General features: G+C 36.9%; 2 protein-coding genes across 2 annotated transcripts; one reads left to right on the plus strand and one right to left on the minus strand.

Annotated features, from left to right (window-relative positions):
* Nucleotides 1–343: 343 nt before the first annotated feature.
* On the minus strand, nt 344–65,700 carry LOC100372192 (GATOR1 complex protein DEPDC5-like). Its single transcript, XM_085491083.1, has 30 exons — nt 65,533–65,700; nt 65,219–65,306; nt 60,765–60,820; nt 58,904–59,073; nt 58,545–58,743; nt 56,938–57,066; nt 56,324–56,396; nt 55,931–56,037; nt 55,503–55,580; nt 54,776–54,910; nt 54,359–54,420; nt 52,876–53,019; nt 48,829–48,974; nt 47,691–47,751; nt 47,345–47,510; nt 46,613–46,840; nt 42,601–42,912; nt 41,985–42,134; nt 41,056–41,327; nt 40,432–40,526; nt 39,264–39,456; nt 37,502–37,708; nt 37,164–37,292; nt 36,425–36,618; nt 10,998–11,130; nt 9,534–9,633; nt 8,978–9,193; nt 2,432–2,601; nt 1,908–2,134; nt 344–1,475 (listed from the first exon to the last, which is right to left on the minus strand). The coding sequence occupies exons 1-30, from the start codon at nt 65,576–65,578 to the stop codon at nt 1,058–1,060; spliced, it is 4,704 nt and encodes a 1,567-aa protein (XP_085347209.1). The 5' UTR covers nt 65,579–65,700; the 3' UTR covers nt 344–1,057.
* Nucleotide 65,701: 1 nt separating this feature from the next.
* Nucleotides 65,702–83,692, plus strand: LOC100371437 (large ribosomal subunit protein uL16m-like). The gene is made up of 5 exons (XM_002740959.3): nt 65,702–65,901; nt 67,559–67,639; nt 68,072–68,220; nt 68,966–69,128; nt 83,280–83,692. Exons 1-5 carry the CDS (start codon nt 65,832–65,834, stop codon nt 83,573–83,575), a joined length of 759 nt encoding a protein of 252 aa, XP_002741005.2. The 5' UTR covers nt 65,702–65,831; the 3' UTR covers nt 83,576–83,692.
* The last annotated feature ends 48,005 nt before the right edge of the window (nt 83,693–131,697 follow it).

Raw genomic sequence — 131,697 nt, forward strand, 5'->3', positions numbered from 1 at the left:
TGAAAAAAAGTGAAATGGCTTAAAAATGACTAATATGTACAGATTTCAATTAAAAACTAATCAGGTCTGCATATTATCACAGAGCATCTATATACCAAGTTTCATTAAAATCTGATAATTGGTTTTTGAGATATCTAAACGGACATACTAACCACAAAGATTACTATTGCATGCATGTCAGTGTCAATTATGGCTTATTGCAGAACAGTGAATTCTACTGGTGGCTAATCTGTGTTCTTAGATGTACAATAAGTCATTGACATAACAGTGTATGTGTTAAAGTTTGTACTTCATCTGTCACGGCATGTTAGAGATGTGGCTCCAGAATGATGCACACTGTATATACAATAAAGTTGTCCTTTATTTCAAACTTTACTATACATGATTTGTTGCACAAATATTTTACCAGTAATATTACCATGACATTCCTTAATTGAAATATACATCACTACTCCCCAGTAAATGTAATCATATTTTATACAAACTCTCATTACCTGTTGAGATGGCATGTACCGGTATTCTGTCCAGGTTACATATATCTATATTTGCAATGCATGCATTGTCAATATGAAGTAAATATCTTTCATATCTAACAGGTTAATGTTCTGTTTGCATTTTCTATGTATAACTATACTCTATACCTGGAAATCACAGTGGAAAATATATGATCAATCAAAGAGCACCTTACTAAAAACAAGTTCATTCATTACATGCAGTTAAATTTGTAACACAAGTCCCAATTGGTCAATGAGATTTGAATGAGATAACTGGGGTTATGTGTATGTAGTTTTACACATCGGTGAGCAAGTTATAATACAAGGGAATACCTACATTTAGTCTGGATATTTCAACCATACTTGGTATGGCATGGTATAGTGATAAGAAACGAATGCGTTTCAAAGCAGTTCAAAGCTGAAATCTACATATGGGTGGCGAGTCAGACTCAGTTAAAAATGTATCTGCTGAGATATTAAAAAGTTTGCTGGACACTTGTATACAGTTTGCATCATTTGAAATTTATATTTATAGTATTTTATAATTTATTGTAAATACATGTTCATTTACTGGACTCGAATCCTTGTAACTCCTGCTGGCAAGATTCCCAGAACCGCAGAAGTCTGTTATCTTCATTGGCACAGAAACTTGTGAAATCTTTCAGGAGTCTCTCACCAAATTTCTCATCACCAGTTGAGGCAGATCGCCATCGTTTGGTCAACAAAAAGTTCTGCGTCCAGTAGAATCCAATTCTGCCATGTTTGTGTGCGGTGAGTGTTCTCACGGTCGGAGTGTGTTTAAGCGGTGAGTCCTGCATGGTTGCTGAATGTAGTTTTGATTCCACACTGGTTTCTGGCCTGTCTGTTTCTGGTATCAGTGCAAACGCAGTCCCTGTTGTATGTACGTACTGTTTAACGTAGGTGTCGTCCATGGCAACAGGGTGAGATGAGCCAGACCAGGGGTCATGTAGAAATCCAAATCTGGAAGTATAAAACAAATCTTTTTTTAATTCTTCAAGTTTGTTGAAACGAATACATTGTGAATATTGTCATACACGACAAGTTTAGGCATACAAATGCATATGTATCTCGCACACTGTGAGTATAAATCTTCCCCAAAATTTGTACCATCAGTTATTTAGAATACAGTATGCAAGTACATACCATTTATAGGTAAGAGAAACATCGGACATTAGAGAGTGCAATCTAAAGAAAAGGTGTATTGCTAACCATTTAAATATACTTGTTCAGGATTCAGTTTCCATCACTTTTCGGCCTTGCAAAATCACTGCCTTGTGTTTGTATTTTTTTGGTTCAACACTCAACAATGCCAAGCATTTCTCATTGCTAAGATTTGAAGATGCCAGTCAAATATTGATAATTTTCATGATCACCACTTGAGTCGACTCTCACCTGCGTAAAATCTCATCTTGTAGTAGCTGTATCCTCTCATGGTAGGTTTCTGGGTCAAAGGTTGCAAACAATCGAGATTCCCCCACCAGGCAGCACCTTATATCTAAGTCTATGAATAGTGGACTACGCAGCGGATCAGAGTACTGCGAGTATAGTCCAAATGGATCTATTGGGACAGATACAAGATGAAAACCACAAACGCCAGCCTTGCGTGCCCAACCTTGTAACTACAGAAAAACAAAGTAAAACAAGCATTTATTGTCAGAGAACATTTCAATAAAATCAGGGAAAGCATATTTGGACTACAGCATTAATGACCAAATTCTTCAATATTTCTAGAAATGAATCCTAATTTTGGCGCCAACAGACAAAGTTTGAGTCAATTTTCAGTTTTTACTCAAAAAATTTGTCTTATTTTTGTCCCAATCTTCTGAAGGAAAGTGCAGACTATAAATAGGAATATTTTGTGAATTTGTGATGAGGGAACTTGCGGTGAAAATGCAGAATGCTACTAGAATAATTACCATATCCATAATTAGACAGGGTGTGGAAACCAACCACTGAACTTCAATTTCAAAAGCTCCATCAATTTGATATTTTCCATGGTAACGAATATGACTCCACTCCACACGATCACTTTTATTATTGATGTCAACATCAAGAATAAGATTCTTGTAATTTGGAACTTGAGTTCCTGCAAAAAGAACGAAAAACAGAAACAGTCAATCGGAAAAACATAATTGTTATAACTTCTGAAGTTTTGCAATATGGTTCGGACAGAATTGAAGATTGTTGTATTGTAAGGTTCTCTATACTGACATTATTATGGGCCATTAGGATAGAAAATTGAAAAAAATTTATTGGAATCAGAAGCAAATTTTGTTGAGAGAGTCTAAAATTTCATGGCTGTCATGTATTTTTGTTTTTGTTTTCTATTTTGAAAATATATAATTATACAAAGGTTGCTCAATAACATGACATTAATATTAATCACAATAATGTTTTGAATTTTCCAAAAAACTGTGTGATAATATTTTTGTTATACATGTATTCAATTCAGTTACTTCCAATAATACAACTGCCCATATGCTCAGTAATACAAACTTTGAATTTATCTCTCATAATGCATTGCATATATACTCAGTAGTACAAACTTTGAATTTATCTCTCATAATGCATTGCATACATGCTAGATAGTACAAACTTTGAATTTATCTCTCATAATGCATTGCATACATGCTAGGTAGTACAAACTTTGAATTTATCTCCCATAATGCATTGCATACATGCTAGGTAGTACAAAATTTGAATTTATCTCTCATAATGCATTGCATATATGCTAGGTAGTACAAACTTTGAATTTATCTCCCATAATGCATTGCATACATGCTAGGTAGTACAAACTTTGAATTTATCTTCCATAATGCATTGCATACATGCTAGGTAGTACAAACTTTGAATTTATCTTCCATAATGCATTGCATACATGCTAGGTAGTACAAACTTTGAATTTATCTTCCATAATGCATTGCATACATGCTAGGTAGTACAAAATTTGAATTTATCTCTCATAATGCATTGCATACATGCTAGGTAGTACAAACTTTGAATTTATCTTCCATAATGCATTGCATACATGCTAGGTAGTACAAACTTTGAATTTATCTCTCATAATGCATTGCATACATGCTAGGTAGTACAAACTTTGAATTTATCTCCCATAATGCATTGCATACATGCTAGGTAGTACAAACTTTGAATTTATCTTCCATAATGCATTGCATACATGCTAGGTAGTACAAACTTTGAATTTATCTCCCATAATGCATTGCATACATGCTAGGTAGTACAAACTTTGAATTTATCTCTCATAATGCATTGCATACATGCTAGGTAGTACAAACTTTGAATTTATCTCTCATAATGCATTGCATACATGCTAGGTAGTACAAACTTTGAATTTATCTCTCATAATGCATTGCATACATGCTAGGTAGTACAAACTTTGAATTTATCTCTCATAATGCATTGCATACATGCTAGGTAGTACAAACTTTGAATTTATCTCTCATAATGCATTGCATACATGCTAGGTAGTACAAACTTTGAATTTATCTCCCATAATGCATTGCATACATGCTAGGTAGTACAAACTTTGAATTTATCTCTCATAATGCATTGCATACATGCTAGGTAGTACAAACTTTGAATTTATCTCTCATAATGCATTGCATACATGCTAGGTAGTACAAACTTTGAATTTATCTCTCATAATGCATTGCATACATGCTAGGTAGTACAAACTTTGAATTTATCTCCCATAATGCATTGCATATATGCTAGGTAGTACAAACTTTGAATTTATCTCCCATAATGCATTGCATACATGCTAGGTAGTACAAACTTTGAATTTATCTTCCATAATGCATTGCATACATGCTAGGTAGTACAAACTTTGAATTTATCTTCCATAATGCATTGCATACATGCTAGGTAGTACAAACTTTGAATTTATCTTCCATAATGCATTGCATACATGCTAGGTAGTACAAAATTTGAATTTATCTCTCATAATGCATTGCATACATGCTAGGTAGTACAAACTTTGAATTTATCTTCCATAATGCATTGCATACATGCTAGGTAGTACAAACTTTGAATTTATCTCTCATAATGCATTGCATACATGCTAGGTAGTACAAACTTTGAATTTATCTCCCATAATGCATTGCATACATGCTAGGTAGTACAAACTTTGAATTTATCTTCCATAATGCATTGCATACATGCTAGGTAGTACAAACTTTGAATTTATCTCCCATAATGCATTGCATACATGCTAGGTAGTACAAACTTTGAATTTATCTCTCATAATGCATTGCATACATGCTAGGTAGTACAAACTTTGAATTTATCTCTCATAATGCATTGCATACATGCTAGGTAGTACAAACTTTGAATTTATCTCTCATAATGCATTGCATACATGCTAGGTAGTACAAACTTTGAATTTATCTCTCATAATGCATTGCATACATGCTAGGTAGTACAAACTTTGAATTTATCTCTCATAATGCATTGCATACATGCTAGGTAGTACAAACTTTGAATTTATCTCCCATAATGCATTGCATACATGCTAGGTAGTACAAACTTTGAATTTATCTCTCATAATGCATTGCATACATGCTAGGTAGTACAAACTTTGAATTTATCTCTCATAATGCATTGCATACATGCTAGGTAGTACAAACTTTGAATTTATCTCTCATAATGCATTGCATACATGCTAGGTAGTACAAACTTTGAATTTATCTCTCATAATGCATTGCATACATGCTAGGTAGTACAAACTTTGAATTTATCTCTCATAATGCATTGCATACATGCTAGGTAGTACAAACTTTGAATTTATCTCCCATAATGCATTGCATACATGCTAGGTAGTACAAACTTTGAATTTATCTCTCATAATGCATTGCATACATGCTAGGTAGTACAAACTTTGAACTTATCTTCCATAATGCATTGCATACATGCTAGGTAGTACAAACTTTGAATTTATCTCTCATAATGCATTGCATACATGCTAGGTAGTACAAACTTTGAATTTATCTCCCATAATGCATTGCATACATGCTAGGTAGTACAAACTTTGAATTTATCTCTCATAATGCATTGCATACATGCTAGGTAGTACAAACTTTGAATTTATCTCTCATAATGCATTGCATATATGCTAGGTAGTACAAACTTTGAATTTATCTCTAATAATGCATTGCATATATGCTAGGTAGTACAAACTTTGAATTTATCGCTCATAATGCATTGCATACATGCTAGGTAGTACAAACTTTGAATTTATCTCTCATAATGCATTGCATACATGCTAGGTAGTACAAACTTTGAATTTATCTCCCATAATGCATTGCATACATGCTAGGTAGTACAAACTTTGAATTTATCTCTCATAATGCATTGCATACATGCTAGGTAGTACAAACTTTGAATTTATCTCTCATAATGCATTGCATACATGCTAGGTAGTACAAACTTTGAATTTATCTCCCATAATGCATTGCATACATGCTAGGTAGTACAAACTTTGAATTTATCTCTCATAATGCATTGCATACATGCTAGGTAGTACAAACTTTGAACTTATCTTCCATAATGCATTGCATACATGCTAGGTAGTACAAACTTTGAATTTATCTCTCATAATGCATTGCATACATGCTAGGTAGTACAAACTTTGAATTTATCTCCCATAATGCATTGCATACATGCTAGGTAGTACAAACTTTGAATTTATCTCTCATAATGCATTGCATACATGCTAGGTAGTACAAACTTTGAATTTATCTCCCATAATGCATTGCATACATGCTAGGTAGTACAAACTTTGAATTTATCTCTCATAATGCATTGCATACATGCTAGGTAGTACAAACTTTGAATTTATCTCTCATAATGCATTGCATACATGCTAGGTAGTACAAACTTTGAATTTATCTCCCATAATGCATTGCATACATGCTAGGTAGTACAAACTTTGAATTTATCTCTCATAATGCATTGCATACATGCTAGGTAGTACAAACTTTGAACTTATCTTCCATAATGCATTGCATACATGCTAGGTAGTACAAACTTTGAATTTATCTCTCATAATGCATTGCATACATGCTAAGTAGTACAAACTTTGAATTTATCTCCCATAATGCATTGCATACATGCTAGGTAGTACAAACTTTGAATTTATCTCCCATAATGCATTGCATACATGCTAGGTAGTACAAACTTTGAATTTATCTCTCATAATGCATTGCATACATGCTAGGTAGTACAAACTTTGAATTTATCTCTCATAATGCATTGCATACATGCTAGGTAGTACAAACTTTGAATTTATCTCTCATAATGCATTGCATACATGCTAGGTAGTACAAACTTTGAATTTATCTCCCATAATGCATTGCATACATGCTAGGTAGTACAAACTTTGAATTTATCTCTCATAATGCATTGCATACATGCTAGGTAGTACCAACTTTGAACTTATCTTCCATAATGCATTGCATACATGCTAGGTAGTACAAACTTTGAATTTATCTCTCATAATGCATTGCATACATGCTAGGTAGTACAAACTTTGAATTTATCTCCCATAATGCATTGCATACATGCTAGGTAGTACAAACTTTGAATTTATCTCCCATAATGCATTGCATACATGCTAGGTAGTACAAACTTTGAATTTATCTCTCATAATGCATTGCATACATGCTAGGTAGTACAAACTTTGAATTTATCTCTCATAATGCATTGCATACATGCTAGGTAGTACAAACTTTGAATTTATCTCTCATAATGCATTGCATACATGCTAGGTAGTACAAACTTTGAATTTATCTCTCATAATGCATTGCATACATGCTAGGTAGTACAAACTTTGAATTTATCTCTCATAATGCATTGCATACATGCTAGGTAGTACAAACTTTGAATTTATCTCCCATAATGCATTGCATACATGCTAGGTAGTACAAACTTTGAATTTATCTCTCATAATGCATTGCATACATGCTAGGTAGTACAAACTTTGAATTTATCTCTCATAATGCATTGCATACATGCTAGGTAGTACAAACTTTGAATTGATCTCCCATAATGCATTGCATACATGCTAGGTAGTACAAACTTTGAATTTATCTCTCATAATGCATTGCATACATGCTAGGTAGTACAAACTTTGAATTTATCTCTCATAATGCATTGCATACATGCTAGGTAGTACACACTTTGAATTTATCTCCCATAATGCATTGCATACATGCTAGGTAGTACAAACTTTGAATTTATCTCTCATAATGCATTGCATACATGCTAGGTAGTACAAACTTTGAATTTATCTCTCATAATGCATTGCATACATGCTAGGTAGTACAAACTTTGAATTTATCTCTCATAATGCATTGCATATATACTCAGTAGTACAAACTTTGAATTTATCTCCCATAGTGCATATATACTCAGTAGTACAAACTTTGAATTTATCTCCCATAATGCATTGCATATATCATGGAAGGTACTAACGGAAGGAGCCACAACGCCAATCAAGTGGCCACTTAAGCCTCTTAACTGGCTTATTTCCTTTTGTTTCAACCCAAATTAATCCTGATAAGGACATTGTCTAGCTCATCTTTGATGTCCATGATAGTTTGCGATTGTTTACACAAGTAACAAGTTAGTGGAATATGATGCAACCCCGCCATTTTTTTAATGTGACTATAAAATATATGCGCATTATGAAACTACAGTTATCACACATGCGCACTGGGTTTGTTTAGGTGTAAAAGGTCAAAATACGTATTTCACAACCGGAAATTCAACTGATGAACTGACTTCACAAATTTCCCATGTTTTAAATATTAGCAACTGTAACTAGAACAAGATTTCGAGTGCATACAACAACAATTCCTAAGGACTCCTAAGAAATATTATCACAGAGAATGTGTCGAGACATGCTCTTCTTTCGATACTATCTTTTCTGTTGGTGTTCGCCAATGTCCGGTGGTGAAAAATTTCGACAGTTTCAGGCGCCAAACCCACGCACTGACAATGGTACCATTGAATAATGCAATCGTCACAAGCAATCATTGATTAACTCTCATTACCATTACAAATACAAAATTCACGATATTTCATCAGAGTTTCTTCAATCAATGTTATATCTGACAATTTTCCATTAAAGTTCGCCATTTTCAATAGTGTACATGCGAGGTACGACAATCGCTTCCGAACATGCTCCGAATATTACTGAATGCTCAAGATTAGCATAACCCATTGTACGAAAGTGTTAAAAGCTAACAAGAACAATGTTTGTGAACAAACATTGACAAACGATCATGGGGTAAAGCTAAAACAATAGCTTCGTACAGTAGTATACAGTAGTACAAATTTTGAATTTAGTTTAAAGATGTGAAATGTTGTTCCTAACATTCACATTAATAAACTGAGAACATTTATGAAATTGACATTCAAACTGAGAATTATTAGAAACAGACCTTTTCTTTCGGCATCCACATGGGGCCTGCCACCTCTAGTGTGTGGTGGAGGAGACATCGGTATAGATTCTCGCCTCGGCAGGCTTGGTTGCAGAAACACCGGAACTGATCCACGTGCTTGGTGTTGATTCATATGCAGGGCAACTTCAAACCAGTCATTTTGAAACGTGTTAAAGTTGCTGTATTTTTTACTGTATCTCCAATGTTGACTGGAATCTGATGATAAAATCAAAATAAATTCGGAGCTCTTAACAGCTTTGACGATACTAGTGTAAAATTCTATATTTTCGCTTCAAATTAATATTTGCTGAAGAAATAATTCAGTGAAAATAAAATCCACCTTTTTTCCTATATTTTACATTCATCTTATCAAAAATCAGTGAAAATAAATTTCATACAAAACACCCAAAAAGTCTTTTCAGCGAAAAATTATTCCAGCTAAAATAAAGTATTTTACAGTATTTGATTTTACAAATGAGATAAACACCACTTTTTTAATTATTTTTTTTTTAAATTTGAGGTGACCATAATCATTTGTTATTCCAATACAACTTACCATCTTTTTCTGGTGTTATAAAATAGAGATAAAATCCATTAACAAAAGAATGGGATGGGATACAGGAGGCATGGCAAATTAACTCGTCTTCTGTCATTTTCTAAAAAAAACAAAAACAAAAAATCCAATATATCACACCCAATGATCAGTAATAAACCCTGGTCTGCCACTTCCTGCAGCAACATTTTTACCAATATCCTTCTGTTTTTAAAAAAAACATCTGCAGAAAACCATATTTATATTTCTCATATTGGAAAACCATCAAGAGCCCTCCTATCTTCAGCAATCCACCAGATTTGTATAATAAAATTATTTATTTATTTATTCTGTTGACCATCAGGAATAAATTTCCCAATTACAGGTTCCGCAACAAACAAACAAACAAACAACCTAACAAGACAAACTACTTATAATACTAAAAATACAACAATTAATAAGACTATCTATAAAAATAATTCAGAAATGCAGATTTAAATTTCCTAAAACTACTAAATATATCTATATTAAAATCCTGTTTTGATACCTCATTAGAACGCTCGTGGAAGAAAAGAATGCTTGCGAATATTATTTCTAAAGGAATGGATACGAAAGTCTAAAAGTACATTGAAAGGAATGGCTGACGTCAAATATTCAATCTACATTGGCGTGCATGTATACACTTGTGCAGAAAACAAAGGTCTGCAATAGTTCTACGTGTGAATAATGGTGGTAATTTAAATAAAGAGAGTTCAGCCATAGTCATCTTGAGTGAACATATATTAGGCATTTATAATGCTGGAAATCAGTGTGAGAGTTCATAACCGAGATTGGCCCACCATTGTAGCGCTTGTCGCTTTCATATATCATACAAATCACTCATGAATTATTCATGCATATTTGTATTCAGAATTATGAAAATGCAGAATAAAATAGCAGAAAATGCAAAAATAGAACTTAACATTTTTCTATTTTCTCATTTGTTTCGAAATTACGTTCTAATTTCTGAATACCGGAAAGAACCAGATCGCATTTTTTTTTTCAAGATAGCTAAATTATTATTTCTTTTCCAACTATCATGTAGATATCTATCTCAATCAATGCGGAATGGTGGTGAGCGTCGTCTGAAAAACTGTTTTGTTGTGTATGTTCCACTAAATTCGATTATTCATTGGTTCAAATATTTTTTTTACCGAAAAAGGCTTTCTGTGTTTACACAGAGATCACGTGACTATACACGTCCATACAAACACTTTCTTGTCGATTTCATATCCAGTGTGAAATAAGCTTTCCATCAATATATAGCTTTGTGTTGTTCAGTAAATATTTTATATGAAAATATCAGTTTAGAAAATCAATACCAAAAACGTATCCTTAAAAACAGCATCCTTAATGGCATCCAAGTTATATTTTATTTGTAACTAACATGGAAGCACACTTCATAAATACTAACAGCATTTTAGTTGCATACATTGCCAAGCTACATACCTGAAATATTTCCACAGCTTGCTGTTCAGTAGTATTTGGAATAGTCTGCACTAGCCAGTACACAGCTTCAGCACTCATGAAGGAATTTTTTGGCAAAAGTCTCTGGTCGGTTGGTAGAAAGGTCATTCCAATACTGATTGAAAGAAAACAGAAAATCCATTAGGTTTCACAGAAATTCGCAAATAAATGTCAATCACCAGTTTACCTTTTCACCACCAGTTGCCTCTTTTCATCACAAATTAACAAAATAGTCCCGCTTATAGTCTGCACTTTTCTTTGGAAGATTGGGACAAAAATTTAGTTTTTGAGTAAAAACTGAAAATTGCCACAAATTTTGTCTGTTGGCTCCAAAATTAGAATTTATCACTAAAAATATTGAAGGATATAAAAAAAGTGTAGAAAAATTTGGGCGAGAAAGTCTGCTGGTGGAAAGGTTAATGATAATTGTTCTATGAAGAGAAAACAACAAAGCAATATGTTGTTTTTTTGGGTAAAATTATTTTATTATCAGTATAATAATGATATAAAACGTTATTAACCTCCTCAATGAGGAATTTTCAAGCCATACCTGGGGTCTTTCATAGCTTTGACAATATCCACTAGTGGGGATTTAGAGCCATACCAAGGGTCTTTCATAGCTTTGACAATATCCACTAGTGGGGATTTTAGAGCCATACCTAGGGTCTTTCATAGCTTTGACAATATCCACTAGTGGGGATTTTAGAGCCATACCTGGAGTCTTTCATAGCTTTGACAATATCCACTAGTGGGGATTTTAGAGCAATACCTGGGGTCTTTCATAGCTTTGACAATATCCACTAGTGGGGATTTTAGAGCCATACCTGGGGTCTTTCATAGCTTTGACAATATCCACTAGTGGGGATTTTAGAGTCATACCTAGGGTCTTTCATAGCTTTGACAATATCCACTAGTGGGGATTTTAGAGCCATACCTAGGGTCTTTCATAGCTTTGACAATATCCACTAGTGGGGATTTTAGAGCCATACCTAGGGTCTTTCATAGCTTTGACAATATCCACTAGTGGGGATTTTAGAGCCATACCTGGAGTCTTTCATAGCTTTGACAATATCCACTAGTGGGGATTTTAGAGCCATACCTGGGGTCTTTCATAGCTTTGACAATATCCACTAGTGGGGATTTTAGAGCCATACCTGGGGTCTTTCATAGCTTTGACAATATCCACTAGTGGGGATTTTAGAGCCATACCTGGAGTCTTTCATAGCTTTGACAATATCCACTAGTGGGGATTTTAGAGCCATACCTGGGGTCTTTCATAGCTTTGACAATATCCACTAGTGGGGATTTTAGAGCCATACCTGGGGTCTTTCATAGCTTTGACAATATCCACTAGTGGGGATTTTAGAGCCATACCTAGGGTCTTTCATAGCTTTGACAATATCCACTAGTGGGGATTTTAGAGCCATACCTGGGGTCTTTCATAGCTTTGACAATATCCACTAGTGGGGATTTTAGAGCCATACCTGGGGTCTTTCATAGCTTTGACAATATCCACTAGTGGGGATTTTAGAGCCATACCTGGGGTCTTTCATAGCTTTGACAATATCCACTAGTGGGGATTTTAGAGCCATACCTGGAGTCTTTCATAGCTTTGACAATATCCACTAGTGGGGATTTTAGAGCCATACCTGGGGTCTTTCATAGCTTTGACAATATCCACTAGTGGGGATTTTAGAGTCATACCTGGGGTCTTTCATAGCTTTGACAATATCCACTAGTGGGGATTTTAGAGCCATACCTGGGGTCTTTCATAGCTTTGACAATATCCACTAGTGGGGATTTTAGAGCCATACCTGGGGTCTTTCATAGCTTTGACAATATCCACTAGTGGGGATTTTAGAGTCATACCTAGGGTCTTTCATAGCTTTGACAATATCCACTAGTGGGGATTTTAGAGCCATACCTGGGGTCTTTCACAGCTTTGACAATATCCACTAGTGGGGATTTTAGAACCATACCTGGAGTCTTTCATAGCTTTGACAATATCCACTAGTGGGGATTTTAGTGCCATACCTGGAGTCTTTCATAGCTTTGACAATATCCACTAGTGGGGATTTTAGAGCCATACCTGGAGTCTTTCATAGCTTTGACAATATCCACTAGTGGGGATTTTAGAGCCATACCTGGGGTCTTTCATAGCTTTGACAATATCCACTAGTGGGGATTTTAGAGCCATACCTAGGGTCTTTCATAGCTTTGACAATATCCACTAGTGGGGATTCTGGAGCCATACCTAGGGTCTTTCATAGCTTTGACAATATCCACTAGTGGGGATTTTAGAGCCATACCTGGGGTCTTTCATAGCTTTGACAATATCCACTAGTGAGGATTTTAGAGCCATACCTGGGGTCTTTCATACCTTTGACAATATCCACTAGTGGGGATTTTAGAGCCATACCTGGGGTCTTTCATAGCTTTGACAATATCCACTAGTGGGGATTTTAGAGCCATACCTGGGGTCTTTCATAGCTTTGACAATATCCACCAGTGGGGATTTTAGAGTCATACCTAGGGTCTTTCATAGCTTTGACAATATCCACTAGTGGGGATTTTAGAGCCATACCTGGAGTCTTTCATAGCTTTGACAATATCCACTAGTGGGGATTTTAGTGCCATACCTGGGGTCTTTCATAGCTTTGACAATATCCACTAGTGGGGATTTTAGTGCCATACCTAGGGTCTTTCATAGCTTTGACAATATCCACTAGTGGGGATTTTAGAGCCATACCTAGGGTCTTTCATAGCTTTGACAATATCCACTAGTGGGGATTTTAGAGCCATACCTGGGGTCTTTCATAGCTTTGACAATATCCACTAGTGGGGATTTTAGAGCCATACCTAGGGTCTTTCATAGCTTTGACAATATCCACTAGTGGGGATTTTAGAGCCATACCTGGGGTCTTTCTTAGCTTTGACAATATCCACTAGTGGGGATTTTAGAGCCATACCTAGGGTCTTTCATAGCTTTGACAATATCCACTAGTGGGGATTTTAGAGCCATACCTAGGGTCTTTCATAGCTTTGACAATATCCACTAGTGGGGATTTTAGTGCCATACCTAGGGTCTTTCATAGCTTTGACAATATCCACTAGTGGGGATTTTAGAGCCATACCTGGGGTCTTTCATAGCTTTGACAATATCCACTAGTGGGGATTTTAGTGCCATACCTAGGGTCTTTCATAGCTTTGACAATATCCACTAGTGGGGATTTTAGAGCCATACCTAGGGTCTTTCATAGCTTTGATAATATCCACTAGTGGGGATTTTAGAGCCATACCTGGAGTCTTTCATAGCTTTGACAATATCCACTAGTGGGGATTTTAGAGCCATACCTAGGGTCTTTCATAGCTTTGACAATATCCACTAGTGGGGATTTTAGAGCCATACCTGGGGTCTTTCATAGCTTTGACAATATCCACTAGTGGGGATTTTAGAGCCATACCTAGGGTCTTTCATAGCTTTGACAATATCCACTAGTGGGGATTTTAGAGCCATACCTAGGGTCTTTCATAGCTTTGACAATATCCACTAGTGGGGATTTTAGAGCCATACCTGGGGTCTTTCATAGCTTTGATAATATCCACTAGTGGGGATTTAGAGTCATACCTAGGGTCTTTCATAGCTTTGACAATATCCACTAGTGGGGATTTTAGAGTCATACCTGGAGTCTTTCATAGCTTTGACAATATCCACTAGTGGGGATTTTAGTGCCATACCTGGAGTCTTTCATAGCTTTGACAATATCCACTAGTGGGGATTTTAGAGCCATACCTGGGGTCTTTCATAGCTTTGACAATATCCACTAGTGGGGATTTTAGAGTCATACCTGGAGTCTTTCATAGCTTTGACAATATCCACTAGTGGTGATTTTAGAGCCATACCTGGGGTCTTTCATAGCTTTGACAATATCCACTAGTGGTGATTTTAGTGCCATACCTAGGGTCTTTCATAGCTTTGACAATATCCACTAGTGGGGATTTTAGAGCCATACCTAGGGTCTTTCATAGCTTTGACAATATCCACTAGTGGGGATTTTAGAGTCATACCTGGGGTCTTTCATAGCTTTGACAATATCCACTAGTGGGGATTTTAGAGTCATACCTAGAGTCTTTCATAGCTTTGACAATATCCACTAGTGGGGATTTTAGAGCCATACCTAGGGTCTTTCATAGCTTTGACAATATCCACTAGTGGGGATTTTTGAGTCATACCTGGGGTCTTTCATAGCTTTGACAATATCCACTAGTGGGGATATTAGAGTCATACCTGGGGTCTTTCATAGCTTTGACAATATCCACTAGTGGGGATTTTAGAGCCATACCTGGAGTCTTTCATAGCTTTGACAATATCCACTAGTGGGGATTTTAGAGTCATACCTGGGGTCTTTCATAGCTTTGACAATATCCACTAGTGGGGATTTTAGAGCCATACCTAGGGTCTTTCATAGCTTTGACAATATCCACTAGTGGGGATTTTAGAGCCATACCTGGAGTCTTTCATAGCTTTGACAATATCCACTAGTGGTGATTTTAGAGCCATACCTGGGGTCTTTCATAGCTTTGACAATATCCACTAGTGGGGATTTTAGAGCCATACCTGGGGTCTTTCATAGCTTGACAATATCCACTAGTGGGGATTTTAGAGCCATACCTGGGGTCTTTCATAGCTTTGACAATATCCACTAGTGGGGATTTTAGAGCCATACCAGGAGTCTTTCATAGCTTTGACAATATCCACTAGTGGGGATTTTAGAGCCATACCTGGAGTCTTTCATAGCTTTGACAATATCCACTAGTGGGGATTTTAGAGCCATAGCTGGAGTCTTTCATAGCTTTGACAATATCCACTAGTGGGGATTTTAGAGTCATACCTGGGGTCTTTCATAGCTTTGACAATATCCACTAGTGGTGATTTTAGAGTCATACCTGGAGTCTTTCATAGCTTTGACAATATCCACTAGTGGTGATTTTAGAGCCATACCTGGGGTCTTTCATAGCTTTGACAATATCCACTAGTGGTGATTTTAGTGCCATACCTAGGGTCTTTCATAGCTTTGACAATATCCACTAGTGGGGATTTTAGAGCCATACCTAGGGTCTTTCATAGCTTTGACAATATCCACTAGTGGGGATTTTAGAGTCATACCTGGGGTCTTTCATAGCTTTGACAATATCCACTAGTGGGGATTTTAGAGTCATACCTAGAGTCTTTCATAGCTTTGACAATATCCACTAGTGGGGATTTTAGAGCCATACCTAGGGTCTTTCATAGCTTTGACAATATCCACTAGTGGGGATTTTTGAGTCATACCTGGGGTCTTTCATAGCTTTGACAATATCCACTAGTGGGGATATTAGAGTCATACCTGGGGTCTTTCATAGCTTTGACAATATCCACTAGTGGGGATTTTAGAGCCATACCTGGAGTCTTTCATAGCTTTGACAATATCCACTAGTGGGGATTTTAGAGTCATACCTGGGGTCTTTCATAGCTTTGACAATATCCACTAGTGGGGATTTTAGAGCCATACCTAGGGTCTTTCATAGCTTTGACAATATCCACTAGTGGGGATTTTAGAGCCATACCTGGAGTCTTTCATAGCTTTGACAATATCCACTAGTGGTGATTTTAGAGCCATACCTGGGGTCTTTCATAGCTTTGACAATATCCACTAGTGGGGATTTTAGAGCCATACCTGGGGTCTTTCATAGCTTTGACAATATCCACTAGTGGGGATTTTAGAGCCATACCTGGGGTCTTTCATAGCTTTGACAATATCCACTAGTGGGGATTTTAGAGCCATACCAGGAGTCTTTCATAGCTTTGACAATATCCACTAGTGGGGATTTTAGAGCCATACCTGGAGTCTTTCATAGCTTTGACAATATCCACTAGTGGGGATTTTAGAGCCATAGCTGGAGTCTTTCATAGCTTTGACAATATCCACTAGTGGGGATTTTAGAGTCATACCTGGGGTCTTTCATAGCTTTGACAATATCCACTAGTGGTGATTTTAGAGCCATACCTGGGGTCTTTCATAGCTTTGACAATATCCACTAGTGGGGATTTTAGAGTCATACCTGGGGTCTTTCATAGCTTTGACAATATCCACTAGTGGGGATATTAGAGCCATACCTGGGGTCTTTCATAGCTTTGACAATATCCACTAGTGGGGATTTTAGAGTCATACCTAGGGTCTTTCATAGCTTTGACAATATCCACTAGTGGGGATTATAGAGTCATACCTAGGGTCTTTCATAGCTTTGACAATATCCACTAGTGGGGATTTTAGAGCCATACCTAGGGTCTTTCATAGCTTTGACAATATCCACTAGTGGGGATTTTAGAGCCATACCTAGGGTCTTTCATAGCTTTGACAATATCCACTAGTGGGGATTTTAGAGTCATACCTGGAGTCCTTCATAGCTTTGACAATATCCACTAGTGGGGATTTTAGAGTCATACCTAGGGTCTTTCATAGCTTTGACAATATCCACTAGTGGGGATTTTAGAGCCATACCTGGAGTCTTTCTTAGCTTTGACAATATCCACTAGTGGGGATTTTAGAGTCATACCTAGGGTCTTTCATAGCTTTGACAATATCCACTAGTGGGGATTTTAGAGCCATACCTGGAGTCTTTCTTAGCTTTGACAATATCCACTAGTGGGGATTTTAGAGCCATACCTAGGGTCTTTCATAGCTTTGACAATATCCACTAGTGGGGATTTTAGAGTCATACCTGGAGTCTTTCATAGCTTTGACAATATCCACTAGTGGGGATTTTAGAGCCATACCTAGGGTCTTTCATAGCTTTGACAATATCCACTAGTGGGGATTTTAGAGCCATACCTGGGGTCTTTCATAGCTTTGACAATATCCACTAGTGAGGATTTTAGAGCCATACCTGGGGTCTTTCATAGCTTTGACAATATCCACTAGTGGGGATTTTAGAGCCATACCTGGGGTCTTTCATAGCTTTGACAATATCCACCAGTGGGGATTTTAGAGTCATACCTAGGGTCTTTCATAGCTTTGACAATATCCACTAGTGGGGATTTTAGAGCCATACCTGGAGTCTTTCATAGCTTTGACAATATCCACTAGTGGGGATTTTAGTGCCATACCTGGGGTCTTTCATAGCTTTGACAATATCCACTAGTGGGGATTTTAGTGCCATACCTAGGGTCTTTCATAGCTTTGACAATATCCACTAGTGGGGATTTTAGTGCCATACCTGGGGTCTTTCATAGCTTTGACAATATCCACTAGTGGGGATTTTAGAGCCATACCTAGGGTCTTTCATAGCTTTGACAATATCCACTAGTGGGGATTTTAGAGTCATACCTGGGGTCTTTCATAGCTTTGACAATATCCACTAGTGGGGATTTTAGAGCCATACCTGGGGTCTTTCATAGCTTTGACAATATCCACTAGTGGGGATTTTAGTGCCATACCTAGGGTCTTTCATAGCTTTGACAATATCCACTAGTGGGGATTTTAGAGTCATACCTAGGGTCTTTCATAGCTTTGACAATATCCACTAGTGGGGATTTTAGAGCCATACCTGGAGTCTTTCATAGCTTTGACAATATCCACTAGTGGGGATTTTAGAGCCATACCTGGGGTCTTTCATAGCTTTGACAATATCCACTAGTGGGGATTTTAGAGCCATACCTAGGGTCTTTCATAGCTTTGACAATATCCACTAGTGGGGATTTTAGAGCCATACCTGGGGTCTTTCTTAGCTTTGACAATATCCACTAGTGGGGATTTTAGAGCCATACCTAGGGTCTTTCATAGCTTTGACAATATCCACTAGTGGGGATTTTAGAGCCATACCTAGGGTCTTTCATAGCTTTGACAATATCCACTAGTGGGGATTTTAGTGCCATACCTAGGGTCTTTCATAGCTTTGACAATATCCACTAGTGGGGATTTTAGAGCCATACCTGGGGTCTTTCATAGCTTTGACAATATCCACTAGTGGGGATTTTAGTGCCATACCTAGGGTCTTTCATAGCTTTGACAATATCCACTAGTGGGGATTTTAGAGCCATACCTAGGGTCTTTCATAGCTTTGACAATATCCACTAGTGGGGATTTTAGAGTCATACCTAGGGTCTTTCATAGCTTTGACAATATCCACTAGTGGGGATTTTAGAGCCATACCTGGAGTCTTTCATAGCTTTGACAATATCCACTAGTGGGGATTTTAGAGCCATACCTAGGGTCTTTCATAGCTTTGACAATATCCACTAGTGGGGATTTTAGAGCCATACCTAGGGTCTTTCATAGCTTTGATAATATCCACTAGTGGGGATTTTAGAGCCATACCTGGAGTCTTTCATAGCTTTGACAATATCCACTAGTGGGGATTTCAGAGTCATACCTAGAGTCTTTCATAGCTTTGACAATATCCACTAGTGGGGATTTTAGAGCCATACCTAGGGTCTTTCATAGCTTTGACAATATCCACTAGTGGGGATTTTTGAGTCATACCTGGGGTCTTTCATAGCTTTGACAATATCCACTAGTGGGGATATTAGAGTCATACCTGGGGTCTTTCATAGCTTTGACAATATCCACTAGTGGGGATTTTAGAGCCATACCTGGAGTCTTTCATAGCTTTGACAATATCCACTAGTGGGGATTTTAGAGTCATACCTGGGGTCTTTCATAGCTTTGACAATATCCACTAGTGGGGATTTTAGAGCCATACCTAGGGTCTTTCATAGCTTTGACAATATCCACTAGTGGGGATTTTAGAGCCATACCTGGAGTCTTTCATAGCTTTGACAATATCCACTAGTGGTGATTTTAGAGCCATACCTGGGGTCTTTCATAGCTTTGACAATATCCACTAGTGGGGATTTTAGAGCCATACCTGGGGTCTTTCATAGCTTTGACAATATCCACTAGTGGGGATTTTAGAGCCATACCTGGGGTCTTTCATAGCTTTGACAATATCCACTAGTGGGGATTTTAGAGCCATACCAGGAGTCTTTCATAGCTTTGACAATATCCACTAGTGGGGATTTTAGAGCCATACCTGGAGTCTTTCATAGCTTTGACAATATCCACTAGTGGGGATTTTAGAGCCATAGCTGGAGTCTTTCATAGCTTTGACAATATCCACTAGTGGGGATTTTAGAGTCATACCTGGGGTCTTTCATAGCTTTGACAATATCCACTAGTGGTGATTTTAGAGCCATACCTGGGGTCTTTCATAGCTTTGACAATATCCACTAGTGGGGATTTTAGAGTCATACCTGGGGTCTTTCATAGCTTTGACAATATCCACTAGTGGGGATATTAGAGCCATACCTGGGGTCTTTCATAGCTTTGACAATATCCACTAGTGGGGATTTTAGAGTCATACCTAGGGTCTTTCATAGCTTTGACAATATCCACTAGTGGGGATTTTAGAGTCATACCTAGGGTCTTTCATAGCTTTGACAATATCCACTAGTGGGGATTTTAGAGCCATACCTAGGGTCTTTCATAGCTTTGACAATATCCACTAGTGGGGATTTTAGAGCCATACCTAGGGTCTTTCATAGCTTTGACAATATCCACTAGTGGGGATTTTAGAGTCATACCTGGAGTCTTTCATAGCTTTGACAATATCCACTAGTGGGGATTTTAGAGTCATACCTAGGGTCTTTCATAGCTTTGACAATATCCACTAGTGGGGATTTTAGAGCCATACCTGGAGTCTTTCTTAGCTTTGACAATATCCACTAGTGGGGATTTTAGAGTCATACCTAGGGTCTTTCATAGCTTTGACAATATCCACTAGTGGGGATTTTAGAGCCATACCTGGAGTCTTTCTTAGCTTTGACAATATCCACTAGTGGGGATTTTAGAGCCATACCTAGGGTCTTTCATAGCTTTGACAATATCCACTAGTGGGGATTTTAGAGTCATACCTGGAGTCTTTCATAGCTTTGACAATATCCACTAGTGGGGATTTTAGAGCCATACCTAGGGTCTTTCATAGCTTTGACAATATCCACTAGTGGGGATTTTAGAGCCATACCTGGGGTCTTTCATAGCTTTGACAATATCCACTAGTGAGGATTTTAGAGCCATACCTGGGGTCTTTCATAGCTTTGACAATATCCACTAGTGGGGATTTTAGAGCCATACCTGGGGTCTTTCATAGCTTTGACAATATCCACCAGTGGGGATTTTAGAGTCATACCTAGGGTCTTTCATAGCTTTGACAATATCCACTAGTGGGGATTTTAGAGCCATACCTGGAGTCTTTCATAGCTTTGACAATATCCACTAGTGGGGATTTTAGTGCCATACCTGGGGTCTTTCATAGCTTTGACAATATCCACTAGTGGGGATTTTAGTGCCATACCTGGGGTCTTTCATAGCTTTGACAATATCCACTAGTGGGGATTTTAGAGCCATACCTAGGGTCTTTCATAGCTTTGACAATATCCACTAGTGGGGATTTTAGAGTCATACCTGGGGTCTTTCATAGCTTTGACAATATCCACTAGTGGGGATTTTAGAGCCATACCTGGGGTCTTTCATAGCTTTGACAATATCCACTAGTGGGGATTTTAGTGCCATACCTAGGGTCTTTCATAGCTTTGACAATATCCACTAGTGGGGATTTTAGAGTCATACCTAGGGTCTTTCATAGCTTTGACAATATCCACTAGTGGGGATTTTAGAGCCATACCTGGAGTCTTTCATAGCTTTGACAATATCCACTAGTGGGGATTTTAGAGCCATACCTGGGGTCTTTCATAGCTTTGACAATATCCACTAGTGGGGATTTTAGAGCCATACCTAGGGTCTTTCATAGCTTTGACAATATCCACTAGTGGGGATTTTAGAGCCATACCTGGGGTCTTTCTTAGCTTTGACAATATCCACTAGTGGGGATTTTAGAGCCATACCTAGGGTCTTTCATAGCTTTGACAATATCCACTAGTGGGGATTTTAGAGCCATACCTAGGGTCTTTCATAGCTTTGACAATATCCACTAGTGGGGATTTTAGTGCCATACCTAGGGTCTTTCATAGCTTTGACAATATCCACTAGTGGGGATTTTAGAGCCATACCTGGGGTCTTTCATAGCTTTGACAATATCCACTAGTGGGGATTTTAGTGCCATACCTAGGGTCTTTCATAGCTTTGACAATATCCACTAGTGGGGATTTTAGAGCCATACCTAGGGTCTTTCATAGCTTTGACAATATCCACTAGTGGGGATTTTAGAGTCATACCTAGGGTCTTTCATAGCTTTGACAATATCCACTAGTGGGGATTTTAGAGCCATACCTGGAGTCTTTCATAGCTTTGACAATATCCACTAGTGGGGATTTTAGAGCCATACCTAGGGTCTTTCATAGCTTTGACAATATCCACTAGTGGGGATTTTAGAGCCATACCTAGGGTCTTTCATAGCTTTGATAATATCCACTAGTGGGGATTTTAGAGCCATACCTGGAGTCTTTCATAGCTTTGACAATATCCACTAGTGGGGATTTTAGAGCCATACCTAGGGTCTTTCATAGCTTTGACAATATCCACTAGTGGGGATTTTAGAGCCATACCTGGGGTCTTTCATAGCTTTGACAATATCCACTAGTGGGGATTTTAGAGCCATACCTAGGGTCTTTCATAGCTTTGACAATATCCACTAGTGGGGATTTTAGAGCCATACCTAGGGTCTTTCATAGCTTTGACAATATCCACTAGTGGGGATTTTAGAGCCATACCTGGGGTCTTTCATAGCTTTGATAATATCCACTAGTGGGGATTTAGAGTCATACCTAGGGTCTTTCATAGCTTTGACAATATCCACTAGTGGGGATTTTAGAGTCATACCTGGAGTCTTTCATAGCTTTGACAATATCCACTAGTGGGGATTTTAGTGCCATACCTGGAGTCTTTCATAGCTTTGACAATATCCACTAGTGGGGATTTTAGAGCCATACCTGGGGTCTTTCATAGCTTTGACAATATCCACTAGTGGGGATTTTAGAGTCATACCTGGAGTCTTTCATAGCTTTGACAATATCCACTAGTGGTGATTTTAGAGCCATACCTGGGGTCTTTCATAGCTTTGACAATATCCACTAGTGGTGATTTTAGTGCCATACCTAGGGTCTTTCATAGCTTTGACAATATCCACTAGTGGGGATTTTAGAGCCATACCTAGGGTCTTTCATAGCTTTGACAATATCCACTAGTGGGGATTTTAGAGTCATACCTGGGGTCTTTCATAGCTTTGACAATATCCACTAGTGGGGATTTTAGAGTCATACCTAGAGTCTTTCATAGCTTTGACAATATCCACTAGTGGGGATTTTAGAGCCATACCTAGGGTCTTTCATAGCTTTGACAATATCCACTAGTGGGGATTTTAGAGTCATACCTGGGGTCTTTCATAGCTTTGACAATATCCACTAGTGGGGATATTAGAGTCATACCTGGGGTCTTTCATAGCTTTGACAATATCCACTAGTGGGGATTTTAGAGCCATACCTGGAGTCTTTCATAGCTTTGACAATATCCACTAGTGGGGATTTTAGAGTCATACCTGGGGTCTTTCATAGCTTTGACAATATCCACTAGTGGGGATTTTAGAGCCATACCTAGGGTCTTTCATAGCTTTGACAATATCCACTAGTGGGGATTTTAGAGCCATACCTGGAGTCTTTCATAGCTTTGACAATATCCACTAGTGGTGATTTTAGAGCCATACCTGGGGTCTTTCATAGCTTTGACAATATCCACTAGTGGGGATTTTAGAGCCATACCTGGGGTCTTTCATAGCTTTGACAATATCCACTAGTGGGGATTTTAGAGCCATACCTGGGGTCTTTCATAGCTTTGACAATATCCACTAGTGGGGATTTTAGAGCCATACCAGGAGTCTTTCATAGCTTTGACAATATCCACTAGTGGGGATTTTAGAGTGATACCTGGGGTCTTTCATAGCTTTGACAATATCCACTAGTGGTGATTTTAGAGCCATACCTGGGGTCTTTCATAGCTTTGACAATATCCACTAGTGGGGATTTTAGAGTCATACCTGGGGTCTTTCATAGCTTTGACAATATCCACTAGTGGGGATATTAGAGCCATACCTGGGGTCTTTCATAGCTTTGACAATATCCACTAGTGGGGATTTTAGTGCCATACCTGGGGTCTTTCATAGCTTTGACAATATCCACTAGTGGGGATTTTAGAGCCATACCTAGGGTCTTTCATAGCTTTGACAATATCCACTAGTGGGGATTTTAGAGTCATACCTGGGGTCTTTCATAGCTTTGACAATATCCACTAGTGGGGATTTTAGAGCCATACCTAGGGTCTTTCATAGCTTTGACAATATCCACTAGTGGGGATTTTAGAGCCATACCTGGGGTCTTTCATAGCTTTGACAATATCCACTAGTGGGGATTTTAGAGCCATACCTAGGGTCTTTCATAGCTTTGACAATATCCACTAGTGGGGATTTTAGAGTCATACCTAGGGTCTTTCATAGCTTTGACAATATCCACTAGTGGGGATTTTAGAGCCATACCTAGGGTCTTTCATAGCTTTGACAATATCCACTAGTGGGAATTTTAGAGTCATACATAGGGTCTTTCATAGCTTTGACAATATCCACTAGTGGGGATTTTAGAGTCATACCTAGGGTCTTTCATAGCTTTGACAATATCCACTAGTGGGGATTTTAGAGCCATACCTAGGGTCTTTCATAGCTTTGACAATATCCACTAGTGGGGATTTTAGAGCCATACCTAGGGTCTTTCATAGCTTTGACAATATCCACTAGTGGGGATTTTAGAGCCATACCAGGAGTCTTTCATAGCTTTGACAATATCCACTAGTGGGGATTTTAGAGTCATACCTAGAGTCTTTCATAGCTTTGACAATATCCACTAGTGGGGATTTTAGAGCCATACCTAGGGTCTTTCATAGCTTTGACAATATCCACTAGTGGGGATTTTAGAGTCATACCTGGGGTCTTTCATAGCTTTGACAATATCCACTAGTGGGGATATTAGAGTCATACCTGGGGTCTTTCATAGCTTTGACAATATCCACTAGTGGGGATTTTAGAGCCATACCTGGAGTCTTTCATAGCTTTGACAATATCCACTAGTGGGGATTTTAGAGTCATACCTGGGGTCTTTCATAGCTTTGACAATATCCACTAGTGGGGATTTTAGAGCCATACCTAGGGTCTTTCATAGCTTTGACAATATCCACTAGTGGGGATTTTAGAGCCATACCTGGAGTCTTTCATAGCTTTGACAATATCCACTAGTGGTGATTTTAGAGCCATACCTGGGGTCTTTCATAGCTTTGACAATATCCACTAGTGGGGATTTTAGAGCCATACCTGGGGTCTTTCATAGCTTTGACAATATCCACTAGTGGGGATTTTAGAGCCATACCTGGGGTCTTTCATAGCTTTGACAATATCCACTAGTGGGGATTTTAGAGCCATACCAGGAGTCTTTCATAGCTTTGACAATATCCACTAGTGGGGATTTTAGAGTGATACCTGGGGTCTTTCATAGCTTTGACAATATCCACTAGTGGTGATTTTAGAGCCATACCTGGGGTCTTTCATAGCTTTGACAATATCCACTAGTGGGGATTTTAGAGTCATACCTGGGGTCTTTCATAGCTTTGACAATATCCACTAGTGGGGATATTAGAGCCATACCTGGGGTCTTTCATAGCTTTGACAATATCCACTAGTGGGGATTTTAGTGCCATACCTGGGGTCTTTCATAGCTTTGACAATATCCACTAGTGGGGATTTTAGAGCCATACCTAGGGTCTTTCATAGCTTTGACAATATCCACTAGTGGGGATTTTAGAGTCATACCTGGGGTCTTTCATAGCTTTGACAATATCCACTAGTGGGGATTTTAGAGCCATACCTAGGGTCTTTCATAGCTTTGACAATATCCACTAGTGGGGATTTTAGAGCCATACCTGGGGTCTTTCATAGCTTTGACAATATCCACTAGTGGGGATTTTAGAGCCATACCTAGGGTCTTTCATAGCTTTGACAATATCCACTAGTGGGGATTTTAGAGTCATACCTAGGGTCTTTCATAGCTTTGACAATATCCACTAGTGGGGATTTTAGAGCCATACCTAGGGTCTTTCATAGCTTTGACAATATCCACTAGTGGGAATTTTAGAGTCATACATAGGGTCTTTCATAGCTTTGACAATATCCACTAGTGGGGATTTTAGAGTCATACCTAGGGTCTTTCATAGCTTTGACAATATCCACTAGTGGGGATTTTAGAGCCATACCTAGGGTCTTTCATAGCTTTGACAATATCCACTAGTGGGGATTTTAGAGCCATACCTAGGGTCTTTCATAGCTTTGACAATATCCACTAGTGGGGATTTTAGAGTCATACCTAGGGTCTTTCATAGCTTTGACAATATCCACTAGTGGGGATTTTAGAGCCATACCTGGAGTCTTTCTTAGCTTTGACAATATCCACTAGTGGGGATTTTAGAGCCATACCTAGGGTCTTTCATAGCTTTGACAATATCCACTAGTGGGGATTTTAGAGTCATACCTGGAGTCTTTCATAGCTTTGACAATATCCACTAGTGGGGATTTTAGAGTCATACCTGGGGTCTTTCATAGCTTTGACAATATCCACTAGTGGGGATTTTAGAGCCATACCTAGGGTCTTTCATAGCTTTGACAATATCCACTAGTGGGGATTTTAGAGCCATACCTGGGGTCTTTCATAGCTTTGACAATATCCACTAGTGGGGATTTTAGAGCCATACCTAGGGTCTTTCATAGCTTTGACAATATCCACTAGTGGGGATATTAGAGCCATACCTAGGGTCTTTCATAGCTTTGACAATATCCACTAGTGGGGATATTAGAGCCATACCTAGGGTCTTTCATAGCTTTGACAATATCCACTAGTGGGGATTTTAGAGCCATACCTAGGGTCTTTCATAGCTTTGACAATATCCACTAGTGGGGATTTTAGAGTCATACCTAGGGTCTTTCATAGCTTTGACAATATCCACTAGTGGGGATTTTAGAGCCATACCTGGAGTCTTTCTTAGCTTTGACAATATCCACTAGTGGGGATTTTAGAGCCATACCTAGGGTCTTTCATAGCTTTGACAATATCCACTAGTGGGGATTTTAGAGCCATACCTGGAGTCTTTCTTAGCTTTGACAATATCCACTAGTGGGGATTTTAGAGCCATACCTAGGGTCTTTCATAGCTTTGACAATATCCACTAGTGGGGATTTTAGAGTCATACCTGGAGTCTTTCATAGCTTTGACAATATCCACTAGTGGGGATTTTAGAGTCATACCTGGGGTCTTTCATAGCTTTGACAATATCCACTAGTGGGGATTTTAGAGCCATACCTAGGGTCTTTCATAGCTTTGACAATATCCACTAGTGGGGATTTTAGAGCCATACCTAGGGTCTTTCATAGCTTTGACAATATCCACTAGTGGGGATTTTAGAGTCATACCTAGGGTCTTTCATAGCTTTGACAATATCCACTAGTGGGGATTTTAGAGCCATACCTAGGGTCTTTCATAGCTTTGACAATATCCACTAGTGGGAATTTTAGAGTCATACCTAGGGTCTTTCATAGCTTTGACAATATCCACTAGTGGGGATTTTAGAGTCATACCTAGGGTCTTTCATAGCTTTGACAATATCCACTAGTGGGGATTTTAGAGCCATACCTAGGGTCTTTCATAGCTTTGACAATATCCACTAGTGGGGATTTTAGAGCCATACCTAGGGTCTTTCATAGCTTTGACAATATCCACTAGTGGGGATTTTAGAGTCATACCTAGGGTCTTTCATAGCTTTGACAATATCCACTAGTGGGGATTTTAGAGCCATACCTGGAGTCTTTCTTAGCTTTGACAATATCCACTAGTGGGGATTTTAGAGCCATACCTAGGGTCTTTCATAGCTTTGACAATATCCACTAGTGGGGATTTTAGAGTCATACCTGGAGTCTTTCATAGCTTTGACAATATCCACTAGTGGGGATTTTAGAGCCATACCTAGGGTCTTTCATAGCTTTGACAATATCCACTAGTGGGGATTTTAGAGCCATACCTAGGGTCTTTCATAGCTTTGACAATATCCACTAGTGGGGATTTAAGAGTCATACCTGGGGTCTTTCATAGCTTTGACAATATCCACTAGTGGGGATTTTAGTGCCATACCTGGGGTCTTTCATAGCTTTGACAATATCCACTAGTGGGGATTTTAGAGCCATACCTGGGGTCTTTCATAGCTTTGACAATATCCACTAGTGGGGATTTTAGTGCCATACCTAGGGTCTTTCATAGCTTTGACAATATCCACTAGTGGGGATTTTAGTGCCATACCTGGGGTCTTTCATAGCTTTGACAATATCCACTAGTGGGGATTTTAGAGTCATACCTAGGGTCTTTCATAGCTTTGACAATATCCACTAGTGGGGATTTTAGTGCCATACCTGGAGTCTTTCATAGCTTTGACAATATCCACTAGTGGGGATTTTAGAGTCATACCTAGGGTCTTTCATAGCTTTGACAATATCCACTAGTGGGGATTTTAGTGCCATACCTAGGGTCTTTCATAGCTTTGACAATATCCACTAGTGGGGATTTTAGTGCCATACCTAGGGTCTTTCATAGCTTTGACAATATCCACTAGTGGGGATTTTAGAGCCATACCTAGGGTCTTTCATAGCTTTGACAATATCCACTAGTAGGGATTTTAGAGCCATACCTAGGGTCTTTCATAGCTTTGACAATATCCACTAGTGGGGATTTTAGAGTCATACCTGGGGTCTTTCATAGCTTTGACAATATCCACTAGTGGGGATTTTAGAGTCATACCTAGGGTCTTTCATAGCTTTGACAATATCCACTAGTGGGGATTTTAGAGCCATACCTAGGGTCTTTCATAGCTTTGACAATATCCACTAGTGGGGATTTTAGGGCCATACCTGGAATCTTTCATAGCTTTGACAATATCCACTAGTGGGGATTTTAGTGCCATACCTGGGGTCTTTCATAGCTTTGACAATATCCACTAGTGGGGATTTTAGAGCCATACCTGGGGTCTTTCATAGCTTTGACAATATCCACTAGTGGGGATTTTAGAGCCATACCTGGGGTCTTTCATAGCTTTGACAATATCCACTAGTGGGGATTTTAGTGCCATACCTAGGGTCTTTCATAGCTTTGACAATATCCACTAGTGGGGATTTTAGAGTCATACCTAGGGTCTTTCATAGCTTTGACAATATCCACTAGTGGGGATTTTAGAGCCATACCTGGAGTCTTTCTTAGCTTTGACAATATCCACTAGTGGGGATATTAGAGTCATACCTGGAGTCTTTCATAGCTTTGACAATATCCACTAGTGGGGATTTTAGAGCCATACCTGGAGTCTTTCATAGCTTTGACAATATCCACTAGTGGGGATTTAAGGGCCATACCTAGGGTCTTTCATAGCTTTGACAATATCCACTAGTGGGGATTTTAGAGCCATACCTAGGGTCTTTCATAGCTTTGACAATATCCACTAGTGGGGATTTTAGAGTCATACCTAGGGTGTTTCATAGCTTTGACAATATCCACTAGTGGGGATATTAGAGTCATACCTAGGGTCTTTCATAGCTTTGACAATATCCACTAGTGGGGATTTTAGAGCCATACCTAGGGTCTTTCATAGCTTTGACAATATCCACTAGTGGGGATTTTAGAGTCATACCTAGGGTGTTTCATAGCTTTGACAATATCCACTAGTGGGGATATTAGAGTCATACCTAGGGTCTTTCATAGCTTTGACAATATCCACTAGTGGGGATTTTAGAGCCATACCTAGGGTCTTTCATAGCTTTGACAATATTCACTAGTGGGGATTTTAGAGCCATACCTGGGGTCTTTCATAGCTTTGACAATATCCACTAGTGGGGATTTTAGAGCCATACCTGGGGTCTTTCATAGCTTTGACAATATCCACTAGTGGTGATTTTTGAGTCATACCTGGGGTCTTTCATAGCTTTGACAATATCCACTAGTGGGGATTTTAGAGTCATACCTGGGGTCTTTCATAGCTTTGACAATATCCACTAGTGGGGATTTTAGAGTCATACCTGGGGTCTTTCATAGCTTTGACAATATCCACTAGTGGGGATTTTAGAGCCATACCTAGGGTCTTTCATAGCTTTGACAATATCCACTAGTGGGGATTTTAGAGTCATACCTGGGGTCTTTCATAGCTTTGACAATATCCACTAGTGGGGATTTTAGAGTCATACCTGGGGTCTTTCATAGCTTTGACAATATCCACTAGTGGGGATTTTAGAGCCATACCTAGGGTCTTTCATAGCTTTGACAATATCCACTAGTGGGGATTTTAGAGTCATACCTGGGGTCTTTCATAGCTTTGACAATATCCACTAGTGGGGATTTTAGAGTCATACCTGGAGTCTTTCATAGCTTTGACAATATCCACTAGTGGGGATTTTAGAGTCATACCTAGGGTCTTTCATAGCTTTGACAATATCCACTAGTGGTGATTTTAGAGCCATACCTAGGGTCTTTCATAGCTTTGACAATATCCACTAGTGGGGATTTTAGAGTCATACCTGGGGTCTTTCATAGCTTTGACAATATCCACTAGTGGGGATTTTAGAGTCATACCTGGGGTCTTTCATAGCTTTGACAATATCCACTAGTGGTGATTTTAGTCATACCTGGGGTCTTTCATAACTTTGACAATATCCACTAGTGGGGATTTTAGAGTCATACCTGGGGTCTTTCATAGCTTTGACAATATCCACTAGTGGGGATTTTAGAGCCATACCTAGGGTCTTTCATAGCTTTGACAATATCCACTAGTGGGGATTTTAGAGTCATACCTGGGGTCTTTCATAGCTTTGACAATATCCACTAGTGGGGATTTTAGAGTCATACCTGGGGTCTTTCATAGCTTTGACAATATCCACTAGTGGGGATTTTAGAGCCATACCTGGAGTCTTTCATAGCTTTGACAATATCCACTAGTGGTGATTTTAGAGCCATACCTAGGGTCTTTCATAGCTTTGACAATATCCACTAGTGGTGATTTTAGTGCCATACCTAGGGTCTTTCATAGCTTTGACAATATCCACTAGTGGTGATTTTAGAGTCATACCTGGGGTCTTTCATAGCTTTCACAATATCCACTAGTGGGGATTTTAGAGCCATACCTAGGGTCTTTCATAGCTTTGACAATATCCACTAGTGGGGATTTTAGAGCCATACCTAGGGTCTTTCATAGCTTTGACAATATCCACTAGTGGGGATTTTAGAGCCATACCTAGGGTCTTTCATAGCTTTGACAATATCCACTAGTGGGGATTTTAGAGCCATACCTGGGGTCTTTCATAGCTTTGACAATATCCACTAGTGGGGATTTTAGTGCCATACCTAGGGTCTTTCATAGCTTTGACAATATCCACTAGTGGGGATTTTAGAGCCATACCTGGGGTCTTTCATAGCTTTGACAATATCCACCAGTGGGGATTTTAGAGCCATACCTGGGGTCTTTCATACCTTAGCTTTGACAATATCCACCAGTGGGGATTTTAGAGTCATACCTGGGGTCTTTCATAGCTTTGACAATATCCACTAGTGGGGATTTTAGAGCCATACCTGGGGTCTTTCATAGCTTTCACAATATCCACTAGTGGGGATTTTAGAGCCATACCTGGGGTCTTTCATAGCTTTGACAATATCCACCAGTGGGGATTTTAGAGTCATACCTGGGGTCTTTCATAGCTTTGACAATATCCACTAGTGGGGATTTTAGAGCCATACCTAGGGTCTTTCATAGCTTTGACAATATCCACTAGTGGGGATTTTAGAGTCATACCTAGGGTCTTTCATAGCTTTGACAATATCCACTAGTGGGGATTTTAGAGTCATACCTGGGGTCTTTCATAGCTTTGACAATATCCACTAGTGGGGATTTTAGAGCCATACCTAGGGTCTTTCATAGCTTTGACAATATCCACTAGTGGGGATTTTAGAGCCATACCTGGGGTCTTTCATAGCTTTGACAATATCCACTAGTGGGGATATTAGAGCCATACCTAGGGTCTTTCATAGCTTTGACAATATCCACTAGTGGGGATTTTAGAGCCATACCTAGGGTCTTTCATAGCTTTGACAATATCCACTAGTGGGGATTTTAGAGCCATACCTGGGGTCTTTCATAGCTTTGACAATATCCACTAGTGGGGATTTTAGAGTCATACCTAGGGTCTTTCATAGCTTTGACAATATCCACTAGTGGGGATTTTAGAGTCATACCTGGGGTCTTTCATAGCTTTGACAATATCCACTAGTGGGGATATTAGAGCCATACCTAGGGTCTTTCATAGCTTTGACAATATCCACTAGTGGGGATTTTAGAGCCATACCTAGGGTCTTTCATAGCTTTGACAATATCCACTAGTGGGGATTTTAGAGCCATACCTAGGGTCTTTCATAGCTTTGACAATATCCACTAGTGGGGATTTTAGAGCCATACCTAGGGTCTTTCATAGCTTTGACAATATCCACTAGTGGGGATTTTAGAGCCTTACCTAGGGTCTTTCATAGCTTTGACAATATCCACTAGTGGGGATTTTAGAGCCATACCTGGGGTCTTTCATAGCTTTGACAATATCCACTAGTGGGGATTTTAGAGCCATACCTGGGGTCTTTCATAGCTTTGACAATATCCACTAGTGGGGATTTTAGAGCCATACCTGGGGTCTTTCATAGCTTTGACAATATCCACTAGTGGGGATTTTAGAGTCATACCTAGGGTCTTTCATAGCTTTGACAATATCCACTAGTGGGTATTTTGAAGCCATACCTAGGGTCTTTCATAGCTTTGACAATATCCACTAGTGGGGATTTTAGAGCCATACCTAGGGTCTTTCATAGCTTTGACAATATCCACTAGTGGGGATTTTAGAGTCATACCTAGGGTCTTTCATAGCTTTGACAATATCCACTAGTGGGTATTTTCAAGCCATACCTAGGGTCTTTCATAGCTTTGACAATATCCACTAGTGGGGATTTTAGAGTCATACCTAGGGTCTTTCATAGCTTTGACAATATCCACTAGTGGGGATTTTAGAGCCATACCTGGAGTCTTTCATAGCTTTGACAATATCCACTAGTGGGAATTTTAGTGCCATACCAAGGGTCTTTCATAGCTTTGACAATATCCACCAGTGGGGATTTTAGAGCCATACCTAGGGTCTTTCACAGCTTTGACAATATCCACTAGTGGGGATTTTAGAGCCATACCTAGGGTCTTTCATAGGTTTGACAATATCCACTAGTGGGGATTTTAGAGCCATACCTGGAGTCTTTCATAGCTTTGACAATATCCACTAGTGGGGATATTAGAGTCATACCTGGGGTCTTTCATAGCTTTGACAATATCCACTAGTGGGGATTTTAGAGCCATACCTAGGGTCTTTCATAGCTTTGACAATATCCACTAGTGGGGATTTTAGAGCCATACCTAGGGTCTTTCATAGCTTTGACAATATCCACTAGTGGGGATATTAGAGCCATACCTAGGGTCTTTCATAGCTTTGACAATATCCACTAGTGGGGATTTTAGAGCCATACCTAGGGTCTTTCATAGCTTTGACAATATCCACTAGTGGGGATTTTAGAGCCATACCTAGGGTCTTTCATAGCTTTGACAATATCCACTAGTGGGGATATTAGAGCCATACCTAGGGTCTTTCATAGCTTTGACAATATCCACTAGTGGGGATATTAGAGCCATACCTAGGGTCTTTCATAGCTTTGACAATATCCACTAGTGGGGATATTAGAGCCATACCTAGGGTCTTTTATAGCTTTGACAATATCCACTAGTGGGGATTTTAGAGCCATACCTAGGGTCTTTCATAGCTTTGACAATATCCACTAGTGGGGATATTAGAGCCATACCTAGGGTCTTTCATAGCTTTGACAATATCCACTAGTGGGGATATTAGAGCCATACCTAGGGTCTTTCATAGCTTTGACAATATCCACTAGTGGGGATATTAGAGCCATACCTAGGGTCTTTCATAGCTTTGACAATATCCACTAGTGGGGATTTTAGAGCCATACCTAGGGTCTTTCATAGCTTTGACAATATCCACTAGTGGGGATTTTAGAGCCATACCTGGGGTCTTTCATAGCTTTGACAATATCCACTAGTGAGGATTTTAGTGCCATACCTGGGGTCTTTCATAGCTTTGACAATATCCACTAGTGGGGATATTAGAGCCATACCTAGGGTCTTTCATAGCTTTGACAATATCCACTAGTGAGGATTTTAGTGCCATACCTGGGGTCTTTCATAGCTTTGACAATATCCACTAGTGGGGATTTTAGAGCCATACCTAGGGTCTTTCATAGCTTTGACAATATCCACTAGTGGGGATATTAGAGCCATACCTAGGGTCTTTCATAGCTTTGACAATATCCACTAGTGGGGATTTTAGAGCCATACCTGGGGTCTTTCATAGCTTTGACAATATCCACTAGTGGGGATTTTAGAGCCATACCTGGAGTCTTTCATAGCTTTGACAATATCCACTAGTGGGGATTTTAGAGTCATACCTGGGGTCTTTCATAGCTTTGACAATATCCACTAGTGGTGATTTTAGAGCCATACCTGGGGTCTTTCATAGCTTTGACAATATCCACTAGTGGGGATTTTAGAGCCATACCTGGGGTCTTTCATAGCTTTGACAATATCCACTAGTGGGGATTTTAGTGCCATACCTAGGGTCTTTCATAGCTTTGACAATATCCACTAGTGGGGATATTAGAGCCATACCTAGGGTCTTTCATAGCTTTGACAATATCCACTAGTGGGGATTTTAGAGCCATACCTGGAGTCTTTCATAGCTTTGACAATATCCACTAGTGGGGATTTTAGTGCCATACCTAGGGTCTTTCATAGCTTTGACAATATCCACTAGTGGGGATTTTAGAGCCATACCTGGGGTCTTTCATAGCTTTGACAATATCCACTAGTGGGGATTTTAGTGCCATACCTGGGGTCTTTCATAGCTTTGACAATATCCACTAGTGGGGATTTTAGTGCCATACCTAGGGTCTTTCATAGCTTTGACAATATCCACTAGTGGGGATTTTAGTGCCATACCTAGGGTCTTTCATAGCTTTGACAATATCCACTAGTGGGGATATTAGAGCCATAACTAGGGTCTTTCATAGCTTTGACAATATCCACTAGTGGGGATTTTAGAGCCATACCTAGGGTCTTTCATAGCTTTGACAATATCCACTAGTGGGGATTTTAGAGCCATACCTGGGGTCTTTCATAGCTTTGACAATATCCACTAGTGGGGATTTTAGAGGCATACCTAGGGTCTTTCATAGCTTTGACAATATCCACTAGTGGGGATTTTAGAGCCATACCTGGGGTCTTTCATAGCTTTGACAATATCCACTAGTGGGGATTTTAGAGCCATACCTAGGGTCTTTCATAGCTTTGACAATATCCACTAGTGGGGATTTTAGAGCCATACCTGGGGTCTTTCATAGCTTTGACAATATCCACTAGTGGGGATTTTAGAGCCATACCTGGGGTCTTTCATAGCTTTGACAATATCCACTAGTGGGGATTTTAGAGCCATACCTGTGGTCTTTCATAGCTTTGACAATATCCACTAGTGGGGATATTAGAGCCATACCTAGGGTCTTTCATAGCTTTGACAATATCCACTAGTGGGGATTTTAGAGCCATACCTGGGGTCTTTCATAGCTTTGACAATATCCACTAGTGGGGATTTTAGAGCCATACCTGGAGTCTTTCATAGCTTTGACAATATCCACTAGTGGGGATTTTAGTGCCATACCTAGGGTCTTTCATAGCTTTGACAATATCCACTAGTGGGGATTTTAGAGCCATACCTGGAGTCTTTCATAGCTTTGACAATATCCACTAGTGGGGATTTTAGAGCCATACCTGGAGTCTTTCATAGCTTTGACAATATCCACTAGTGGGGATTTTAGAGCCATACCTAGGGTCTTTCATAGCTTTGACAATATCCACTAGTGGGGATTTTAGAGCCATACCTAGGGTCTTTCATAGCTTTGACAATATCCACTAGTGGGGATTTTAGAGCCATACCTGGGGTCTTTCATAGCTTTGACAATATCCACTAGTGGGGATATTAGAGCCATACCTAGGGTCTTTCATAGCTTTGACAATATCCACTAGTGGGGATTTTAGAGCCATACCTAGGGTCTTTCATAGCTTTGACAATATCCACTAGTGGGGATTTTAGAGCCATACCTGGGGTCTTTCATAGCTTTGACAATATCCACTAGTGGGGATTTTAGAGTAAGCCTTTCATCTTCATCTTTACTGGCATCCTCCCCATCTGTCTTGTCCAAGATGGTTCCCATAGCATCACGTAGCATGGAAGTTTGGGCATTGTCTGTAGCAACATCAGTAGAAGTAGTTGCTATGACATTTATTGGTGTTGACTACAAAGGAGGAAACAGATGAAGTGTTGAAATTATTATCCATGTATTGATGTACCTCAGATCTCTTTATTGTTGTTGTCAAGGCAACCAATTCCATCTAACTCAAAGAAAATCATTAGGACTAGTTTATCCAAACTGGTTTATCCAAACTGTATTTCTGGACTGGAAATTTTTCAGACTGGTTCATTTTTCCTGGTTTTTTAAGACTGGTTCATGCAGGCTGGTTCATGCAGACTGGTTCTCACAGATGCCATAATGCATTACCAATTCAGAATGTGTAGTTCTATAGTCTGTTTAAATATAAGACATGGACCACCCCAATACATGATTCTTTTGTTGTTGTTGTTGTTGTTGTTACTACTATAATAACAAACACTTTGAGGGGAGGGGGCATACAATTATTTTGTTATAGTGAAGTGTTCACTATAATATTTCTCAGTTGAAATTTGCTACTACCACCAAATCAATTATTATCTATGGTAGTATTAAGCTTATCGTAATGACACAATACAAAAGCTATGGTGGAGCAGTATTAATTTTTTTACCTTCTGTGCTGCTGCAGGTGACCCTTCCTTCTCCAACACTGTTTGTGATGTTAACGATGTAAGTTCAGCAGTGCTTGGTCTCCTTGAAGGCGGTCTGCTTGTGGGCTGCTGGACATCGTGAGCTTGTTTCTACAATGTACACATTGTTCACATGAATTGTACACATGAATTTAACATGCAATTCCTTGACTTTGTGAAGCTAATGAATCAAGCAATGATCCCGAAAGGGTGTATTGTAAGAGTTTCAAGACAATATAACTCTTAGTGACCTCACAAAATATTCAAATCTCAAAAAATCTAAATTTTCACTAAGTTAAGGAGCACAGTTCATGTCTCACCATCTGTTTTCTCATTGAGCCGGGTGGTCGTCTGATTCTATTCAAACCCTCTATGAATCTAAGGAAACCTTCAAATTTTTCAATGGATGGGTTTGACTCCTCAGTTGTGTAGATATCAAATGTTTCACTACTCCCATCGGTGATTTTCTTTGTGGCTGCATTGCATGCTGGGAGCAGGAGGAAACGACTCCTCCAGTACTTCAGAGACTATAAAAAAACATGCATGTTGAGAAAAATAGGTTGCATTTGCTATCAGGGATTTTTTTTTAACAAGGGAACAGGGGTGCATGGCCATGCGCCCCCTTATCCAATTCTGATTGACCAGGGATCACATGTGGCCACAGTCTTCAACTGTCACCTGTCTGATAGTAATTTTGGCCCCAAGGAAGCCATAGAATGCTCCATTTTAACTTTTCTAACTCTGGTAGAGAGAACCCTACTGTATCTCCTCCACTTGGTGGCACCGCTGAATTGCAGTGCTCCCTCTTGCAGTTTTTTTCTAGAAAAACCCCTGGCTATTATAAAAGTTGTGATCAGAGACATTTTAGTAAACACAAAAAGGTGAATAAATTACTTATTATTTTCACTGGAAGTCACTTACACTGAAAACAACTAAAGGACTAAAAAAAAAAAAAAACTTTAGCTTTTTGTCATCGTGCACCTCACAAATTTTTGAAATGGAGAAATGTTTATTTTCTGTTTCAAAGGATGGTTCGTTGATCCAAATCAATCTTCAATATACATATTTGAAAGCTTTATTTAAATAAATAAATGATTAATTAATTTCAGTGCAATAATGCAAAAAAAAATATTACATCATTTTTCAATTGCAACAAGAAGCGAAACCTTGTTTTTCCCTTAAGTCTAATAATAGAAATTTACAAGTATTATAAATGAATCCCATAAACGTACATGAGAAGCAGTGAGGCTAAACCAGTGAGGAAATGGATTCAAAGTTCAATCTCGAAAATGAAAATTTGAATGACTTGTACACACACACTGGTGTAGTAAATCAATCAATGTACACAGAAACTACAAATGAAACATAATGTATAATGAATATATAAAATTTGAACATAATCAGTCAAAGCATGTCAGAGATATGGCTCTAGAAGCGCATTCATTAAAACAAAATGGCCGCCAATCAGTCATTTTGAATCTAATCTGAAAAATAAAATGATCTGAATCAGGAATCGATAATGTCTAATGTATGTACAAGTTTAAACAAAATCAATCCATAAATGCTACAAATGCTAAATTTTTGATGATTTTTTCAGCACAAAAATGGCCTCAATTTGGCAATTTTGAATCAGAACGTGAAACAAATTGATGTGCATGTGTATAATATTATGTATGATGTATGTGTGAAGTTTGAATATAATTGGTCCAGGAATGTCTATGATATAGGTCCAGACACACGGATACACGCACAGACGCACAGAGATCAATCCACAAGTCCCTTTTTCGGACTGCGTCCAAATGGGAACTAAAAATATTTGCTCCAAAATGTATCTCTTATTATCTTATCTCTGCTATAGTCTATTTACAATGCATCATAACTATTGTTGCTAACAAAAAGACAAGTTTTAAAACTAAAAATGGCCACCAGTCGGCCAAATGCTATATTCATAATTATTTGTCCAGTATCATTTTAATGATACTTGAGTCAGGTGACACTTGCTTGAATATAAAGAAAAATGTAGAAATAATAGCCATTTTTTTGACACACTTTTCAAACACTAAATCTGTATCTTCTCATTACCTCCATTAAGCCATAGTCCTCACAAGCACAGACATAATTATCCAAATAGTTCCAGTTGAATTCATCTGTAATCTGTTCTCTCTGATCACCTAGCTTGGATGGACGGAAGAGAGCCGTGGCTGGTTCGTAGTCTTTCTTATCAACAGTCCATAGTTGGTATCTATATTCTACAGTTGGGTTCGAGTACAGATGTCTAAAAGTATAGAAATTAGAAATGGTATTGAAATTTCTATTGTTATCAATAATGTGTTTAAATATTTATCAAAAAGACATTTTTTATTTGGAGCTGGCTATCTTCTTATACTAAAATACTGTGGAATACTTTATTTTCGCTGGAATTAATTTTCGCTGAAAAGGCATTTTGAGCATTTTTTATGTACTGAGGACAAATAAAAATGGCTCAGGCAAGCCAGAGAAATGGTTGATAAACAAATTCTAATATTATTTTTTTACAAAACTTGCCACCTTACGATCAAAGGTGAATGAAACAAAAAAACAATTGACATGCATATGTACATCATTATGTATGTCTTTGTATCAACTTTCATACAATGTTGCATATCCAAGAAATGTTTTGGACTTCATCCAAAGAGGACCAATTGTAGAAAATATGAATACTGTAAACAAAAAATTTTTGGAATTCAGTAATTTTAACGTTTTTGTGGTAACTTTAATTTTAAAAAATTCATTGCGACTTTCTGGCTAAAGCACTTTTAGTGATTTTCAGTATGATCTGAACATTGTCAAGCTTTAATTATGCGAAAAGAGATTAAAAGTAATATTTTGAATAGACCATTTTCCGTTCACTGCGAGAATCACGCGTTATGCGTGAAATCGAACGTAAAAACAGGACAAACAAAGGTCATAGCGTCGTAGTCGCGTCAAACATCACGTGGGATTCGACAAACGCGAAAGTATTTGGGGGGACATTTCCATGCTTAATAATGTGCTGTACACATTTGATGATAGGCAATTTCGATTAAGTAAGGGTATTCGGAAACAATATTCCTCTGTCGAAGATCGGCCGGTCAATGTAAGCTACGAAATAAAGAAATTCTAGTTCAAAATCAAATCGTTTGATTTTTGCGGCAGACATTCGACACGCGTCTTTCATGCATCTCGCGAGATCTCGCAATTGTACGGAAAATCGCCTATTGGTTTTATCTACCTTGGTCTATACTTGTAGACAGAGATTACTTCTTCACTCAAACTAAATCGATGGAACGTACGGCCCATGCTGAGAAAATATTCAAATGACGCCTCCTGTGAACAAAGCATAATTTACATAACATGCATATTTGGTTAATTGTCACTCATTGATCAGTGACTACGATTGTTACTTCAAAGATTATGGATTTATGATTTGAGGCGGGCAGTTTAAATTGATGAATACAGTATCTAGAGAAAGATAGACTGACTTCCTTAAGTGCCTCACATTTCTATATTTTACAAATAATTCGTAAACTTTCAAAGGTAATAAGAGAGACTGCAGAATCCCCATGCCTGGCAGTAAAATACCTGCCCGTATTCTTCTGACAATGTCATTAGTACTTTCCCCTTTTTTACAACACATGGTTGCTAAGCAACCGGGAACACCAGAACTGCTGGTTTCGCGTGTGGCAAGCATTTAACACTAATTAAGTACGGAAAGCTGTACCATGGAGGTACTGGCTGTACTGAGTACAGGTGAGCGTTTCTCTATATCTCTACAACACACCCTTGCTTGTAGATGAATACTAACAAAGTCACATACGACTGCATAGTGTAAACTATCAATGCTAAATTACATTACCTGATAATTCCGTCCACTCATAGATGTGGCTGATTTGGGTTTGGGAGTCTTGCGAGACATCACAATCAATTGACAGCCCTGCATCAGTCGCTGAGAGATTATCTCTTTGTATACTTGCTCCACCGAGAGTTTCTTTGTGCCGACAAGGATTTCATCAGCAAGAAGGGTGTACATAGATTCTTTGTATGATTTATTCAGCTCACTATCTTTGGGGTAAAAGTCGGTAGTGAGCGGAAGGCACGCAGGCCATATTAGGGACTTCCAATCAACCCCTGGAGATAAAAAACAAAACAAATAATTAATAAATAAAAAAATCAAGCTGTTTATAAGGGTGGGAGATAACACTGAGATCACACGAATACATAATTTTCTTGTTTTATACAATGTTTTATACATATGTCTTTTTTTTATTCTCATTTGTCATATTTGTTTTTAATTTATTTTTGCGGCAGATAATTTTTACATTTGCTGCTAATTGCTAGTGCATGTGCGAATCAGAGTGCAAAACCAAATACCGCTTATTTGGAAGGCAGGGCAGATGTGCAGTGATTCATACTACTTGAGTTGTCAGCTAGCTAAAAGAATCAAACCCAGAACTCCATTGATTTGAACACACTAATCACTGTACCCTTGAACTTGACATATCTATATATATCGTATTTGCTCTATTCAATCAGCAAATCCGCTTACATAAATTACAGATTGAGGTGTTTCTATATTCAAAATATTTTAATATTTTAATATAATATTTTAATGATTCAATATATACATACATTCAGAATCTGAGCATTGCCCTGTGAATTATAGTAAAACCACAAATATTTGTGTTCCCGACCTGTGTACACTGAACACTAATGTAAGTGTTCGCTTTAGACAGATTTTTTTTATTGCTGTATGTAGAGTGGAGATATAACAAAAATATTGCCTACCAGTTTGCATGAGAGGAGACCATTCCTGTTCACCTGTCACTCCCCAGTACCATCCTTCTTTCATGTTTTTAGGAAGACTACTGTTCGGCCCGCTATGAGCCGCAGGACGATGAGAGGTTAATGTTTCACTTCGCCCTCTGTATGCATACTCTACAGCAATAATAATAGAAAAATCAGAATTTATTAATAAAATTTCTCAGTGTAACATGTGACTTCAGGTTTTAACTTTTTGTGCATCATAGTTTTTTCACACAAATTTTAGTACAGCATTTTGCCTATTTTTATGTGTTTTTTGGAATATTTGTTGATAATTTTGATCCAAATGGACATAATATCATACTGGATATAGATCTTGATCAAAATTAAGGAAAAAATAAAAAAAAATTAATATGTCATTTTAATTTTGTGAACGAGAACAAAAGTTGTCTTTGGCAGCATTATTATTTAAGAATAGAAACATCTTGGGTATTTTGTGGTCTAGTGAAATGCTATCAATTTATATTCTCACAATCAAAATTTAAGTTCTCAATACAAGGGAAGAATAGCTACAATATTACAAATGCGGTGCAGCTTGCACAGTGGAATAAAAAATTAAGCAAAAGAAAATAACCCTAACCTGTAGTGAGTTCATGTGTGTTGATTACACTGCCAATACTCTGCACTGTTTTCACACTCTCAGCACCAAGACTCTGCAGTGAGACATTGCTAGACATACTCGACATACTGGCAGACGAGTGAAAACCAAACGAATTTTGAGAGTCTGAGTCTGTGGTTCTAGCATGCACTGACACTTTCTTTCGGAATTCCACAGCAGCCGAAGCTGCAGCCGTGACTTTCCTGGTCGGTGGTGAACATCCATATGGTTCGTCGTCAATGTTGTCTAGTAAAGTGAGTTGGTGGTGTGTCTGCATTGCTTTGCCAGATGGACCTTAGAGGTAAAGAATCATACACTATAGTGTATCATGCATAGCCCTGAACCAGAAGTGTTTTATGAGATGGTGATATTTACATTCGATCATTATCTGCCCACTCAAACATTGTTAAGACCTTCCTTTAATTTCTTGTATAAGTGAATTTGACAACATGTCGTAAAATTAAATTAAGTTTTTGAAGACTAATACGGTAGGTTGCTTTTTGTTCTTTCAATACAGCCCATTCTAGCAACACTTTGGGTGCATGTCACGAATGTCAAACATTAAATCATGTTTATGTTGTATGTCGTGATGGTGGCGTTTTGTGTTTGTCTTACGGCGATAGATAGGCAATGTTGTTTTTGGCGATAGATAATTGTTAAATATAGAGTGGCAAGATGTTTCTTTTAGTCAGCACTAGGGAAGCGGACTTTGATAGAACCCGATCTGAACGTTCATGTGATCAAATGTGGATGTCCGATCTTGTAGGTACCACAGTAAGCCATTGAATAATATTGCATCATGGGAGTTTGTGATCTATTCTGGAGGACGTCGGTTCGCCGTTGCTGGCAGTATACCATTTTTTACGTGTCTACTAATCACGCGTTTGCAAGTAACGTTAGAACAATACACTGTGTATTGTCATACAAATTAATGTATTGTGATCTACGGAATGTGCATCATAAAGATAATTCTATTGGCCAATTCCGGCCTACTGCAGTTAACGAGTGGGGAAACTCGCCAGTGAATGACATTCCCGATTTTGGTTCTGAACTGGATGTGCCTTCTAATTTATGTTACTGGCTACGGAGGTGTACTGCGGTGCAAGGGAATCCACCCAGACCACTCTCCTTCTACAAGTTACGAATATTGGACAGATAAACTCTGTAATTGATTGGTATCGTGCTCGACTGAGTGTGCAGCGTGTATTCTACGACTACAGTGCTTCTGACTGCGTTCTGTAATTACCGTCGTCGCCACCGTTAGCAGAGACTCGCTGGAAAATGCACCGTTATCACGCAAAGACCCGTTTTCATCTACTTTGAAGAAACTGTATGTAGGTAGGGCTGTGTCCGATCGCCAGTATATTATTTGCGTCCGTTGTTTGTTATGTACGTTTGTCTCTTAGTTTTATGCATGCATGCAAGATTCTATGTTAGACAATTATTTACATTATCGATTTAGGCATTTCCCCGTAATAGTATAACGTAATCCACTACCCTTTTCCCGTGTGGAAATATTACAATATTATTACTGAATTATATTTCTAGTGTTATATTTTTGTGTAACAAAACAACGTGTACCCCACTACCCCTTGTAACGGGTCAGGCATTTCCTGCCCATCTTTTAGGTGTGTGGAATAAAGTACGTTGTTTAAGCCTTACTCGTGTAGCGTGTACTTGTTGTTTATGTCGCATATAAATTATACAACTGTCTTAAGTTTCGAATTATTAAAGGACCCAGTTCACAGGGGTGTTATGGGTGTCATTTGTTTGGGACAATTTGAAACCTTAGCTCAACCCAACTAGCACCCTGTGACAGTGCAGGACCAACTTTATGAATAGTTATGAATAGTTAGGTGCATATTCAGCTAACTAGCAACTAGTCATATTAAATGCACCTTCAGCTAACTAGCAACTAGTCATATCAGGTGTACTTTTAGCTAACTAGCAACTAGTGATATTTGGTGTACTTTTATCTAACTAGCAACTAGCCATATAAGGTGCTCCTTCAGCTAACTAGCAACTAGTCATATTAGGTGTACCTTCAGCTAACTAGCAACTAGTCATATTAGATGCACCTTCAGCTAACTCGCAACTAGTCATATTAGGTGCACCTTCAGCTAACTCGCAACTAGTCATATTAGGTGCACCTTCAGCTAACTCGCAACTAGTCACATTAGGTGTACTTTTATCTAACTAGCAACTAGCCATATTAGATGCACCTTCAGCTAACTAGCAACTAGTCATATTAGGTGTACCTTCAGCTAACTAGCAACTAGTCATATTAGGTGTACCTTCAGCTAACTAGCAACTAGTCATATTAGGTGTACCTTCAGCTAACTCGCAACTAGTCACATTAGGTGCACCTTCAGCTAACTAGCAACTAGTCACATTAGGTGTACTTTTATCTAACTAGCAACTAGCCATATAAGGTGCTCCTTCAGCTAACTAGCAACTAGTCATATTAGGTGTACCTTCAGCTAACTAGCAACTAGTCATATTAGGTGTACCTTCAGCTAACTCGCAACTAGTCATATTAGGTGTACCTTCAGCTAACTCGCAACTAGTCATATTAGGTGTACCTTCAGCTAACTAGCAACTAGTCATATTAGGTGTACCTTCAGCTAACTCGCAACTAGTCACATTAGATGTACTTTTATCTAACTAGCAACTAGCCATATAAGGTGCTCCTTCAGCTAACTAGCAACTAGTCATATTAGGTGTACCTTCAGCTAACTAGCAACTAGTCATATTAGGTGTACCTTCAGCTAACTAGCAACTAGTCATATTAGGTGTACCTTCAGCTAACTCGCAACTAGTCACATTAGGTGTACTTTTATCTAACTAGCAACTAGCCATATTAGATGCTCCTTCAGCTAACTAGCAACTAGTCATATTAGGTGTACCTTCAGCTAACTAGCAACTAGTCATATTAGGTGTACCTTCAGCTAACTCGCAACTAGTCACATTAGGTGTACTTTTATCTAATTAGCAACTAGCCATATAAGGTGCTCCTTCAGCTAACTAGCAACTAGTCATATTAGGTGTACCTTCAGCTAACTAGCAACTAGTCATATTAGGTGTACCTTCAGCTAACCCGCAACTAGTCACATTAGGTGTACTTTTATCTAACTAGCAACTAGCCATATAAGGTGCTCCTTCAGCTAACTAGCAACTAGTCATATTAGGTGTACCTTCAGCTAACTAGCAACTAGTCATATTAGGTGCATATTCAGCTAACTAGCAACTAGTCATATTAGATGCACCTTCAGCTAACTCGCAACTAGTCATATTAGGTGTACTTTAAGCTAGCTAGCAACTAGCCATATTAGATGCACCTTCAGCTAACTAGCAACTAGTCATATTAGGTGTACCTTCAGCTAACTAGCAACTAGTCACATTAGGTGTACTTTTATCTAACTAGCAACTAGCCATATTAGATGCATCTTCAGCTAACTAGCAACTAGTCATATTAGGTGTACCTTCAGCTAACTAGCAACTAGTCATATTAGGTGTACCTTCAGCTAACTCGCAACTAGTCACATTAGGTGCACCTTCAGCTAACTAGCAACTAGTCATATTAGGTGTACTTTTAGCTAGCTAGCAACTAGTCATATTAGGTGCACATTCAGCTAACTAGCAACTAGTTATATATAATTGTCTTCCGTTTAATCATCACTATCGTGCCAAAATACACTATGTGACAACTTTTTTTAAGTTGTTTTTTTGCAAAAAGCTTGAATAAATAAATAAATTCATCGCATCATAGTGGTGTCAAAACATTGTGTGGAATTCAACAAACACGAAGGTACTTTTTGGATATTTCCATGCTTCATAATGTGTTTTTGATCAAGGAACACCATATTTCTTTTGGAAAGATCAGGATTGTGACATTTAACTATAAAAATTCAAGTTGAAAATCGAATCATTTGATTTCTTGGCAGAAGTTCGGTTTGCACCTTTCTGCAAGATCTGAAAGTAATCGCAAAATCACCTATAGGAAATGTGTGAGTCCATCTTCTCTTATTGGAAGTCAGTCTGTCAAACATTTGACTAGGTGCAAACGGATTAATAAGTGCTCTTCTTTGCCGCTGTGCATATGGCCATGCTTTGCTGAATGGATGGTCAGTCACCATGCTAGCACTGCCAACAATAGTACGCTTTGGAAGACTATCATTCTCCTCTACTGAACCACTTTCATGGAAACTCTTGCTCAACATTTCTGAAAAAAATACAAATTGGATTTTTAAAACAAAGCTGAGTTAAAAGTAAGATATAACTAGATCAACAACTCACAAGCCACAACAAATTTGGAGAAAGGGGGGGGGGGGCACTGTCAAAATTATTCAGGACTTCAAGACCCTCACAGGTTAATACAGTTTATAGTTTTTTTTTTTTTTATGAGTCATCAGGGTTTGAATGACATCAGCTCAAGGCACACAGACTACCAAGTCTTGTAAGAAACTGAGAGGTTAATACAGTTAATAACTTATTATCAGTCATCAGGGTTTGAATAACATCAGCTCAAGGCACTAGAAATGCCCGTTAGAAACAGATGCAGTTCATAATGTATTAAGTCAACACCTGAATTAACAACACCTGAAAGCTCACAGACTAGGAATTCTTGACATAAATAATTAAGGCAACACTTACACAAGCATATTGTGGCCAATGCACCTGTTAACATAGGCAGGCCATACATGTAACAAGCTGTGGATAGACTTACTTCTTTCATGTGATGAACGTCTACTGCAACCACTGATGGTGATTGCTCTGGTTCTAGATCTAGGGATTTGTACTGCATCACTGGAATAAGACTTGGATGGTACTTCAACGTCACTGGTGACAGGTTTTAATTCTACTGATGCCATCCTACCCCACGCCTGACGTCTCTGCAAAAATAAATAAAAAAACAGCTAGAAAAAAAAAACGTTCAATGTAAGGCTGCAAACACAAAACACAGGGGATTACAAAGTGTGTTTAGATCAAATGATATGGGATATTCCATGCATCCATGACATGACGTTGAAAGTAACAACAGTGTCATGTACATTTATAGTTTTTAGACCAACCTTAGTAACCCTGTCTGTGTATCTCTCAAATCTTGTTGGTGCCAGGTAGTGATTTGGCAGCCTGATGAAGAGAAGATAATATCAGTCAGGAGGGTTAATTACAATAAAAAACATTAAACCTACAACAAATTAATTCTGACCACACTGTTTCATGTTATGACTGAGACAATTGCACTGTCAAATCCATATTATAAGCCACGGCTTCTATTAAAATGGTACAATGAAATAGAGGAGATGCGGCTTCTATTAGAGCATCTACACATATGAGAAATTTTTGGTACTCAATTGTTCAAAAAGAATAATAGGGATGCAGCTTCTAATAGAGATTTAACGGTAGCAGTTACATTTTATCGACTGCCGTGCGATGACGAATGATCACTGGTGTTGGTTTTATATTTTAAACTGTATAAACAAGACAAAGTAGCGGCAATGAGAAACCTGTATTGTTGTTATTTCTGCGTCAACAGCACACCAGGCCGCCATTGTTTGTGATTAGGATGTCATGGTACTTTAATGTCACACTGCACTGTCGGCAGGTGTATGAAACAAAACTGAGTTTGTTTTCACGCCAATCCAACTGGTTGCAAAATCCCTGAAGCTGAATACTTTGTGGTTGTGAAAACATGACGAATACTATAAAAATACAAATATGATTCTAATTATATATCCAGTTTGAAACTCAACTACTCACATCACCTACAAGTACACACTATAACACTGCCGATATTATCACAAAAACTGTTAGCCCAACACACGAACAGTATAAGTGTAGTTTACCGTAATCAGCTTTAATTTGGATATTTACAACATTCTGGATGATGCAGCTTTTGTTTGATTTTACAACTAAACAATTTTGTTTTTTATTTTCGGTAAGTTGACTACCCCTTTTTTAGTAGCAGTTGGGTAGCTCTGATTTGTTTATGTTGTCGTCAATAGGGAGTTTGATCGCAGTACAAGACTTTTAGTGCTAAGATGCACCCATAATTAGGCCATTCGGTTATTCAAAAACTGCATCTCAGGGCATGCATGAACAGATTAAATATCATCAGCTTTGATTTGATCAATTATAATTAACACTTCCAATATAGAAAATAAAGCGATGTAATACAAAGTAGAGAAAATAGAAATGTGCTCTTACCCATGCTTGACATGTGATGGGATCTTAAAAACTTGGGCATCATATGCATCATAATCTATATCAGTTAAGACTTTACGTCCATTTTCTAGAACAAGATCACTCGGCTGGTATAGGGGTGGATCAAGAGCCACCAATGGCTTGAGTTCCTGTAATAGAGTAAGGGATAGACCAATTGAAATTTTGGGGAGGAACAGAAAGATCACTTGGCTGGTATAGGGGTGGATCATGAGCTACCAGTGGCTTGAGTTCCTGTAATAGAGTAAGGGATAACGAAATTGAAATCGTGGGGAGGAACAGAAAGATCACTCGGCTGGTATAGGGGTGGATCAAGAGTCACCAATGGCTTGAGTTCCTGTAATAGAGTAAGGGAAAGACCAATTGAAATCATTGGAAGGAACAAAAAGATCACTTGGCTGGTATAGGGGTGGATCAAGAGCTACCAGTGGCTTGAGTTCCTGTAACAGAGTAAGGGAAAGACCAATTGAAATCATGGGAAGAACAAAAAGATTACTCGGCTGGTATAAGGGTGGATCAAGAGCTACCAGTGGCTTGAGTTCCTGTAATAGAGTAAGGGAAAGACCAATTGGAATCATAGGGAGGAACAAAAAGATCACTTGGGTGGTGTAGGGGTGGTTTCAAGAGCTACCAGTGGCTTGAGTTCCTGTAATAGAGTAAGGGAAAGACCAATTGAAATCATAGGGAGGAACAAAAGATCACTTGGGTGGTGTAGGGGTGGATCAAGAGCTACCAGTGGCTTGATTTCCTGTAATAGAGTAAGGGAAAGACCAATTGAAATTATGGGGAGGAACAGAAAGATCACTTGGGTGGTGTAGGGGTGGTTTCAAGAGCTACCAGTGGCTTGAGTTCCTGTAATACAGTAAGGGAAAGACCAATTGAAATCATAGGGAGGAACAAAAAGATCACTTGGGTGGTATAGGGGTGGATCAAGAGCCACCAATGGCTTAAGTTCCTGTAATAGAGTAAGGGAAAGACCAATTGAAATCATGGGGAGGAACAAAAAGATCACTTGGCTGGTATAGGGGTGGATCAAGAGCTACCAGTGGCTTGAGTTCCTGTAATAGAGTAAGGGAAAGACCAATTGAAATCATGGGAAGAACAAAAAAATTACTCGGCTGGTATAGGGGTGGATCAAGAGCTACCAGTGGCTTGAGTTCCTGTAATAGAGTAAGGGAAAGACCAATTGGAATCATAGGGAGGAACAAAAAGATCACTTGGGTGGTGTAGGGGTGGTTTCAAGAGCTACCAGTGGCTTGAGTTCCTGTAATAGAGTAAGGGAAAGACCAATTGAAATCATAGGGAGGAACAAAAAGATCACTCGGGTGGTGTAGGGGTGGATCAAGAGCTACCAGTGGCTTGATTTCCTGTAATAGAGTAAGGGAAAGACCAATTGAAATTATGGGGAGGAACAGAAAGATCACTTGGGTGGTGTAGGGGTGGATCAAGAGCCACCAATGGCTTAAGTTCCTGTAATAGAGTAAGGGAAAGACCAATTGAAATCATGGGGAGAAACAAAAAGATCACTCGGCTGGTATAGGGGTGGATCAAGAGCCACCAATGGCTTGAGTTCCTGTAATAGAGTAAGGGATAACGAAATTGAAATCGTGGGGAGGAACAGAAAGATCACTCGGCTGGTATAGGGGTGGATCAAGAGTCACCAATGGCTTGAGTTCCTGTAATAGAGTAAGGGAAAGACCAATTGAAATCATTGGAAGGAACAAAAAGATCACTTGGCTGGTATAGGGGTGGATCAAGAGCTACCAGTGGCTTGAGTTCCTGTAACAGAGTAAGGGAAAGACCAATTGAAATCATGGGAAGAACAAAAAGATTACTCGGCTGGTATAAGGGTGGATCAAGAGCTACCAGTGGCTTGAGTTCCTGTAATAGAGTAAGGGAAAGATCAATTGGAATCATAGGGAGGAACAAAAAGATCACTTGGGTGGTGTAGGGGTGGTTTCAAGAGCTACCAGTGGCTTGAGTTCCTGTAATACAGTAAGGGAAAGACCAATTGAAATCATAGGGAGGAACAAAAAGATCACTTGGGTGGTGTAGGGGTGGATCAAGAGCTACCAGTGGCTTGAGTTCCTGTAATAGAGTAAGGGAAAGACCAATTGAAATTATGGGGAGGAACAGAAAGATCACTTGGGTGGTGTAGGGGTGGATCAAGAGCTACCAGTGGCTTAAGTTCCTGTAATAGAGTAAGGGAAAGACCAATTGAAATCATGGGGAGGAACAAAAAGATCACTTGACTGGTATAGGGGTGGATCAAGAGCTACCAGTGGCTTGAGTTCCTGTAATAGAGTAAGGGAAAGACGAATTGAAATCATGGGAAGAACAAAAAGATTACTCGGCTGGTATAGGGGTGGATCAAGAGCTACCAGTGGCTTGAGTTCCTGTAATAGAGTAAGGGAAAGACCAATTGGAATCATAGGGAGGAACAAAAAGATCACTTGGGTGGTGTAGGGGTGGTTTCAAGAGCTACCAGTGGCTTGAGTTCCTGTAATAGAGTAAGGGAAAGACCAATTGAAATCATAGGGAGGAACAAAAAGATCACTTGGGTGGTGTAGGGGTGGATCAAGAGCTACCAGTGGCTTGATTTCCTGTAATAGAGTAAGGGAAAGACCAATTGAAATTATGGGGAGGAACAGAAAGATCACTTGGGTGGTGTAGGGGTGGTTTCAAGAGCTACCAGTGGCTTGAGTTCCTGTAATACAGTAAGGGAAAGACCAATTGAAATCATAGGGAGGAACAAAAAGATCACTTGGGTGGTGTAGGGGTGGATCAAGAGCTACCAGTGGCTTGAGTTCCTGTAATAGAGTAAGGGAAAGACCAATTGAAATTATGGGGAGGAACAGAAAGATCACTCGGCTGGTATAGGGGTGGATCAAGAGCTACCAGTGGCTTGAGTTCCTGTAATAGAATAAGGGATAGACCAATTGAAATCATGGGAAGGAACAAAAAGATTACTCGGCTGGTATAGGGGTGGATCAAGAGCTACCAGTGGCTTGAGTTCCTGTAATAGAATAAGGGATAGACCAATTGAAATTTTGGGGAGGAACAAAAAGATCACTTGGGTGGTGTAGGGGTGGTTTCAAGAGCTACCAGTGGCTTGAGTTCCTGTAATACAGTAAGGGAAAGACCAATTGAAATTATGGGGAGGAACAGAAAGGTCACTCGGCTGGTATAGGGGTGGATCAAGAGCTACCAGTGGCTTGAGTTCCTGTAATAGAATAAGGGATAGACCAATTGAAATCATGGGAAGGAACAAAAAGATCACTCGGCTGGTATAGGGGTGGATCAAGAGCTACCAGTGGCTTGAGTTCCTGTGATAGAGTAAGGGAAAGACCAATTAAAATTTATGGGGAGGAACAAAAAGATTACTCGGCTGGTATAGGGGTGGATCAAGAGCTACCAGTGGCTTGAGTTCCTGTAATAGAATAAGGGATAGACCAATTGAAATCATGGGAAGGAACAAAAAGATCACTCGGCTGGTATAGGGGTGGATCAAGAGCTACCAGTGGCTTGAGTTCCTGTGATAGAGTAAGGGAAAGACCAATTGAAATTATGGGGAGGAACAGAAAGATCACTTGGGTGGTGTAGGGGTGGTTTCAAGAGCTACCAGTGGCTTGAGTTCCTGTAATACAGTAAGGGAAAGACCAATTGAAATTATGGGGAGGAACAGAAAGGTCACTCGGCTGGTATAGGGGTGGATCAAGAGCTACCAGTGGCTTGAGTTCCTGTAATAGAGTAAGAGAAAGACCAATTGAAATCATGGGAAGAACAAAAAGATTACTCGGCTGGTATAGGGGTGGATCAAGAGCTACCAGTGGCTTAAGTTCCTGTAATAGAGTAAGGGAAAGACCAATTAAAATTTATGGGGAGGAACAGAAAGATCACTTGGCTGGTATAGGGATTGGTAAAAAGACACCAATGGCTTGAGTTCCTACAAACAGTAAGGATAGACCATTTTAAATAATAGAGAAGACCGAGAAAATCAGAGCAGGAAGGAACCATAGAAGGAATACTTACCACTGTCTCTGCTAGTTTAATTCTGGGTATAAAGCTGTTTGGCGCCCTCTGTTGTTGGTGTTTAGATGTATAGAAACTATGATTGATCCAGTACGGGATATTGTAGTCATCACCGATATCCGTGTGACCTTGTTTGTTGTGAAACTATAACAAAGCAGGATCTGTGAGTCTCACAGTCTGAGACAGTATTGTAAAATCTGTATTAAAAGCCGCGGCTTCTATTAAAATGGTACAATGCAACAGAAGGGATGCGGCTTCTATTAGAGCGTCTACACATGGTGAATTTTTGGGTCTCGATTGTGTGCGGCTTTGGATATAGATTTTACTGTTGTTCTTGTTGTCAAATGCTGACATTAGATTGTTTCATTTTTATAAACATTATTTTATTCTGCACTTGCTTCTAAACTAGTTTTTTATAATGCATTAATTACTCACTGAATTTTAACTTTGCAATTATTGCTGCAAAGTGATATCTAAAAATTGAATCTGCAAAGTGATATCTAAAAATTAAATTTATGTGAATATGTAATACTGGTAGAATTTATTGATCAAACAGGAGAACCTGGAGAATATGGTCCAAATATCAAAACAGTGATATTAAATACTTATGAAAACTAAATGCTTTTACAGTATTTTTCTGGAGTAACGGATTATCTTCCATTGACTGTGAAAGTCTGCCACAAAAATCAAAAGATTTGATTTTGAACTTAAATACTTCATAACTCAATATTAAAATGCCAATCATTCAAAAAGGGATATTGTATTAAGATATTCTTTCTTCATCAAAACAAGTCATTGAAAATGACACAGTTCCCGTCAAATTTTTGAAAGTTCTCTTTGTGCTCGTCATATTAAAGCGAAGGGGTTGTCACGAGTGTGTCCTTGAAACTTGAGTTCTAAGTGGCGTACACAACAGATTGTTTATTTACATCAGAACACGTGTTCCGTGTAGTGGTAATATGGCCAAAAATAAAAACAGCCGTTATTTGGCCATCTTTGATCTGATTATGGAACACACTGATATGTATGATGTGCCAAATACAAATGAAAATGGTACATAAATTGTGGAAATAAAGTAGTAAGGCCAAAAAGTCAGATGGCTGTCAATCGGCCATCCTTGCTTGACCAGATTTTGAAACAAATTGTCATGGACATGCATCCTAACATGCCTAAGTACATGTATGTGTCAAATTTGAATGAAAACTGACAAAGCATGTCCAAAATACAACTTTTTTCAAAAAAACAAGATGGCTGCCAGATGCCATTTTGAATCAATCGTTAAACCACTGCATGTGCATATGTCCCACATAAGGTACTAGGCACATGCAAAGAATGAATGAAATCGGTCCAAGGGATTCTGAGATATGACTCCGGACGGACACACGGACGCACAGACAGACGGAGACCGAATTATAAGTCCCATCTAATCACTGCAAATACAATTTTATGTTAAAAATAGATTTATAATAGGTAGCAAGTTTACCTTAAAGAGAGGAGCCGCATGGAGGGGTTGTTCTGCCATACAAACTAAATCACTACCAATACCTACATGGTATAAAGATGCAAGGCTGGGATTATCAATGCAAATGTACAGGAATTGCATCACATTTCTCATTTCGTCTAGTCTTCAAAATTTAATATCAAAATCTGGTTTTGGTTTTTGGACAACCCTTGTGAAAGCAAAGAAGTAGTTTTGATGGATTTATCTATATATATATATACCGGTAATGTGTCAAGTTGTCAAGTGATCAGTGAAGGCATCAGAGATATGGTGTCAAATCATTTTTGAGAATAAAATGGACACCCGTCGGCCATATTGATTCTCATCTGAATATGAACTAGAAATGTTATAACATATTATCTAATAAATATTGATAAGCAGGAATTAGAATTTACTTACCATTATCAATCATTCTTTGTTTAGTAATATTGCACAAATCTCTGTCAACTTCAAAGACGCCTGCTCCGGGGGTGATTACGATTGCCAGCTGACCAGTACGGTCAAAATTCCGATTAACATAATGCTTGTCGAAAACTTGAAAGGAAATAGAAAAATTCAAACCAATTTGCTTGTATATCCACACATAGTTTCTGAGAAGTTGTTCACAGACAGCTGGTTACATGGCTTGTTTATTTATTATATAATTTATTTAGAAATGAGTACTGAGCAATTGTAAATTCAGCAACTCTAAAAAAAACACATGAAATATAAGTTTTATGAACAACTATTTTTTAATGATTGTGCCAGGTGACAGGTGACAGTTCTGAACACTGTTGTCTCTACAAACTTTTTTTTCATTGCAAGTGTAAGAGCAATCTTACAATTAGTGCATTTTGCCACAAAATCTGTCTCCATGTTTAGAACTACATGACAGGGCTATGCAGGCATTTCTATATCAAAAGATAATTACGGTAATGCTTTATCCTGGCGGAACACAAGCATCTGTGGACCTTGGGAAAGATTGTCCCAAAGCTGTATTCATTTGGTCTCCCCATTAAGTCTGCTGGCCCAGAGTAGAGGTTTTATCCATTTCTGGACCCCCCACTCCCAAAGAAGAATTCAAGCTCTGCTCCACCAATCACAGGTCCAACGCAACCAGTGAACGTCCAATTCACCTTTAACTCACCATTTAATGACAAATTAATAGCTTCAAGAAAGTTCCCCACCACAGATGTAGAATTGTAACCTGGGGGACATTCCTCGCCTGAAATGAAAAAAAAATTCTTTTCAAATCTATTCAACAAAACAAATAAAACTGTTCAATGGTTTATGCACAAAATAAGTAATCAATCAATCAGACAGACAGACAGACAGACAGACAGACAGACAGACAGACAGACAGACAGACAGACAGACAGACAGACAGACAGACAGACAGACAGACAGACAGATTAATAACTTCAATTATTTGAGGTGTCATGTTCAATCATGCGTTAGAAGAGTACAGTATTTAAAAGTAGTGTGTCATCCTTGATACCTTAATTAAAATCCTGAAAGGTATTACATCAAAGAAAAGATCACAAATGCACATTTTTTTTCAAACCAAAATTTTACCGTTAACTTCCTTTCGTATAATCTGTTTCGGATACTGATTGAAGACTTTTTTCAGAGTGACAAGTAGAGGTCTCCAATCATCTCGTCTTTCATTGAGTGCAATAATTCTGCAAAATACAATACAGTAGTATTTACTCAATACACCCCTTCTATGTTCATTACATCGCATCATGGAATTTTGTACCATAATTGTTCCATTAGTAGCGCACATGCTTATGTATACGTCATGTGTAAGTACATTCACTGTCAAAATAATTTAATAATTCAGTGCATAATAAATACAATTTATGAGTGCTTCTATTAGATTCTTTCTATATGAAGCATATATGGTATTTGATTATGATGTTCACTCAGTACTGTTGGAAATCAAGAAAGATAGAAAGTTAAAAATACCTGTAAAAATCCTCATAAATCTGTCCTCTGTAATCTTGTAGCAGACAAGCCCTGATTGACACTGGAAAATCCTCTAAAAAATACAATTATAACTTGACTGAAGCAGTGATCTGGTACAATATGGTCCACAGTAACGAGTTCAAGAAAAATTATTAATACTAGAAAACAATGTGCAATTGAATTGATGCCAATTAACCTAAAATTGAGGCAATCTGACTTTCAATTGTCAAATCTTAAAAGAAGTATAATATTTTATCAAAGAAGAAATCAGATACTGTAAAATACTTAATTGTAGCTGGAATTAATTTTCGCTGAAAAGATTTTTCGGGTGTTTTGTATATTACTTTTTTTCACTGATTTTTGACGAGTTGAATGTAAAATATAGGAAAAAAGGTATATTTGCTGGATTTTATTTTCACTAAATCATTCCTTCAGCGATAATTAGTTGCAGGCAAAAATAAAGTATTTTACAGTACATCACCATGAAATGAGAAAATTATAAAATTAATCCATGGTTCATGAAAAAAAAAGTTTTGTCAAAATTTATAACAAAAATACCATTTACATTTATTCAGTACACACGAACCAAACTTCATGATAGAGACTTTCCTTACCTATTGATTGAGCTTCATAAAAGGTTCTTGAAAATAAAACAATAGTCAATTCATGGAAGTTGTTTTTCTCCTTCCATCGAGTGAAGAGTTCTGTTAAAAATTCAATAGCTTTTTCAAGATACAAATCCCCTGTAAGAAAATGATCAATATCCATTTAAAATTAACAAGTCATTGAAAATGACACAGTCCCCATTAAATTTTTGAAAGTTCTCTTTGTGCTTGTCACGTGTTCCGTGTAGTAGTAATATGGCCAAAAATAAAAACAGCCGTTATTCGGCCATCTTTGATCTGATTATGAAACACACTGATATGTATGATGTATGTGCCAAATACGAATGAAAATGGTACATAAATTGAGGAAATATAGTAGTAAGGCCAAAAAGTCAGACGGCTGTCAATCGACCATCCTTGACCAGATTTTGAAACAAATTGTCATGGACATGCATTCTAAAATGTATAAAGTACATGTATGTGCCAAATTTGAATGAAAACTGACAGAGCACGTCCAAGATACCGCATAAAAAAACAAAAACAAGATGCCTGCCAGTCAACCATCTTTGATCCAATTGCGAAATAAATCATCATGGACATGTATCTTAACATGTATAATCTATGTACCAAGTTTGAATGACAACTGACAAAGCATGTCCAAAATACAACATTTTCAAAAAACAAAATGGATTTTGAATTGAATCGCTGAACCACTGCATGTGCATATGTCCCACATAAAGTACTAGGCACATGCAAAGAATGAACGGAATCGGTCCACAGGATTCTAAAATATGACTCTGGACAGACTGACGCACGGACAGACGGACGGACACACGGATGGACAGACTCAGGAACTCACGGACGGTCAGGGACATGTATCCTAACATGTATGATCTATGTAATAAATTTGAGTGAAAACTGACAAAGCATGTCCAAAAAACAACATTTTCAAAAAACAAGATGGCTGCCAGTCGGCCATCTTTGATCCAATTGTGAAATAAATCGTCATGGACATGTATCCTAACATGTATAATCTATGTACCAAGTTTGAATGAAAACGAGCAAAGCATGTCCAAAATAAAACATTTTCAAAAAACAAGATGGCTGCCAGTCGGCCATTTGGAATCAAATCGCTAAACCACTACATGTGCATATGTCCCACATAAGGTACTAAGCACATGCAAAGAATGAACGGAATCAGTCCAAGGAATTCTGAGATATGACTCCGGACAGACGGACGGAGACCGAATTATAAGTCCTTGTTTTCGGACTTTGTCCGAACGAAGACTAATAATCTATGTACCAAGATATCACATTACATTGGTCTTGCTTCATATGTATGAACAATTTTTCAAACTATCAAAAATAGTTACACTGTATTTTTAATTTTCTTGTTCCAAGATGTGGTACAAGTCAGTCTATAACTTTTCAATTAACCCAAGTGGTATTAAAAAGTAAAATTTACACAAAAAATACTTTCACAATCACAATCACAATTTACGGTTTAAACAATAATTGATATTGTGACTTTATCACCATGGGTCCCATATTAAACATGAAGTGATACAATGACTGTAGCGCTTTGCGCATCAAGGTTTTGGGTGAAAGTCACATACCATAGACATCAAACTCCCACATTTCACTACTCATCTGTAGAAACAGATAAACCATGGCAGTAGATGACCTGAAAACAACTTTTGTGACTTCAGAAATGACACCACAGGCAACCTTTTCGCTTTTAGCCCACAACTCACTGATCTGGGCCCGGATCCCAGAAAACTCTACTTTCCGGGTGATGTAAACACAGGAATCCACCTGGAAAAATAACAGTAAAACATCAATTGACAATCAACAGTTAACGTTGTAATGTACCTTAAAAAATAGTGATTAGACTTGAATAGATAAAGACTTAATCTGCATAGCAGTTAAAGTCCCCAAAATGGTGACTGTAAACCTCCACTCGAACTTGACTTACCAAACTATTCTTTAGCCTCCACATGTCACTTCTACTGATGTACTGATCTTTGAAGGTCAACTCCACGAGGTCAAGGGTCACATGTTCTGGGGGTACCTGATTGACAATCACATCTTTGTAGGTTCGGAGGTTGAAAGTTGTGGCTATACTTTGATCGATACTGATAGAATCTGGAAAATATCCAAATGTAAGACTATAACAAAAATATTCACGTTTTCATGCATCGTCAGAATCACACAGTTTTGCTAAAGCCGGTCATTAATAACCGACCTACGAACCCGTGCGTGATCGTGTTAGAAAAAGCGCCACCAGTTGCTGTATCATACAGTAAATGTGAAGATCGGGGAGCTCATCACAGATAAAAACAATGGCGGCATGTAGGCTTTGCTAATTCACCTGCAGTTAAAGGGGCACCTTCCAGTTAAGATTAATTTTACAACAAATTTACTTTCTGGATTAAAATAACAATGGATAACAAAAGATAGATTAACATTGTAAACAACATAAACAATAGTGTCCCATGATTCTTTGGTGCAATCCATGGGATTGAGCGGTTCCCCTTTAAGAACAGAAGGTCTATATTCGTTGACACATTTCCAAAATTCCTTATTCAAACTTTGAAAATTGTTTGTGGGCAAGTGAAAGAGGACGATGGAATGTCTAAATATTTGTGATTTAGAAAACTGACAAAACTGTCGAAACTGATAACATATTGACTTGCCCGATACGGTCTTCGTTGCAACAAACAATTGAGGGAATGTGTTTGCAACAAACACGTCATTTTGCTCAGCACTAAGTGCTTTCTTTTGATGATCAGTAAGATCGTTCATACCCATGGTGTTACATTTTTTGCTGGTGGTATGACAGCCTATACAAAAAACACTGGAGCCCTTTTATTCAAACGTTATTATGTTAGAACCCATTATGTTCGAAAGATTGGTCACAGGAAGGCAGATTTTGAGAAATGTTTACACTAAAATGGCCACCATTCTTCCATCTTAAATTGGATCATGAAACGAATGCATGTGCTTAATACAATGTATGTATAATATGATTGGTCAAATATGTGTAAAACATGAACATGATCATTCAAGGCATGTCAGAGATATGGCATTGTTAAAACAAAATGGATGTGTACCATTTGGAATCCAATCAAAAAATGATTATTATGCTCAATGATTCACAAAAAAATAATTATCGGAAACCGTTTTCTGGGATTCTTACTGTATTCGAGGATTTGTTGATTCATAAGCCGAGGATTTATATATGTTTTGAGGTTTAAAGTGAGGGAGTCGTCACCTGTGCATATGGCAAACTGTTTTTGTCACTGTTTATAAATTAGCATCTAATCATTAGCCTTTGTGTTTTAGTGTGTGTTGTTCATGCATGTGCACAAGTGATGACCCTTGGTGTTAAGACTTATACCGTACTATCAATGCACTATGAATGCACAAGTCAGCTATTGCTTGAGTCTATGAAAACTGTTATATAACAGTCAACAATTCATTTGGAATCATTTAGACAGCGAATCACAGTGACTTTCATTAGGATCCTAAAGGGTCATAGTGACTTTCACATGAATCCTAGGAAGTTACAGTGACTTTCCCAGTTGCTAATTTGCTTTCACAAGGTCACAATGACTTTTACTAGGGTCCTAGGGAGTCACAGCAATTTTCACAAAACTTCAGCCTCACAAATGTCCTCAAATATCATATTGCAAAAATTGATATTAAAAGAAATAAAATATTCAAACCGGTTTACAGTAAATGCTATTTTGCATATTCACAGGGTTTTTATTTAGTGCGATATGAAAAACAGGTAGTATCGGTAATTAACCGTTGATGTAGAATAAATGTTTTACCTTTGATTGACTGCTGTTTGTCTTCGTTCATTGACGTGACTTGCAGAAGTAAACGACTAAAAACAGACAAATACATATTACAAATTATTATACATTTAACATCGATAAACAATAGAATTTATCCGTCTGTAAAACACAGTACAGACATGATAGAAAATGTTATGGGCATGTTTGAATGTCTTCCTTATTTGGAAATTGTGTGTCATGTTTACCATCACATTCAAATACTTTTCTTTGTTTATTTCAGATGTAGAAGCGCTCTTAGCGGACGATGGAAATAGAATGCAAACATTCACACACTGATCATCGTTTAAAAGACTGAAAACTTGAATGCTTTATTGGGAAAAGAATGTAACAGCCTTAAAAACATGGAAATTTTCCTTATTTCCAAAGGATCTTTCCAAGGTTAGAGTGGTCAAATTATAATAATCATAATTTTTCAGCATAACTCAATATCAGAGGTTAAATATTCAGAATTTAGTTTTTTGAACCAAACGTATGCAGATTGCCCAAAGGAATGGGAAGAGGGGGGGTACCACACAGACCTTCTGTGGTACCGTGGTAATATGGTGGAGTAAGAAATGCAGTAAATCAACATAAAATATTTCATCTCTGAATGCAGTAAAGAGAAAGAGAAAACAAATCATGAGCCAGACTTTTTTTGGATAGAATTGACACTCTAATCTTCTTCTGACTCATAGGTTATTGTTTGTTTGCATATTAGGCAAGTCTGATTTTAGTGAGTTTAACCATGTGTGGTTGAAAACTTAACCTCCATGTGTGGGGAGGGGTTATGCTGAACATCTACAAGGGGTCTGGTAAAAATAAATGTACAGTTGACAATTGCAATTTTGAAACAAAACTTTTCTCAGATAAATTAATTCCAGAAAAACTTCATATTAAATTCTGTAAAATAGTTCTGGGTGTGCACAAGAAGGCATCTAATGACCCATGTAGAGGTGAATTAGGTCAATATCCACTTATATTGGATATCTGTGTTTCAGTTATGAAATATTATCAAAGACTAGTATGTAAAAAAAAAAACAATTCTATCATTGATGCAGCCTATGAAGAATCCAAAACTCTTGTGCATGACCCATGGCTTAACTTTATACAAAAATTACTAGTCATAACAGATCTAACTAATTCAGACCCACATCAGAACAATTTTTGTGATATTTTTAAAGAGAAGCTCAAATGTTTGTACCGTATGAAGTGGAAAAACAATTTGTTGAACAATTGTAAGCTTGACTTTTACAGGTGTGCTAAAGAAAATTTTGAATTTGAACATTATTTGGAAAAAATTAAAAATCATAGAATAGCTTATACTAAATTTAGAACTTCTGCAAATTTTCTTCCCATTGAATCCACCAGACATAAAGGCATTTTGAAGGAAAACAGGCTATGTAATCTCCATGAATGCAATGAAGTAGGGGATGAGAAACATTACATTTTATATTGTAATAATTGTCAAATCAAAGAACAAAGATCTAGATTTCTTGCAGCTTTATACATCTATGCCCCAAAGCTGGAAGATTTTAGCATGGATGAATTATTTCCTATTATTGTTTCAAGTAATAATTTTTTCATTCTTAGCATTTTTGCAAAATATATTTTCTATATTCTTGATATGTACTAATACTGAAAGTTTTTGTTGTTCTGAATGTTTTGTTTTGTTATTGTTATTTTTGGACTTTACTCAAGTTTTCATTGGTACGTTCCAAATAAAAAATTCTATCTATCTATCTACTTGATACATTGTCAGTGGGTTAGCCCCTTTTATAGTAAGAACACAGCATTCAACCATAATATCGGTGATGTCGTTAGTTTTTCTCTTGGATGTACTTGGATGATCATGGTAATATGTTCTGTTCTGTTTGCAGTATATGATTGCAATGCTTAAGTTTGTGTATGCTCAGCTTCGTGGCTACTTGTCAACGATTTATTTACCCGCAACTTGCCCTGGGACAATAGACTGCCAAGCAGCGTTTCCAGACCAGGGATAGAGGAACTGTGAGACAGTAAAGCAAAAACAATGTTATTTAGTTAAACCATAGACCTTAAGGTAGAGATGCAGGTTCGTGGGCATTTTTCGTGATTTTTTTTTTTTTTTGCTTTTTCTCACCCAGACAGTCTTGGCTAGATAGTGTTAAAATTTCAGAGCATTGTCATTGCTGGAACATACTCAAAAATCAATTTTAAATTATAGGAAACCGAGGCACGCGTATGTGATTAAAAGTCCCGAAAGTTTGTTTGCGTTGCTCTTTGATTGACAAGTCACTGTTGATGTTATATGCAAATGATTGCTGGCCCCAATTACGGAGCAGCCGGTGTGCGAATTCCTGTCCTGGCTCTCTGTTTACTTACCTCAAGCGCGATCAACTCGCAAACTTCAAAAAACAGACATGACGTAGACGCTTCCAGCATGCAAGCGGAATGAAACAAAACATACACTTGTAACTGATAAGTAAACTTTTTCACACTTAAATAAATTGGTTTTTCATTTATTTTCATGTAGGAGGTAGCGTCGATAGGGCGATTTAATTTTCGCGCAAAACAAGGCCACAATTTTTCTTGTTTTCTTGGTGCATAGATTTCAAGCTTTTTCGCATTGTGGGCGAAACTAAAAAATGTTTCCACAAATTTTTACTCCAACGGCATTTTAAAACTGAAGTAAACATTTTTCGTTTTGATGTAATGATTATCGTGCTGAAAGAATTGTAATGCAATTGACAAACAACACTGCTGTTGCTGTCATCGATAACTAACTTTTCATGCCAAAATACACAAAACATAACATGCTCGGTTAATTAAAAATAAAAAAAATACCCTGGAAATTACCGAAAAATCGGCAATGAGATGCTGTTTTTAAACACCGCGGAAAAATCATGCACTCTGCGATGCCATCTTGGTTACCTTAATCGGAAACGCCCTTGTCAGCTAGCATGCACCGGTAGCGTTGTCGCAAACTACGTTGTATGGTCGTGATCGGCGACCTCTGGTACTAAGGAACTCTATGAATGAGGTATTTCCAGAGGTCAGAGTTCGTTTAATTTGCATCGACCTGTCTCGTCTGTAGTTGAATGAAACCTGCATCGATTTACAATAGTTTCCTTTCCAATGTGACTTTATTTCGAATTTGTTTCACCGGCGTTTGCGAATAGTCGTTGTGTAGTAAAATATTAGGGCCCTTTTCAACCTGGTCGTCTAACTTCGCACGGTCCACGGAAACTGCGTCATACAAAGTATTTTTTAAAGGTTTGAGGGAAAGTAAATTTAGACTCAACCCACCCAATGGCGATCGCTATGTTTATATAACTGTATGAATAAGTCATCGGCTTTACGTAATCCATTGTGTCCCTCCCTCAGTGGAATTGATAACACGACGCCATGACAGTTTTCACGCTAGGTTGAGACTTCGTGGACGAATTGTTGTCCGTTTCCCTCGAATTGTAAATGTTTTTATTTTATTTTTTTTACCTGACGATTTAACATCGGCAAATTACGATGTATGATGTATTTCTATGAGTTTCTGTTACACATATGAAGCGAATGATTCGTTTTAAAACTTTTTTTTACAAAATGGCGATTATCTCAGTTTCATTTTTTACTCCAAATTTTAACTTTAAAACTATTTAACTTTTAGACGGTTCATTTGTTTTCGATGAAATTTTCAGGGGTCATTATTCAGGTCTATCCTAAGTAAATGGCTTCGTATGGTTTCACTGTCTTTACTGGAACAGAAACAATAGAGCTGCCAGATAGCGGCTCTGTTAACTGTGGACGATTTATAAAATGTGAATGTTTCAAAGAGCACTGTGTAAACACTTTTCAATGGAAGCACTAATAAATAAGCCATTATGTTCCTAGTAAACAGAAGTTTTAAATAAGTGTTCTTAAATTAAAATCAGGGTATGCATTCAAAAGTTAAATAGTTTTAAGTGCACTTTCACCTAAAATGCATGATTTTAACCCAAAATCAACACCACTTAATATGGTATCATAGTACATTATTGTAAACCATAAAACATAAAAGTTTAAATAAAACTCTTTCAAATGATATATAACTTGATTGGTAAAAAGTATATTTTACTCATGTAATTACAGTAATTAGAGGCAATTAGAAATATAGTCTCCCAACCTGCATCTCTACCTTAAAAGACATTTTTTAGGTCTATGGTTAAACATGTACTGCTACACTATATCACAGCCAGTTTAGGAATCCAGTTAAATTATGCCCCTAGCCTTGGTCGATCGAGTTTCACTGTTTTGGTTTTAAATAAGTTCAGTTATCAAATAATTCAGTAGCTGAATGGATCCAGGTCATTAAACAAGACGATATAATGCTGTATGGGGGAGATAGTGTCATGCACATAGAATTTGTTGTCCATAATAAACAAAGTGTTTGCTTTGCTGTGTAAACAGTATTATTTCCGTGTGGTGATTACTAATACCTGTATTCATCTTCCACATGGTATATTTCTACCACATCACCAACATTAACCATCGCAAACTCTTTGGGATTGAGAATAAGTTCATCCTCTGAAAGACAATTTTGCAGCGATGTTAAGAGCAGACCATTAAAAACTTGGGGTGTGAACAAAAATTACAGAATTTTTTTTTTTTTAAATACCCCCCCCCCCCCGTCAAATGTCCCGTCAAATATCCAAGAGTTAATACTAAGGGGATCCCGGATCTCTTGTGTTTTGATTTGAAACGATCGACGTCGTACATTCAAGCCACGATATACACATAGCACGTCACTTACCACTGAAGGTTTTCTGGTGCACCAAAAGTTTCACCTGTTTCTTCATCGTTGCAACAAAAAATTGGTCTATAGTTTGTCAATATAAAAAACGCACAAGGTATCACTTTATTATTTCACGCAGTTAGAATTTCTCTGGGCGCAGCCATCTTGTATCCCACAATCCGTCAGAAAACGACGGAAAGAAATGATAAACACACAGACGCCCGGAAGTAGTGGCAGCATGAACTGAGAGTATTGATGTTGCCTGAAATTGTACATACTAGTATTATATTTTACCAACGCCGATGTGAAGTGAGAATATGTTTACAAGAACAAAGCAGGCATTATGTGTGTGTGGCAGACTGCTTAAGATAGGGTATCCACGGCAAGGTAAGTGTATACTGCCAGTTACACATTATATTCCCTGGTACATGTACATGTAAGAAGCACAGTCACTATTGAAGGCTAAAATTCCAAATAATTAGATCAATAATATTTATTATATTTTTCACGACTACGTTCCATACACAAAAATAATGTGTAGCGGTTAAAGGCGATGAACATCGCGCAGAGTACATTCAAATTTTTTGTTTACACATGTTTTATATGTTGTGTGGGTCCCATATAGCGCATGTCAAACAGAACACACAAGATGACCATCACCTTTTACTGGCTGATGGTTGTCACCCCACGTATATGGGTTCCATGTCAACAAAAGTAACGACTTAGATTGTGCAGATTTGCATACAATCAACGACACTTTACAACACAATTCCAGAAGCTGTACCTACACACGAATTGGTGGCGTCACAAAATACATGACTTTCAATCGGGGTTGTGTGCTTGATATATACGAATTGGTATATTCAAATTACAATAAAGATACTTAAGACATTACAAATAAGGTGGAACAAATCACGTGACAATATAATGATAATAACGATAATAAATCCTGACTTAACAGTTGAACAGAACGATCATACATGTATAGTCAGTCGGGTCATGCCAAGGGTCATGCTCTTCGTTGCAACATGGCTGTGTGGTTGAAACTAGGTCAAAATCACAATAAAACGGGGAAGTGGGCACATATTATGGCGTGGCAAACATTCTATGGGAAATGAAAAACCGCCAAATACAAATGCCAGGGGTTCGAATCCTACTAGATAGACACTCACCGGAACCAAAGCAATCGTTTTGGCTTTCCTGTTAACTAATCGGATCATTCAAGTAGTTAGCAAAATGAATACCACTCATCGACCAACCTGGTGACGTGGAACACAAGCCTGCCATCAAGATAAAACAAAATTAGCTTGAAAAGGCAGTGGGTTCGAGTCCCGCTCAGAGCTACCATAAAAAAACGTAAATCAAATAAACTGAAACGAAATTGCAATTACATTAGGAGATGAGACAGACTGCATTACAAAATATGAGCTTTATAAAGAGGAGACTGAAAATATACAAATTATTCATGTTGTATTCAACCATAACAACATAATGAAATACATGATATACATAATGACAGTAACTACGAGAGTTATCAAACTACATTCAGCATCCTTTATATTAAAGGAGACATTTCTATAACAAATGACAGCATAGTGTTGTTCAAGCAAAAATAAATGCATTGTCTATTCGATTCAATGTTATTCTGTTCTATTTTATAAATGTACATGTATTTGCCGAAATTCGCATATACTCATGCCATAGTTCACATGATAGAACCAAGTACCATCTTACTAATCTAGATTGAGTTCATTTCAAATTTGTTGTTTATGTGTCTGTATGTGTGACTATTTCCATTCCCCAGGTCAAGAATTAACACCTTCCTAATGTAAATCCTTGAGAAAATACAAGCATGTGAGATTACATAATATTTTAATTATCGCTGCATGAGAATCATATCACCTCATTTATCATGTAGCATAGCATGTTTCCATGTAATGTACATGTGTTGTATATGTATCATGAAACCCATATCCAGCATAACATGATGTGATAACTGGTGCTTTTAATTACTGTCAGTAATTACTTTATGATTTAATTACAGGTCTAGAAGGTCAGCTCTTTATCCCAACTGTGATCCAAGTAGCCGGAATACGTACTCCTGAACTTCCCGATGATTACGATCGTAAGTATTCATTGTCTGTTGCACGATTTCTCCATAACGTTTTGAATGCTAGTGTCAACATCGTACAAAAGCAATTTTTTTCCTTATATTTGAAGAATTTAGTCAAGACCTGTCACAAATAGAAAATGTTGAGTTGAAGAAAATTGATTAACAAGAAAGTTATTAGAAATATATACCAAAGCATGTTACGCCAAAATTTGTACAGGAAACAAATAAGGCGTTCAAATGGTCACGCTGCATTATGTTCAATATATGTAATATGTGATATATAGAACCGATGTCGAACACATCAAATAATTACTCAAAAAATACTATGACTGTAGCGATTTAGACTAATAGCTTTAGTGATTTAAAAAAGACCTGATTGTTTTCCTAATCATTTCAAATTGTTGGTATTGAACTAAAACTTATCATCATCTTTTTGTTTTCCAGATATTGTTATTCCGGATAAACCAAAATTGAAGTTCTATGAAAAACAACCACAGAATGTTATCATTAAAAAAGAATCCAAAAAATTGATAGATATTCGAGGACCAGAGCCGACGGAACACACGTTCAACCACAAACAGTATGGAATAGTTGTAAGTACATGTACCAATATGTATTCCATTCCATTCCATTTTGTTCAGTCACTGTTCTCAGTCAGGCCACAGTTCAGTGGTGCGGTGCCCTCAGGTGGTGAAAATCATTAAACATTTGTTTTTCTATTACTAATCTTGTGAGGAAGGTGCTTCTAGAAAAGAGATGTGCAAGAAACAACTTTTTTATAAAACATTCTGTTGCAGAAACTGATAAAAAATAAAGTTGTTGATTACTGCATTCCAAATTGCATGCATATTTGCTTTCAAATTAGTCGATTTTAAATAATAAATGTCACACTGACTGGAACATTATATCTGTGGACACATAAAAATTTCTGAAATTATTGTTATCAATTTCTTTAATCAAGATCAACATGTGCGAGTATTTATATGTAATATTTCAGTGAAAATACATACATCTACGTACATATAAAAACATCTGAAACAATTTGTGAGTTTCGAAGATAACAGGGTGGGGCTGTGGTATATAAGTGATTGTCAGTTGCCATCTATTGTAGATTTCCAGCTTTTGTTTGAAAATTTCTCATTTGGTTAACCCTCTTAACGGTATCTGATGTGCCGATGTGTTGGCAGCTGGGTTAGTTGGTTTGGGTAGATAGTAAGATCTCGTACAAATGTACATATATAAGGGGATACTCTTATGGATTTCACTGAGTGAGGTAGGTAGTCATATCAGGCATACAATATCCTAACAGATTATTTTTATATTACCTTAATTTGTCAGGCTCTTGGTGGCGGCTATCTGCGCTATGGACACATTGAAATGATGAGACTTACTATCAATCGCAAGATGGATGCCAAAAAAATGTTTGCTGTGTGGAGAATTGATGCCCCATACAAACCTATTACTAGTAAAGGACAAGGCAAACGAATGGGAGGAGGCAAAGGTAAGACTCAACAATATGCTTTTATTTTATGCTCTTTTTCACAAAACCCAGGTAAAAATGTATGGTCAACAAACTAATTTTCAAGCAAAACACAAGTCAAAAGTCCATCAAAATAATGGTTTTTGAGCTTTTTACAGGATATTGAGAACTCCCTAAGTAGCGTGAAAACTTCTTAAATATGTATGATTTTGCTGTGAAAACTCCCTAAGTATGCAGGACATTGCTGTGAAACCCCTAAGTATGCAGAACTTTGCAGTGAGAACTTCCCAAGAATGCAGGACTTTGCTGTGAAAACCCCCTACGTATGCAGGACTTTGCTGTGAGAACTCCCTAACTATGCAGGACTTTGCTGTGAAAACCCCCTAAGTATGCAGGACTTTGCTGTGAAAACCCCCTAACTATGCAGGACTTTGCTGTGAAAACCCCCTAAGTATGCAGGACTTTGCTATCATTTAGTTGTGATTACTGTGATTACTTGGCAGCCCCCCTATGTAGTATGAATTTGAGGTAGACTTGATTGTGATAGAGTAGAAATGATATGTAGATCAATTGTCTGGCAATCTGACATCACTAATCTCAGTTCCTGCTGGCTCTTAAATCTAACATGATTGTGTAGATTAATTAACTGCCCTGCCGACAGAGGTCACATGGATAATGCAGTAATTGAGGAATCAAATCGGGAAGCCTTTGTTTGCTCACAGAATTTAATCAGAAAACTAAAATCAATTTGACTATAAACGCACCTCAGTCTTTGTAATCTACCGAGAAGAGAATCATACCCTTGAAACATGTACATTGTACAATATTTGAATGTTTCTTAGTGCCTCTGATTATCTCTTTTTTGCCCATAAACTATGATAACAGCTTTTTACTTAGTAATACTGAAATCTAAAACAAATTCCAACACATGTACCTTCAAGCAATGCTGAAATTGGTTTCAGGTTTGGGTTTATTTTCTGGTTCTGGTTCTGGTTCTGATTTGTGTTCAGTAGAACTACATATTTGTGTGTTTCTGTTTACTGGCACCTTGTCTTTTAAAAACTTGCTTTGCCCCAATTGAAAAAATATAACTCACAGGTATTTAAACCTAGACTTCTTAGAGAAAAACATGAAACTATTAATCCAATGGCATATTTTTTAGGAAAGTGAAATTGTGCATTTTAATTCATCATATAAAAACTGTATTCTTTGAAAAAAAAAACAATGAGGTAATACCCCCGCAAAATGAATATGAATCCGATTCCAGAGCCAACTTCAACACTGTGATTGGATTTCAATGCTGATTAACTGCAGTGATGGGAACCGTTGATATGAGGTGTCATAGATGGCAGCTCCTTGGGGACACTCAACATTCTCTGTTATTACGTATATATTGTGTATTTGTGATCAGTCTTATCAAGGCCGTTTCTTATTACACTGCTGCTAATGCATTTCCTTGAGTCGTTTGTGGTCACGCAAGTTTTGCAGTGATGAAGAATACTAATAATTTGACTTGTTTAATGTGTGTTGGAATTACCATGCCCCATGTCCAGCTCTACTCTGAAATATGTGATTCACTTTGCCGCAGTAGACAATGCTGAGGTTGTAAAAATCTAATATCAGCTGGTCTGGCTCCCTAGGTGTTGATACTGTTAGACATTAAAAAACAGCGCATTGAAGTAAGAATTGAATAACATCAAAAGTCATACATTGACTCTGTATACCTCAGTGTCAGATTCACCAAGGCTGTGAAAGCTAGCATCTTTCACACTACATTCTGACTATGACACGTTTAAAAATTCGTAAATTTATTCGCAATTTTGCAAATCAAGGCATATTTAACAGTTATATAAATTGAAGTTCAAGTGTAAATGCCAAATATATTGAATATTGTGATATTAAGAAGTTAAGATACTCGTGTAATTTTTCAACTAGGATCAATTTCAAAATATTGTATTCAAAGTTTGATAATTGTGAAAATCGTTTTTCGTATTATGACCGTTGCTGATAATTGGTAAGTGTCAGTAACTGTGTATACTATAATTAACGTACTATGATTGGCTAAATTATTTGCGGGCAGAATCTTAAATAGACATCAAGCTCGGCTAGTTACATTTCCGATAGTAATTGCTGGTATATTAGCATTCTGATTGGTTAATATTTGAGACATGGCAGGTCAATACATACATCAATATATCATAACTAACATTACTATTGAGTGTGAGCTACTGAAAATATTCACTCACAATGAAATGTTGAGTTCAATAATACATGTCATTACAAACCAACACAATTGCAGTGTTTGCATAATATCACTATGACTGAAACATTAGTTTGTATAACCTCAAAATGTACTAAATTGTCCTGTGTGAAACATGACTAGACATGATTAATATTTTGCAAGCCTAGCTAATTTGTTTTTTAATTTTTATTTATTACCAAAAGGAATATCAACACTTTACAGATTATAACTTTTTTTTATTGCATAGAAATATTGGTCATTTTTTTTTATCTGGACTGTAAAATTCCAGAACCAAATAATAGCCTTTCATTATTTGATGCCCAAATTAGGATATTCCAGAATGTCATTCTGAAATTGAATACAACAGCAAGAAAATAGAACGTTGGCATAAGTTTAATTGACTGTATGCCTTAATGAAAACAACAATTTACATCAATACATTTTACAGGAGGATATGTAAATGAAAAAAATGCAGTAAGATTACTTGAAAAGATAAATAATTATGCAGCACATGAAAATATGTGATCAAGGTCAATCAAATATCAACTTTGTTATTCTAATTACCACCCAAACTGAGATATAATATTATTGGTAATAACACAAGAGATTGTCACAAAATATCACACAGGAGATTGTCATAAAATATCACACAGGAGATTGTCACAAAATATCACACAGGAGATTGTCACAAAATGTCACACAGGAGATGGTTATAAAATATCACACATGAGATTGTTATAAAATATCACACAGGAGTTTGTCACAAAATGTCACACAAGAGATTGTTATAAAATATCACACAGGAGATTGTCACAAAATGTCACACAGGAGATTGTTATAAAATGTCACACAGGAGATTGTTATAAAATATCACACAGGAGTTTGTCACAAAATGTCACACAGGAGATTGTTATAAAATATCACACAGGAGTTTGTCACAAAATGTCACACAGGAGATTGTTATAAAATATCACCCAGGAGTTTGTCACAAAATGTCACACAGGAGATTGTTATAAAATGTCACACAGGAGATTGTTATAAAATATCACACAGGAGTTTGTCACAAAATGTCACACAGGAGATTGTTATAAAATATCACACAGGAGATTGTTATAAAATATCACACAGGAGATTGTTATAAAATATCACACAGGAGATTGTTATAAAATATCACACAGGAGTTTGTCACAAAATGTCACACAGGAGATTGTTATAAAATATCACACAGGAGATTGTTATAAAATATCACACAGGAGTTTGTCACAAAATGTCACACAAGAGATTGTTATAAAATATCACACAGGAGATTGTCACAAAATGTCACACAGAAGATTGTTATAAAATGTCACACAGGAGATTGTCACAAAATATCACACATGAGATTGTCACAAAATATCACACATGAGATTGTTATAAAATATCATACATGAGATTGTTATAAAATGTCACACAGGAGTTTGTCACAAAATATCACACAGGAGATAGTTATAAAATATCACACAGGAGATTGTCACAAAATGTCACACAGGAGATTGTTATAAAATGTCACACAGGAGATTGTTATAAAATATCACACAGGAGTTTGTCACAAAATGTCACACAGGAGATTGTTATAAAATATCACACAGGAGTTTGTCACAAAATGTCACACAGGAGATTGTTATAAAATGTCACACAGGAGATTGTTATAAAATATCACACAGGAGTTTGTCACAAAATGTCACACAGGAGATTGTTATAAAATATCACACAGGAGATTGTTATAACATATCACACAGGAGTTTGTCACAAAATGTCACACAGAAGATTGTTATAAAATATCACACAGGAGTTTGTCACAAAATGTCACACAGGAGATTGTTATAAAATATCACACAGGAGATTGTTATAAAATGTCACACAGGAGATTGTTTTAAAATATCACACAGGAGTTTGTCACAAAATGTCACACAGGAGATTGTTATAAAATGTCACACAGGAGATTGTTATAAAATGTCACACAGGAGATTGTTATAAAATATCACACAGGAGTTTGTCACAAAATGTCACACAGGAGATTGTTATAAAATGTCACACAGGAGATTGTTATAAAATATCACACAGGAGTTTGTCACAAAATGTCACACAGGAGATTGTTATAAAATGTCACACAGGAGATTGTTATAAAATATCACACAGGAGTTTGTCACAAAATATCACACAGGAGATAGTTATAAAATATCACACAGGAGATTGTCACAAAATGTCACACAGGAGATTGTTATAAAATGTCACACAGGAGATTGTTATAAAATATCACACAGGAGTTTGTCACAAAATGTCACACAGGAGATTGTTATAAAATATCACACAGGAGTTTGTCACAAAATGTCACACAGGAGATTGTTATAAAATGTCACACAGGAGATTGTTATAAAATATCACACAGGAGATTGTTATAAAATATCACACAGGAGATTGTTATAAAATATCACACAGGAGATTGTTATAAAATATCACACAGGAGATTGTTATAAAATGTCACACAGGAGATTGTTATAAAATATCACACAGGAGTTTGTCACAAAATGTCACACAGGAGATTGTTATAAAATGTCACACATGAGATTGTTATAAAATATCACACAGGAGATTGTTATAAAATATCACACAGGAGTTTGTCACAAAATGTCACACAGGAGATTGTTATAAAATGTCACACAGGAGATTGTTATAAAATATCACACAGGAGTTTGTCACAAAATGTCACACAGGAGATTGTTATAAAATGTCTCACAGGAGATTGTTATAAAATATCACACAGGAGTTTGTCACAAAATGTCACACAGGAGATTGTTATAAAATGTCACACAGGAGATTGTTATAAAATATCACACAGGAGTTTGTCACAAAATGTCACACAGGAGATTGTTATAAAATATCACACAGGAGTTTGTCACAAAATGTCACACATGAGATTGTTATAAAATGTCACACAGGAGATTGTTATAAAATATCACACAGGAGTTTGTCACAAAATGTCACACAAGAGATTGTTATAAAATATCACACAGGAGATTGTCACAAAATGTCACACAGGAGATTGTTATAAAATGTCACACAGGAGATTGTCACAAAATATCACACATGAGATTGTCACAAAATATCACACATGAGATTGTTATAAAATATCACACATGAGATTGTTATAAAATGTCACACAGGAGTTTGTCACAAAATATCACACAGGAGATAGTTATAAAATATCACACAGGAGATTGTCACAAAATGCTGTTGAGGAGATTGTTATAAAATGTTCAAAATGTTACAAGGGTGATTGTCACAAAGTGTCACAGGCCTTACTTTAATATGTAACTGATAATAGTAATACTAATGTCACTGTAGAGATTGCCACAAAATGTCACTGATGAGGGTTAAAAATGTCACTGTAGAGATTGTTACAAATGTCACTGTAGAGATTGTCACAAAACGTCACAGTAGAAATTGTTACAAATGTCATTGTAGAGATGGTCATAAAATGTCACTGATGAGATTGTCACAAAATGTCACTGATGGATTGTCACAAAATGTCACTGAGATCGTCACAAAATGACACTGATGAGATTGTCACAAAATGTCACTGATGAGATTGTCACAAAATGTCACTGATGTGATTGTCAAAAAATGTCTTGCATGTATTGCCATATAATGTCAGAGTAAAATCTCACGGATAAGATTGTGATTGAGGAGATTAACACAAAATTTCACACGAGTCATTAAATATCGCAGGAGCTCATCACCTAATATCGTTGAGCTGAGTGTCACATTGACTTGATAAAAATGTCATGTAAAAGATTGTCAAAATATGTTGCAGATGGTCATGAAATATTGTAACAAAAATGTCTGGCGCATTACCAGTGTGCTCTCCAACAGAACTGATTTTAATGAAAGCCTGAGTCAAAATGAAACCCCCTAAAATCAAGTTGAGTCAGCTTGTTGACTGCTGGGAAGGTCGGTCTTCAAGAAAATATAATAAAATTGTATGTGATTTATTTTGTATTTACTTATTTTGTTTATGAGAATTTCATTTCACTAAATTACAAATTCCATAACTCTAGTAAGATCACTGTACCAATGTATGATTTCTTGGTGAGTAGCACAATTAGTTGCGTCACAGCAAATCTTTGTGCATCTGTGGCGTCATACCAACTTTATACTCCAATTGACATATTTATCACAGAGATTGTCACAAAATGTCACAAAGGATCTTACATTAAAATGTCACGAGAGGTTGTCACAGAAGTGGCAGCACAATGTCACAGAATGTCTGAAGATGTCACAAAATTGGAGAGGAGATTACCACAGAATAGAACGAAAGAAAAATTTAATGGATGAATTTGTCACAAAAAGTTAGGGAGAAGATTGTCACTAAATGTCACATAGGAGGTTTTCAACAGATCACAACAAGCCTGGTCTTTGCCAATGCTTTTCAATTGGTTGTGTTAAATAATAAGCCGATTTCCTCCAACACTTTGACATTTATAAGGCCATTTACTAGCTGTATTTAAAAAATTGTCTTGACTCGTTATCTGAATAATTGTCATGCTACATTAAATGTACTATCTGCATGACAACCCACGCAGATATGATCTAAATAGACGAGTGAAGAATCTTAAATAGCCGAATGAGGGAATCATGTCCTTTTGAGCTGTGCTTCCGTCACGCTGTCAGCTATATCTCTGTAATGATGTGATATTTGCACATTGCAGTAATTTGCTCCTTGTGGTGTTGTTTCTTCTGCCTTCCTTCCTTACAGTGTGGGCATCCGTAAAGGAAAACTGTGATATGAATAATTCAGCCTTTGTGGTATATACGCTACCAATAACTAGAGTAGAGTAGGAAATTTGATGCACATTTCATACTCAGAATAGAGAAACCTGATTTTGTTTTTCTTCACGCTGTTTGTGTAATGTCACCAGAGAACTACATTGTACTTGTCAACACTAAAAGATTGCTTGTGCTTTTGTGTTATTATTGTGTGAGGGAAGGCGTTTTTGTGTTATTACTGTGCACTTTCAGTGGAAAAGGTTGTGTAACTTCTATCGCGACAGGAAATTACATGTGATTCTGTGCTTTGTCTATTCATAAAAAGTTCCAGCTTGATTACCATGATATGATATGAAGCGACACATTCAGGGCCACTTTTGTGCTTTGTGCACGTACAAATACAGATACACGATAGTAGGCAATGAGAAAAAATATGTTGGGCAATCCTGTCTGGAAGTCTATCTTGAGCACTGTTGGGACATGGTATTTTTGTCTGTATATTACTGTGTATACATTCTAGACACGTATTAAACCACATGTCAGGAAGTGATTTTCACACTGTGTTGAAATCTTGCCCGCAGTAATAAACACAACAAGTATCTTTGAATGCAAATCATTCCAACCAATATTATGGTATTCTACACATTTTTATGTATTTTTCGATTATTTTGGACCAAATGAACATGACTTCCTAAAATGATAAAATTATGCAGATATATTTTATAAAAAAAGTGACAAAAGTTGATGTTTTAATTAAAGAATTGAAAGTTTTGTTACGAAAATTTATAAAACATTTACCAAGAAAACCCTATTAAAATCCAAAGAATATATTTATGCTTTCACTCCCCATACAATTCATTTGGTAATGCACATTACCCATGAGTCTTTGTGGTTTTCTTTCAATTGTTAGTTGATATACTGTCATGTACAATCAACGAGTTGTGACTGGTCAAGTTGTTTTCAAACATCATTTGAAATTTATTAAAAATTTATAAGTATTTTATATACAAAACATTTTTTCAAAAGTGGATGTAGTTGTTTTTCTTGAATGTTTACCAATATATCACCAGTTAATAAGTAGTTACTCATAAGGATCACATGGGGAGAGATGTGCAGTGAATCCTCAGAATGGTACCAAGGAATTATATTTCTGACTGGCGTCAATAAATTACAGTGTAATTGTGTTTTATGAACTAATTCATCAGCTGATTGGTCAATTATCTTGTCACAAACATTTCCCATGCAATTTGAACTCTACACAGAATCAAATTATTTCTACAAATGTCATTGCAAAAATTAAAATTGAGGTCAGTGGCACAAAATAATAATACGTAATTAGATTCATTTTGTTGATAATTTTGTCTACTGTAGTTGTGAATATTTCCTGCTGATATATAGTTGAAATAATAAGGTTTTTATTGGATTACAATTTCCTGGCTGTAATCAAAGTGTAACAATACTACCATCCTGGGTATAATTGAAGTGTAACAATACTACCATCCTGGGTGTAATTGAAGTGTTACAATACTACCATCCTGGGTATAATTGAAGTGTAACAATACTACCATCCTGGGTGTAATTGAAGTGTAACAATACTACCATCCTGGGTGTAATTGAAGTGTAACAATACTACCATCCTGTGTGTAATTGAAGTGTAACAATACTACCATCCTGTGTGTAATTGAAGTGTAACAATACTACCATCCTGGGTGTAATTGAAGTGTAACAATACTACAATCCTGGGTGTAATTGAAGTGTAACAATACTACCATCCTGGGTGTAATTGAAGTGTAACAATACTACCCTCCTGGGTATAATTGAAGTGTAACAATACTACCATCCTGGCTGTAATTGAAGTGTAACAATACTACAATCTTGGGTGTAATTGAAGTGTAACAATACTACCATCCTGTGTGTAATCAAAGTGTAACAATACTACCATCCTGGGTGTAATTGAAGTGTGACAATGCTACCATCCTGTGTGTAATTGAAGTGTAACAATACTACCATCCTGGGTGTAATTGAAGTGTAACAATACTACCATCCTGGGTGTAATTGAAGTGTAACAATACTACCATCCTGTGTGTAATTGAAGTGTAACAATACTACCATCCTGTGTGTAATCAAAGTGTAACAATACTACCATCCTGGGTGTAATTGAAGTGTAACAATACTACCATCCTGTGTGTAATCAAAGTGTAACAATACTACCATCCTGGGTGTAATTGAAGTGTAACAATACTACCATCCTGGCTGTAATCGAAGTGTAACAATACTACCATCTTGTGTGTAATTGAAGTGTAACAATACTACCATCCTGGGTATAATTGAAGTGTAACAATACTACCATCCTGGGTGTAATTGAAGTGTAACAATACTACCATCCTGGATGTAATTGAAGTGTAACAATACTACCATCCTGGGTATAATTGAAGTGTAACAATACTACCATCCTGGGTGTAATTGAAGTGTAACAATACTACCATCCTGGGTGTAATTGAAGTGTAACAATACTACCATCCTGGGTGTAATTGAAGTGTAACAATACTACCATCCTGGGTATAATTGAAGTGTAACAATACTACCATCCTGGATGTAATTGAAGTGTAACAATGCTACCATCCTGGGTGTAATTGAAGTGTAACAATACTACCATCCTGGATGTAATTGAAGTGTAACAATGCTACCATCCTGGGTGTAATTGAAGTGTAACAATACTACCATCCTGGGTGTAATTGAAGTGTAACAATACTACCATCCTGGATGTAATTGAAGTGTAACAATACTACCATCCTGGGTGTAATTGAAGTGTAACAATACTACCATCCTGGGTATAATTGAAGTGTAACAATACTACCATCCTGGGTATAATTGAAGTGTAACAATACTACCATCCTGGATGTAATTGAAGTGTAATAATACTACCATCCTGGGTATAATTGAAGTGTAACAATACTACCATCCTGGATGTAATTGAAGTGTAACAATACTACCATCCTGGGTGTAATTGAAGTGTAACAATACTACCATCCTGGGTGTAATTGAAGTGTAACAATACTACCATCCTGGGTATAATTGAAGTGTAACAATACTACCATCCTGGGTGTAATTGAAGTGTAACAATACTACCATCCTGGGTATAATTGAAGTGTAACAATACTACCATCCTGGGTGTAATTGAAGTGTAACAATACTACCATCCTGGATGTAATTGAAGTGTAACAATACTACCATCCTGTGTGTAATTGAAGTGTAACAATACTACCATCCTGGGTATAATTGAAGTGTAACAATACTACCATCCTGGGTGTAATTGAAGTGTAACAATACTATCATCCTGGATGTAATTGAAGTGTAACAATACTACCATCCTGTGTGTAATTGAAGTGTAACAATACTACCATCCTGGGTATAATTGAAGTGTAACAATACTACCATCCTGGGTGTAATTGAAGTGTAACAATACTACCATCCTGGGTGTAATTGAAGTGTAACAATACTACCATCCTGGGTGTAATTGAAGTGTAACAATACTACCATCCTGGGTGTAATTGAAGTGTAACAATACTACCATCCTGGGTGTAATTGAAGTGTAACAATACTACCATCCTGGCTGTAATCGAAGTGTAACAATACTACCATCCTGGGTGTAATTGAAGTGTAACAATACTACCATCCTTGGTGTAATTGAAGTGTAACAATACTACCATCCTGGCTGTAGTCGAAGTGTAACAATACTACCATCTTGTGTGTAATTGAAGTGTAACAATACTACCATCCTGTGTGTAATTGAAGTGTAACAATACTACCATCCTGGGTATAATTGAAGTGTAACAATACTACCATCCTGGGTGTAATTGAAGTGTAACAATACTACCATCCTGGGTGTAATTGAAGTGTAACAATACTACCATCCTGGGTGTAATTGAAGTGTAACAATACTACCATCCTTGGTGTAATTGAAGTGTAACAATACTACCATCCTGGCTGTAATCGAAGTGTAACAATACTACCATCTTGTGTGTAATTGAAGTGTAACAATACTACCATCCTGGGTTAGCAACTATTTCTGTGCTAAAAATTTTGCCATTTTGGATGAAGATGCACATCATTTTTCATATCAGATTCAAAATGGCTGATTGGTGGCTGTTTTGTTTTCTAAAATGCAGTTTCAGAGCCATAGCTCAATTGTATAAGAATGAATTTTGTTAAATCCCTGTACATACACTGGATGTTATGAGACCTCAACAGATGCATGTCATTTAGCCAATATTGGATCTTGGTCATGCACATACATATTTTGTTCATACTTGGTAGATACATTGATTAATATATGGCCTTGATGCTCAACCTTCTGTTTTTCATATTCAACGTATTGCCAATGAATACTGTTCTGCAGTCGTATATATATCTGGCATGCCCTACTTGTTCATGTCAAACTTCATATATTTATTAAACTTGATAACTCACAGAGACTATGAAAAGCAATTATTTGTTGATTACATGGTTCATTAAATCCACAAGTAGCTAGTTTATTTTGCTCAATGGATGGTTGATTTCATATCAAATGTTGTTCACTCCTCATTACTGTGACTAGTTGTAATGGCCCCGAGTTGTTATAAAGATTGTGCTTATTTATACATTATCATTGTTATTGATGGCAATTAAGGTGGGCGAGTATGTCTGTGATCGTCAATTGATATGTACAGGAAACACAGTATTTATGCCTCGCAGGTCTGAAATTGTCATGTCACACAAGAAGTTAATGGAATGTAATGTGAGATTATTCTTCCACTGCATAGCATAATGGCTGATGACTCGAGAGTATGATTAGAAATGGGATGTATTGACTGGAGGCTGCATTAGTTTCATGAATAGATCAAAAAAATTCAAACATCTTCATTCAGTTCTAATGTGTTACCTTCCAGGTGTTATTTGTATAATCTTAATTTAGTAAATGTTTTGTGCACATTCGTTTTACCATTGCTTTTTTTGGACTGTATATTTGCTAACCATCCCCACTCTGTTACTGTATGTGTTAGGCCAATTATGATATAATGGTTTGATGTTTAAACAAAAAATCAGATGTTGCATTTGCCTTGTCAAATACTGTATATTGTTATTGTGTTTTTTTTTCAGGATTTGAATAGGTCATATACATAACCTTTCAAAAGGTTGCACATCCTGGTACCTTCTGAGGTTGAACATTCACTCACAATGGGAATTTCACAATTATTTTCCTCGGAACGATTTCTTTGAAGTTCAAATATAGCAAAAAATGATATATACAGACCGTAAAGACAGTTAAACATACTCGTGTATACTATTCGAAAATATTGCTGTAATGGGTCAACAGTACGCACAGAAAGTATCTGGATGCCTGACTGTTATATTGTCATAATTTATGTTATGATACTGTTGTAGAAATGAAGTAATCTGACAAAGGTTTCTGGTGTCATGAGACTCATCTACATTTTCAAATTATGGTTTAATCAATCAGCACTAATACCACAAGTGGCAAAAGTGATGTCAACTTAATTGGTTCATGTTGACACAGATATTATGTTATATAAATTAAACAGTTTTTTTAGTGTAATTGTCATGTGAACAAAATATATTTTATCTAGGCAGTGACAATATTGTAAGTTTTGATTGCACACTACTGAAATATTATGAAACTCATTCGAGTAAATTGACTTTCCTTTCAAGATACAAGATTCATTGCCATTTTGCTGTACCCAATTCAAGAGTAATTAGGATGCTACACCTGTAGTGGAACATGGCATGCTGATCAGCTGAGTGACGATGAGGATAATGGCTTTGTCATGTTATTATTATCATGCTCTGACTAAAAGCAAAAATTATCATGTCCGAACTCAGAGCTTCCATTCTCACTGTCATGTATGTTGTATTGGTATGTACAACACTAGTTATTAGATGTGTTCTCACTCAAGGGAAATCAGTTGATTAATGGACAGTTAAGTGGTTGATCCACAGTTCCGATTGATCAACTTGTTTCAGCATACTCTATCTTATCAACAAAGACAAACGTATTACCTCCTGTTTTTCCAGACAGTATTTCCCACATCCTGCCTTTTTTACCTATTAGCTATGTTGTTATTTTGTAGAGGTCACACAAACCTGGAATGAGGTGGAAACCTCCTAATGTTACAGTCTGGTACGATATGTACATGTGAGCTAAGATTCAGAAAAGCTAGATTTTGATGAGGATCACATCAATAATGTTGGGGATATTTACAAGATTTTGTCATGCAGTTCAAGGAGCACTAATTTCTCTACATCATTGCTATGATATATGTAGAGTGTGTTCTTTCCCATTGCTATTAAGCCAGTATTACTGAAGAATGACTTTGACACTGGCACTAACATTGATTGGTGCAACTTGAAGGGCTTCTTATCAGTCTAGTGTTGTTTTCTTCACAGCCTCGTTCTCGTCACTCAAAATCAATGCACATTAGCCAAATGTCATATCCTAGTTCATATGAAAACCCATTCATTGTTGACAGGTGTACCACTGGGACAATGGAATAATTGCTTTAAGTTGTGTTATGCTGAATCTCCTGACTAACCATCTGTGCTGATCTTTGACTTGATGTGGTTCATAGCTTTCACATGTATTGGAGCAGCTTATTCTGCAGCCAGGTCTGATAAACAACAAGCTATATAACTGCAATAATAACCCAAACTGTTGAATATTGAGACAATATACAATTGACTGATGCCTGAAAACTGTAAGGACTAACTAGTCTTTCAAACCTCTTTTTGACAGACACCAGATTCGAGTATCTTTGCCACATTTGACAAAACTGCATGGTCGTACTTGATAAAAGCGTGTTCAGCTTGTGTTACTTTCTTGTATACTATATTTATGTTCATGTTCATGTTGGCCTTACCAACCATGGTTTCCATGAATTATGAATTCTGTGATTAGGTACAGTGGAGACATGCAAATATCTGATAGGATGCTTTTGTTTGTCTTATATAATGTAAGCCTTGAAGCTAGAGTATTATAAGCATACTCGACTTTGCCTTGTTTGATCTGTGCTTGAAATTGTAATCCCTTATAATTTCTATAAGTTAAATTATATTTGTGTTACTTGCAGGTGCCATTGATCATTTTGTAACCCCAATCAAACATGGACGAATCATTCTTGAAATGGGTGGAAGAGTCCCATATGAGCAGGTGAAACACATACTGGAAGAAGTTGCTCACAAGTTACCATTTAAAGCAAAAGCACTTACTCATGAAACTTTGGAAGATATGAAGGCAGAAGCAGAGAGACTGAAGAAGAACAATGCCAATCCATGGACTTTTGAGAGGGTTGCCAATAGAAATTATCTTGGTATTGATAGACATTTAAGTCCTTATGACTATCTTTGGTATGGGAAATTTAGATAAAATTATACATATGTTTTCACCCTTATGAATTAACAACGTCGTGTTCATATAATTATATGTTTGCCAATTGATTAATAAAGTTCTTCATTTGCAAAGCAGATGAAAGTTGGTTTCATACTTGCTTGTAGTTGTACTTGTATAGTTGCTTGCTGCTAGTATCTGTCGTGTACATATACTTGTTTGTGAATAGGAGACTAAATCAAATAGCAAGATACAGCACAGAAGGTAGTGATTCTGTCACACATAGCGTAGCAATACAGTCATGAGCTAATAATCAGTATACAGTATAACACTGATTAATCATATCATTGCCTTGTTGTCAATGTTATTCGGTTCATTACACTTGTACATTAATTAATAAGCAGCATTAAGCAATGAAAGTTAGCTTTTATTCATATTTTGCAAATATATTTTAAAAGTAGATGATAGAGTCGCACCACATCTTAACGTGTGACAGAATGATTGTATTAGTTTGAGAGTTTTTTTTTTTTAGATTTTTGCTCTTGTATATGTGAACATGTATGTGATAACTTTAATCATCATTGTACAAGGTAATATCAAATTGAAGATCAGTTTTGTACAATTTTGATGCAATGTACTGTATTAGATCTAAGATTCTGATAATTTGGTGATTTCGACACGTGGCTTTGATTTGTTATTCCTCGTGCATTGGAACAGCAAATGTTAGTATGTGCTGTGTCCTTCAATTACGCAAAGTACATTTTTGAGGCCCAGTTTTGTGCTTGTGCAAAAACAGAAAATTGTCATCGGTATTTGATAAGATGTACTTGTACTGTGAACTATGTATATTGTTGGCACCATCAGAACACCTGTCAAACATCCGTGGCCTTGCAATGTACCAGAACTTGTAGATCATAATCCAGTTGGTTGTTGTATGTTATGTTTTGATTGTCTGCAAGGTCGTCATTGATCAGTACCGCATTTCCAGTTATGTTTCTATCACCACGATGCTTGCTTGGCTCTCCACCTTCTCTGTTTGGTATTATAGAGACTCCTTCCAACATGCCCAAGTCTTGATTTATTTGATTGCTATTTGACAACATCATCATATGGTCATTTCCATGAACTACTCCATCATCCCTGTTAATATTTTCACTCAATCTAGTAATTGATTTCGTTTTACCTGAAGTTTGATTGCCATTTTGATCCCCATTTGTCAATTTATGAACAACATGATTTTCTGAGCTAGAAATTTTAAACTGATGTTCCATTATGCCCACAGTCCTATTCACTGTTCTGACATTGTCACAAGAACTGACTGCGAATGTTAATTCTGCTGATGTGTTTTCATTAATGTTGTCGTCATCTTTCTTAGTTTTAAACAGATTTGCCTCATATGTGTCCTGTGTTACACACTGTTGTGAATGCATCGTATTCTCCTGATGTATGTACTTAGTCCTCAATGTTTCACCTGCAGTATCACATTTTTCGTCAATTAAACACGAATCTTGCACATGTACCAATCTCTCGTCAGTATAATCTATATTTTCTGAATTACTGGGGCAATTGAGAATGTGTTCCTCTGTGCTCAGTGACTCTTGTTCAACTTTCAGCAGATTTTGAACATAGTTCTCTTGGAGTCTCTCTAATTCAAATGTGATATCTTTAAAAACTTCGTCACGTGATCGAGGATTAACACGTTTAATAATCCTTGGTATTTGTGCTTCTGGAATTTCCATGAAAATTGTTTCATCCCCAGATGAAATTTGTTCCTCATCTCCGATGATGAACCTGGGAATATCTATTGAATCCGGGCTTTGAGAATTACTGCTAGTATACGTTTCCGCTTGTATCTTAGTGTTTGCCATGCGACTGTCTACTTTCACCATTGTCATTGCCGTAATAGTACTGGTTCGTCTTCCAGCGTAATCAACTTGAGATCCAATATCACTATGCATGGTAGAAGCTTGACTTGGCCTGTCGGTCATTGGTGGTTTCAATGTATTACCTTCTGTAATTTTGCTGTTACGTTGTAACTGCACTATTGCCTGGTAAGATTGTCGTCGCCTGTCGTCCACTCTAGAAGAGTGCCTGTAAGAGAAAGAAAAGGTAAAGAAAACTTAACTTCTCTTTAAGACACGTAATTTACTAAGTTCACTTAATTGCTGCGAAGTAGTTGGATTCAATGAAACAGTTTTTCGATCAATCAAACATTTTCCCATAAAGATATCACATTATCGTACACACGTGGTAATCAAAAAACCTTGTAATTACAAAACATTCGAAAAGTATGCACGAAAACAGTACAGCTGGAGTATCGACCGACGCGCAGCGCAAGGACACATCGTGGGAATGCCGAAATACAAAAGGTTTAGAAGAGATTGAGCGAACTTTGTATGGGGTCCGGTCAAACCTTGGCGGCAGCCATGTTTGTTTTTATTATTAGAGGATGAAAATACCCAATGCAATACCGCAAAATTACGCACCCTGTAACTTATGACGTTACGATGACAGGTGTATAATAATAAGTGATAAGATACAACATTTGTAGTTTGAGCTTCAATAATTTTCTGGTCTTGTAAATGTATTTCGATTTACCTATGAACTCAATACTCAATTGCCGTTCCGAAACCCCTCTTACAGCTAGACAAACTGTTGCTATTTATAAATGCACCACAGCGAAATTGTAGTTAGGTACAAATTAACTTGAAGCTGACACAACCACCAATGTGTTTTTCTTCAATATTTTCTTCCACAAATTCGGGACAATCTCAACGGTCCTACTGTCAGAGAATTGCTTCTGTAAGTCAACATCACAGTACATAATACATCCTGGGATAGTTGATAAGTCTGTTGACCGTAATGCATGGGTCAGTTTATTACTTGAAGACCTTACATCGATGAGACATGATCCTATTATAATAGATGCTCTCTCTCTATATATATATATGATATATCCTAGTAATTTAAAGGTCTTCGGAAAATATGGGCTAAACGTGGACACTCTAGTAGAGCTTGTATTAACTGGGGAACTTAGAGTTGCTTGGATATACGAAAATTCATATAAATTGCCATCACCTAAGATGTCAAACTATTGAATATTATGTGATGTGAGCCAATATGCCTGTATCCATCCGAGCAGAAGTCAGTAAACATTGTTAATGCCAACACATCATGAAATAACATACAGTTCTCACGGAAACCACGCAATACATTCGAATTACTGTGTTTTGATCTCTTCGTCAGTTTATTCGTGGTAACAATGACTTATAACGAACGCTGTTTTTTTTAAATGGATTGCTTCCATACTCGGGGGACTCAAACCTTGCGTAATTGCATCTAAGATGTTTATCTACTAGGTTAGGGTAAACCATTCATTCAATTTTGTATCAAGACTTTCGAACTAATTGTGATTTTACTGCTTTCAATTTACAAGAAGACTATTAGAAAATTTAAAATATACCCGCCATAACGAATAACACATACGTTTCGAAAGGTTTAAATTCAGACGTTTATTTATAAGGAAGTGTATATACTTGCCCATTTGAGTTGGTTATGTGTATACAAATATGACACTTGATCGGCGTCCATCATTCAGAAAAGTGGAGAAAGACTTGTGCATGCTTGTATTACATCTAGTAATTGCATTCTCGAACAATGAAATGACTCAATTGTAATCAATGCGAGAATAGGAACTTGAAACCGTCACTCGCCGTTACGTATCCAACATCCACTCAGATGTCGCGGGTTGGCGATTGTTTAACTTTATTATTGTTGGTGTCATTCAATGCAAATTAGTGTTTTCACGAATGTTCTGCTTTAAGTTCTGCAATGTGACTGCCACTGAGTATTTCCCGTTCTTAACAAATTAGTCAGCGCCGGATGTAATCGGCAATTGCATTCCAAGAAAAGTGGGCGGATTCAGTGAAAAAAACTAAAGCTACGAATTGTATATTTGTCGATTGTTCAGAAGGTTTATGTTTTGCTTTTTTTTTTTTTTTTTTTTTTTTTTTTTTTTTTTTTTTTTTTTTTTTTTTCATGAGGAGAACGTTTTTAATTCCAGGGAGTTATATGAGAATGATTTTGTTTACAATTGCTGTGTTCGTCAATAGTTAATTTGATTTACGAAGTGTGAATATATACCTCCCGTGTATGCTAATTTCCTGTAGGTTCTGATTTAAATCCAATATGGGTGTCATTGACTATGTTTCCGTTTTCAATGAATCAGTCTATGCCGGATGTATTTTGCTATTGTATTTCAAGAGACGAAATTGTGAACGGATTCCCACTTTTCCAATCAAAAACTAAAGCTACGAATTGGCAGCCAGCCGATCGCTTGTTCAGTGGATTTTAATATCAGGGATTTTTTTGAACGTGTCCTTCGTAGAACTTAATAGTTAATATGATTTAAAACGCGTTAATATGTTCTTCCCATGTATTTTACTATTTTAAGCAAGAGTGGCCTATTCAGGCTAAAAGGGCCGTTAAATGAACCCAGCCATGATGTGTCAATCAGATAAATTCTATGACTGGTCATAGCAAAACGGCTGAAACTATAACGCTCACACCGTTAAAATACTACATTCGAGTATAGGTCCCTTTCGACGTATACCACGCACGTAAAATGCTTTATAAACACGAAATTCTAAAGCACTGCTTGGCGACTTATGATGTTTTGGCGCATTCTACTGGTCAGGAAGTGATCATTGTGTTCTTTACTGTATTTTATGTATCGTAATTAATGCATTGATTCCTGGTTTCAGCATTCATGGCGGAAGCATTGTCAATCACGAACTAATGAAAACTGTTACTTTCAGACGTCATACAAACATTCAAGCATGTGCAGGTGTATACACTTGTCACGAAAGTGTGTATTATAATAATTATCCAAACGTGTTTGTATATGAAAGCAAGTACAATACGTGAGCACATTCCTATACCATGAAAACAAACTTTTTATGGAACGTCGCACGCTATAACCTCACCTGATGTAATAACAGCAAAGGATCTTCTTAAAGGCATCGCGAAATTGCGGTTTACAGCAGATGTAAATAATAGGATTTAAGGTACTGTTGAAGTATCCCAGCCAAACAATGGCACCTTCCAGCGCAGGGTGGATACGGCATGTCTTGCAGAATGGCATCACCAAGTACATTACAAAGAACGGTAACCAACACGCACAGAAAGCGCCCATTATCAGACCTGAAACATGATAAAAAAAATTACAAGATTATTCAAACAGTTCAAGTATCGTCGATTATTATATACTCATTCGATAAAATTGAAGAAAAACAAATGTATTTTTTGGCAAGAATGAATTGCGGTAATTTAAAACAATAATGTCACAATTACTTTCTAATTTAGTCGTAGCGGAAACGATGTATATATAATAATTACAAATTGAATATTTCTGGGTTCTTACTCCCTACATATTCAACTGGAACATAAATTGTGAAATTTTGACATTAAAATAAATAATAGGAAATAAATAAATGCATTTAATTCTTAAGCTTGCATCGCAGTATACACAATACCGACAAGAACAAGGTCACGTTAGACAAAACATAACACATTGTCTAGCAATTAAGGTGTACATCACTGTTGTCGATTGTTTCAACACCCATTATCACATTCTCTTCCTGTTACCGTCTTTCTCATATATATATATATATATATATATATATCTTACTCTCTTTATCGTATACCTCGTACTACCCGATCTTGTTATGCTATAATAATACCGGCAATGTTTCATATCACTCCCAACTAGTTCCAACTAGTTATTGGTTCATTGCGTTGCCGAATTTGTTATGATCTTGTTCGGCCTTGTTCTTTGTGATACTCCGGCGGTTGTACGGTAAAGCCGTATTCAACCATACAGAATGAATGAACGTTTGTCTTTTTTGATTTCATAAATATAACTCTATATCATCTTACATGTCGGTTTGATGTGTTACTGGAAGAAACCAGACATGCACCTGAACGTGAGCTCTATGAAAATTGTTCCAAGAGACAGGTATCAACATGTAACTTGACTCAAATGATAAACCGCTCAAATATTGAAACTCTATCTAGTCATGTCAACCGGTTCGTTCGATCAATTGAAGATTTTGTTACCATGACAACAGTGAGGCAACATCTTATTTAATACCAGACGCACGACTCTTCAATTCCACATATCTTGTAGAAATGAGAGGGAACATAATTACTTTGCATGTTTGCGTTTACTCTATATTCAGTATGATCATAAACATGTTTTGCAAATGGTGAATTTGATGTACGTGAAAAGCATTACGTCATTCAGAATAGGAACACTATTGCCGTGTATTACGATATTGTTTTTCTTATGCAGTGAAAATAATATTCTATTGCCCTGGCAACAACTAAATTAAATGACAGAAAATTGTCTTTTATATCTATCTATATAGCATTTTAGACTCAATTCAGACTTGATAAATGGACAACCATATATATATATATGGATTATTTGTGATTCGTATAGATTATCAATGTTACCGTGGAAATCATTATAATGTCCCATGTTCCATGTTATTAAGATCTGCGAAATGTTATGAAATACAACATTTCTATCATATTTTATCTGATGATCTGTGGCGTCATATTTGATTCAGTGTATGAACAACACGTAACTTATAACAGACTATAAGCAAATTACCAAATCTTCGTTTGTAAGGTATAATAATGTGATAATTATGTTTGTGTGCCATGGGTAATTTTGCCCAAATATGAAAATTTTGTTTTAGTTTAATATAGTCCCACAAATCTTTATTTTCCATTGTCTAGATATTAACACCTTATTCATTGAATATAGTGATCCATTGCATTAACATCTTTTATGTTTTGAAATTATTTCAATATATTGCTCTGATTACGGTCTATTTCCTTTGCAATATGCTTACTTTAACATTTGCATTCTGGATTGAAATAAACACTGGCCGATGATTCACCCTATGAAGATTATCTCGTGACTCGTGTCGAGCAGAGAAACAAAAGTACAGATAGAATCGGCTTGAGAGTAGTGTTCAAAATGTAATATGTCGAATTGTGTATGTGCCATGTTTCGTGTTTTCAAAAGTTGCTAATTAAGCTCTAAATGTGTAATAATAACTCACAGTTATCGTGAATACACACACTTTCAAAAAAACAAAACTAGTCGCGGAGATCACTGATGTCGTTTTACTCGTTCCTAGAAAATAATTAATGATTTTTTTAATAGCTTTACAATCCTTCACGTGTGGTTAACAAAACGCACACATGCTTATCCAACAAAAAAATCTGCACATCATTGATCTGTACTACCTATTTTGCACGTTTTGGTTTTGAAATCAAAGTAAATAATATTTAACTGTATGCTAGGCCACAGTATCTGCCAAGTGTACAAAACATTTATAACATAAATTGTATCATATGTGTCACATCATACGCTATGTAACATATCAATACACTGAGTGTAAAATCTGATTGTCGACAACCAAGTACGACACATAGTTTGTAATGTATACATTGAATGCCCAGATGTAAAGTATGATGTCTAATTGTCGGAAAAACCGCATGTAAAGCGGAATAATTAAACGAAGTTGAAATCATGGTATGGTTTGTTACGTACCATGTGTAGTCATATCGTAATTGGAAATGCAATGCCGCGACTGAATGTCTTCTCCCTTAGGCCAGAGACCTTGAATCGCACTAAATAGTTAAAAACTACATTGCCGAAATGCAATAAAGCGTAAATGAATGCGTGGCTTGTTCCACTCCTATTTGCTTGGTTTCGACATATATAACCATTGGCACAAGTGATCGGGACTCGTGTCGTGACAACATGATGCATTTTCGACAATATTAAATTAGAAATGTACAAATTTAGTTACATTTCTCAATACATTATATTGTGGCACTTACTACCGACTTAATATCTTTGCATATTCTGAAAACACGCTAGATTTGTTCATTCACCTTGCATTGCTTTAGAAAATAGGTGAACAGCTAGAAACGGCTCAGAAATACGAATGATTAAAAGAGTTGCGCTATTAAAACGGTCTGATTTGGGAGAGGAATAAGTAACACTAGTTGAGTGCTCACTCTCCTTGGATAATAATAAACTGTCACTTAATTGAACTGGGTGAAGGGTTTTAATGGGGATCTATTTATGTCCTCCTTCTTGCGATCTTTTTGTGATGAATTTTGGAGCACAAAACCGAGCGATGGTTTAATGTTATTTAATTACATTATTGTTATTTACCTGCGATTTTTAGAACCAACGATATAAGAAGTCAGAGATCGTAGTAACGAAATCAAACTGCAACAAAGCATGCTGGGTGCGTCCACGGTAGATAAAAAAGGCCCTGTAACCAGCATTTTACATACATACATGTTAACCTCTCGTAGTCGTAATTTTGTTTTGTTTTTCGAGATACAAACTGATATGAATTTATACCGTAATAATTAACCTATTTTCTGAAAAAAATGTCAGTATTATCTAAATACTATAATATGTACAATTTGATTGGTTATCTTAGAAATATACTATATTTAAATTAGTTCTCAAGTGTTATCGATTTACTATTAATATATTCAATAAAATATTCATGGGCCTGAACAGAAATACCGTAGTCATATTATGGTATATCGCAAATTTTTAGATGATATATTGAAGTATTTATTTTGATCAATCACAACACCGTTCATATGATATTGATGTATCGGTTGACATAAAGCCAACAGGTTTGCAAATGTTATTTTTTATGTTGTTATATCGTCAAAATTTAAATGAAAGGCAGATATGACAGTTGGCAGCCTGTCACAACTTTGAAATCAACGTGTCGTCACTGAGTCTGTATATACGCAACACTATCGCAATAAGTGCGGATGCGATTAACAACACGAGCTTGCTTAAAATGTACTCGCCTTGAGGAATCATTCAGGCGTGAGCCTGTATTTGTTGTCATAGTTACACTTCACGGAAGTAAACAAAAACGTATATGTGGAAATCATTAATAGTTCTCGAATACCAATAATATGCAACACAGTTATTAAAATTTAGTCATATTCGGCATCACTGCGTGCTCTTAAGGTAAAGTGCTCGTTAGTAAAAAGAATTTTAGTAATTTTCTTCTACAATCAAACGTGCATGTTGACCTTACACATAGGTTAAGAAACACTTTGCCTGTATTTGGCTGTAATATATTGGCAATACAACTCAGACATACCCTTAATTTAGCACACAATACATTTATTTTCCAGACGTTAATGTAAATTACAGGCATATTACTCACGGCCACGGCAACACGCCTAGTTCCGCTGTAAGCTAGCGCGCACTTCACCTCGCCAAAGTAACCCCCGAAAGGGTTCCGAATCGGAGTGTGTAATGAGCACGAACGTACAAAGACTAGATAGACACACAAGCCGAATCTCTGACATTCACAAGTATATAATGCCGAGTATTTATGGCCAGTATGACCAATCTAGCTACGATCGCCCCGAGGACAGGTACACATCCACCAGACCTAATATAAACTACAGGTAAATTTAATACAAACATATGAAAACGCAACAAACAATATATTTAATAATTGTTAACAAAACTTCGCGGTTTCTATGGAGACGTGTTTCATCCACGCTACCATGTTACCGAAGATTTCGTCTAGTACGTTGCTAGATTGCTTTTAAGTTTGTGTTTGATTTCATATCCGAATCGAGTTGAAATTTACACAAAAAACAATCAATTGTTCAAACAGTACACACTTGAACTAAACGCAATTGTCAAAATCCCGGTAACTACCAAATATAAGCACCTTCGAATTCTCGAATGTCCATCATTTGATCCCAGTGGATTAAATTTAGGCTATACCGTAACGGTTGAATTTGCTGTGTCATTAAAACGTACACATAAGCTTAATATTCACAATACATTTATGCCTTAGTTTGCTCATTAATTTTCACAGCGTAGCAACGAGCCCCCAAATATTAAAGGGCGGTGATCTTCTCACCGCGTCCTTTCCGACATGGATACAACGCGCGTGGAATACGTTGTTTTTTCCCCACAAAATTTAGCACGTGCTGAGCGACGACCACAAACAAACGTTCATATTAAATAGTTCTCAGATGAACTGGTTACCGGTTTTGTTCTATGCTTGTTTATCGACTGCTGAGGTAATCATTGGAGATGAAAGTAAACATTCCTTGACCTTAGTTGGCGTGTAGTGTAAATGCAAGACACTAACACTACAAGCACAACTTCCGGTAATTTGCGTGACTAGCTAAGAACAACGACAATGGCCCCATCTTCCTGAAAATAGATCATTGACACATTGTGACCGTTGTAAGACTTTGCATTTGAATTGTATTTGTACTCGTTGATCTGCGCAACATTCGAAGTCGCCATCTTTGTTTATATGAGACCCATATATCTCGCGCATGTGTGGCGCGAAGACTACCACCCTTTAAATATACCCCTTCATGTAAATTATACACGGAACAATTCTACCTATTTGAATCCCGTAGATCATTTCTATGGAAACAAAAAAGCGACATATTTTAGTTGGTGCCTAACTTGTAGATGTAGTATTTACAATCGTTAACAAATTGACTTCTGTCAGTATAATGTTACCTTACATAAGTCATTAAGAAAATAAACAAACACATTCACACGCTTTGTTTATTCAGAATATGTTGGTGGTCACATAAATCAGATCATTTTAACAAAACCATACATTTTTAAAATGTAGTACAGTGAATTGTAATACGTATATCTATCATCTTCTTGTACACACAACATGATTTCTCAAACATCATATTCTGAACTGCATGAATATGTTCACATATTTTTACAAGTTTAAGAGTACATCACAGAGACAAGTAAAAACCGAAAAAGTATAGATTAGGATCACAGGAAGTCAAGTTTGCTACCGTGAAGCACATTTCATTTGACTATTTTGTTCTACGAAGATAATCCAAGCAAATGTTCGTACAGTACACATGCTGACTCTCATTGTTAAGTGCTTATTCTCTTCTCTGGGGTCTATGTCAGAACTCAATCAATTATTGATAATCGATTAATTATTAATACGAATGAAAAAGTAACAAATAATATGCATTTGCAGTTTCCGAAGGTTAGTAGTTGAACTGGTATTTCTAGTTTACCACGACACATACGACGAATTGAAGCATGGTTGTGTGTAGTATTTCATAAATATAATATTGTGGACATGGTAGAACATTATATTTTTGGATTGTGTAAGTGCCGTAGATTGGTAGATTATTTTCCTGCTTTTACTTTCAACGTTTATATCAATGGTCTTGGTGACCGACATAGCTGGTCTGCGATTGAGTGCGAAGAAGACCACGAAGAGGTATTATACAAAACAACTTATCATCACAAGTATCATAACTACTCCAAGTGGGCACTTCGATGACGTCCATTGTGACAATTTCTGCAGTAATGACAAGCCACGATGTTATTGGATTATAGTCCTGCTCAAAAGCTTCAATGTTGTTGTTGAAAAGGTAGAGCTATTTTTTAAGGCAAGGAAGTTGTAAAACAGGGATGGTATCAACTGCCGAGTGGTCAATGTCAATGGATGGTGGAAAATTATTTCAACATCTCACTGTTCCGTGTCTTACTTATATTATGTTCACAGCTGTGCTCTTTTACACTTCTGTGTTCCCGGCGCAATGTGTGGCGACATAAATGAAAACAGTTGCGACCACGTTACGCCGGCGTAAGTGGCTTAAATATGCCGGTGTTTACGCACGTTTTTAAATGCATTAGCGTTCCAAACTTTATCAGAGTACCATAGTCTATTGACGTTAACCATATTTCAGACAGTGTAATCTGACGTAAAAAAGAGTAAAAATTAAGAACATCACAGTGACGTCAAAACAACGTGTGATACTCAATAAACAGGGAAATATTTTGAAGGTATTTCCACGCCTAATAACCGGCGATACACGTTTGAAAATGGTCAATTGTGATGAAGTAAGTGTATCTCAACGCAATATTTCCCTCACAAAGAGAGACATGTCTAGCCTGAGCTATAAACAAAGAGATTCAAGTTCACAATCCATGCCCTTCACGCAAACGCGAGATCTCACAGTGAAAGGAAAATCACCTATTGTCAACTATTATTGCTCGATTGAAAAATGTTGAACTGAAACATTGCATATCTGCGATTTAGCGCCATTGTGCGCATTATAGAGTAGCCGCCATATTCATTTTACACCTCTTGTGAAAACACGGTTCTATACTTTATTATCGACAAGGTCTTGGCTTTATTAATTTTTACACGTATTCACACACACACACACGCGCGCATAAATTAGAAAATCCAAAAATTAAAAATGTGTATTCATAAATATTTTCCCCGTAATTTTATATGTACAATTTGAATCCAAAGTTGTTTAAAATTTAGTGTCCTTGAACTGATGTTATTGTTTAAAATATCATTGTAAAATTTACTGTTGTTACTATTTGACAGTAACCATGGATACAACAAATGGTAAACCAAATTAAAACCAACGCTAGCTTAAGGCAACAAATCATCTAGCTGTACATCACAACGCGTCTTCCCACGGCCACCAGGCAGCCTCCAAAATATGCTAAAATAACCGAATTTATTACCAGCAGAGACCGCGAAACCCCACCGACCAATGTCAAAAGGCGTATCCTGACAAATTGAATGTAACCTTTATTAATGAAAAGAAAATAGTACTGTCAAATAATTGTAAACTAATATTAGTTGCCAACATAGAAATTAAGTAATTAAGGCCGAATACACGGCGTGGTAATTACTATGTTAAATCATGGTTTTGAAAAAAACACATCTTTATAACATGTATATTCTTGGACATCTTGTAGGCTAGCTCCAATGCTTTTTTTACATCACATTGTAAGTATGACATATAATCCGTGTCCGGTTTACGGAAAGTGAGTGTATCTTGTGGCTCACGCTTGGCACGTTCGATATTCTGAAACTAAATATTTATTATCGGTTGGAACCGTTATTTGCGGGATGTTTGTTAAGATGATGTCTGCCCTTGTGTCTGGTGCTGTTATGGACTGGATCATTGCGACATGTGCACACATGGACTGTTGCCTGGGTAACAATGCATTATGTTACATATTCAAGTTAAAGTAGTCGCGTGTAAAGTCACCTGAAAATCACTGTTGCCATTAATACAATTAACGTTAGGTTTAGAGCATCTTGCTAGAGCATATTCCGACTTTAGTTCCGACTTTGGTTTGGTTGTCGCTAGGAACACACGTGTGAATATTACTTAACTGCTGTTAGTCTTTAGTTTCTAGGACGTTTTTTTAGTAGGATAAAAAGGATGTTGTTTATGCATCTCTCAAATCATGTAAATATATATTTAATAACTCTTGACGACATTGCCATGTAGCATGACAGTTTGAACAAAATGATTTGAGAACATTCTATATTAAGTTCTAATACGCAAATGTAGGTAAACGCAGCTGAATCAAGACAATTCAATGAGAGCGGGGAAACGTGATCATCGCCATAGGGCTTCATCACGTTGACAGGTATTAACAAACCAAAATGAAATACTTAATTAAGTACATCATTTGTGGTAATTTAATAATCTGGATATTGAAAATATCGACATTTTGCCAATTAGGGTATAACTGCCAAATAAATCACAAGTGTGAAACCATTAATCTCCACGAGAACGATGCGCTGATGGCCATCTGAGAGAACCGGTCCCAATTAATATATCAAAATGGAATGTTTATTTTAATGTATCGCACTATTTGAAGTCACACCATACTCATGATTTGTGTGGGGCAAGTGGAGAACGAGAAACAAACCTCAAATGTCAGTTATTTGCAAAGACATGGCTCGGTAAAAATCGCATACTGCAATGATGGAAGCTGGCAGATGATAAGATGAAGCACAAATTGGTACATGCAACAAAAGATAAAACATGACTTAGACATTTGTTCACTTCATGTTCGCTAGATGGATTCCCGAATGCTCTTAAGAGACACCAATTATATTTGTAATATCGTTCCCATCTTGCTTAATCAAACTCAGCTTAGATGTTTAACCAAGGGAATATGTAAGATGGAAACCAGTACACGCTAACATAACACATAATAATGACCAGTTTTCAAATGCTAACACAGTTTCTAATTCATATTCCGAGATAAGGTTCGAGGTTTCCATTCTTAGAAATAAGTCAAGGAGCGACATATACAGTAACGGCACTCCGTCTTGATTAGTCTAACACGTTTTTTTTCTAGAAAGGTTAAAGGAGATAGAACTGAAATCTATTGGAGCGTAATGCCACAAGACATATGGACCCATTATCGATATTTGAAGCATTGTTGGAAATAACAGTTATTGCATAAGATGAATGACTATGTAAGAATACAATCTTTTATATGGTTCCTAATATTGGAATTCCAAACATGGGTTATTACAAATGGGGAAACAGATGATCATAGTTAAATGCTTGTAATGTTCTGGGAATAATTATTCCAAATTGTATACACTATATAGATCAGCAGTAATGCTGATGATGGCACCGCCGATGGGAGCGATACGGAATGTGATTCAGTAAACCGACTAGGCACAGCAGAGTTGGATTTAGTAGATGTAATGTTCCATATGTTCATATAAGCATAATCAACCTTTCTGCTAAATAAATAAACCACTTCCGGCATTCCAGACAAATAGACAAATCGTTTCTATATTTAACATTATCCCAAATGCATATTTGCCAATGTCACTTTTCATCTTGCCTCCGGGATTTTCTGAACTGTGACATCTTGTGCTGATTAATGGACAGAAGTCGCTTCTAGGGTCAAGCTGATGAGACTCTCAGATGCCTTCTGCTCTTCTCATTCAGTCGACTGTGCCACTAATAGACGCTGAGTATTAGCAGAGAGGACTATATAACCCTTAAACGAACTACTGAATACACACTTCTACAGACCTACTCTGAATATACCAGAGTACGCGTCAAATGATTCTAACGAACAGGAATGCCAAATCAAATTATTTTCCATTAGACAGACAACTGTTTTATGCAATTCAATAAGACGTTGCCCAGCGTCTCTTCAGAAGCATCCCCTTAAGCCTTTCGTATAAGCTTGTTTCTAAAAGATGAATATAACATTATCCAATTTAATAGCAATTAGTCTTTGCAATGTACATATATCCTACCCATGCGCACATCTTTTAAAATGAACACCATCGATGCTATGCCTTGGCGTAAGAGGGTGCTAATTGCAGCTTTCAACGTCTTTTAGATACAAACTTACATACATAGAGTGAACTTTTCTGTTAAAAAAGTTAAAAATAAAAAATAAAATATTTGGAGTTTCATCTTTAGATTTTACTCGATAGTGGTCAATTGTATGCGTATTAAAACAAATAAAATGAAAACCAATATCAGGTCTGAATACTAGTAGCTAAACATGTTGCACTGCATTCTAAGTGCATGTGTAATGCAAATGACTTAACGACAATTTTACTGAAAACTAAATCTTATTTTGTCGCACGACGTGTTTACCAGTCATTATTGGTGGTAACTGTAGATCTATTTGTAATAATGTCCATGTCTAGACGTCTCTATTCGTTATTCCTGTTCTTTGAATGTATATTCTAAATTGGCAATCAACTATGTAAATATGTTGGTTCGCCATTCGTAACATGTCCACGTTACAGCTTCGGTCATAATTTCGCGGAGTATAGCATGGTCATATATCTCCCCCCCCCCAAATTGTGACAATTGTTGTATTTTGACTGCTGTTCATGAAGATCGTCCAAGGAAAGATTTATTAAATAGTGCAATATCAGCATTCTTTTGTTTACATAAATTAAGTAATTAATGCGGTTATTCCCATTGCTCGATTTAAAATGCTGAAGAGCGTCGACGATTTTTGTTGTTGAATCTCTAAAGAAATGCCAACAAATAAACATTTGGTATCTTACATAATTGTTACAATACAATATTCATACATTGTTTTAAAACCAGTAAAAGGTCAGTGTTTCAATTTTTCTGTTATACGGCTATATATAAGGGACTATAAAACGAGACGTTTTTTAATTGATAAAGTAATATTTAATTGAAGATAGTGAGTATATATGTTTCCACTATAAGAACATAACCGTGTAGTCGTTGCATGGCCCCTTGTCCCATACGATTCCTATGCAATATACAGATAACACATGTAAATGCACTGAATATTCAATATTGCAAATAAATAAAGTCCAATTTTTCACCCAAGGGCATATTGGTATTTGTATTATGTAAATGAGATTATTAATATGCATGATGTTTACAATATCGCGTGCTTGTCACAAAATATTCAAATCATCATCAACATATCCACATAATTGACCGACTTGTATCAATCGACTAGACAGGCTCCATCACTGTATAATCGCGAAACACATATATGAAAAAACTATTTTTGAAATCACAGTGCTGTCAGTTATTGCGAGAAATGCGTTTGAATTCATGCTACATTCACCCCACGATTGCGTCTAGAATGTATCATTGAATGTAAAAAGTGTTGCTATTGAGGAGACTTATTCTATTATCTTTTAGTGCTAGTGATTCGCATTGATTCAATAAAGCTTTCTTTGTGACAGTAAACGTTCATTCAGCTTCTTTGTATGTCTAATATTATTATATTTTTAACATTCCATGTAGAAATGCAGGTTTATGGATGTTCGGAGTCCTAAAATTATGTTTTTGCTTGTTTTATATTTAGACAGTGTTGCCTTACACACTCTTAACACTTTGGATGCTGGTCAACAAGAGGGACGAATTAAAAAAAGCGATTTTCAAAATATTAACACTTGTGTAAAAATTGGCCTTGCATTTTAGTTCTTCATCTTCAAATAGCTCTCAGAGTTTGTGTCTATTGGATTTGAAATTTCAACACTGAGTAGGCAGTTTGTTTCTTGAGAAAAAGGTGTTTTTGTTATATTGTGTTTTGTTCTTGGATAGAAGTGTTAAATACTTGAGAAGACCAAATTACATGGATAACACCCTGTTTGTCACATTTTTACAGGTGAAAAACATCTATATAGAATATAGTACATTTGTATTTGTGTTTAATTAGTTGTTAATCCCTCTAGAATAACTGTGACATATGGGTCTCAAATAAAGTGTATCGGTGCTGTCGCAGTTGTATTCTTGGAAAGATGAGCATTGATGTCACGTGATATGATGTTTGACATTCTGTCTTCGCCGCAAAGCAGAGTCAATGCCCCCAAGTTGAACTCCATTAGTTATAGGGTCGGTGCTGCAAATATGTCCCTGTTCACTCCTGGGTATTAGGCAATTAAGGCTTGAACTGTGCGAGAATTGATTCCTGACACGTCGAAATTAATAATTCATTCAAACAAAACGGCATGCTTAGATAACGTGATAAACTAATGAATTTGCTGTGAGTTATTGAAACATCACAAAGTTTGAATTTGGACGTCATTATATACCATTATACCAGTCTTTAGAGTTGTATTCATTGCGTCTGGTGTGTCGCCAAAAACACAGACATGTCTATACTTTACAGACATGCTATGAATACCGATTACATATGAATATATTGCATTACTTATTCAACAATTCACACACAAAGAAGACGTTCCTTATTAGATATAGTTTGAATTGAAATGTTTCAAAATGAAAAACATATACTGTCACATACTCATTCAGGAACCTAAGTGTTAACAATTTGGGGTTAATATGCTTGAAATGGAATTTGCTTAACTTGTTTTTGTATATTAAATACGCATTAATACAATGCATAACTTAATTTTACAAATATATGTGAAACAAGTGTGTAAGGGTTTCAGTGTTTCGGGTGTTTTGATTGTAATATAGGTAACGCAATACACTTCAAATAGTGAATACTGGTACTTTATTGAATTACAGCTATTAACGATACAGAGCACATAACAGCCACAACAATTGGTTTTAAAACGTAAACGCTTTTACGTAGGGATCCTACACCACTCGGTGGAAACTGTTAGCATCGTTGGTTGCACTATCGTAATTTGATATGTATATGATTTGTTACATGACTTGTTTTAGTTAACGAACCACATTCGTGGTGTTGTTACTTTAATCAGCGGAAATACTAAACCCGCAAAACATGTAAAAATCAAAAGTATTAAATAGTTTCCATATTGCTTCTTAATTAAATATTAAATAGCGATCAGCAAAGGTAATTGGTAAAACACAAAATGCACTCAAAAATGGAAATTAACACATCAATATGACGACGTATTTGTTACTTTAATCAGCGGAAATACTAAACCCGCAAAACATGTAAAAATCAAAAGTATTAAATAGTTTCCATATTGCTTCTTAATTAAATATTAAATAGCGATCAGCAAAGGTAATTGGTAAAACACAAAATGCACTCAAAAATGGAAATTAACACATCAATATGACGACGTATTTCCACTTAAAAAACTACACGACAGACTGATTCACTGTTGAAATGGACGGCTGAGTGTCATGATGCAGATCAAGGTGTACTTATCAAGATTGTGCTACACGTCAGCAATTGACACGGTCACGCTTTCTCCTACTTAGAATATAGAAACACGCTCATCCATCCATCCATGCATGCTTATGTCGAATACGTGTATTCAATCCATAGAAGCAATTTATTATAACGCAATCTCACTCTACGTTAAAATAACTTGCCATGGCGGGTTAAAGAGACCTTGGAAATCAAGTGAGTGACGTAATACACGTCATGTCATAGTCGTTTTTGAAGCCGCGTCGAGTGAAACTATAATGGGGGCGAACGTCGATTCAAGAAAGAACAAGGAACGTTAGGTTATCAATTGCAGGGATAGAAGCCAAGTGATGAGACGGGGGAACAAATGTAAATGTAACGGGGGCATTTTATATTTTATATCAATTACATTTTATATCAATTAGATAACACTTCTTTTATCGATCATGGGGGCGAATACCAAATATTAAACCTTCGTGCTCGCATAGGATGACACATTTGTATAGGGGGATTATATTGTTCCATCTTCAAACCCGGGGATCAAGAAGAAACGTGTCAGTTCGCGGAGGTAGATTATAAATATTGCATCGCCAACTTGTTATACATATTGACACTGACATTCAATTGACCGCACATATTTATTCCGACCATTTGGGAATGCATTACAATGATTCTTTGGGACATATTTTTAAAATTGAGTTCAAGAAAATGATTACATTTTCAAATTTAAATATCGAAATACATTTTATATTTAACACTTATCAAAAAAAAAAACGATGTTCGCAGAATGGTCTTCGTATTTTTCACAAGTAGCCGTATGAAAATATCATGGAATGTTCGGGGAATCATTTAACTGATGAAAATGGTATAAAACCAATATAAGCCTTAATTAATAACTTACATCAAGTTTCAAACAAAACAGAATCTTATGCTTTAATATCAGTAATCGAACAAGTGTGTCCCCTCGAACCTTAGTATTATCTAACCACACGTCTACATATCATCTCAGCTAGTTAGATGTCTGCATGTATTATTGATAGGATAGGTAGATTTCAGCTCATCTCATTGATTGGGCTAGTCAGCGGATGTTCAGTGAAATCAGCGTTGCGTCAATTGGCTTTTTCTTGTGCCCTGATTATTACTCCACTACAGGCACACGAAAGAGATTTACTATCTCAAAATTATGCCTTTTTATTCGGCGCGTTTGATCTATCGAGCAGTACCTGAGCTGCTTTCCGCGTTAAGTTGTGAGGCTATATCCAATACATTGATTGTCATTATTCAGTGTGTGCGTTTGTGATCGATGAGTAATTTAAAGTTATCAAAAACAAGTACGAACTCTTTTTATTCAGGAAAGTCTGAAACTGGTGTGTCTATTTAACACCATGTTCCCAAACGACGTACACCTACATACTATCGAAGATAAATATTTTCCGGCAGAGGAAATATTAAAAGTCAGATGCGCAGAAATATATGTGGTTAAACATTGTCTGTAGTGTATTTCACAGAGAAATGGTCTGCGCATGTCTATCTAGTCAATGTATGAATGCGTGCATTTCACGATATTTTTTAGTCGCCTTTTGAAGGGGGTGCATTAGTGTGACAGTGGCGGCAGCTTTGGCGTAGTCGTTAGTTCGAGTCTATGTGTTGTATATTCATATGTATATTTTACATGTTCTGAAGCATCAAGCATATGTCGCATCCGTAACCGTTGGCGCCGAATACGCACGATGTCGCAACGTTCAATGTTTTCACAATAACTGCGATATTATTCAATTTAAACCCGCGAAAAGAAAACACAAGTAAAAACATGTTAAACTGTCATTGTTTTGTTCCACAAGCGAACCAAAAGTTAGCATTAATTTGTAAAACGATGTAAACTCTCCAAAAATAATAATAATAATAATAATAATAATAATAATAATAATAATAATAATAATGTCGACAGCTCGCACACCATCTCAGTCCAGTGATATAGATAGTAATATAATTGGATATATTTATAACAGAATACGATTTTCAGCAAACGTAAATTATCGAGACCAGAAAATACGCGATTCTGTCTACTTATTTAATTTACAATAAAGGTACTTTTCGGGACTTATTGTTTCAGCAGTTTAATTAATGTGTGATTTAGTCGCATCGCAATCTTTCTGAATTGATAAATTATTTACTGACAATGCTATTTTTAATATTGTCACGTCCGTAAATGTTAATGCCCGATCGTTTCCGCTTATTTAATTTGCAACAAAAATATCTTTTAAATTGTCGCGATGTCATTTGTTAATGTGTATTATTTCCGACTTCCATATTTTTTAAAACTACTTGGGCGTGAGAGTTTAATGCATAGTCTTTCCGACTTACATACTTAAAAAAATTTAAGACATAATATTCTAATGTATAAATTATTTAATCCGACAGTTTTTGGTGCTCGACCTTACTGTGACAGTCCTACTAAAGAAGCTGAGTGGCAACAAACGCACTTTTTAAAAATATTTAAATATTCTTTTTGCGAAATCTGCCATGACAAACGAACTGCTTAAATTGTAGGAAAGTAATTATTCAATGCAAGACTGTTCAGATTTATTTAATTTATGACAAATGTACTTTGTAAGAACATAAAAATTAATGCTCGACCTGTCCGAGTTTAATTGACGACAAGCATACTTTTAAATTGTCGGAGCGTAAGATTTAAAATAATTACACTGAGAACGCAGTCGGCTACATGATTTAAGTCTGGCAACTGCGACCCCTGCATCCACGGGGAAGTTTTCATTTTTATTCTTTAAAATAATGTACATTATGTGTATTACCGTAAATACATTGAGAACATAGTCGACCATATTATTACGCGCTGTAGCCACTACGACCACCATGGACACGGAGACGTTGCACTAACTTGTACTTTAAAATAATGTATATTGAGACAACATTCAAACACACGATTTAACGCTGTGCCGATGCAATCAAGACAATTTGCATTGACCTGTACTTTAAGGCACTAAACATTTCGCGTAAATACATTGATACAGCAGTCGACACTATGATTTAAACTTGCCATTGTGACTAGTGCAACCAAATCACGTTAGCGCCAGGTATGTATTAAACCGGAGATTCTTCTATTGGCATATACAGTCAAACAAAAGATAACGATAAATACAACTGGAATTGTTGTTTTAGATTCGTTTGGCAAATTGTTAAGAACATAGCAAGCTGTCGACACTTTCTAGATCATATCCTACTTGAGTACTGGCCATTAAAACCCCTAAAGCAAATGCCGTGATCGGATGAATGCACGATCTACGCTTATGAGTAAAACCTTATTAGGCTCCTCTGCTGTTTAGATCGTTCCACTGGTAGACGCTATCTTTTGCAATTAACCCAAAATCTCCTGCAACCAAAAGACGCCAAATTGTCTACATTTCCGTTCCACGATTTAGACTGGGGGAATTATAATCAATGGAAAGATTAAATAAAAAAAACGGTTATTTGACGTAATCAATTGACACAACTGATTGAATTAGTACTGCTATTCTTTTTTTTTAAAGATTTTATTTAATCAAAACAAAGACAATTGATCAAAAAAATTGCAATCACCGTGTTGCAGGCACGTGGAAATACAGGGGGTAAGTAGCTTATGCAAATGTAGTCTTATTCTCGAGGGACATAGAAGTGATGCAATAGTCTTTGAATTATCGTGATAGCAGTGTAAGTAAGTGTTTCCCATAGTGCGTGCTGTTGACAGCTATCTTTGCCCGCAAGACGCCTTGGTACATTAGACCACATATTGAATCAGAATACAGGCGTCGACCAAGTGTTAATTCAGAATTTTACAAAAGTCAAGTAAAGTCAAAGGTGGCGATAATAGATTTGCCCGATATAGGTAAATACAGAAGAATTTCAATCTCTATTTTGGCACGCGTCTGAACAATTTCTGTTTTGAGGACGAATGTTTTTGTGTAAGTAAGTATATCGAGGGTCGGCAAGGGGTATTTCGTAAGCTGTAATCTATTGTTTATATTTTCGTAATAATGTAATTTGAATAAATAAAAAACGTAAATTCGTAAACATGGATAAGGTGTAAAATGTAATCAGCTATTTTATTCGTCCGTAATTTGTACAAAAAATTGATTTTTTGTAAGCGTATAAAGCGTGTTCAACATTAAATGACGTAATTCATACGCAATTTCCAATTTTGATACTTAAACACAAATTATCAAATATATTATAAAAAGGTAAAATGTAATTAGGAATTTACTTTATCTGTAAAGTGTGAAAATCTATTTTTCACTGTAATTGGAACTTTTCTTTTTATTTCCTGTAAAAACGTCAAATGCATTTTTTATTTCCTGTAACCTGTACCAGCTATCTCCCCTTGCCCCCTATATATCCAATATAATGGTTTCTGTTTTTGATGTTCCAATTTTATAGATTATGGCAAATGTTGAACCAAATACTGGCAGTGACTGGCAGTGTTTATGAACATTGACGTCAAGTCAATAAACTCAACGTTTTCTACTTTTTGAGGTAGCAAATGTTCTTTGAAACATTTTATAACATACTCCGATTAAGTACAATGCACAGTATTTGGAGTATCACCATAAGTGTAGTGGTAGTACACACCGTGCCGACGTAACAGCCAGGGAACAATGGATCTAACCATAATTAAATGTTGAATTATATTTCACCAGTGTGTCACGATTGCAAATGCAGGAATGTGATAGAATGAGAGGTAGTTTTAATTCATGCGAGCCGGTCTAAATACTTGATATACCACGGTATTCTGTTCCAAGCGTGGATAATATGAGGTTATTACGAGGATACCTTAAAGTATGCACGAAGACAGTACAGCGGAAGTATTGACCGACGTGCAGCAGAGGTCGATGCGACGGTGTACTGTCTGATCTTTTTGTATCCAAGGATACATCATGGGAATGCCGAAATCCAAAATGTTTAGAACAGAATAAGCGAACTTCTTTGTGTTGAGTCAAACCCTGGTGGTAGCCATGTTTGTTTTTACTATTAGAGAACGCTTACGCGCGTAATCATTCCATATTTGGAATTCGCATTTCCTAATATGGCAGGATGAAAATACCACGTAAAATACCGCAAAATTACGGCACGCTGTAACTTATGGCGTTACGGTGACAGATGTATAACAATACACATTACGGTTAAGTCATTCTGTCAACTGAAATTAGATTTTTTTTTTTACAGATTTACGAAAACGACGCCAACAAATGATTACCGTCTGTAGTGTCTCGCTCGTAAATCAGGAAATTTTGTCGATTCTCTAATCGCAATCGAATGTATGACGCTAATCGGCGTCTGTATCAATATTCGATGTATATATAATAATATTCTATTCTAGTTCCATTTCATTTAATAGAACATTTCAGATGTTGTATCACATTTAAACATGTTTTTGATGCTTCAAAGTTATTTCTGTATTTCAAAATTACCTTTAAAATAAAGTTGGTATAATAATAGCAAACATTGACTATCATGAGTTAGGAACAATGAACTGAACCTTGACTATCATCGGTGGCAACAACGATGACAGTTAGTATTGGCGCACTCAAATCATCTGGCAACAGAGTTATAATTCATCTGCAAATTCATTACAAATGCCCTGACATGTTTACCCATGAGAGCGGCGAATTGCCGTAAAATTGCCGAAACTTGATTTTCCATGCAGTCTGTGATTGGAAGTTCTAAAACAGACAAGACGGGTAATGTGGTCTCTTTGATTGCAAGTTCATTTGCGTATTTCATTGGCGTATAATCACTAAATGTGTTAAAGTTGCATCCATACTTAGCAAATTTATGGGACACCATCCTGTGCCATATATATACACACCGTCAAATATTGAGATTGTTGCTGAGTATGGGCAATTATATAATTAACTACAGAATATAAATTTAGTTAGATTTAAATAAAAATAAACACTCACAGAGAGCAATGGAGGTTTCGTTTGTCCTTGAAAATCAATTACCTTGTAGGAGTGTTTATCTGAGAGGTAATAACCTCCAGTACTCTTAAAAAGAAATGTGTGGAAAGGTCAAGGATATCTACTTTTAATATTTCATATTTTGTTTAGCAAAAGAAATATGATTTTTAGACATTCAAAATAGAGCTACAGATTTGTCTAATCATTTTCCGGGTAAGCACATACTACATTTTTTTTAAAAAGTTGATTTTAAAATGACTCCAGACTAGTAATGAATCTGAAAACTGTCTTGCATCATTACGCCATTGCCTATCTCATCTCGGCGCATTTTCCCAACAAATTGTCCCTATGCTCGTTGGCAGTCGTAATTGGTGATTCCGGTGACGAGTAGTTTTGCTTCCTCGCAGTTATATACTGTGACGCAATAGATATGGAACCTCGTATTGTTGGTAACAATAGAGTAATGTTTGAGGAACTGTGCACTGTCCCTGTTTGAATAGGCGGTAGCTTTAAAGGGAAGCAATTATGTCTTGGAGGGTAATAATTTTGATAGGTTTACAAATATAGACTCGCGTACGTATGTATGTAAAACCATATTCATTGCTTTTATTTCGAGCCGTATTTTTGCGATGCTATATGTGGCTTAGTCAGGCGCGCCTACAGTGACGAGACGCGTTGCCCATGGTCCTTCGAATCTCGCGTTATTTTTGTGATTTGCATGGAATGTATATGATACGGGAAAATGTGTCAGTAATTTTTACAGGAATCCAATTTTTCAACGGATTAGCACAATAGTCATGTAACTGCCTCTAGGGTAAGACCATATATGCCAATCATTGTAGATTGTAAATTGTTTCAAACGTTTCCCATAACAACAAGACGCTCCGAGGAAGGAGAATAAATCAGAGTAATATCTGCGTCAACTCTAGCATCAACTAAATTCACCAGGGATGTTTAAGTTTTATACTACAAACTTCCTGTAATATGACAGCTTGGCTTGGCTTGTGTACTGTATCCAACTACGTTATAATCAACCATTATGAAACTGGTAGTTTTCGCTAAAACTGGACTTTTAGTTATTCTGGTTTGAAATACATGTTTTGGTAGTATCCTAACCAAACAGTGTGATTTCGTGGGTGCAAAGAGGGAGAGAACAATATACTGAGTTAATAGCTTTCAAAAAGGAATGCCATAAACTGACCAAAAAGCTCGACAGAACGTGCTTATAACCAAATCCCCAATCTTAACATATGCGAAAATGTTGATGTTGAGGTGAAAATCTGCTGTGAAACTCGTTTCAACGATGACGTTATTCGTCTACTTAGCTGAAACCACCTGTGGATTACCCACAGTTCTCTCAGGGAGAACACACACACTGGCAGTCTTTAAAAGGGTCGTACCAATCACAGAAATAAATGTGAGGTTGCTGTGTTCGTTATCTTCAAGAGTCTCGAAACAAGTCTGCATGTCAGAATCATAGTTAGTGGAAATAGATGACTCATATTGTCAATGTAGTTGTATATTACACATTTGCCATTATTGCCATCATTTTTAAGCTTCTCAGACTGTGTGAACTTATGTTGTTCGCCTTTTATGTAAACAGAATCATTATCACAATGTTGCATAGATTAAGTATATGTTTCATTAATATATATTCAAGTATTAGGCATGTACCAAGTTTTAACCCCTTTAAGCACACTGGTTTGGTTACAGAAAAACGGGCAGAAAAAAGTTCCTCTGTATGCAAATTAGATAGTTAGTATGCACAAATTATTTGCAAACTATTGTCAGACATTCAATTACACATGATGGTTTCATCTCATTTGTGTTATCAAGAAATTAGCGTGCGACTTGGCCATTTGCTTGCGCTTTAGAATTTCCAAAATATTATAAACATTGTATAATACTATGCACACATTTGAGAGAATTGTGTTACTATAATAGCGCAATTGTAAAACTTCGTATGTAAATAACCCACTCAATATGCATAAAGTAGGAAAATACTACAGACTCAATTAATTTTATAACCAACTTGCCGTGTTCGAAAGATATCTGCTACACATTTTCTAAAAAAAAAATAGCGAAAACAGTGAAACTGATGGACTGGTGTGGTATTCGTTTTCAAACTAAAACAACCAACATACTCTCACAGCAAATGTAATTGAAGCCAAAGCAAAGTCAGCGTGGACCTTCGGCTTCGAGCCACGACAACGTAAACACAGTGAAAGGGGGCAGGTGAAACCCCGTGCCGCAACTATTTATTTCCAACGCGCGTGTCGACGCCTTTGATTGCGTATATATGTGAAAAGTATCACTGGCTACGTTTATTTTAGCATGTCTCTCGACAGAAGGTCTACCCTGGCTATGCTCTCGCTGTAAAAGGAATACTCGCTCTTCAGGTTTCAGAGGGAAATGAAGTGAAGAAAGACTATGTGATATAACGAATGTGGCCGATGATAGTGTATTTAGTTTATTGAGACAATTATTAATACACCATTCTATGCACATTACTCCCAGTGTCTTAACAGTGCAGTATCCGATCCTTGTTATATAGTAGATGAATATTTTAAATCCACACTGCGCGAGTGATATTCCCACGAGTATACTTCGAACACAACACAATACGAACAGTAATCCATACCCTGACTCAACGCAAAGCGAACAAGCGAAATATTTCAGCATGCCCTTGAACGAATTAATCTTCATAATCGAATAATAGTATAGAATGAGATTCAAACAAAGGTTGGGAATATAATAAAACACGATGAATTACTTATTAAGTGAACTTGAGTGGGTTATAAAGGCATGTTTAGTGCATGCGTGTTAGTCTTTTATGCATCTTGACATTCCAACACAACGTTTTAATCATATACCACTACTTGAATAGACACTAAAAGGTTACAAATCATAGTTCCCAGGGATTGTCTCCACCTATATGCATTAGTTGAGCATTTCAATTTCTAATAATAGAAATAATTCACAATATCTACTAGAAAGCAGAATAATTTGGGAAATTGATCAGAATGAGTTGATGATGCTACAAAATATATATTTATTTGAGGTTATCGATGCAAACGCTATTCAAAGATGTAACGAATTTGCTGCGAAAGAAAACGTGAAATATTTTGGTGGACGTGTGTTTAGGAATTTCAATGATAACAATGTCTCTTTCTTCGAGCATTGCTGTGGTAATTGTTATATGTTGTAGTGTTAAGTTATCATGTCCTGTTATTTTGCGAAGATCAGAAAATGTGTAAGTTGCTTATACAGATCGGCCTTGCCGTGTGGTGCATATGATTTTCTCTAACATAATTCTCGTTAACGGTTATTTAATACTAATCGTACAGCTACGGAAGAAGTCCACGCAGAGACTGTAATTGTATCATACCGCCATTACAGAACAGGCGATGTATTGAAGAGTATGACACTTCGCGGAAGGCAACCGACACTGGGTATGGAATTCCAGTTAATACGAATGAGATTATTGTACAAAGGCACGTTATTAATTTGCAATGAATATATTATTTTTGAAAATGTTATACTAAGGATTCGGAAATCGTAAACTAACAATGCACATATGTTATTTATTAATTTGGAAATTAACAATAGCGTGATGTAGATTCGCGACGATACGTTAATGAATAACTTCAATTGTTACAAAATATTAATCTAGGAAAACTGACAGTGTACGATTAGATTTTCAGGCGTTGGTTTCCACAAAGTGAAGTATTATTTAGCCAATACGTGGTACATATACAAAACAATGAATGGATTTGTAGCCTTCGATAGTGTGGTGTGATGTCTTCGTGTCAACTCTGCTTTGCATGTCATTTTTTTTTTTACAATTTCTGCTAACATTATTCATAACTAATTTCTATTTCTGTACCTAGGTTATGGGGTCTACCGATTCGAACGTCTCGTTTCATTAGTTTGATATATTGTAAATAGTAGTGTAGTAACTGTAATAGTCATCGCTTGAATACCACAACGATATACATTTATATATAGTAAAGTCTAGTAAGGTCCCGTGCTATGTAGTAAGTTGACGGACATTATCATTAAATGCAAACTGAATGTGTTGAACTGATCATTTTAGCTTTAATTTCACTATTACTGGTGCTTTGAAACATTGTCCAATCCTTGCACGCGTTTCGAGTCACGTGCAAGATGTCGAATCGTGTCACGTGTCCTCAAAACACTTCATTTCGGACACATTAGGTATTACAAAGCTGACTCATACTTGGCTTGAGAAGCATATGACGTTGGTCTCCGGGCTTGACTTCTTTGCCAACGCTCAAAAGCAAACATTGTACTCCATCCTTTGTCTATCCGATATCATCACCCGAATAGAGATCTACCGTAAAATACCACCTAACCTACGTTATCCGATCTTGTTATTTCAATAAATATTGCTTCGCTATAAGTTCGGTCTTTGTTTATGATGGTAACATTGGCCAGTTGGAAAATATCCAACTGCGATGGTCAAAGCCAATATGCAAGTGTTTTATCAACCCCCGTCGACGAATTATAATAAAAAATGCCAAAATATGCGCACATTTTGTCACTAATGGACTTTTGATGAGTACTTGAACTGTTACAAGAGGTGCGATATGAGAAAGCTTACAGTTTAGAGTGGACATCGATAGAGCCTAGTTTACAGCCTACTCAAAGTACGTTTATCAATTCCGTATTAAATCCATGACCTTGACATGGTTCGTAGACGCATATAGGTTGATGATACTAATCAGGGGTTCATATTTGGATAATGCAGCGTTAGCGCCCTCTACCAACAAAGCAGTTCTGTGATGTAATTCATTGCAAGGGAAGCCACGCCATCGTTATGAACTCTATTTAATAGTGCGGATACAACTAATACAACTAAGACAGGACTTTTTTTACAAAGCTAAAATCATTCTGAAGACTGAGACATTGAACTGTACTTATCGTCGCTAATCCGTATGCTGGAGTTGACAGCAATACAATCAATAAGGTAGTCTAAAACGATTGTTTCTTTCAGACTACAAGAAACCATTGATCAGTGTGGCAGATAGGATGAGTGATTTGCATGGCCGTTCCTAGTATTCTGTGTGAGCTAGTTGTCTTAAAGTAGTTGATTTTACACATTTACCCGGACAATTACAACCGACACCATACGAATACACCCGACATCGCACAAATGCACCCGACGTCAAACGAATACACCCGACATCTTGGTCAAAAACACAATTGAGTAAAATTGAGGGAAAACTACCTGGTAGATTGAAAATAGGCTCAAAAAAGAAACATGTAACAAGTCACGGATAGTGAATACAAATAGAATCGATTTGAATTTTCATTATTAATTTATTTTGAACTGAGTGAATTTTTCAAAATAAAATATATATAAAGTGGTTGATAGTACGTGAATATTATGCTAAACGTTCAAGAATATTACAATACTGTGTTTTGAGTATAAAATCCTCGAAACTAAAGGAAAACTCACTAAAATACATGACGATTTACCCACCATAGGTAACGAGTAATGCTGAAACAAATTTTTATTATCAGACACAAATCAGCGTCGTGGAAGTAAGTTTGCAGTCACGTGGTACATTCACCAACTGTGTTCTATTTTAGGAAGCTATCCTGTCTATCTCCTGTGGGGCATTCGCAAGAATCACAAATTACCCCGATAATAGAACATTAGTTCATGTGATTTAGTTACCTCCACGAGAAGAGTGAATCGTATCGGAAATTCTCGTTAGTTACAGTGTAATTACGTGTGGACGGAAACATGCGATCTGTTATTACGTCCGATTCGTTTAAAACTAAGGCTTGCGTTACGTGAATGTCAGATAGGGCGTGTTCTGAATGATTCGTAACATTTATATTAATAAGGAAGGTAGAAAATATATATATTTATAAAAAGATACGCAACAATCTGTATTCTTCTAACATTTTTTGATTCGTGTACAAGTACTCTGTTTGTGAATACTAAACCAATATACGGAGACACAGCACGTGTCGCTACGTGATACATTTCCATTCCCGTTCGCTTTCATGGCAAACTAACATTAACACGACTTAGTGGACAATGACGTAACAGCATACTGTGGATTATCCACGTGATAGTTGTGTTCATTTCATATGCAAACAAAAATGGAAAATAAGACGATACCAGATTGATTATTGTACTAGCAGAACGCCCTGGAATTCGCTAAACTAACAATACATCTCCCCTCCTACATACATGCCTTCCGTTACGGCCAGACGGTTGCTATGACAATTGCAGTCTTCTTTAAATAATTTCAGAAACGATTGCCGGCATCTTAATGAGAGACAGTTTTGTGCAAGAAGTTACAGTGCCCCCAATATCGGAAAAAATGTAGAAGACGCGGTCCCGGTCCAGTGCCCCCTAAATTAATAATTCAGATAAAATTCATATATCAACAAATCGTTGTACCCTGTTGTGTCCAAGTTACTCACTGATGTGTACACAGCATGTCTTAATTTAAACAAGATGTGTGAGCGGCGCGGTATTCACTACTAACCAGAGCGAAGACACACGAACCTCTGGTATGCTGTCAGTTTTCATTAGCGTGAAATGATACTACGTTATCTTTGACTACCACGACATCAAAGTTAAAATGTCAACTACGTCGCTAAGTACCGTGTACATGTTCTAGCACTTAATACGCCTCGACGTGAGCGTCTTTGAACTCATCGTGTAAATAAATAACAATGATGATCAGAATATCATTTTTTGATCAAAGATTTGTTTTAAAAAATGCATTTCATTTTTACTCACTATATTTTCAGAAGAAAATAATTGAAGTACCACAGTCTCCGAGCCACGCCGTGTTCGCATTCAACGCGTTTTAAATGCATTGTTTACACGGAATTAGAACACGAGTGACTACTGTGATGCGCTGCGTGACGACTAAGGTGCGCTGCTAGACGACTGTGATGCGCTGCGTGACGACTAAGGTGCGCTGCGTGACGACTATGGTGCGTTCTGTGACGCGCCGAGTGACGACTGTGGTGCGTTCTGTGGCGCGCTGCATGACGACTGTGGTGCGCTGCTAGGCGACTTCGGTGCGCTGCGTGACGACTGTGGTGCGCTTCGTTGCGTCTTAACTTATTATCATAATAGCATTTTGATGTCGTTTATCGTTTCTTAGTTACAGGGAAATATGTGAACATGGCACGCGATCACGAAACATTAGGGGCAGTTCTAAATTGGCAATTGGATCTCTTTTACTGAGCCTAACACAATACTTTCTCACCTCAAATTAGATTGCGTTTCACATTAACACAGAGTAGGTATTGACATTTACAAACTGACAAAAAGCTCGACTTAGTAAAACTGTGTCAACATGCCTAGTCTGTATCCCCTGGATACGATTTCCCTTGCCACTCAAAGTTTGTTTAAGCCGTTGATGGGTTAATTAGTGTCGCAATTATTCATTGATTAGAAAACGGATTGTGGTGCCGTATGGAACAAACTGTTACTGAATACATTCAACGGGTCAAACTAAGAACAAGTGACATAGCCGCCGCGAAACTACGTGTCGGTCCCGCGCGACGTATCTTACGCGTGTAATATACAATAAATACGAAATTGGAACACGCTGTGCGACGAGACGTGGTACTCGATTTACAAGGCACTTTTATTATATTTCCACATGAGTTCAAACATCCAGGGTGCATCCCACGTGGATTAAAGAGCGTTGGTCGCCGCTACGCGTCTTTTTCGATATGGGTCCCATGCGTCGTATACAACGCTTGCAAAATACGCGCCACGTGACAATCATCTTTCACACAACCATATCGCTCCAAACTGAGAAGTCATCAATTATTTTTGTTTCAACAGAGATTATTTCCCAATCAAACACCCAATTACATGAATTAGGTCATTTCTACAAATAGTACAATTTGACAAGTAGGGCAAGTACATGAAATGAATACCCAAAATGCACTGCGTAATACATTCACGTCACCGATATGTATGCACGAGACAGAGGACAGGCATGTATTGCCATTTACATTCAATTTGTCTCTCTCGGTCGTGACCATGTTTTGCCATATGAGTCTCAGTATGTTGTCTGCGTTTTGTGTTCTTGAACTTGTAAATATGTAATTGAACATCGACTGGGTATATTATCAGTTATCGGTGTTAAACACATTCCGGTAGACGAGGTATCACATTTAAGATACCGCGAGGGTACAAGTCGTCCTGGTGGCGCGGTAACCATCACATATATAAGAATATTTCAGGGGAAATGTAATTAAACACGATGTAATTATCCTATCTGTAAATACAAATCCCCTGGTTATACAAAACGCGAAATAATTTTAATATGCAACAAAATGAGAACTCAAGAGAATGCAGTTCGAGGTTTAATTGTTTCATTTATCATAATGAATTATTTGTCAGAACGCATTAGACTTAGACGCGCATCAGCTGACAACAAAATAGGATTATCGCTGTCATGAAATTCGGCTTGCATCTGAAAACCAATTGAACGTGAAACAATTTCCCCTTCTTGGTTTGTAAGATTATTGTACAATTTCGAGTCTTTTTTTTTTTTTTTTGAAAAACAGGCGGTACTAAGCCCCGGAATAACAGGCCAGTCTGTAAAACAAATTGACTGGAAACCAGTCATGGAACGTGTTTAAAAAACGTTTACCAGCGCCCACACGTTGTGAAACGCAATGTCCGTGTCCTCGGGCGTATTATAATAATTTCCTGACAATCTTTGGAAATTTGAAAGACGTGATTTTCTGTGCAATGCTTCATCTCTTTAGAATACATTCTGCACGGGCAAGCTGTGGTACTCCACACGCGATGGTTTGTAAAAAAAAAATTAAAAAAAATTCATGCATGTAAGATTACTTCACATACGTCATTCAACAAAATACTGGAATGTATATATATATATGACAAGTTACACCTTTCACAAACATTGACATTTAACTTATTCCAAAGTAAAATACCTAAAAATTAAAATGTATTTAATCAAAAGCAATGTAAAACGTGGTTTAGCATTAGCTAGGTCGTCGCTTTGCGCGTTTAAATTTCGATGTATTTTACTCGCGATCATGATGTAGACGACCCACGTTCAAATACGACGCGGCAATCTATTCGCACCAGAATTAAGCGGGAATCCACTTACTGTAAATTAACATGACAATTTGGAATTAATGTGAGACGTCATAAATGAAAACAAGAATTATCATTTATGAAAATGAAACATGTTTTATCTTACCCAGTGTTTTAGCAGTTTTGCGTTCAGCGTTTTTAATCGGATCCTTTTTGTTACGCACAATCCTTTTACACGTTTTAAATCCTTGGTTACCGTCTGTTGTTTCTTTCCTATTTTTAGATAGAAGCACATTTTTGTACGAAGTCTCATAGTCTGTCATGGACAATTTCGAGTTGATATGTCGGAGTTTGATTGTCTTCCCCATAGAATTGGCACTCGACGAACCGTGTATATAAGGGAGAACAGTAGTCTCGCGCCGAAACTTGGCGCCACGCTTTGAGACGCGGTAAATTCGGCAGTAAACGATGGTCAGCACCATCACGGGAATATAAAACGAGCCCATGGACGAGTAGAAGATGTAAATGTAGTTTTGATTGTGTTCGCAGCTGTGAGGCGCCGGTGATCGCTGCGGCCAACCAAACAGCGGAGGGCATGCGATGAGAAACGACGCTGCCCACACAACGGTGATCATAACCGCAGCACGCCGGCAAGTCTGTTTGGCGGCATATTTCAATGGTGAGGTTATAGACCAGTAGCGATTCAGACTTATTGCACATAGATTCAGTATAGAAGCTGTACAGCAGCTGACATCAAGAAATATAAACAGGTCACACGTCCGTTTGCCGTAATACCACACGCCACCGTTCAGCTGCACCAACATTGCCAACGGCATGACAATGGTCGCTATGATCAGATCAGCCATTCCAAGGGAAGCGAAGAAATAGTTATTGAACGTCCGCAGTTTTTTTTCCAGCACCACAGCTAGAATAACTAGCACGTTACCCAATAATGTTGAACCGATCATTATAGTAAGTACCACGCCAATGCTGACCTTCTGCCACAGGGGTATAAGGGCGACCAGCGGCGGAGCATGAATGTCAGAGTCGTTTAGGTTAAGGTTCCTTACACCCGTGGAATAGTTATAGAAGAACACGCGAAGCATGTGCGAATCAACAGGGCTGGTCATCGCGATGAGATACAGGCACAACTACCAATATGCTTTTAAATAACCCATACTTAATGTACTACAACTCGCATACAAATTGGCTTGGATGGTCGACACAAAATAAAGTAACCGCATCAAACAAGTCAAACCGCTTTCCATCAATGAAACGCCGATACCGCAATCATAGCTCCACAATATCCACGGCCAGCACTGCTATGCGATGTATAGAAAATCAGTTCATTGTTTTGCTCTAGACTTCACGGTGCGAGTCGATTCATGTTAACTAAGCAGTGTGTTGTAAGGAAGATCGATGTACGTACGTACTATTCACCACGGTGTAGCAGAATAAGTTATAACAGCGCACGAGTAGTCGCATCATTTGTGATGGAACATGTCAGTTAGTAAGCAAGCACCGCCCACCCCGTTGAGCTATCCTGTCACGGTGCACGCTGCATCACATGCAACCCATCCTATACATCCAGCAATAATGAGACTAGAACAGTACAGTGTATATATTACACAATGAAATACCGGGAAGATAATGTAAAATTATTTCATAAAATGTATTTGGGTGAGGAGATGGTAGTGATGTCAGGAAAATCTCAATGGGGCGATAGTATCGCGTAATACACAAAACCCATACATATATATTAAACATTATTGCAATGTTTCCACTATTGGGGCACACGTTGTTAACGAGCATTGTTTGCTGGAAGCGTGTTGTGTTTTAATACTTAACGCACCTAAGCGTTTTATCATCAAAGATATTAATTGATAGAACACAACAACTGGAGCGTGGTAATACGCATAACTAAATAGCCCCCTCCCCCGACAGTTTTATAGGTTTAGAGCTTTATCTTCAAGTTGTGCTGACCGATACTATTCAAACTTAGAATTTTGGCAAAGTGAGACATAGCCATTATGATATCTGATTGTGGGAGGGGTGGCCGACTGGCGGCGATTTTGAATGTCATAAATACTTTTTACTAATACAATAATTAAGTTTATTCAGACATGATACAGAGGAACTATATTATTTCGCATTGATGTAAGTTTATTTTTATCGATATTCTATATTATGCTATATGGCTGACCAGAAGCACTTTTGTTCTGCGTATACATGTATCTCAAATTCTCGTAATCCAATTAGATCCAAACTTGATTTACAAGCAGTTGTGTTTTACCACATCGACAACATTTAATAATACAAGATGATCGACTGGCAGCAATTTTGTTTCCCGGTTCACAAACAAGCACACCAACAAAAGTTGATCCGTGTCGGGATCCAATTCCATTTTGTTCAAAGCATAGAACTGGTACATCCACATTTTATTCGTCATATATTAAAATACAAGCTGAGAGTTTCTCAATGGCTAGTTTTAATATGTGTATTACCTCGACTTATATCCCTTTACTTCAATCACATTATCAAAATATCATTGTTTTGTTATTATAATTCCTTTTGTGTTCTGAAACTATTAGTGTTTGTAAATCGCCTCGCCGCACCACACTGCCGCAAATAGTTTGTTAGGATATTGTATCACTTCGACGACGCTACACCCGTATGGCGTGCAAACAAAAGTCTACCGTTATAGCTATTATCGCTCGTTCATCTCTCAGCGAGTCACGACGATTTTACACCGAAGGTACTGTTGTTGTCGATCAGCGTGACAAGTGTCAAATATAATGGTTCGTGAACCACAGTGGGAATTGGCAAAGTTGTCGTGTGTCCCTGAGCGCAGGTCTTACTGTCGGCTCTCTAGGGGTTAGAACCTATTAGTACGTCCATGCTTCATGCATGCTGTCCAGTGAAGTGTCGAACAGACAATAACTTGAACTGTGCTTGAACTGCAATTCAATGTACAGTATTTATTCTTCTGTTGGTGGTCACGTTATGCCCACCACTCAATCGATTATGTTGATTGTATATTGTGTGTGTGTTCTGAGCCTTCGCTTTCTAGGACTAAGACTTTCGAGCCAATGCAAAACTACGTAAAAGATTGTGCCTGATTGGTTAACCAACCCTAAACACCTAACAGTCAGGCCAATCAGAGATAGGTTTGTTGACAGGTTTATTCGATGTTTCGTATTGTGTCTATGGTTCGACTCAAATGAGGCTTTCTAATTGTTAATGCTTTGTAAGTTAGTTCCCAGAAAATATATTTCAGAGACTTGATCGGGCTAATTTCTCATGACCTTATGTGTTGTTAATTGCTAAGAATACCATTAAATCAATTCATCCACAATAGATATAGACGACACAAAAATAAAATAATCATCTCCGACAATCTTCAATTTGTTGAGGTCGAAATTTAAAATTTTAAAAACGCTCACATGGGTATGAAATAGGGTGTCACCAGAAGTCAAGAATAAGAAATATGTTCTCAACGAATTAGTTACTCTTCCCTGGGGGCGCTGTATACATTATTTTCATTCCCCTAAAGTGACGGTAAAATTCTGGTTTTCAGTATTTCGAGATAACGCAATCAATCAAGTGAGCGGAAGTATATCAACTCAAAGACAACGTAGGCAGGAATAATTTCGCGTTTAAAAGGTTTAGATGGGCATAAGCGATCCAGATAGATATCACAGTCACTCTACTAGGATTGACTATGTATATATGCAATAGTTAAAGCGGGAATGTCGTCACCTGCGCACGCGCGGGAATTGAGTCCCAAGCGACGATAACAACGCACGCTAAAAACGCAAAAGCTTATGGGTAGACGCTAGTTTGTAAACAATGACACGCTATGCCCATCTGACGCATGCGCAGGTGATTACACACTCGCTTTAAAACACCGATGATTTGAATAATTTAATGCTTCATTCAACACACCACTTCCTGTTTTGAGAGATTGTATGTTACTTTAGGAGTATAGCTCGATAAATGGACTACCAGAACACAAATGAACTGAAACGAACATAAGTATCATTGATCTAACGGTCAATAGGACACACACTCCGATGTATATACACTCATAGTATGCAGCTATTCTCCTTCAATAAGTAGAAATTGAAGATGACATCATCGATTTAAGTGATGACACCCTTTAAACATAAATATGATTGTCACAGGACATCGACTTGGTCAACGTACAAAATGTCGAAGCTAATAACGTCATTTATCAGGATCAGTCGATGAAAGACAAATACCGGGTTGTGCTTAGTTTGGGCAAATCCTTTCTATTGACATTGGCGTTCGGCGAATTTAAAACAGAAGACGAATTTTACCCGCCGAAAGATTTTGTAGGGTAAAACATGAAAATAACGGTCAAGTCAAGTTTTTTGGTGAATTTGTAACAAATATATCGGGCAAGTGTAAGCGAATACTGAACAGGAATCTATCCTAAAATCCCGTTAGCTAATCCCGTCAGACTCAGAACATATTTGTACCGTGTATTGTTAAGATTTGATGAGCAGTTTTTTATTGGCTATACACTCGTACATACACACTTATTGCTTCAATAACACAATACGTCTATTACTAGAGAACTTACGCACATAACATTGACACAGAGAGATCCTATATTCATATACCGATCAAATCATCTTTTGAACTGTCATGTTGTGACACATCTGAGAATCATTTTGTTTGCAGCATTTAACTAAAGTAGGTCAAGGTACCGAGGGAACAGTGCACTCAATATTGTATTAGAAGAAAATCGCAAATTGGCCACGTAGGCAATTTTCCAGAACTAAATGTGCTTATTATCAAATTGTTTGCAACAAATAAAGTGTAGTATGAATAGTAAACCGTAAATTTGTTATTTTTGTTTAAAAATAATGATACGCAGATATGCCAAAGGTAATTGCTAGTGTACGTACAAATGCGAAAATTAAATTAGGCTCGCTCACGTCTTTCGTCATAATGAGTTCATGTCCAATGTTGAGCTGATGACCTCAAAGTAACCCTCACCGTGAATCTAAATTGATGGTGAAAATGTGTATTTTATGAAATAAAGCGATAAAGCACATTTAGCCCAGTGGATGTAGACAATTATTTGCAAAGTACATTTCCGATCAATGAAATTTGAAAATAAGAAATATCGGTGAGGAAATTATGCAAACATTGTGCAATGACATATGTTAAAATTAGTTAAATATTTTTTTTTTTCGTCACTCACAAAAAATTATCGCTGTACTCCGACTGATGCAAAGACAGGGATATATGTACCGGTTGAAACTGACCTGTAATCCAATAATGACACGATATCTAAAACTGATACACGAGACTATAGCAATTCTATTCTTGATGAGACTGTAATTAAATTGTCAATATTGTTTTACCGCAGGGGTCGGTAATTCCATTCCATTCCATTTCATGTCGATTTCGGGCGATGCATATAATATAAAATATGATGTATGTAATATTTCGAAATTTGGAGAATTTACTTGAGGAAATAAGATATTAAACGCGAAAGGTTACGATCACTTGCAATAGTAATAGATTAGCCTATCGATGTTACAAGAATCTTTGATAACCAAACGCAAAGGGTGTAGGATACGTTCATTTTGAAGCGGAGATGATTACTCAAAAACGCGAATATGAAATGCCTTTTTTGTGCATGATTGTTAAGAATGAGTACTCGATCACAAATCCCATACATTACTCAGTGATTATGTGAGTATACATTGAGTCCATACATTTTTGTCTTACTGATTTGACTATGCAGTTGTTTTGTTTTATTCTTGTGAATTTGTTTTGTAAATTGTTGTCAGTCGTTCGTTTTTTGAGTCTGAAGTGTCATAAAAAAATTGAATGATAAAAAATGGCATTTGTACACTGACTTCTACTTGGGAGTTGTTTATTGATCTCAAATTTTTGCTCCGTGAAATCGGATGAAAAAATCATATATTATTGACACGACTTCTATTATTGTGGAAACCCATGACATTGAAATTTGATTTAGTCAGTTTCTAGCGGGATACAAGCTGTATATAATATAGGGAATTCTCACCCACAATGCATTGCATACATGTGCTGTAATGAACATGTATGTTACTTATGTTAAATCTGTTACACGGTGGTCAATACGTCAGAGTCGACGTGCAGCGCGCCACTCGTCACGCTGCGTGCGTGCTAATTCCATGCACGCAGACAATGCGTCGCATGGGAAGTGCATATCGAATCTCTCCGCGGAGTGGTGGCGATAGCACTTTCAACATGCAATTTCTGACAAGCCCGGATTCTGAATCCAAAACGTGGCACTGAAACAGACTATAAGTCTGTATTGGCACTAAGCCAACTGTTGAGACAAACGCGGTTTTATTGAAATCACATTATTGAAAAGTAACATGGCCAAGTTCCAGAGGCATAGGACACAAAAACCAAGCCCGTTTCTGAGGTGAGCAACCCATGGGTTCTTAAGATATTGTTAGTAGTTTGGTAATAATACCCACGGTTTGTGAATATGACCCATATACAACGTAATTATTACCCCATGCGTATAGTAAAGCATCCACCCACATATCTTAATTAATTTATAAGACGTTCACATTTATAAAATACCCAGTTACGGAAATAGAAGATTACTAGTATGATACAATCCTGTGCAGTCTTAAGAACATTTTGTATAAATATATTTAACGAGTCGCCTTATTTTAAGTCTGTTACTGTGGATACAGCGGTATTCACCAGATTTGAATTTAGGGATGAATTTGTCAATTCTTAGGCATTCACTTTACGTCTATATATACTTTTAAATACATACGTTCTAATCACCAGGCAAAGAATATATGCCCAGATTACAAACCACTTCTTGTTCAACGAGATTATTTTGTGTTTACAATTCATAATAGATGATGTTAATTTGACCTTCTCTCAAATACCACACCGTGTACTTTGTATTCACACCAAGTCCTCGTCACATTTAGTTATTCAGCAAAAAAGATGTTATCGGAAATCCCCAAGCCCACGCTACACTAATTTGATACCTGTGCGTCATGTGTAAATGCTCCTTCAGAGAACTACATGTTTGGTTTGTGTATCTATCGAAATAATGACATTTACAGGCAATCACAGTTTCAAATCATTGTTAACTCAATAAATAGTCGCATGTACTCATTTGTTGTTCGTTCTCCCGGGAACTGGGTGACAACCGCGAGGTTACCTATGATCTATCTAACGATAGTGCAGCCGGGGGTCGACACATCTTTTGAGTCTTTGACTGCGTTGACGAAAGTGATTCAACCTGATTTATAGATGAAAACTGAAGTTTTACCAGCACCCGTACTAGCAGTATGGTGGTTTGATGAAAATTTCCTAAATTTACAACGTCGCACTCGTCGCTGAGTGACATTGAGAGTTTTCGACAGAAATCACCAAGTAAATTCCATATTACATTACGTTGCAGGCATTTAGCGAGGGAAACTATCGACGAGTGGCCTTTTAAGTATACCATGCCAATATAAAGGAACAATTTTGTAAAAAAAATCTGTTTGTTTGAAGTGCACTTGTTTGAATGGCTATTACAAAATTTAAAGGTCTGTTCTTACACAAATAATGTATATAACAATCTTCGACTCTATGGAAAAAGGACACGAAACGAGGCAGTTTATTTAATGTAATATTGCTAGTAATTCTATATGCCAGTTTACTGCTAACTGGCGTAAATAATCATAAAATGCATATGACCTTTTTTATGTTCTTTTAAAAATCTCAAAAATGGCCAGGGTGCAAATGTTATTTTGTTTTGAGAAGGACCACATATGCAGTTTCAATGTTGTACATAACCAATTGTTGTTCATGTATCAACTCTTCCTCTGATAGAATATCAGGGTCGATACGTCCGTGTTCTATTCTTTTTAGAAAAGGGTCTATAGATTATCATTTTGTGAACATTCAAAGATTTTTGATTTCTGAAAATAACAATTTGTTTAAGAATTTGTACGCTCGTAACAACGGTAATGAAATGCTTAGACGACATAACTGAAATTTTACAACGACTGTTTTCCAACCTATGGGGACTCTACGATTATATTGTCACAAACTATGTGCCAGCATTGTACTTGATGGAGCTTTTGTTTTAACCAACGTTAATCCAATTATTATTACAAAGATTATAGCCCAGATGATACCCTAATTTCTTATGTTGTTCACCTGTGTTTTTTTATTCCTGTTCCATAGAGTCAAAATAGCAACTTAACATCCAACTTACTTCACAACTGTGTCTCTCGACCAATCACATCTGTGTTGAATTACCTCGTGACATCCGTATATTTTACACTGAATGACGTTTATTCAGTAGCTAAATGTATACACTGACAACATCTTCTAAGTAAGCAAATTATGTGCATTATTTCTGCGATACTGTGCATTATTTCTGCGATACTGTGCATTAATTCTGTGAACACGTAGTTTCCGCCAGTGTTGGAAACGGCAAAGCAAAATTACACCCGAAACTACTTGAAAAAAAGTTTATATTATTAAAATTCCTAATGGCATATTAAGAATTCTGAACAACAACATTTTATAAGACTGTGATAACACGGCGAAGTTCGGAAAATACAATTTCGGTAACCTTAATTAACATTGCCAAGAAGAGCGTCCCCATTGTAAACTTTTGATTGAATGGCACATAATTATGCAAATGAAGGAGACTGTATTGAGATTGCTCGTGGTATATAAACGACATTGTGGTGTACCAGCACTTATAAATGACTCAAGTCATTACAATCATTGTGACATATTCAACCAATGGACGCGTATTCACCTGGCGGCTACAATCTAGCAGTAGCTTAATTCCTAAGTGGTAATTACGAATACATAATAGATATGTCATGGATTGTTTACTTCCATTACACATTTATAAAGATGTTACGTCACACAGACTTAATGGGGCAATGAAGCGTCGACAATGCGATGACTTAAATTCACGGCACTGTTCTATGGGTTCCGAAATAAATCACGTCTTAAACTAAAAGCTGCTTTTTAACATACATGGCAAATTAATGGTACATTTATTTATTTATTTATTTATTTATTTATTTATTTATTTATTTATTTATTTATTTATTTATTTATTTATTTATTTATTTATTTATTTATTTATTTATTTATTTTGTGCAATTGACATTTATATAAAAGAGCTATAATGTAATCAACATCGGAATCTCGGTTATGCCGTTTTTTTCCCTTGTCGCAGTCATATCGTACAGAATCACAGTACTGTATAGAGGGTCTGTTGAAATTAAAATGATTACGTTTAATGGTGATGTCATCATTATTTGCATGTCAGTGAAATAATATCATTTATACTGCAGCGGGAAATTACGCACATAAAAAGTGTGATGTAGCATATAGATTTAGATATATTATTTTTTTAAATTTTTCATTCGATCATAACATAACATAACAGCGTACGAGCATCCAGAACTACGCTCGCCCGGGGCACCCAGTAAGCGCATTCAAAGTCGTGTACTCTACATTCAGTCTCGAATGGCAGCTGTGTAGGTTTTCCCACGCTTTCGACAGATTACATTAAATCGAAAAGTCAGGTTATAGTTTGTCTTCCGGCCTGATAGTTGTCAACACAAGATTTGTAATTACATTTTTGCGCCTCACATCCGAGATGGCATGCGACGTCATTCGCGGTGTTTTGTGTATTAGACACATGCTACTATCACGCATTCGAGAAATTGATTTGCTGAAAAGTGGCCGTTCGGAAGCCATACTGTTACTGTAAACTTCAGTATACCATACACGACTCTCTGCTGCTGATCAGTTTGTTTCAACTGACGTCACCGAGCGCTACGTAAACGAATAATTAACCATAAAGTCGTTCGAATCGGTAAAACAAAAACTGAAATAGTGACATAAGCATCAATAACTGTTGCGACGAAATCATTTTTGCCGGGGCTTTGGTAGAGAAATGTGATGTGACTCACACAAATCGCCGAAAGGCAGCAGTTGGGATTACAAATTTCCTTATCGTTTGCATTTGTTTTCCACATTTGGTCCATTTCACGCCCAGTTCTGCGTTCTATGGTTACGTCAGTTCAATTGTTTAGTGAGAACTCATAACAGCGATAAAGGCTATTTTATACAGTAGACTAGTTTGGTTTAAAGTTACCCCACAATAGCTCCCATCGCATCACAATTTTTGTAGTTAAATTGTCTGCTATTCACACTAACGTTATACTTACACAAACATCAAATAAGAAATCGCGTGTTTCAGATTTGCAGAATCAATAAGCAGCGTTTACGGAAATATAATATATATACAAGTAATTATAAATATAAAGAATATTTTAATTAAGAAAATAGATTTTCGAGTGGTTCGCATTTTAAGAAACGTGCTAAAATGCCGACAGTGACAGTCGGGTAACCGCAACTGGAAAAAACAACACACACGACGTTTAAGTGTTTTCATTCTGTTTATTGTATACCACAAAAATGACTAAAGAAACAGTAACGACACTGTATACTATTAGCTTACGTATGTAGTAGGTCACGTAAGAACATCCTGCCTATCGGCTTCTGAGCACACGTAGAACATAACATAGTTTGTAGTTTAATGTTAATATCACCCCTGGGAAATCTATCCCAATAATGGCCATTTCAGCATCATCAAATTTCGTTGATGTGTTATGTGTTATCTTTCACCAGGCTTAGAGCTTTGTTACCCTCGCAGCCAAGAAGGACATTCAGTCGTAATGAAAAATCCTTCTCTGTTACACAGACAGATGAAAAGTATGACATTTACATTTGCTGCCTACGGTCGGACACGTGGCAATGCTTTCTAGCTCGTGAATATGAAGTATGATTTGTCAGACCTTCTTCGATCTTCACTGTGTGTGTTTTTTCTGGATCGTTTGAAAAAAATGGCGATGATGTATAATCCGTGTCATACAGAGTAGCGTGTTAGTTTTATAAATTGAACTCAAATGTAAATGGTCGCCGAAATCTCGTTAATAGCGAGAGCTCCACGAGACTTGTTTTTTACCCCTCAAATAGCGCTTCGTTCTACCCCGTAATCGCGTCTACTGTTCCACTGATCTATGTAACTAAGGCAGTAGACACAGTGCATGAAAACGACAGAAGACAGGACAGAATAGAATAGAATACAGTTTGAGGGACAAGAACAAGAATCGTGAATTACTCGCTCTAAACGAGACCTAGGCGACCATGTGCGTCTATGGTAAATCGTCATATTTAATGCAATCATGAATATTCATTTACTGGTGAAAACCACGCGAGAAAGGTTACGGATCTAATGCCAACCTGTTATCTTAATTGATCAGATATCATATGGAAGTACTTGGAAATTACCATCGACTCAAAATTGTTTGGATCTTATTACGTCTAAATATAAAAAGCCTACTCATAAATGAATCTACACGTAGTTTATTCGTTTGTAGTATATTTTGCTCCAGGCCAATAAAAGGACTTCGACTTGAAACAACTTTGGAACCTATTTTTCAAAAAAATATCAGTGAATGTCGGCCTTTTTGTCAATATTCATCATGGCAGAGACATGTACCATTGATCAATCGGAATAATCAATATTATATATCACATGGCACGCCCTTTACTTATTTGAGTGTTGTAGCTCTAGATAATGCAAAAATGAATAAGTTCGATTTGTCTCTATTGGCATACAATCGATGGAGTTAAAACACATTTTGTTGTATGCGCGCGTTTAAAAAATCAGAATAATCGACATTGTGTATCACGTGACACCGTCTACCCATTCGAAGGTTTTAAAATTCAACAATCAAATAAGATACGAGCGGTCATATTTATCATAAAAAACGTAGTTTCATCAAGATTTTAAATTCTAACATCCAGGTTACCGTGTCGATTACAGTACGAGATTGTCATATTTTAAGTAACATTTTGCGGCAAGAATTACTATGAAATGTAAATACTCCGAAAATAGCTAAAACATTATATTAGACGTACTATAACCGTTGATTGACAAGATTTGTAGTACTTCGGCAATAATCGATGTCCCTTAAGAAAACACTCGGAGTTGAGGAAATCCCCCAATGGGTATCTTGCGACATTTAATTTGTTTACGTGTGTTTTTGAAAAAAGTGATGTTTCAAAATGTACTTGCTAGTCCCACAGAGTATTTTGTGAAAAACCACTTCAGTAACCAATCAGATAGGAAGATATGCGTTTAGAAAAGTGCATCTAGGAGCTGACCTCACTTCCGCTGACAAACAATTTTGAGAAAACAATTCTACAAGAAAATGTCCAGTTAACTGTAAATTTATTATACACCCACACACATAAACACTTAGTAGAAAAACCCTCACAATAATTATTCACAGTAACACTCAGTTTAAAACTAAGTGAAGAAAAAAATAATTTGCATAGCCAGTCCAACGGAGGTCATAATAATCAAATCCTGGAAATCAACTAAATGGAAAATGCCATGTCCGGATGTTATGTTTTTTTGGAGGGGCGAAGAACGAGGGGATGTCTAAGTAAGTCGTTTCGAAACAGATGAAGCAATTTGTAAGTACTCAATAACAGACACATTTGAAAAATACAGGAGAATAATACTGAAAAGAAAATAAACTCAAAAGGTGTGGGGTATTATATATAATATTGATTACACTGACAAATAATACAGGACCACAATTGTTCACCCATACCTCCCTCTGATTACATCATTTATATACGATGAAGTTTGTGTTGTTGTCATATGAATAAGTATGCAAATCACAAAAATATGTATGCAATCAAAGAATATGTATGCAATCACATGAATATGTATGCAATCACATGAATATGTATGCAAATCACATAAATATGTATGTACATCACATAAATATGTATGCAGTCACATGAATATGTATGTCAATCACATGAATATGTGTGCAAATGACATGAATATGTATGCAAATGACATGAATATGTATGCAAATCATATGAACATGTGTGCAAATCACATGAATATGTATGCAAATGACATGAATATGTATGCAAATCACATAAATATGTATGTACATCACATAAATATGTATGCAGTCACATGAATATGTATGTCAATCACATGAATATGTGTGCAAATGACATGAATATGTATGCAAATGACATGAATATGTATGCAAATCATATGAATATGTGTGCAAATCACATGAATATGTATGCAAATCACATAAATATGTGTGCAAATCACATGAATATGTATGCAAATCACATGAATATGTGTGCAAATTACACTAATATGAGTGCAAATCACATGAATATGTATGCAAATCACATAAATATGTATGCAATAACATGAATATGTGTGCAAATCACATGAATATTTATGCAAATCACAGTAATATGTGTGCAAATCACATGAATATGTATGCAATCACATGAATATGTATGCAGTCACATGAATATGTATGCAAATCATATGAATATGTATGCAAATCACATAAATATGTGTGCAAATCAATTTTTCTAGTTATTCATTAATTGTTGTGTTTGTTTATTCAGATTCAGATCAATATTCAGTAAATCAGTAAAATACTAAGTGGGTTACAGATGGTGATTCTCACATTTCATTTCATTGCGTGGTTTGTGTAATATCAATTTATCGTAATGTTCATAACGGTTTGTGTCTACCACAGTTGTCTAGTTCTGGTGTATAACGAATTACTAATTTGTATTTTTCATTTTACATCAGTCTATATTCTACTGAAACCACATCGGTAAAGAACGGTAATATAGCGTATAAATATACCAAATAATGCATGGAATCTACTGATGAAACTGTGATGATATATATATATATATATCAATTTGTATAGGAAATACAGTTTGCCGTTTTAACCATCGACTGTACTAGACGCGATGACCGGTGATTCCAGTATTGTTCCGAATCCAAGTCTAAATCAGTCTTTGTTTAATGGAGCAATATCGACTTTTTGGATGCGTTCATCTGTCTTAATACTGACGTGAATATACGTTATATGTCAAATAAATCACATTGAATCGATAGGTCTTCTAATCCGTGTCTATAACCTATGACCTTTCAGTTGAAAATCGAAAGAAAAACATGTAAAATTAAAAATAACATCGCACCCAATCAATACTCAATAACTCGTGAAGGAAACGTATAAGTCTAAGAACGCAACAAACATCACAATGGCTAACGTAAGTATTATTGTACATGGTGAAATCAGCAAGGGAAATAAATAACTGTCACGTGTTCTCCTGCATGTGTAGCACTCGCGTCACAATCAAGTTGATCGTCACATTGATTTTATATTAGATTATCATTTTATATGTATGTAATTTTATTAGAGATTCGCGTGCGCATTTCCGTTTGATCATTGTACGACCGTGTCCATTACACGCTATTTAGAACCATCTTTTTAGAGACCCAATCACACACTCTCGGTACACTTATATGAAACTAAAACTACGCTAAAGCAGGTATCGACTGCGATGTAAAGGTGAAACAAAATGCAACATATAATGATGAGCAAATTCGAGGTTAGTAGGTCAAAGGCAATCAATAACAACTATGAAATACAGGCGCTAATTG

This window comes from Saccoglossus kowalevskii, chromosome 16 (genome assembly GCF_978046115.1).
Source record: "Saccoglossus kowalevskii chromosome 16, keSacKowa6.1, whole genome shotgun sequence".
NCBI classification, from domain to species: Eukaryota; Metazoa; Hemichordata; class Enteropneusta; family Harrimaniidae; genus Saccoglossus; species Saccoglossus kowalevskii.

What these genes read in the sequence shown, in the direction of transcription:
- LOC100372192 (XM_085491083.1), bottom strand. Translation starts at nt 65,578, where the DNA reads ATGAAGAAACAGGTGAAACTTTTGGTGCACCAGAAAACCTTCAGTG. An exon ending in TATACGAAAGGAAGTTAACG is followed by an intron (nt 55,581 to 55,930) that starts GTAAAATTTTGG and finishes TTTTCATTTCAG; the next exon opens with GCGAGGAATGTCCCCCAGGT. An exon ending in ATGCGGCTCCTCTCTTTAAG is followed by an intron (nt 53,020 to 54,358) that starts GTAAACTTGCTA and finishes GCTTTGTTATAG; the next exon opens with TTTCACAACAAACAAGGTCA.
- LOC100371437 (XM_002740959.3), top strand. Translation starts at nt 65,832, where the DNA reads ATGTTTACAAGAACAAAGCAGGCATTATGTGTGTGTGGCAGACTGCTT. An exon ending in ACTTCCCGATGATTACGATC is followed by an intron (nt 67,640 to 68,071) that starts GTAAGTATTCAT and finishes TTTGTTTTCCAG; the next exon opens with ATATTGTTATTCCGGATAAA. An exon ending in ACGAATGGGAGGAGGCAAAG is followed by an intron (nt 69,129 to 83,279) that starts GTAAGACTCAAC and finishes TGTTACTTGCAG; the next exon opens with GTGCCATTGATCATTTTGTA.